This window comes from Leptinotarsa decemlineata, unplaced genomic scaffold (genome assembly GCF_025532065.1).
Source record: "Leptinotarsa decemlineata unplaced genomic scaffold, Ldec_3_MD MMD2_tig00002082_RagTag_RagTag, whole genome shotgun sequence".
NCBI lineage: Eukaryota > Metazoa > Arthropoda > Insecta > Coleoptera > Chrysomelidae > Leptinotarsa > Leptinotarsa decemlineata.
Genome location: NW_027412573.1, coordinates 1,786,765 through 1,908,660, shown reverse-complemented (window position 1 = coordinate 1,908,660; position 121,896 = coordinate 1,786,765). Strand labels below are relative to the sequence as shown.

The window sequence follows — 121,896 nt, the reverse complement described above, 5'->3', positions numbered from 1 at the left end:
CATATTGTTGTCCATTTTGACTTCCAACAAACTCATCGGAGCAGAAAGCGGAATTGTCTGCCCTGACATTATTATATCCGGTTCGGAGACATTTATCTTTGTGGGGGAAATCGATGTCCGAATGGAATAAGGAAACAAGTGTGCACACATCAGCAAAGCAATGTATTGGACTTCTTGTTCTCTCCAATAAATCGTTGATATACAATAAAAAGAGGATTGGAGACGATGAAGATCTCTGGAAAACACCAGCTTTGATGATATAAGTACTTGAGAGATATTCATCTCTCCTCTTCCAGGAATCGTTATTCTAAATATGGGTGACATATTGGTGATCCCTCAAGATGTTGAAGCCTTCAAAATATTCAAGGATATGTTGGGTTCTGGCTTTTTCTATGATTTTCGATATCACTGATGGCAAAGTGGCTGGTCTATAGTCATTTGAGATATTTCTTTGGCTTTTTTGGGCATAGAATACTCTTTTTGTGGTACTCCACTTGTGAAGCGAATCAGAGTTATGTTGAAAATAAGTCAGAAAATGGATAGATTGACTGAGCAACATCTGTTGTATTGTATTTGTTTCATAGACGTTTCTCGAGAATAACTAAAATATCGAGTACTTTATCGACAAAGCCATGCTAATAAAAAAATTAGCTTATGAAAAACAGAAAGGTATGTTGAATTATGGTGTTAGTTGAGTAAAGACAAACTGAGTAATGGCTCCTATTGAAAATATGTTTTTCTCACCGGAACAAAAAACACTGTGTCTTGACGCGCGTTTAGTTAATTAATTCGGCATCATCAGGAGATGATGCCTAAATTGAATTGATGCATTTGATGCCGGGGAATTCAAATTCTACTCGTAAAGTGAGTAATAGGTTGTTATAGGTTGGATCTTAGTCGTTGAATACCGTTACCGTTAATGTATAAGTTTGAAAATGTTCGTATAGGACGAAACGTTCAAAGGCTGTAAAGTCCTTTAACAGTCTTATTCTGTTCAAAAAAAATCATTAGACCATTTAAGAGACCATTAAGGTATTATGTGATATTTTTTATCTTTTATTTTTTTTGTAAGACCACTTATTAACAAATATAAGTAGATCTTTTTTGTATTACTGTATTTATATGTATAATTACTATCATAGTTATATATATATATATATATATATATATATATATATATATATATATATATATATATATATCCTATATATTAGGATGTATCCTATTTGAATAAAGCATTTCATTTCACTGCAGTAACGTTAGTTACAAATAAAAGTGGTAAAAAACATAGAAAGTTTCAATTACTTTTTCTTCATAATGATTTTCTAATACATAGTAACGGCTATATCCATCAATTTATCAATCCTTTCATGCTGACCTTTTTTATATTACACGCTTTATATTAGCTTCACCTGTATGGATGTATGTATGTATGTTTGTTTGTATGTATGATTGTTTGCTTCTAACTCTCAAGCTCGGAATCAATATCGACAGAATTATCGGCATTATTGCTTGATCTATTCGCGGGCAGATGGCGCTGTTCGTGACCTCTTTGATATTTCTTGATCTATTTGCGGGCAGATGGCGCTGTACGTCAGTATCAATTATTGCTTGAAGAAAATCAAAATAAAAAACATTTTAAGAATTATAAGTGTTAGCAAATTTTTGTACTTCAGATGAAATATTTAGATATTTGAATATTTTCAATTACCCGTGCAGAAAAAAAGATTTGAACAAAACGGGAGATACGTTTTAAAATCTAATTCTTTGAAAGCAAACCAGAATATGGTTTTAAACAAAAATTCAGTTGAAAAAATATTTCAAAAAATCAAAAAATTTGAATGAAGGTGCTTGACATACATATCAAATCAAAATATTGATTCAAAAAATGAAATTACTCACTGAAAAAATATTTTTAATCCATTGATATTTTGAATGAAAGTTCAAATCAAAACATCAAGACTGAATTCTTTTTTGAAATTATTACTGCAAATTTTCTCTTCACTTCGAAACAAATTTTACAACTGTCCACCATCTGTTGGAGACTCACTGCATCTCAGTATTACTATAGAATTTAAGACCTCAAACTTTATTATGTTGTTTGAGAAAAATTTCACATTCGTGCGCCGTCTGTTAAAGATTTATAAAAATTATTTTCGACAACAAATCGGATTAAAAAGTGAAAAATAAAACGCTTTTATAGCATATGAAACTGAGAAGTGAAAAATAAATATAATCTCAAAAACTAAAAATCACGCTCTTCAAGAACATCGAGCTAAAATTTTAAAAAATTTCTTTTTATGAAGCTCAAAACAATAACGAACGGAAAATATTAGTATTTTTGTGAAAAAAGCCTGGCCGCTTCATGCCATATTTTTTGTATGTGAAGCGCCCGTCGCTGTTTTCACAAAAATACTAATATTTTCCGTTTGTTATTATTTCAAGCCCATTTAAAAAAATATTTCCAACTTTTTAGTTCGATGTTCTTCAAAAGCGTATTTTTTAGTTTTTTTAAAACTATATTTATTTTTACTTTTTAGTTTCATATGCTATAAAAGCATGTTTTTTAGTTTTCTTAAACTATAATTATTCTTGCACCAGCAGTATATGTATCCACCTAGAAATACTTGAAGGAGATCAGGGATCTTATGCTTCATTAGGTAAAAGCACGTATGCAGTTGCACTAGGTTTTTTTCATTCAGTTTTTTCGTAGTGCAAAACTTTTCATGGTTAAAGAGGTTCTTCAACACTTGAATTTGTTGTTATGTTTGGGTGAAGTTGATATCATTTGGTATTGATCTGTAAGACGACTAACCTCTCCATCTAGAACGGGTCAGAAAAACAGTGCAGGAATAATGATGTGACACATTACCCATCACAACAAAAAATTTCTTTGGAATTTTTCATATTCATTTGATGTTATAAGTCTGAAATACTGAATCAAAAGGTAACTTGTAAATATACAAATACATAAATCAAAATGTCACGGTCGAAATGAATATATCCAATATTTGTTGCTGAATTTAATTTTCCATGGCAAAAGTCCTTTGACATGTTTCACAATCATTTTCTTCCCCTAAAAATATTCAAATTCATCAGATACTTGATGGGTTCAAAAGGACCAAATTTTTTTAAACGTTTCAGGTGAGAGGTATATTTTTGTAATCGAAGGCAGTTTTTCATGGATAGTTGTTCGTAAAATGAATTTGTTTATACTCGTTTCATCAGTGTATTTATTTTTCAAAATAGTATGTAATGAAAAAACTCATGAGCTTCCAGGCGCATAATAACAGCAAAATTCTCTCTTCGAGATGGTAGTCAACTGTCCACAGTGTCCATGCTCTGAGTTAGCCCCCAATTGGTTCAGAAATGCGTGGGAACTCTGAATCCATTGAACCTGTGAAAATGGTGGCATAATTAAATGAATACTCAGTTCTAATCAATAGTATTTTGATCGATGAGAACATTTGTGATATATTCCACATAGAATCATCACACAGGCAAAATACATATAGGAATTTCCATACAAACACACTCATAGAAATTCAATGAAAAAAGTCAGCTTCAGTTTCGAAATAGACAAAATTTTTAAGCTAGTTCAAGTTCAAATAAAATTAAAGACATTATTGTTTGAAATCATCCCTTAAAGAGAATAACGCCGGCCGCCGCTGGTCGTCGTCAATCGACTGTGATTAAGCCAAGGTTACGCTCAACTCGACTTGCGCTTCGCGATTGTTTTAGACCTCGCGTCGCTCCGAGAAACTTCCAGGGACTTCTCTATCGGCTCCCAGAGACTTCCATTATCATATATAAGCACTACCAACACGCATATCGAGGAGTTCAGTTGAAAGTGCGGTGCAAAATTTTCTAATGAGGCGATGGATATTTGAGTATCTATCCGAAGTTTCCGTTGAAGTATTCGGGTTGTATTGGTAGATAACCAAAGCCGATTCTATACACACCCTGTGTATCACGATGGTCACATTTTTTATTTAATGCTGGACGCCATGTTTTTTTCTTCAACGCTGAACGCAATTTTTTTTTCTTCAACGCTGCAAACACCTTGTATACTTTGACGTCTGCCATGTTTTTTTCTTAAATAATGTATTTTGAGTCACCCTGTACATACATTGCGGAATCGCGCATTGAAATATTACACCCCCGTTAAATTGTCAAGTCGCTTTTTTTTAAATTATATATTTTGACGCCCCCTGTATACTCCACTCAATGCCCGTTACATTGCCGCCATGTTTTTAACACCACACACATCTTGTATATTATTGTTTTCATATTATTCCAAGCGCGCTCGACTTTGCGTTATCACCGATAGCGTAATCAACCGAACAAACTGGTCATGTGATAAATTGCTACGCTCTCATTGGCTGGTGTAATAGAATAGGCTTAGGTGATCTACTTGTATTGTCAATGTAGCAGTGGAATGAAGTTAATTATTGTCAAACCCACGGAGAAAACATAACATTATTTTTGACGGTCATATTTTTCATCAATCATAGAGAAAATTGATGTTTTGTAGAAGCGAATAATAGTGAAGAAACTAACTGTGTATTTCTTTCGCATACAATGTTTACCTTAACTTTGTTATTTAGTACCATCATGAGACCAAACAGCACGATAAAATCACGACTTCATAGGACAAGTGGTTCCATCTGTTGCTATTTGCTCAATTGGTATTGCTCAAAAATAACAAGGTTTGAGTATAAAAAAATTGATAACATCCATCTGAAACATATATGTTAATTTCGTGGCTGACACTTTTCTTGCCGAGAATTATAATGCTGTGGAATTTCAACTTTTTCATCCTTTCATCATTTTGAAGGAAATTTCTTCTCAATCTCTTCTACTACCTTCGAAAGCTCTCCTGATAGCAATAAATATATTTATGCGACTATCCGTCCAGCTAAATTTATTTTCAGAGTTCAAATCATCTTCTGAAATGTCCAAAAAGATTTGCAGAGTGTAATTTATAAAAAGATATTCGAATTATTTCAATTGAAATAGTTCCCAAGCCTATATCAAATTTATCACCTAGTGTTCACCAATGCTGTGATATTCACGAAACGCAATTGAAAGCCAACCTAAAAATTGCTCTTTTCATATCAAAGTTGACGTAAGTAGGGGTTGCGCTGGAATGGTCCACCCCCACTCCTTCACTTATGCAGTCATCCCGTCAACCAATCAGAAGCTACCGTGCGCACTGGGAACTTCAAATTGCTTAATTGTCTCCAACGAACTACCCAGTCAACGAGACAGGCCCAGGGTCGCTTACGACCCGAGTTCAATTCTCCGATGAGTCTTACTCATGTAATTTCCAGCTGCTGTTTGCCATTTAGCCGCTTGGCAGGTTCAGACTGTCTCGTTGACTGGATAGTCCGTTGTAGACAGTGAACAATTTGAATTTCCCGCTGTGAGCATGGTAGCTTCTGATTAGTTGACGAGATGACGGCGAAAGTGGAGGAGTGGGGGTGGTCTATTCCAGCGCAACCCCTACTGACGTAGTTTTGTATATGTTCAGCTTTCCTATAGAGCTAGAAACATTCAAAGCCCTGAAGTTTGATATAGAACACTGCCAAATATCAATGAAATCTCCTGAGTATACTCACCAAATGAACCAAACATCATCCAAATCTAATATCATCACAGCCTCTCGTCTCTATAGTATCCAGGAGACAGATCCTGCGGCTAAAGGAACCTCGCGGGGGTCTTCCAACAGGTGAAGCAGCATGGCATCGCGCATATCAGCGTGTCCTTGAACGCTTCCCTGAAGTCTCTGTTGAAGTACGCGTAAATGAGGGGGTTGAGGGCGGAGTTGAAGTACCCCACCCAGAAGAGCATCCCGATTACCCAGTCGGGGGTTGTGCAGTGGTCACCGCAGAGGGTTGTTATGACGTACCTGTTGAGGAGGAAAGCGATTGTCATTTGAGGTGATTGGGGTGATTGTCATATGATTGATCAAAGAATGTGAACTTCCAAGACCGGAGATTACTGCGTCAAAGCTATTCTCTGGTTTTTTAGCCGTGGTCGGCAGGTTTTCGTTCCTGACGTTTCACCTACTGCGGTAGAATTTATCAAAGACGATGAGATGACGGTCGAATCGCTAAAATGGTTGCTCGAGTTTTTGTTCCTGTTGATTCCAGAGAAGAAACTACAATGCTGTTATTCAATAATGATAATAATAATAATACGGTCTTCATTTCAAATGAAGACCGTATCATCATTTTTTGAAGGAAATGAAATATCTCCAATGCCAGATGTGGTTGAAGATATCATTGATCACTTGGAAAGCCTTGAAAAAAGCTTCAAGAAGTATTTCTCTGAAGGTTATTCAAAAGTGAACTCGATGAGAAATCTTTTTTCGGGAACTTCACCAAATGAATTGGAACTGAAAGAAAGTTTTATCGACCTTTATATTTAACTAATTTATAGATCAGATGTAAAACAGAGTATCCTTTGTTTTTCCGGCAAGCTCTGCTATTTTGATGCCATTTGTTATGAGTTACTTGTGTGAGACTGGATTTTCTGAACTCTTGTACATACAAAATAAATATAGAAACAGAATAAGTGTTGAAGAGAACATAAGAGTGGAGATAAGTTCCATTACTCCTTATGTTGATATTTAAATCACAGGCAAACAACAACAAGTTTCGCACTAAAGACTATAATAGTATATTTTGTATGATGAGTAATTTTTTGCTGCCTTTTTAATAATTCTTTATTTGTTTTTAGACAATTGGGTAATAAATAAAACTGTGAATCAAACCATTTTAATATTTCTATTCTTTCTTTAACAACCTGCACGTCGTCTTGATTTCAATCAGGTTGAAGCCTGGCTCCCTTACCCTTTAGACTGATGTTTGCCAGAAGGACAAACGGGTCATGACTGATGATGAGTGTTAATGGTATGGCGGCATGAATGCTCTCAGACATCAGTACCGCCCTTCACGGTGTACCCCTACCTGGCTGGGGTGGGTTGGATGAAGAAATTGTTCATCTTTTAACGGACGTCTCATTAGGTATCATTAGATAGAGTGTCGGGGTCTTCTATATAGGGAGGGGTCGTCTACAGTATATTCCATAGCTTCCCTGACTGATGGGTTTTCATGAGCTTCTGCACCATCAAAAACTCTCTGATTTCTCGACTGAATGGACTGTCGAATGGCAGTCCATTCAGATGTCGAGAAGCACTATGTGAACTTTTTTATTAGAGTTAGGCTCTTTGATGGAGTTTTCGACCAGCCTTAGAGCCTGTAACTCAGTGGAGTATTCTCTCCTGAAGCCAAATTGTTCGTCAGGTCTTCAACTTCTTCGCTGAGCCTTTGAAGAACAACTCTTTCAGCCAGCTTAGCCGCCGACGAGAATGGACTGATCGGGCGATAATTCTGTGGGAACAGCGGGTTCTGGCCCTATTTTGGGATCATGACGACGATCGCATGCTTCCACCTTCTGGGGAAGTGTCTGAGGGACAACGAACTGTTTATAATGTTCAATAAACATTCGACGCAATTTTCCGGGAGCCAAAGCTCGTCACTCCCAGGTTCGAAGGATCCCAAAAGCTCTTCCCACCTTTCGTTCCGGTGGTCAATGACGGCCTGTTTTACTGGATTGGCCATCCTATTTGCCGCAATTTCATCCCCTGGGAAAAGAGTTCGCTGATAGAGCCTTCTCAGGCGGTTTCTCTCTCGTATCAAGGCTTTGTCGGCAGGGGAGTAGCACACTCCGCGCTTTCCGTGAATGGGTGAGAACATTCTTCTTCCCCTTGAGCCTGCGAGTGACTCGCCAAAGCTCGTCACTCCCAGGTTCGAAGGATTCCAAAAGCTCTTCCCACCTTTCGTTCCGGTGGTCAATGATGGCCTGTTTTACTTGATTGGTCATCGTATTTGCCGCAATTTTATCCCCTGGGAAAAGGGTTCCCTGATAGAGCCTTCTCAGACGATTTCTCTCTCGTATCAAGGCTTTGATACGAGGAAAAAACTCATTGTAGCTCGTCAGCGGACACTCTTCCCTGGAGGTGGCCGCTCGAAACGCATCTTCTTGTAACAAATATCTAATCATTTAATTTGGAGTTTTCCCAGGAATTTTATTAAAAAAGCCTTTGAACACTTTTAGAAGAGTAAATATTATACGGTAATTAAAATATTCAGGTCTGGTGGTACGCCAATATTTCTCAAAAAATCAAGTGGTACGCAGGTGCAAAAAGGTTGGAACCCCTGTTATATCATAATATGCTTTCCACTTTGGTGGAGTTGTATCTTTGAAGAAGAAAGTTTGTCAGACAAACAATTCACTTCTACAGGAGTTCCTGAAAATAATAAATTGGAACCTCATCTATATACCTACTTTTTTGAATTTTCTTCTCTTATAACCTATCAATTTTTTGTGCTGATGATTATTCTCGGTTATTGAATTTCAATGATCAAAAACCAAGCTCAATGCAAGCAATTTGTACCAAATATTGCTAAACCTCAGCGAGCGAACAGTACTTCTGGTGGAGAATAATTCATCTGCCTTCAGTTGTTATATTTGACACGATATTTCCTCTCTCTGTTCTTCAATAAGCGTTTTGAAGAAGCCAATCTTAGAGACTGTTCAGCGGAGCAAAAAAATCATGATGGAACCCACTACAGAAATCAATTCCTTGCAGCTTTAGAAAGTAGGTTAACACTTTCCGTTTACCAGTTTTCTCGCACTATGACGGGGCAAGGGGAGCACCCGGGGAGAACTCTAACGCGAATCATCGATTTTCCTAATCACACACTGCACCGCTCCGCTTCCTCCTCTGCGAAGTGAAGAGATTACGTTTTAGATGCATCTAAGGCGACAAAAGCTTATTCAATAATCTCGCGGTTCACACAGAATCCAATTTGCATTCGATGAAGATGATAATCTTTGAAGGGGTTCGTTATCGGTGCATGAAGTTACAGCAAGATTGTCTTCGATAAATTGGTGACGCTAATTCAGGAAAGTAAATCAATTTCGAATGATCTCAGATCAGTGATTTGAGTGGTACAGCAACATGATATACAGGGCTTTTCATGATGAGCGTTTATTAGCCGTTTCTGACAAACTATTCAATGGATCAACCTGAAAATTCCACAGTATGCATGAGTCAATATGACCTACACGCCTAAAATATTTCAGACGAAGCGGCGTTGTCGCTTCTACTATAAAGTAGCGGCTTCTTTGATTTTTCAAATGGAACACCCCGTATATAATATCATATTATGATTCATTATCACTTTGTCAACTATACTATTTCCCTAAAGCTATCTATTACCGTTTAGAAGGTATAAATTAATTTCGATATTTTTTTTACCAAACATGAACTTTTATAAATGCTGATAATCTTGAACTCTCTTGCACTAAAACGATCAGATTTGAAATGGAGTGGAGTGATACTATGAGGATCTTCACTTCGAGTCATATTTTCATTTGCCTCATACAGGGTCTTGAAAAAATGCAGATACTTTGATCTCATGAAAAAATGAGTGGAACTCAATTTTTTCGAATGAAATACCCTGTATATTTCAACATTTTTGAGCTCTACATCCAATTTTAGATTCACTTCGTTCAGATAATACTATTTCTATTTTGAACCGTTTTCGAGATAAACTGTTTCAAACGGAAACTGATTTTGTTTTCTTGCTCGTTTTTTTGAATTCACCACTCATTTTAGATATTCAACATTTTTTTATACTTAGTAATATTTCTTTTTGATCCAGTTTTTTAACTGTCTCAGATCAGTCAATTCGAAATTGGTATGTACCTATCTTAGAAAAGTTACAATTTGTATACATTGAGGTATTGGTCTCTAACGTACAACAGTACACATCAACATTTTTTAGTAGTGTACTTTGGAAAAATAAATAAACCAATTATTTAACGTCAGACTTTCTTTCGGTGGTGGTTTTAACTGATTGTGATGGCTACCAATATAATGGATGATGATGACAATGGTATAATAGTTTTGGGATACTTTCATGCATTTCCAAATGCTTCTCTGCACGAGGCTGAAAGGGAGATAGGTATACCCTACGTGACAATTTGTCGAATTCTTAATAAGCATAAATGGCATCCCTATAAGTTCTATTGTGTCCAACATTTGAAAGAGACCGATTTACCTCGTAGAGTGGAATTCTTTGAATGGTTACTTGTCAAGAGTCAAGAGGATGAACATTTCCTTGACAATAGCATATGGACAGATGAGGCCAAGTTCACAAAAAATGGTGTTTTCAATAGACACAACAGTCATTATTGGGCGCCAGAAAATCCCCATCTTGTCCGCCAAAGGAGTTTTCAAGAAAGATGGCAATTCAATATATTTTGTGCCATAAAGAATGAGTCAATTTTTTATATCGAGATTTATGATGATAATTTGAATGCATCAAAATATGAAGATTTACTGAGGAATGGAATTCAAATGATTTTAAATAATAGACCAGGAAGAGAACGTGTATGGTACCAAATGGATGGTGCTCCACCCCATAATTCTCATTCAGTCAGCGGAGCTTTAACCGAAATCTTCGGAAACAGATGGATTGGTACTAATGGACCTTTTCGTTGGCCTCCTAGAACACCAGATGGCATTTGTGTCAGTACTGCTACAATGCATGATTTGTAAGTTTTTGTGTTATTCAATCAATTTTTCATTACTATTTTGAAATTCTACGAATACAAATATTTTATTTACACTTTGTTTTAGCAATTACTTTTATACATTTCTATATTATTTTCAATATTTATTCCATATATACTCTGTAATAAAAGAATTTCCTGTAATTGGGTACTTTTGTTTGAAATAAATCGTTTTTTTATTGCCACCAAATATTGTGTTTATATTTATCCACAATTTGTCTCAGCTATTTTGATTTTTATTGATTCTATTTTTTGTGTTACTCAGTTTCCTGTTTTTGTTGTACTTATTTTTAGTATTTTCAATCCGTTTATCATGGGTTTTGTTATATTTTCCATATTTGACTCTCAGCTTTCCATTATATAATGAATCATCGTTAGTTTATTGTATGACTGCAGTAACGTTACTTAAAAATAAAAGTGGTAGAAAACAGAAAGTTTCATTTCTCTTTTCTTCATTATGATTTCCTACCACGTATTAACGGCTACATCCATCAATTTATTTTCATTATTTGGATGTTCCTCCAGCTGTTTGCATAATTTTTCTGGTAACCAATACCATCAAGGATTTGAAAATCCAGTTCCTTTTTCCTCACACAGATTACTCAATATATCCATGAAATGCACATTTCCAATTTCTCTTTTGTATTAACAGCTATTGTGATACTCCAAAGAAACAACGTTCTGTATTATTTTTTAAAACTTCTAGTCTAAAATTCAGAAAAACTCGCCTCATATCGATTTTCAGCTTCCCTTCACAGTCACTGAGCAAGAATAACAGCCTCACATATGACAGAACGGCGACTGTTGTAACTAACTGGAAACCTTTCCGAAAACTTTGTCATCCAGTGGAAAGGCGACAAGCTGATTTTCCGTCGACAAGGCACATCATATATCAAAGAGCATTGCTATATCATGTTGTACATCAACCGCATCATTCTAGACGTGCCATAAAAGAGACGCCATCGTAATATACGAAGGTCACGATATATCACTGGATTTATGTCCGTACTTGAACTTGAAATAAGGGCTCTAACTTGGACTAACCCGTGCGACAAAGACGTTCATTTAGGAGGGATTTATGAGTTTAAAATTATGGTCATGAGACTCGAACGTCATGAACAGAATTGACTAGTTGGAAACTATAGAGTTCAAGCCAAATGATTTCAGGTTCAAAAAATTTTATTGGAATTCATTGAATGCTTCCATTATTCATCTATTTATTTGATAGATAAACTAAATCGACCTCCTTCTGTTAGATCTGAAGGTCACAAATGAAACCATTGTTATTTTCTTCGACAGCCAGCCGACAATTAAGGTGCTCAGCTCATTTCAAGTGCCAGGAATAAGACAGGCGAAAGAGTTCATAAAGAAACCATCGTCCAGATTCACGGAAGATGCTAAACCACAACCGGTTTCAAGGGTAGTGGTGGTTTACTAACGGGACATAGCTCGCTTAGTAGCAGGGGAGCCCACGATGCAAAATGGGGATTTACTCGAGCGTCATTGGGACATATTAGGTTGCAAGGCTTAGATGATGAGAAGAAAAAAATGTTATACAGGGTGTAACTGAATAAGTGTAAAACATTTAAGGAGGTGATTCCTCATCGAAAAAAAGATAGGATCTCTCATATAAAGAAACTGCATTGGAGCATCCCTGAAATAATTTTTTGCTGCGAACTGGTTCATTTTGGACAAAAAACCCAAGAGACATTTTTTGTTTAGAATGAAACAGACTTTCGGAAATAAATTTTTAAATGGTAAACAAATAAGAAGACAAAAAGTTACATTGGAAATTAATTTGGGGGTTGCGTTTTCCACCCCTTACAACCATGGGGTAAACCAAATAAATTTCTGGCTGAGTGTCTTTTTGGTAGTACAAAACGTCAGGTCAATTTCAATATTGTAACTTTTATAGTGCTTGTGAAAAAAATTGTTATACAAGTTTTATGTACCGCCTTTAAGGGGTAAGGGGGCTGTTTCTTAACAAGGGATGCTTCAATGAAATTTCTTTATATGGAAGATCCTATTTTTTTTTCAATGAGGAATCACCTCCTTGAATGATTTACACTTACTCATTTACACCCTGTAAATTATATACCAATATATACCTTTTTATCAGTGAGGGAAGCGACTATAGATTTTTAAATATGTAAAAAAATAATGTTGCATGGACATACTCGAGCGCGTCAGATATTGATAGCATCAATGTCCTACGTATTTTGAATAATGTTGGTATGTTAATCTGATCGTTTGCATGATGTGGGTGGTTGTACGTAAGGGTTGAAAGTGAAAAGAAAAAAAATTCAATCGAGCGCGTCAGATTTTCTAAGGGGGTGTTAAGTGCAGCAAAAAAAAGCTCTCATTCAATAATCTGACATTTCGATCTAACGCAAACTCGCGGCCATTTTTAGAATGTGCGAAAGAAAATTCACCATTTTGAAATACTCAAGCGCGTCAGACTGAGATATATATGGTTCATCTTTATGTTTTAGACGTGCTGTCTCATAATCTGACGATTATCTAGAGGGATTCGCCTAATCTGACAAAGAAAATATATTTTCATATTTTTTTTCAATTCATTGTACTTAATCAATTGAAAAGTTCAGGAAATAGCATGCAAATAAATAAGTGTATGTTTTTTAGTTTTTTATTACTTTTATTTGTAACTAGCGTTACTGCAGTTTCGTCCTATAAGGACATTTTCAAACTAATACAATATATAAGGACATTTCCAAACTATAAGTATGTATACGTTTGAAAATGTCCTTATAGGACGAAACTGCAGTAACGTTAGTTACGAATGAAAGTGGTAAAAACATAGAAAGTTCAATTTCTCTTTTTTTCATTACGATTTCCTACCACGTAGTAACGGCTACATCCATCAATTAATTGATTAATTAATCATCATCTTCATCACGAACGAGTCTCTGTGATCAGCTGTAATGGCGTCATGGCAACAGAATTCAGAGTGGGGACGGAGTAAGAGAGTAATAGATAGAGAAAAAGTGAATGGAGAATAGAGGAATAGAAACTCAGAGAGGGAAATATAGGTATTACACAGCTGCATGCATTAAACTTTATCGACGAATTTTTGTTATTTCGGCTTGCGGAAATCGTTAGATTATATATTTTTTGTTATCCTTGAATTATTTCCTTCAAAATAAAAAAAATTAGCTACGCTCGAGAATGTCGAAATGACGTAATTTTTTTACAACTTTGCTACCCTTCCCTTCCTTTACGTCACTCTCAAATTGTCAGATTACTGGAATATACACTTTTTAGCAGGTAATTAACTCACCCTACCTTAATCTGACGCGCTCGAGAATTTCTGATAATCAATTTTTTTTTACTAATCTGATCCTTCATCCCTCACAGGAGGCCATATATATGGGACTCATATTTGGTGGAGGTACTCAACCGGATACTCAACCCCTGTATATTAATCTGCCGCGCTTCAATAAATCCCGAAATTCCCGCTTGGGCTCCCCTATTATAGGGAACATGTGAGCTACATGGGTCTAACAGAAGAAACTCAATGCAAGTTCTGTCAAGAAGAGGAATAAACCGCAGTGCATGTGCTCTGTGAATGCGAAGAGATAGCAAGAAACCAGAGGCTGCCAGCTATATGAAGGGGCCAGTGTCAAGACTATGGAGTCTCATCAAAGACATCAAGCTAGACAATGATCTCTAATAACCAAGGAGCATCACAATAGATCTGAAGAGGTCGCAGTGAATCAGGCCATGGGCTAGCTCCCCAAAAATCTAATTTAAGTCTATGACTCATGAAACAATGTGTATGAATAACTTTACATTCAACACCAATTCTTCGAGATAAGTGTGGTCTTCTTTTGGGTCACGACACAATTAGAGGTGAACACGTGGGATTGAACGACTCAAAAATCAATTGGAGCTGGTCTACTTGCGCTATCTTTCGACTTTGGTTCAATAGAGAGCTCAACTGAAAATTCACTTCTAGATATGAAATACTGACAGCAAACATTCCTTCTGAAAAGTATGTGCCGGACAACTGGAAGCGGATCAATGTTGATTCTTATCAACTGACTTTCAATATTATCAGGCTCAGGCTCGTCACGTTTAAATGAAATATTCGATCCTTTTACATCAGCAAAGGTGGTTAGTGGTTGGAATGGATATACAACCCATTTGTTCTTCTTTGAATCTATCACTTTCTTGCTATCTGCTTATCCTTCCAAGACGCTATTTCAGGAGCCTCCAGTTCTGAGTTTGTTCAAAACGGTAGGCTCGTGATTTCTGACCCTGGAAAATGCACCCAGAGAAGCTACCTTCTGTTTTTGTTCTGGTTTTTGAGCTCACCTGTAGTTTCGTTAATATTATTGATTGAGACCTGATGTTCTGTCAAGAGTATTTCATGGAATATAACACATACTTGGGACAATCAATCAACAATTAGGAAATGTAGGGTATGTTATATTTATTTTGTCACTAGATTTGCCAGAAGTTCACTAGACTCTTTCTCAAAAAATCAGTAGATTGTAGATTGTCATCTCGAACCATGTAGTGAGAGTTCTAGGACCTTATTCCACTTGACTAATTTTGTCACCAGATTAATTGGAATTCTGGTAATTTTAGTACTAGATTTATCAAAAATTCATTATGTTTGATAGAATTTCATCAGATTCCCGTCTATTTTGTCACTAGATTCACTCATTATATTCAGTAGAGTTGTGAATCAGAAGGATTTCATTCGAATTTTAGTAGATATGATGAATTTTTATTGATTTTGTGAATCTAGTGCTAATATCGATAAGTTTGATTTGGCCCTAGAGCTCTCACTATATGAAATTGAAAAGAAGTCTAGTGATTTTTTTGAAAGAATTCAGTGACTTTTTGAGATGTTTCAATGAATTTTTATAAAAATCTAGTGACTTTCTGGGTAGATCTAGTGAATCAAAAAACAAGCACTTTTCCAATCACCAGAACCTCAATACTCTTCTCGAAGCACCATGGATCACACCATTTCTGCTCTAGAACTCTCATAGCATATCTACTTCCATCACCTCATACTTTTGAAGGTGTCTCTCAATTTTTCGAAATCACTTTTATGGTATGATATGTCTTTAGCCTCAAAATATGCCTCAGTTTCGACGAATAACTCTTCATCGGCGAAAACTGGAAAGAGTCGCTGGGAGCCAGATCTGGAAAATATGGACGATGTGGAAGCAATTTGAAGCCCAATTCATGCGATTTTGCCACAGTGATCCGCGATTTGTGACACTGAACAGCACTTTCTTTTTCTAAAAAGAGAGCCGTTTTTCCGCGATTTCGTCCTTCAAACACTTCAATAATGCTATGTAATAGTCGCTGTTGATGTTTTTTTCAAGATCGTTCATGTACATTATATCATGCAGATACCAAATTACTGATTTCATAACCTTGTCAACTGACTGTTGCGTCTTTGCACGCTTTGGAGTGCAGTCTATTCAGATGACGATCGTTTTAATTTTGGAGGTTAGGTTCGACTGAAAATCATACGGATTCAATTCTTATAGTGCCATCTATGCGTCAGCGTTCGAAAATATGACAGTTTCTTTGAGTTTGAAACCCAACCTTTGAGATGAGTATGGAGTATCCTCTTGGGTTATTGCTAGTAACACAAACAGTGATAAAAGTGAAAAATTCATCGACCCAACAAGCAATTGAAGCTGTGGTCTACTCGTGCTTGAATCTGTCGATTCCAGTTACACGAACAGCGATCTATGCAATAATTCATTTCTGGATGTGAATTACGACAGCCAGCAAACATATTTCTGCCCGCTGCATGATCCGGCAGCTGGAAGCGACCCAATGTTTATTTTTATCGTTTCAATAATATCGCCGATATTGTTCGCAAAACGTATCTGATTTATAGGATTAGCGAGACTCATTAGTGGCCTAAACTGCGAATGAATTTAATTTCACGGATCCACTATAATATCATTCGTTAGATTAGTTTGTGGGGCGCTCCGAACAGCGAGACAATGAATTGATTTCCGGGTATTCGTTATGGGGTGTTATCCCTTGTTCTGGCGGAGATTTAAATTGGAAGTAACGGTAATGATGTTCTGGAAGTCATTTTCTCGTTCCACGCCGAGTTTGAGACTTGTTTGCATTAATTCAAAATGTGGCGAATGAAGAATTTTCTGTTTGCTTTGGGAATGTGGGGAGATTTTAGAATATTCCTACCGGGTGACAACATTCTGCACAAATAATCTGTAAACCCATATCAACTTGAAGTAGCACTATTTTTTTATCTGATCAATGAAGTAGATTGCTCAGCAGAGTGGTGTGATTACTGCTACCTAAGACTTTTCGAATAATTTTCCAGTTAGTACATTATCTACATCACTATTATCTTTTTTTTCCACTAAACCTTTCAACATAATTTTTTTTCATTAATTTCATTCTCAATTCAGTTTCTCTTTCATATGTCTTGTACCTGATTGGGCAATAAATATCTTTTTATAACGCAACTCTGATCTTTTGTAGAACTATCAGGATTTATACTGTGTTGTACTAACTGAGTACAACATTTCTCCTTTTTCTATCTTTCTCACGACACATATTTTACATCATATTCATACCAGCTGAGGTTCATACATGGATACAATAAACCTAGTGAGCAAACTTCAGTTTTCAATGAACGTCCACAAAATTGAAAAACCAGTTGAGACCGAAGATATGTCAAACCCAAATCAAGTAACTGATCGATAGTAGAACAGATTGAAATATAAAATGGACGTTTGAAATGACCCTCATTGAATGAAACCCACATCAATGTCAAAGATCCAGTTCATCTAGTCTAATTAGAGAAAAAGTGAGACACTGACTGAGGATTATTGATTATGAGGCGAAACGATGAAATTGACATGTTGGTTGAAACAAAAATTGAATTGTACCGTATTTGGGGTGCGTACTGGGGTGCGATTACTATACTATCGTATACTAAATACGTAGTATTTAATATTTACCAACAGATTACTGATTAGGAAATAAACAATAACAGATTTCTGTATTTCAGAATACCAGATTTTTTTTTAACAACAATCTTTCCAAACAGGCATTACTAGATTATGTTTGGCATCTGCTATCTGTTTATTTGTTAGATTTCGGCATGAACTCCGGCGTACAAGATTTTCATTGAACGATCAACAAGAAGTTGATTTCTCATCACTCCTTGATTTATTTTCATATAAAATTAAATTCAAGTTCTCGGGAACAATCATTACCAATAGCTGAATAATTGAGAAATACCCAAATTACGATTATATCTATATTTCTAATGTATATGTATAATTTCTGACAACAAACTTTCCTAACAACTAATCAGGAAATGACCAAATCCTATATATTTGTATTTTATGAAAATATTGAGGTTTTGACCACAATCAATCAATTAGAGAATGATCAAATCATCGATATGTGTATAAAAATAAATTTTTTGACAACAATCTTTCCAAAAAATCAACTTATATGGGAATAACCAGATCATGAAAATGTGTGTTCTTGAAAAATTAGATTTTTCGCATAATCCAATCACAAATATGTGTATTTCATAAAAGAATTAATTTTTGACAACCCTCTTTCCTAACAATCAAGTAATTGGAATGTAACCGATTAACAGATATGTGTATTTTGTAAAAATCTGAATATTTTGATATAATCCTTTTTCAAACAATTAACTATGTAGCTATTTTTTGTTCAAGAAGCTATGACCACACTGAAGTCCCAATCTACCCTACTCCTCAGGCAGTGGTACGCTGAGGTAGTTTTGTGACTTGACTCCGGGGTCTCAATCTGCCTACTCACCAAGCCTCGTCGATAGTATTTGCAAGGGTCTCGATCTGCCTACTCCTTAGTTGACCAGCTTCTAGGGTTTTGTGACATGGCGCCAAGGTCTCAATTTGCTCACTCCTCAGATAGTAACTAGCTTCTAGGATTTCGTGACTCGACACAAGGGTCCCGATCCGTCCACTCCTCAGTTAGTGACCAGCTTCTAGAGTTTTGTGATTTGTTGCCAAGGTCTCAATTTGCCCACTCCTCAGGTAGTGACTAGCTTGTAGGGTTTTGTGACTTGACGCCAATGTCTCAATCTGCTCACTCCCCAGGTAGTGATTAGTTTCTAGGACATTGTGACTGACCCCAGGCTTTCGATCTGCCCTTTCCTCAGGTGGTGAATAGTTTCTAGAATTTAGTGATTTGAATCCAGGATTTCGATCTTCCCTCTCCTCAGGTAGTGACTATTCTCTAGGGTTTGTGACTTGACGCCAGGGTCTCAATCTGCCTACTTCCAAGCGTTGACTCTGAGAAAATTGAACTTTTGACAACAATCAACCAATTAGGCAATGAAAGTGAAAAGATTTGAATTTTTTTGAAAAATCAACTAATTTGGAGGCAACCAGACCATGAGAATATATATTTTTTGGAAATATTCTTTGAAAAATTCAGTTTTTCACATAATCAATTGACAAATAGGTGTGTTTAAAAAAAAACGAATACTTTAACGGAAATATTTTCAATAAACTAATTTGGGCTGTCGACACTTACGGGCAGGCAGTATTAGACCCTTCTAGAGACCAGCGACGAGACCTGGGAGGTCGACAGATTGAGACCCCGGCGTCAAGTCACAAAACTGTTACAGCGCGTCACTTCCTGAGGCGTATGAAGATTGAGGCCTCAGTATAGTCATAGCTTCTTGAATATGGCTTCAAAGTCGAAGACGAAACGTCGAGAACCTTAAAACACCAGAAGCGGTTCAACTCAGACTTCCGGGTTTTACCGTCAAATAAACATAATAACCTTGAATTCTAAGGAAGCTTCAAAATATTTATTATTCAACGAAACGCTTATCTACCTCATAATACCCTTGAAAATGATGAATTCATTGTTGGAAACTGGGACGAAGAAAAATAAAAGGTGGCTGGTAAACAAAAACCACACACAGGTTGGATATAACGACGGTCATTTGTTATGGAGAAGCTGACTAGAAGCATCTCGTGATTCAGAACAAGGATATATCCACTGAGGAAATTAAAGTCGCCGCTCACGTTAGATGGTAAATTATAAAAGTTCCTAGACGCTTCTAATAGCTGCTCAGTTCTGGGACAGAGGCGAACTTCTATTCATTTCACTTGTTTGAATGATAAAAATGTCTAGGTTCAGGTCTAGGATGATAAGATTAATTGTCGTACTGTTACTTTGGTGATCAATGTCAATGAATAACAAGTAAGTTCACCAAACTTTGATGGGCATGGATCGTAAAATATGCTAAAAAATAATTTTTCCATCAAAGTAATAGCTTATGAAAATTTCCACTTGCTAAAAACTGTGTCTGAAAACTGTATTCTGGAGAGATAAATACGTACTAGAAGATGAGCATTTCGAATGAAAATTTTAAACTCTCTCTCTTTAAAAATCGTCGCTCAGGAATTGATGAATGGACTCAACGGCGATCCAGATTTACCTAAAGGATAATAAATGATGATTATTCATGGGTATATGGTTATGACATCGAAACCAAAGTCTAATCGTCTCAATAGAAGAGCTCAGAAGAGCCAAGACCTCTCTTTCTCTCTCTCAGTATCACTGTCTTCTAACGAACGCTGATCCAGTGGGCGGGGCCATAACGGAATTCAGAAAGCTCTTCCTACATTTGACAAGCTATACTTTATAATATAATTCAAGTGTCCAGAAGTGATAATTCATTCGATATATCATAAACTGACAGAAATCGCATCATGGTGTTGTTCTATACTATAAAATAATCTCTTACTTAAATGAAAATATAACTCACCATGCAGATGTACATAATCTGAATATTCGAAATAAAGGCCTATAGTCTAATCAACAAGTTCAAAAACATCAAAAATAGAAATAAAGGTCCTAAAAATATGAGCGATAGCTGATTCGATTCGGAATCACCCCTAGAAAAATGTTTTTGTAGGATTTTGGTGCAGGTAAAAAATTTCAATTGAAATATAACAAAATCAATTTCAAACAATCAAAAATTAAAATTAAGAAATTTTTTTTCTCAAAAAAATCATAATAATTTCTAGACAACAAAATAGCAAAAAAAATTTCAAAAATATTGAATTTCTCTATTCGTTTAAAACAATTCAATAATCAAATCACGTAAAAAATTGATATCCTATGTTAATAACTGTCATTGTTTAATGTAAAAACAGACATAGCTGAATATAAATTGGAAAAAAAAATGTATCAACAATTTTTAGATATTTCATTCCGCAATTGTTATAATAAATCATAATTAACAAATCAATACATTTGTATGAACTTTCATCGCAGGATCGTATGAAGTATATATATCAAAACGGCTCCATAGAGTTTAAAATTAATAGGCCAATTATTTATATCTTTTATACCATTATTTATGCCAACGAAGATTTGGAAAGAGTTTGTTAGTTAACAATTGAATAACTTTTTGAAAAATGGTGATGAAACTTTTTTTTCTACGGGACTCGATTCATTCAAGTGTTTAGAAGATACTAGATTTTTTTCAAATTTTTAAAATGACATTTTATGTTATAAAAAATTATTTCTTTTGATAAACTCTTTAGCGGCAGCAGGCGCATGCCGTAACAGCCGCGTGGAACCCTATTTTCAACGTCCAATTAAGATTATAAATAATGGAGATAGAGTTTCGGAAGTCGGACTTTTTTATCGGAAATTTCCTCCTTTTCAACGAGCTTTTTTTAAAATTGCTTAAATATGATTATTTTTTGAGTTATTAACGAACAATTAAATACCATTTTTCTATCTTATATGTACCTCCCTTTAGAGCGAAATATTTTAGACGGTCATTTGGCTACTGAATCTATTCTCTGTGCAATCCGGTTCTGAATGTTATAAGAACACAAAATGCTCAAAAATTCAGACAATTTCAGAAAGAACATCTTCTTGAATCTCAAATTCTATAATAATGATTTTTTTTCTTTATTTAGTTTTTAGCAAAACATGTTCTTTTTTTTTCTTGTATCATTATGAAGGTTTGTTGGGGTTAAGTGAAAGAATATTTTCTGTCGTGTTTACACAACAGAAAATTAACTTTGCCGTTTATTCTCATATATTAACCTTGATTTCCAATATTCATTGTGCTCTTCTGAATGTGGATATAATAAAGAAGATTATCATTATTATTTATGAATTTAAAATTTCTTTTTCACCAAAAATTTTCAAGTATTTTGTTACACTCCTTTCAAGTAGAAAACTGCGATTCAGATGTTGAAAAGAGCTCGAAACAAAACGAACATTTCATAATGAATCTTGTTATATTTTCGAAAGAATTGGCTTTTGTCTCGTGAACTGAAACGGAAACAAAATCTTTTATAAATTTTCAATCATGAGGTTATACAATAACTTTTTTAGATGAGCTCCATGTACTGAAATAATGTAATTCTCAATAAAAAATTCGAACTCCCATAAAGGTTCAGCTGGTTTTTATGGACCTACTTTTGTTATGGTTTTTTTTTCAACTACTACTTTCATGAATTCACGGAGTTTTGTTTCTGCCCGAAAAGACGAAAATACTGGATACTCGTAAACCGTCGTGATCGTAAAGTGTACTCTGTTCAAAACAGCAAGGTCTTACGAGTATCATAAAACTTTTGTTGAGCATATAATGAGAAGACACTGCTAACAAGACAAACCATAAATATTCTCTCTTCATTCAGGCTCATTTACAGATATATACAGATATAGTTATTATCACTGAGCTGTTGAAATTATATTGGAATAGAAAGTAGTATATTTTTAGGAGGAAGAAAGGTTTCGGAAGAGGTTTAGGGAAAGAGGTTTAGGGAAATGTTCAGGAAAAGTTTAGGGGAAGGTTTAGGGAGAGGTTTAGGGAAAGAGGTTTGAGGAAAGGGGTTTAGGGAAAGAGAGGTTCAGTACTATCTATCTTAGTACAAAAAAAATAGATCGGAATTTTCCGACGACAGAAACAAAGCAATCGAAAAATTATTTCAGCAAGTTTTCAATATTGAATGTTATGGTGAAAGATTCATATGGAATAGCTCTATCAGGATAAATACCATACGATTTGAAGTATATACACTTTAGGAAACGACGTTGAACATCTTCAAATAATGTATTATAGCATTTGTAGAATGAAGACATAGAACCGGGCCGTATTCTGATTTTGACCTACGTAGGCTACATGAAGAATAAATAGAGCAGATTCGTTTGAAAAAGATCTACGATTTCGAACTATGAAGTCATAAACTCTCAAATGCTTCATCTATTTTCGATCTAATGTGGTTGGAAAAAGACAAATTTTGAACAAAATATACACCAAGACATTTAATTGAGTTACTTCGTGACTGTGAAATGGTATCTACTCGATGACTGACATTTTCCTACTATGAGACACTACTCTTCATTTCTATGCATTGAGATATAGTTTGTTAACTTCACACCATCGCTGTATATTGTTTAACTGTCGTTGCAATGTATTACAGTCTTCGATAGTTTCGACAGGTAAATATATTTTCCAATCATCTGCAAAAAATAACTTATCACAATCGACATGATTACTGAGGGCATTAATGAATAATAAGAACAGAAGTGGTCCGAGATTCGACCCCTGAGGTACTCCAGATGAAAGATTGTAATAAAAAGAATCATAGCCATTCTAAGATACAAACTGTTCGCATTGAAGTGAGTAGGATTTGATGAAAAGTACTGCTGAATTATGGAAAGCAAATCGGTGGAGTTTTTTAGAAGGATCATGTGATCAAGTCGATCAAATGCTTTAGCGAAATCAGTATATATCACATCAACTTGACCACGAATATCTAAGACATCACTGGAATTGCTACAGTTTTTTGAACATCGTTATTCGGAGGTAATGCCTTTTTTCTCAAAAACCGCAAATAATTCATCCATAATATAATATGTCGTGTCCATTCAAGTTAACAAAGGAGAGACTGGAAACTTTATTTATTCAGAAGGAAAATTGAAAATATATTTTGGAATTATCATTTCCACCTGTTGACAAAGTCACTTTTTGTTAATACTCAGCATTTTTTAAGCGAATTTATCTCTAAAAGTGTTCTGTGTGATTTTTAGAAGTTTTGAAACCCTGTTTGATTTTTATGTCTGATAATCATTTTCGATGTGTGTAAATGTTAAATATACATTTTCCATGCACTATTATTCTTTTTTTTTTTCATTAAACAACAATGTTTTTTTCATCGAAAGTTAATTTCATTCAAGTTATATACTTTTCCAATAAAATTTTGAGGAGTAAAATACACTTAGGAAAGAAAACTATCCCATGCTGATAATGGTTCAGTGCTGAAACACATCAATACAATTCATCCAACTCACATTCCGTTTTTTTGGTGCAGATTATCTCTTACTTTCTTCTCTACCCACCTGATTGCCCGCCCCTGATCCAGCCCCGGGTGATTGATACGATTTGTTGCCAGGAATTGGGTTATCGGGGTAGCTGGAAACTCTTCCAACATAATTTCATTGTGCCAAAAAAAACTTCGTAATTTGAAGTTCCAGAAAGAAAAATGAGAACCGATGCCAAAAGGAAATTGAGTTGGATCCTCGAGCTACTATCCCTCATACAAAGGATCGGAAAAAGGTATTCGAGTGGCGATGATTCGCAGTCAACAATAACAATGTATCGATTGTCATGTCTTGGATTTTAATCGATATGAATAATGTGAAGACGGATTTCCACCAAACGGACTCGCTTGCGACTATTAGTATCGTTTCGTTTTGCATTAGTAAGAAACTGATGGTAAGAAATTGTTATATACTTGATATGAATGGTATTTTGCGACATTGATTTCGCAGGCGAAGATACTTACGATAACTTAATTTTTTTTAGAAATTTCAGGAATTTCAATCATGAATTTTTTTCTCAAGATGCTGCTAACTTACCATGGGGTGATATTGTGACCATGCAAGATGTTAATTCCAAAGTAAATGTTCTCAACGAATGCATCATTATGTTTTTTGACAAACATGCTCCAATTTGCACTGTGAACAGAAAACATAAAGCATTCCCGTATAAAACTTTTAATATCAAATTGATGATGAAAACCCGTGATAGAGCTCATGCCAAATATCTTTAAGAAAAGACAGCAGTCGCTAGACAGTACTATGTAACTTCACGCAACTACGTCAATGACGCAATAAAACGTGAAAAAACAGCATATATACAATTTGTTTTGAACAAAAATAAAAACAATTCAAAAATGACATGGAGAAATCTTGCAGATTGGGATGTTACTACAAAATCATCCTCGCAAACCAATAGCCTGCCAATTGAACTACGTAGACCTGAAGAAATCAATGACTATTTTTTAAACTGGACATTCAATAATAATAATAAAAATAACAATAATAATAAATTGATTGCTCCTATGAACTTTTCCCTTACCGATAAATGTGATGATGATATTTTGACTGCTATCAAAGAAATAAAACCTAATGCTTTAGGTATTGACAATATAAGTAGATGAGATACAGGGCTTCTATGACGTATTCCCTAGGGGACGTACTTACGGTAGTGAGTGGGAAAGAGACGTATGCGACGTGTCGACCCATAGAAGGATGGAATGAGCATCGGGTAGATTCATTTGATAGATAAGAGCGCGGTGGAATTACAAAAATAACATGTGTGTCATACAGGGTGTCTTATCGTTTAAGAAAAAACATGTACGGGGTGGTTCAAATACGTCAGCGCGTAAAATAATGATATAATAATAATAATGAACGAAAAATCGGATTGAAGAAAAAACATGGCCACAGACATTAAAGGAAAAAACATGCTTGTCATACAGGGTGTCTTATCGTTTAAGAAAAAACATGTACGGGGTGTTTCAAATACGTCAGCGCGTAAAATAATGATATAATAATAATGAACGAAAAATCGGATTGAAGAAAAAACATGGCCACAGACATTAAAGAAAAAAACATGCTTGTCATACAGGGTGTCTTATCGTTTGAGAAAAAACATGTACAGGGTGTCTCAAATATGTCAGCGTGGAAAATAGTAGTATAATAATAATAATGAATGTAAATCGGATTGAAGAAAAAACATGGCCACGGGCGTTAAAGAAAAAAACATGGCTGCTGCCATACAGGGTGTCTCATCGTTTAGGAAAAAAACATGTACAGGGTGTTTCAAATACATCAGCGTGGAAAATAATGGTATAATAATAATAATGAATGAAAAATTGGATTAAAAAAAACATGACGTCAATATGTACAGGATGTTTCAAAAAACGTCATTTAAAAAAAAAATTAACGAGGCTCTATGGTTTTGACGTGTAGTGAAATCGTATTTCATCATTCGACTACTTGGAAAATTGAAATATCGTCTGGAAATATCGTCTGGAAATATCGTCTGGAAATTGATTGGAAATCAAATCGTTATTTAGGATGTTTCGCTAATCAAAATATTAGGCGCATCAACTGCTTACAAAAAATGCTACATATTTTCAAAAAATAGAAATATCGTCTAACAGAAAGGTGGTAAACTGTTTGTAGTAGAAACAGAACTTGAATTTCTTTGGACGTGCTATTAAGAGAAAAAGGTTTTTATGATATAGAGCAAGAAATTTGCGTCAAATTCATTACGTTGGAAATACTTTTGTGACAATACCTGATATTGACTAAAACAAGGCATAATACGCGTATACAGAGTGACTCAGTGTTTCAAAATACGATGATATAATAAATATGATATTATTATTAATATTATAAATTAGAAAAAAAATTGTTAAAAAATTTGAAAATGAAAACTTACCTTGTATCGCAATGTTCATTCATTATTATAAACGCTCGTGTGATTTCCCATTGGGATCGCACGCTAAAACGTTAGGCCCCCGCACCTGACATGTTTTTTTCCTAAATGAGACACCCTGTACACATTGAAGAATCACACGTTAAAACCATAGAGCTTCGTTAAACTTTTTTTCAAATGACGTATTTTGAGACATCCTGTAAATATTGACGTCATGTTTTTTTTAAATCCGATTTTCCATTCATTATTATTATTATTATACCATTATTTTTCGCGCCGACGTACACCCTGTACATGTCTTTTTTTTCCTAAACGATGAGACACCCTGTATGGCAGCCATGTTTTTTTCTTTAACGCCCGTGGCCATGTTTTTTCTTTAATCCAATTTTTCGTTCATTATTATTATTATACTACTATTTTCCACGCTGACATATTTGAGACACCCTGTACATGTTTTTTCTCAAACGATAAGACACCCTGTATGACAAGCATGTTTTTTCTTTAATGTCTGTGGCCATGTGCTCGAAGAAGAATTGGTTCCAAGTACAACATCAGAACCTGTTTCAGATCCGGTAACACTATCCGTAGCAGCCTCACGAAAACCAGGCCCCCAAACGCGGACTGCGATTCCAAGAATTCCATTTACCGGATACCCTGTGAGGGCGGAAAATCCTATATTGATGAAACTAAGAGGCCATTGAATGTTCGCATTGCCGAGCACAAGAAGCACACACAGCGAGGGGAAACCAGCAAATTAGGAATAGCAGACCATGTTTGGACCCATCAACACAACATCGAGTGGTCCCAAGCTGAGATCTTGCACAGAGAGGAACATTGGTTTAGGAGAAAATTCAAGGAAGCCGCATACATGTTGTCCAACAACGTATTCAGCCAGGCCAGCGTAGAAATACGAAACATATGGAAACCCATCATCAAACGAAAAATGGCCAACTCCCGCCAAAACGGTCATCTCTCACGGAATCAGTGAAGCGGAAAATGGAAAGCAGAGAAAGTGAAAGTATTTCAACGACCTATAAATAGTCATCACTCGGAGGAATCAGTCCAGTCATCACCCGAAGATGATTGTAGATACCAACAATCGAAACGTCGTGAACTAACGTGACTTGGAATCTCTACACTTTTTTATTATTTTCTTTTTTCATTCCTTTAATTTTATTTATTCAATTATTATATTTTTACTTGTAGGTTGTTTCACTATCATTTCATTTCAGGTTTATTGTTGCCTAATATAATTGTTATTTTCAGCTATTCATTTTTAATTATTCTTTTTTACTTGTTTCTGGGATTTCAAATCATTTTATATAGTAGACAATGGAAGTTCGAACTACTGAAATTCATCATGAAACATTGTCAATCACCTTCAAACAAACTTTCATGTAATACATGAAACGTTGAAGATAAGAAAAACTTCATTGTATCCCAATTTTGTTTTGTGTGAAGTACGACTCCACTACATTTTCTAAGCCATTAATTATATCTGTCAACATGTCTGAAGCAGTACATAAAGTTAGATCTGAGAGTAAATAATTCTCCAAAGTGAAGGCAACAGTACACGAATAACTTTAATCGTTCAGCTACTGAAATCCTACACCCCTATTTGAGAAAAGAAGTTGATTTGTAATCGTTAACTCCCTGAGGATATCAGCAGTAGCGAGGAAGTTTTACAACTCCGAACTTCAATAATTGCACTCGACTACGCGCTTTATCCGAGTTGTGTTTATTCAAACGGCGAACTTAGTTGGTAATGTATAGAAGTTACAAAATTAATATCACGTTTACCGTTGCTTAAAATATATAGCCTAACAGGTAAGCTCTTTCGGCTTTAAATAGAAGGTATTTGTGTTCATGTAGAGATCCCGTCGGTATAGGCAGACAGTGACGTCATCACACCAGCCAGGTTACTTCTCAGCAAGGTATAGAGACCATCCAGTTAACCAAATTGTCACGTGGTGTCCCACCCATCGGCGAACCAATCAGAGTGTATCAAATTGTCACGTAGTGTCCTCAAACTGTCACGCATAATCAGAGCGCACGCTTCTGCATCATCGTGGCGGGAGATTTGAATTTTCTGTGGACATGAATAGTTCAGGCAGACAGACACGCCATCACGGCAGAACCATTCAAAGCGTGATATGTTAATTTGTTATACATTTTAATGAAGCTGAAAAATTCAAAGTCACTCATAGTGACTACAAGTGCAAAGTTGCAACCTTCACAACAAAAACCTACCCATTAGAGTACAACTAGAGCAGTAACAACACCAACTCAGAAGCCAACAATCAGAAAAAGGATCTTGGATCTTCAGAAAGAACTTCGATCCCCACAACAATGATCGGAGTGATTTACTGGAACTTGAAAAACCAAGAGAGCTTCATTATCATACTAGTTGTTGGCCGGGGCTTCGACCGCGTAGAATTTGGTTTGTCACAATAAGTTTCGTGATAAACCATTTGGAATAAATAGTTGAAATATTTTTTATCAACCCAAAGCTTCAGGTTTCCAACTGATAAATTTAGATCACGTATTAAATCACTGAGTTCATTTTGAGAAAACAACTTTGGCGTAGATGTTTCACCCTCCCATTCACTTCCACTGGTAGACTGATTCGATTTCTGTAAATTTAGCAACATCATTGTTTCTGAGGGCATGCGAATCACTTTTGAAACATAAATAGGCCGAGGGAGATTTTCACTGTGTAAAACAGGACATTTTGTAGACTGTAAGTCTGGATATCTCCATGTTTGATTACCAAAGTCTAATCCAGAACGTTCTCCTTTTTTCCACAACCGCAAAGACTCAACGCAAGACTTACAAACTTCATTAGGAACCCATGATTTATCTAATTCGCCATTTTAAAACCGAAATATTCAGCATAAGTTTCCTTAACAAAGTCTGTGATATTTCTTTTTTGTTTTTTTGATATATAAATACCACAAATATAACAGAATAAATTACTACTATATTTGCACTTCTTTCGTGACAAACTTATGTTTAAAAAGACAAGAGAACGGACACTCAACAATTGAAACAAAATATTAACTTATATCAACTTATCCAGATTTCCGTGTTAGTACTTCAATATTATCAAATAACTGAGTTCTCAGCTGTTTTGCAGAGCAAGGAGCCCGAGAAGTGGGGATCACGTGATGTTTGTACGTGCAAAGAAGTTTCGCAGAAGCCTAATCATGACTGAGAAAATAATGTTTTTTTACTAACAAGCCGATTATCTTTAAAAATACTAGATACGTAAAAATCATAAAAAATAGAGCACATTTAGTACTTTCATAAATATATTCGTCATTTAGGCACTCGAAAACATAAAAATTTGCAAAAATATCCAGGGCAACACAATTTTTTTTTGTACAGCTGTGTTAACTTACCATAAGAAGAAAGGAAGCCAACAAAATAAAAACGCCCCCATAATTATACCGAGTGTTCTCGCTGCTTTGTGCTCAGCTCGCCAGCTTTTCGATTGTTGACGTATGGTTGTACCTGAAACAAAAATTATTCAAATGAATATTTGTTACATCCATAATCTTGACGAAATAATTTCATCATATGCACGTGCTTTATTCGTCCATGGTAATGTGGCAAAACAGACAACTTTATTTGACAACAATTTATCAATTGTCACAGTTCTGAAATCCCTGTTGTTTACTTTAAAAGTAAAAAGAATCTATCAACCGCTTCCACTCAAGACACATAAATATCCACGAATGCTAAACATGTCGCTTCAATCAATTAGATGGGCATGACCCGATTCCGGCTTTATTCAATTAAATTGGAGTTGATTGGTAAAGCCATTCGTACAATACATTGAGCGTCGCATTAGCATTTATAGATTACGGTTTTCTTCGCAGAACCGTACATTTATAGTCGCTTTCATTTCATCTGCCTCGTTGAGTTTCCATTTTATAATCGCTCGTCAATCGCATCGAAAGCTCAAGGCTTCAGAGAATAAATGAGATGGGATAATGAATTATTGGAAGATTGGGCAGCCCGGCTCCGAACTGAAGAAATCATTTAAAAAAATGATTTGATGATCAATCAGTGAATACTTCACCTGTACAATTCCGCTTACTGCTTCGATAAGTTTGTTAGGGGTTTAAATGGACACCAATATGTTTTGGCACAATCACGTCGCTGGAATTGCGAAGGCTGCTCATCAAAAGCTTGGAATACTCCTTCAAACCAGAAAACTGTATATACCTCAGCAACTTTTGATTATTTATAAAGCTCAGATCAGACCTTCTCTGAAGTTTTGTTCACAAGTTTGAAGCTCCGCCCCTAAGCAGACCCTGAAGCTGCTGCATTCCATCTAGAAAAGAGCCATCCGCATGATTGGAGACGCGAACATCAGTAGCAACCTTGATAGTCTGGAACATCGAAGAAAGGTAGGGGATTTGTCTCTCTTCTATTGATACTTTCATGGTAGATATTCATGTTATTTGGTACATTGGATTCCACCAAGAGCGGTACATATCTGAAATACGAGACTGACTGTGGCTGCTTCACTGATAACGGTACATATCATAAATACAAGACTGACTGTGGCTGCTCCACTAAGAGCGATACATATCTGAAATACGAGACTGACTGTGGCTGCTTCACTGATAACGCTACATATCTGAAATACAAGACTGACTGTGGCTGCTCCACTAAGAGCGATATGAATCTGAAATACGAGACTGACTATGGCTGCTTCACTGATAACAGTACATATCTAAAATACAAGACTGACTGTGGCTGCTCCACTAAGAGCGGTACATATCATAAATACAAGACTGACTGTGGCTGCTCTACTAAGAGCGGTACATATCTGAAATACGAGACTGACTGTGTCTGCTTCACTGATAACGGTACATATCTGAAATACGAAACTGACTGTGGCTGCTTCACTGATAATGGTACATATCTGAATTACAAGACTGACTGTGGCTGCTCCACTAAGAGCGATACATATCTGAAATACAAGACTGACTGTGGCTGCTGCACTAAGAGCGATACATATCTGAAATACGAGACTGACTGTGGCTGCTTCACTGATAACGGTACATATCATAAATACAAGACTGACTGTGGCTGCTCCACTAAGAGCGATACATATCTGAAATACGAGACTGACTGTGGCTGCTTCACTGATAACGCTACATATCTGAAATACAAGACTGACTGTGGCTGCTCCACTAAGAGCGATATGAATCTGAAATACGAGACTGACTATGGCTGCTTCACTGATAACAGTACATATCTAAATACAAGACTGACTGTGGCTGCTCCACTAAGAGCGGTACATATCATAAATACAAGACTGACTGTGGCTGCTCTACTAAGAGCGGTACATATCTGAAATACGAGACTGACTGTGTCTGCTTCACTGATAACGGTACATATCTGAAATACGAAACTGACTGTGGCTGCTTCACTGATAATGGTACATATCTGAATTACAAGACTGACTGTGGCTGCTCCACTAAGAGCGATACATATCTGAAATACAAGACTGACTGTGGCTGCTGCACTAAGAGCGATACATATCTGAAATACGAGACTGACTGTGGCTGCTTCACTGATAACGCTACATATCTGAAATACAAGACTGACTGTGGCTGCTCCACTAAGAGCGATATGAATCTGAAATACGAGACTGACTATGGCTGCTTCACTGATAACAGTACATATCTAAAATACAAGACTGACTGTGGCTGCTCCACTAAGAGCGGTACATATCTGAAATACAAGACTGACTGTGGCTGCGCCACTAAGAGCGGTACATATCTGAATTACGAGACTGGCTGTGGCTGCTTCACTGATAACGCTACATATCTGAAATACAAGACTGACTGTGGCTGCTCCACTAAGAGTGATATGAATCTGAAATACGAGACTGACTATGGCTGCTTCACTGATAACAGTACATATCTAAAATACAAGACTGACTGTGGCTGCTCCACTAAGAGCGGAACATATCTGAAATACGAGACTGACTGTGGCTGCTTCGCTGATAATGGTACATATCTAAAATACGAGACTGACTGTGGCTGCTCCACTAAGAGCGGTACATATATGAAATACGAGACTGACTGTGGCTGCGCCACTAAGAGCGGTACATATCTGAAATACAAGACTGACCGTGACTGCTCCACTGAGAGCAGTACATATCCGAAATATGATACTGACTGTGACTGCTCATTGTTCCGAGGTTCAACACAGTACACCCAAACAGAATAGAATAGAATATAACTTTATTCGTCACTGAAGTTATTACAGAAAGGAGTACAGAATGTACAACTTATTGGATTCGTCACAAAATATGATATAAATTGAATATTTAGTTTACATATGAAAATCAGCACGTGAAGAAGTATGAAAAACAAAATGCAGACATATATAAAAATATACCTAATTACAACATATTAGTTCATGTCTCCAGAAATACCTCAAACGAGTAGAATGCCCTGGGTTCTAGATACTTGTACAGGGAGTTTTTGAAAATTCTCAGATCGGTAAGATCAATTTTGCTATTAAACAAATCTATTATAGCAGAGAATACCTTTATATATGTACGAGTTTTGCCCAATGGTTGATCTTGAGTATAGTTGATGTAGGTAACCACATTTTCTTGTATCGTACTTGTGTGAACTGCTATTTCTAAAAATGGAATTCACTTGTGTTTCAACATTCAGAGTAATTTGAAATACATCCAAAGCAAATGAAACTTCAAACGTTCAAGCCAGTCTCTATATACCTACACAGTAGGTTTAATGGACTGATGCCTATCAGAAAACAACTACTCCCCTGGCTAATACCACAAAGGGCGTTGGTTTATATCCGACAGGCGTCAGTGCAGGAAGATTCCTGCACTGACGCCTGTTGAAAGTCTTCAAGGAGAAGCTACCCACCATGGAAAAATCATATAATTTGAATGACATCATCTCCGATTTGAGCCAATGTTCTGAGATGCAGCAAATATCTACAGATCCCAGATTTGTCAAAAATACCCTGTACATTAAAATGCATTATATTGAGTGTTTTTGTTATATCTTTCTTCACTTTCTTTGTCTCTAATTTTGCTACTTTTTTTTGTCTCTAATTACATCATTTAACATGACTGTTAAAGAACTCTTCCATTCGGAGAACTGCGTTTATGTGGAATAAACTTCTTGAAAACGTTTTTCTAAATGGATATAATCTCCAGGGATTCAAATCCAACGTGAATCGCTACTTTAGCACAGGTACCGATCTCAGAATGCTTCGAGGATTTTCCTGTAGAGCTTGTGTTCTATCCTTAAGAAAAATAGCGAGGCGAAGACCTTCACAATCTGTTACCACGTCCTCTGGTACCCATCTAGCCAGCTAGCTCTCAAATTTTTCTGTACTATAACGCATTTATATTAATACGAAACTCGCGGACTGAAATGTTTCAATTAACAACGACAATATTCGCAATTTGCGACGTGGCGTCGTGCAGCTTCGAAACGAGCAGCACTTTGTAATCGCACAAACCACATAATGCGATGGTACAAGAAGCGTCTCCTTAATTAGTATGACGTTGATTAAGGCGATGTGCGAAGTCGTAACCGCGCTACGTCGGGTATCCTTCGTGGAAGTTGAGTTTGTGTTTTGGTCCCATGTCTGAGGTTTAACATTTCTCCGAAATGCGTAGTTTCGGTGTGTGGAATTAGCCCGAAAAAATCGGAAAATTGAAATTGAATATTGTCCAAGAATTCCCACTTGCTGGACGCTTTTTCTTTGAGAAAGTAGCATGTGGTACGTTCCGGACTAGTTCGGAAAGAATCACATTGTTGGTTTCATTGTTAATATACCATTCGTAGGCATGGTTTTGGTCATTACCATAGCAACGAAATAACGACTGACAGCTAGTCGACATGAAACTAGTTAACATTGGACACTACGTGACCGATGCCTTCTACGTCGGCTACAACTGCTGGATAAGGCACGATTCTTTGGTCAATACCGTGCAGGAAGATTACGTACTGAAACTCCAGGGAACCCAAGTTCCCTATTTGCTTTTCTACAGGAAAAGCGACATGATCCAATCTAAACAAGTCCCCCCCCTAGGGAGATGAGGTTGCTGCTTTTACGTAGACTTCAGCGTCTGGAATCTTATGAAATTTCTCTTTTGAGTTTTTATCGAATGTGATGTTTTGTTTAAGTTTGGTGGATAAGTAGGTAACATTCTGGTTCATTTTTGGGAAAGAAGGTTTTTGACTTTCTACTACTCCATCTCGATACAAAAAAATTAGGGAATCTTCCAAAAAAAGGAAAGAAGTAATCAATTTGAAAATAAGTAAATCTATACATGGATGTGTAGATCATGCAAAGAAGTAACTTTCAGACACAAACTGAAAGAAAGTCCTCCTGAAACAGCTTTCATATAAACATTGAATAACACGAAAGAAAAAATTCTTTCGAAACAAATACTTCTATATGTTTACGGCGAAACATCGATGTATACCAGTGAGGATGACAGTGTTTCATGTGAGTACAATTTGTTACCATTCATTTAAAGTAGAACTCATGTGAATGATATCTGATTTTCATTCCACAACGAATATTTGAAATACAAACTGGGTAAAGATAAGTATCTTCTGTATAATTCAGTGTTCATATAGAAGTATTTGTTTCGAAAGAATTTTTTCTTTCGTGTAATGCAATTTTTATATGAAAGTAGCTGTTTCAGGAGGACTTTCTTTCAGTTTGTATCTGAAAGTTACTTCTTTGCATGATCTACACATCCATGTATAGAGTTACTCATTTCAAAAATGATCACTTCCTTCCTTTGGAAGATTTCCTCATTTTTTTGTATCGAGATGGAGTAGTAGAAAGCCAAAAACTTTCTTTACCAAAAATTAATCACTACCAAAAATATAACTCCTTCAATTCAAATTCTCGTTCATCATTAAAACCTCGTTCTTTGAATTCTTCGTCATGAACGAAACTTGGAAAATGCTACTCATGTAGTAAATGTTCCCTAAATGAGTTGACATTTTGATTTTTGAAAATTTGCATGGTTTTGTTCGCCATTATCGCAATGAACTTTGGAAAGCAGCAGCATTAGTACGTTTGAAAAAGTGCCAATGTAATTTTCAATGCCGCAGCTTCTGCCCCATCATAATTATTGCCTGAAATATTGAAACCCAGGCACGAAAACGTTTAAGATTCATTCACGGAATGGATAGATATTTGGCTCGAAAATCTGAAACTGTCAAATCCTCTACCTTGTAAAGCATAAACTCTATATTGGAAAATATCATTTTAGTTGAAAAAAAGTTAACATAGTGACTTTTCCGTATGTAGGAAAGAATGTTGGTTATAGGGTAAAGTCTATCAGAAGTCTTCAACAGCGAACAGATCAACAAATTCATTGGGGAAGTGGAAAATGAGACACAAGCCTACGGCTTGACCTAGATTATGTCTACACTTCCTGAAAAACAATGTTTTCCGGACTTGTTACGTAAATTAGTAGTATTGAGTTAGAAATCATCAACTAGTTGACCCAGGTACAAGCATCCATAACAAATTTCATCATTTGTATAATTTAATATGATTTGAAATCTCCGAAATAAACATGAAAGTAAAAAAATAGCTGAATATAACAATAATATTAAGCAGAAAACCCTGAAACGGAATCACAGTAAAATGAAAATTGAGCAGGATAAGAAAATTGAACAATTTAAATGGAATAAAAATGGAAATTTGGAAGATTTCAATCCAAGATACTTCACGATGTTTAGATTATTAGTATCCACAATCGTCTTCCGGTGATGAGTTGACTGTTTTCCGCTCCATTATGGGTTTCCATATGTTGTGTATCTCTACGCTAGTTTGGCTGAATCCGTCGTTGGGAAACATGTATGTAGCTTTATTGAATTTTCTCCTAAACCAGTGTGCCTCCCGAATGATCCCAACTAGGGACCCCTTAATGTTATATTGATGGGTCCAAACATGCTCTGCTAATTCCCGATTTGCAGATTTCTTTCTGCTGTGTGTGTATCTTGTGCTCGGCAATGCGGACTTTCAATGGCCTCATAGTTACACTATTTATCTTCTATCTGGCTATCTTCTAGCCAAAGTCTGTTCTACCATCACTTTGGAGTAACCATTTCGTTGAAGATCTTCCTTGATGTTGCCTTGTTCTTTCTCGAGACATTCCTTCGTTTTACAGAGCCTGAAAGCACGGTCTACTAGAGTCTTGAAAATTTCTCTTTTGGTGAATTGGTGGTGGTTGGATTCGTGATTCAGATACTGTCCTGTGTGAGTGAGTTTTCAGTCTTAGTGTCGGTCTTCTTCACCAATACATCTGAGAATGACAATTTGCTGCCAAACGGCCATCTCCCGCTAAACTGGTGAAACAGAGAGAGGAAAGAGGAGATAGGCGAAAGCACTCGAATGACCTATAAATAGTCACTTCTTGGAGAAATAAGTTCAGTTATCACCCGAAGACGATTGTGAATACCAACAACCGAAACGTCGTACCTTGGCTTGAAATCTTTCAATTTTTAATCTTTATTTCATTTAACTTGTTCAATTTTCTTATTTTGCTTGATTTCTATTTTATTGTAATTTAATTGCAGGGTATTTGCTTAATATAATTGTTATTTTCAGCAATTTTTTTAATTTTGATTTTCAGTTGTTATTCCAGATATTTCAAATCATATTATATAATACAATGAAAGTCCCATCTACTGAAATTTACCATAAAACATTGTCAACCACCTTCAAACATTCGTAACAAATCATATTTGTTGTTTATACGTATTTGAAAAATTAATAAGACTGTGGTTTGTACTGTTAGTATGCCTAACTTCTGTTAATCTACTGTCTACTTTTAAGACAATTCCTTTACAATTTCTTATTGTCTAAAGGAAAATAAAGATTATTATTATTATTATTATCATTATTATCTGAGAAAATTTTATAGTAGAAACGTATAATTTGATTTGTCTTTGAAATTCAGATTCATATACGTCAGTTGGGCTGAAAAATTATAGATTAGGCTTTTTCCAATGAAATTATTTGTTAGAACCAACAGATACTGTTGATAGTGGCATCAGTCAATCATGCTGTTTGTTTTGAATGGTTGTATATCGGTATGTGATGGGAGAAGTTCTGCCACCAAAAACAGAACAGTTTTAAACAGATACAGATTTGTGCATCGTGAGGCTCTTTGAAGAAGTGAATTCTTAAGCTTTTCCAATTTGTTCAATTCATCAACTCATTTTCTTTGCACTAATATGGATTTATATTTTTGTCTGTTCAAGGTGAAACTTTAAATAATGATGAACTTCATCATCTCTCAGTTTCATTTGCATCAAAAATCTTGTAAAATAGTAAGTTTTGGCCATTGGAAATCGAAATATTGATTTTACTACGCCTCTGATCAGCGATATTCGAAAATTGATTCCGGGATTTACCGGTTATGTAGCCACCAGGATTCTGATCAGCTGCATGTTATTTTTAGGCGTTTCCGCATGATACTTTGCAGGATTTAGTATGCCCTGGAGAGCTGTTGGTTGTATTCTGTAGCGATTTGCATTAAACACACATCTGAGACGATTGCACGCGGAACTTGAATGTTGGTGTTCATTACAGAAATCTGTTTATGGCAGTTGTAGAAATAGTGCACGCTGGAGATACATGTGTCATAAAACGTTATACGAAACTTGCCAAAAAGATATATGTGAATTGGAAGATATACGAGAACTAACTGTGAAATTATGTTTTTTCTCAGTCGGAAGCTGAGTGTAGGAAATGTTGAATCTGAGTTTCTACCTTTCAAAAAAATATTTCATCAGTTTTCATTAGAAATAAAAATGAATTCTGAACAATTATCGTTAAGTCATTGTGGATGGGAGCAAAATCAATAACAAACACACATTCATTGGATGAAGGTAAAAATCAATGTTGATCAGAAATTGATCCGAAGTAAACTTGTGTTTCCAGCATAAGGGTTCTGTATATGTATCTGTAGAGTAGGGATAATGAGTGTAGACACATTTGAAAAAATATTTAGTGATGGGGAGTTATTCAATTCTAATAGATCATTCAGTAAATTACCCGAATTCCTGAATCTATTGATTTCTGAACATTCTAGAAGATTGAGTTTCAAACTATTCTCTTCCAAATGTAACACATCGTACTCATGATTGAACTCATGTCCTTCTGCTAAAAGGCGGTTTGCAAATATGAAATTGGTCTTTCTATTCACAAAACTACTTTTATGCTCTTTAGTTCTTTGGGAAAATTTTCTTCCTGTTTGGCGCCAATATACAGTTTTGGGCAACATAATGTTGTGTTCAAAAATGTTGAAGTAAAGAATCGAGTATTGAAAACTTGCTAATGACACCACTCACTGCTAGTCGCTAACTAAATTCACTTGTTTTCGTAATATCGTCGAATGACATTACTGGCTGGATGGCGCGCGCGCTCTTATATGAGGCAGCGGGCGGGCCTAGTACTTTTGAGAATGGAGACTAGAAACTTCTCGCTTCGCATTGAAGCTTACCGCCATCTATTGCACAGTTTGACAACTATCGGACAGGAAATAATTACTGTCTAGTCCCCTAGATGGCGTTACACGAGGAAACGCGCGTTAAGCGTAAAGGAGCTGTAAAGTTTGTGTTAAAAGCAAAAAAAACATTTTTAAATGAGTCATCGCCCCCCTAATCCGCTTCAACGCCCCCCAATCTTCTCTGTGCCCTTTACTGCCCGCCCCCCACTTTGAGAAAGACTACTCTAGATGGACCATACTCAGAACAGCGGATAAAATTTTCTGCTTTGAATTTCCTTCATTTTTCCTGCATTCATTCTCATTTTTGCAAAATTCCCGATTTCGTTTTGTCTGAAAAATTGTAACAATATTCCTTTGACGCGTCTATCTGTAGCAGTGTCTATAGAAATTCATATGTCTCTCAGAAACTCAAATAATTCAACCACTATTGCTTTGCGCTAACACACCAAATCATTAAAAACCGAGAAAAAATCCTGCTTTGAATTTCCTACATTTTTCTTTCATTCATTTTTACTCCCGTAATATTTTTCCCATTGTATTTCCAGCATTATCCGCGCTGAAGACAAAAAATTTCTTTGTTCTTTCAACCGCCCTGAGCAATATTTATGATAGCGCCTTTAATGCGATAAAAAGGGATGAAACGCAAGATCCTCACGTAAAAGATTGTGAGCAGGGATTATTCTGGTTCTTTCGGGAAACAACACACCAGAAGTAAAATTCGTAATGGTGGTTTATGAATTGTTTTAAACACTCAAGATATGGGGCGGATAAAAGTGATACTGGCTCGGAGATATTTCAAGTCAAGTCACTGTAAATGATAATCCTGGTATCGAATATTCGACTCAAAAATAGGACCTTGGAAAATATGATATTGAAAAAATGTGTTTAAAATGATAACCTAGTTTTATCTGAAGAACTGCAACACGAAATCTTCGGGTTTTGGATTAGATTTCATTTTCTATAGAAGAAGAATATACTTGCGAAAATTTAGGAGCAAGTCAGACTTGTCCATTCGCCATTTCAATAACAAGAGAAGAGAAGCCAAGCACAAGGAAGAGAACATCGAAATATTGTCATTAAACATTCAGTAATTGATACCAAAGATTGATGACCTACTATTTTCATTAGTTGGATATGGATATCCGGATATACTCCTTCTGTCCATACTTTGTATGGCTAGGAATCCAGACCACTTCTTATTGGTACTTTATTTGAAATCTCCACCTCTTCAATGAGGTGAGTTGAATATCTTCTTACCAAGTGTTGATAAGACCTTTGAAGGCTGAAGGATTTCAATTCAATCGTCGTTAAAGATATTCATTCACCCAGACAACATGCTCTAAAGGGGTCATATTGATCTATATTAAATCTACAATGTATTTAAGGTACATAATTGGATAATAATCTGTATTGCTTTGAATCGTTTCGTAAATAAGCCTTTCATTTCCCGAAAATAAGAAATAGTTATTGTGGGTTATCCCTAAGAGATATAAATGTACCATCGTGGACTTTTTTGTAGATCTACCTAAGGTATACAATACTTTAGTGCATGTTTTTATTTATCTCGTAGGGTTCAGCGTTCAGCGTTGAACGACGTTCAAATTCTCCTGCAATTTGAAGTTATCTGAAGTTGCGAAAGTGGACACCACATACCAAACAAAAGGATTTCTACTGAATCTGATATGCTACCCAACAAATAACCCTTGTGCTATCTGCACTGATAGCAGACAAGCCCTATTAGCCTTGAACAGACAACGTGTTACCTCAGGGCTAGTACTAGAATGTGCCACCAAGATTTAGCCGAACCTCGGTAGATAATAACATTATCATAAGGAAGGTTGAAGGGCACGACAGGAGTAAAGGGTGATCGCATTGCCGACTCTTCAGCCAAGAAAGCGGCTGGACTAAGAATTTTAGGACCCAGTGACATCTACGGCTTAATGACTTTGACAATTGAAGAACCAGCCAAATGGCTACGTTTGGCTAGTTCCGCAATTGTCGATGACATCAGGCCGTAGGTGCCATTGGGTCCTAAAATTCTTAGAACAAAAATTACGTCATAGATGCTGAGTGTACGAAGTTCATAAGAAAGAAAGTGGTTTCCTGGTACCTTGATGTTTATAATAGGAATGTAATTTCGAATGAACTTTTTATTTCGGTTGGTACCTGGAAAAAACCCCGTATGAGGTTCACACTTCTTTCCCTTCTTTTTCCAAACTCTTGCATTCATTGTACTCCATCAAATCCTCTCGTGTCAGTCACAGTATTGGGGGTTGAAATGTGCAGAATAAGCTGCGAAACTCGCATCTCACAATACTCCGCGGTATCCCAATATTTCTACAAAATAACGAATCCGAAAATAGCTTCCTCATTCTGAATAAATAACACGTTCGTGACTGACAATCGATAACGGCAGAGGAAATTCTACAGAATTTAGATTATAAATTCACAAGAGACGAAGTTCCCACGAGAGCCAACATCTGCTGACGTAATGACTATCAATAAGTAGAGTTACAATTTTGGAGACACGTTTTGTCTGTTGGGAATATTGGTTTTTCTGGTTACGAAAGCATCAACAGGAACTGATCAATTTGAACCACCAGGAGTTCCATTTCGTGCAACATACCTGCCACAATTTGTCTTGTCATATCAGATTATCATAATGATGTTCATTCAGTGAGTTTTGAAATGTTCTCAAGCCAGTTGTGCTTTCGACAACATCCCTAATTTTCTTATCATCCGAAGATACAGATTTCCGTCCAGTGGTATCACAAAAAAAACTCAAACTCCTTCCGGAACAGTGTTTACCATCATAAGAGAAAATTCAGCTCCTGCATGCATGAAGACTCAAAAGGGATACCTTCATTCTGAAAGCTGGGAAAATTAAACCGGATTTTACAACAGCGCATTTGATAATGGGGCTTTAGAATGGAACATCCTTGTGTTGAGAAAAAAATGAATCGACCATACAAGCTGCATGCTAGATGGACTGCATATAGACTTGTGCACATTGCCAATCACACAAATCAATTTATTGCAGAGTCCAACAGACTGTTGGTTGACACTGGAAGTCACAGTATGAATTTATAATGTTTATGGTTACATTCAAGGACTTATATCCCTTACGGCAGAACTATCAGAAGTGAATCCTGCTGAAAAAGAAAATGACTGATTTCATTAATAAAAATAAGAGAACGTATTCCAGCATGACTATTTTGAAGGTAACAAAAATGGCAAATGGGAAACGTTGTGATTAACCAGTTGCTACACCTTCTGGTACATAAAGTCAACAAGACTGTGTGGAAAACTCGGTCTTGATTGGGAGTTGAATTGATTCACAGAATCGGTGATGAATCTATAGTGTTTGTAGTTACAACTATGGTGACATATTAAGAGAGTCATAGTTACGACCGCACTGGGGGGCCTGGGGGGCCGTTTAGGCCCCCCAGACGCACCCTGGCGTTGGATGCGATTGGGTGTGGAGGGGTGGATTTTCGGGAAATCCTTGTGGGTACCGCCCCTCACCCCACACCGACAGCATTTCGCAGGGCTTCCTCCCGCTCACCGAACCCGGAGTTGCCTCCTTACATCTACTTAGTGTGGCTAACCAAGAGACAGGACCATCGGCAGCGTTCGACCGAACGTTCGTACAAGTTAACTAAGCTCTTCTTTCGCCAGAGAGTGCTCGCGTCGCACACCTGCCCTCGCCAATCATGCCAAACCAGTTGGGAATATGGTCCCGGAAGTGGCCGGTCGGGGTCCTAAGCTCGGATACTAGTAGCTCCGTCCAACCGGGGTCCGACACCTCAAGCGTCTTCCTTGGTGCCCTCCAAGACTAGACTCGGATACTAGAGCCCGGAAGGACCGTGAGCCCCGACACCTCGAACGCTCGGATCCGTACAGAAGCAGGCGAGGATCACGGAACAGCATAAGCCGTCCAGTGCCTCGGTATGGGGCTGCAATGCACCCATGAATGGATTATCGCAACCCTTTACCCGCTAGTGGAGCCGCTGCCCCTAAGAGGCCAACGCCAGTTGGAGATGAGGCTCGCTAGCCTCCACCTCCCCCCTAGAACTCATGTTAGGAAAGTTCCCTTTCCAACGTTTGATGAGTAACCGTCGAGGACTCTTTCGAGACACCTCTCCCACACATCTAGCTTGAAACCGGCCAACACCTGTTACCCGCAGGCGCGGGATTGGGTGGTTGACCGATAACTTTATTGGGTGAGTGCCGTGTGGTCTGCACCGGGGGACTGTCAAACACCCATAAGAGAGAGACAGTGATCCCCCGCCACTCACCCCGTATTTGGTGACAAGTATTTGAATTAATTGAAATTTGCTACAAAAAAGTAACTCATTTCATTCATGAATGTAGGAGAAAACTTTCCACCATGACCATTTCGAAGGTAACAGAAATGGAAGTTGACAAGTACACCTTCTGGTGCATGAAATCTTCTATACTATGTGGAAAACTCAGTCTCAATTAGGTGTTTTGGTCCACAAATATCACTATGAATGATCTCCAATGGCCTTCTACTTCTTGGTAGGTATATTGATGTCTTATAATGGCAGTCTTGTTTGTTTTCCACTCATATATTCTTCATAGAGTTCCGCCCTTTTGCTTTTGACATTTGTAATCACCGCCACCATTTTGAACCTTACAAGATTGTCCAGATTGGACTAACTTAAAAGATTATCCAGATTAGACTGATTTAGGTGACTTATTCGGCGATGCCACAAGTCTTCGTCATAGTTATACAGATTTGATCTCTAGCGATTCAAATCCAATGTGAATCTATACTTTCGTGCTTTGTAGATTTTCCTGTAGTGCTTGTGTTGTTCTGTCCTCAAAAAAAAAATACAAATCCCTTTCCTTTGCTTGCTTACCGATATTTTGCCAGCTTGAAATATTGTAGATTATAACGTATTTCTATAAGTTTTGAAACGAAATGATATTAAAGAAATCTGTACCAAGCCTTTCGAGAGATATCTACAAAATAAACTAATCTGTGGAAATTCACAACGCTCTACGTGATCCAAGAGCAATTGAGTATGAATCACCTCGAATAACATTCTGGAGACTTGTGCAGTGAACAGCACGGAGTAAGGCTGAGAATGAAGCCGGTCTCTTTCACATAATTAGCTCTCTCATTGCCTACACAGGTTTCGTTCACTATCATTGTTTATTCATCGAGCGTAGATACAGTTTGCCATGCCAACAAAGTTGTGAATTGTCCAACAGAGTTTTTGAACTCATTGGATTTGCTAAACATGCCACCGAATAATTTACAACTGGAGGTTGAATCGCTGCGTAATTTGGATCCACCACGGCTGTGCAACAGTACACGATTAGTCATTAGAAAATTGATGAAACACATTTTCAAGGACAAATCACAAACATTAGAATCACTGGAGATTGAATCTATTTGGAAGTAGGAAATATTTCTGATATGTACCGCTCTTGGTGGTATCAAATGTGACAAATATTTATCAACGACACAGCTACCGCTTTCATCAAATCTCGCCTACTCTATTTGAGCAGAACCGAAATTGTCACCAATATCAATAACGTGTTGGCAATCAAACGCTCAAAACGCCAAATAATTCATTAACTATATCGACACGTTCCCTGTGCCACATCACAAACGGATTCTACGACCATAATTGGACTGTAATTCACTCTATACAGCACGAACTCAATCAAAACTAACCGCCCCCAATACGAAGCCGACTTGAGGTCTGTCTAGTTGGCGAAGTCCTGTAATTGGATTCTCACTGTAACGGATATGTTTGAAGGAGTGAGTAATTATTATTTTGAGTCAAGGTGCTGATCATAGAATATCTCAGATTAGAATTTGTTACACGAACTATTATTGATGTTAGGGTGATCATTTCAGTGGAATTTCAAGAAGGGAATTCGAAAAACTCTAACAGCATTCCGTTTCTTATAGCAGCAGCAGCAATAATAATAATAATAGTATTAATAATGATGATATCGATTATCGTATTACCGTAGGGCATTTGATACAATATCGCATGCGCTCATCTTGCATTTGCGGTACCCGACAAAATAGTGAGATGCATTGAACAACTGATACCACTTTGGCGAACTCGCTTCATCATAGCATCTGGTCAAGCCAGAGTACAAACAGGGTGGGTTACTTTCAGAAGGGGTGTATTTCAGGGTGATTCCCTTAGTCCCTTCCCTTCTGTATCTCACTATTGTCATTATCCGTTGCGCTCAGAAATACTCGAGGGTATAACTGTGGCAGCCCTGGAAACCGGAGGCACAAAGTCACCCATTTGTTTTATATGGATGATCTTGAACGTTATGCCTCTGGAAAGGATGATCTCCATCAGTCCTTGAGGGTGGTGGAAGAGTACACGCATGCTATAGTTTGCATCCCAAATCGTCCGTTCCACGGTTATACTTCCCCCGACAACAAGGAGGCCGTGAACTTTCGAGTTTGGAGTATCTACATGACAGAATGGTACTCGATGTAGTCTGTAAAGTCGTCAGGAGTTCGAATGCCCTTCTCTGCATGGTCCGTGACCATGAGAGAACAGGAATTGGAGCATTTCTCTTTAGGGCAGCTGCCCGAGCAGCTGATGAACTCGGTTAGTTTTCACACTGAACGAGGTGACCACAACTTTGTCAGCAAGTTGGAACCCGTTCAGCAAAAAGCTCATATAAAAACCGCGGAGATCACCTCACTTCTGCGGAAACACAAGGATAAGCCAATTCATGGGGTCTTCAATAACATTGAAGACCTTGGCTCATCAAAGCGCTTGACTTTCGCTTTCCTCAGGTCGAGTGGGCTGAAGCTGGAAACTAAGGAGTTCATCATGGCTTGCCAGGATGGTGGCAGTCGCGTGATGAGGTTACTGACACAAGCTGAAGGGCCTGTTGCGAGGCGCTCGAGACCCTGATGCACTTGCTATCAGCATGTCCAGCATATGCGGTCTCAGCCTATATCCATCGACATAACGCGCCCCAAAGAGTGCTATATTTCTATATACGGCACTCTTACGGTATTGACGAGACACCGGTTTTGCCCTACAATTCAGGGAATATTGAATCCGTTGTGGGGAACGAGAAGTGCCAAATTTGTTGGAACAATTCATTTCTCACCCTCAGGCTCATACAAGCTAATAAGCCAGATGTAGTCCTTCTCGACCACCAGAAGAAAACAATATTTGTCGTGGAGTTTTTAGCTCCTGTCCGAAAGGAGGAAGGAAAACGGATAAAATATGGAGATTTTATCTTCGAACTCCGCAAACTCTATCCAGTCAAGATGGTTGCTCTGATTATTGGAGTCCTTGGTGGAATGACGCCCTCGCTACTTTCAAATCTTAAAATCATACTGGCTTGCCACAGTAAGGCAGAAATCTTGACCGGACAGATGCAGAAGGCTGTAAATCTTGGCTCACTGCGCTTGCCCAGGGCACATGTTTTATATGGATGATCTTAAACTGTACGCCTCTGAACAAAAGGATCTTTATCAGTCCTTGAGGACTTTATCAGTTCCTTGAGGGAAGATTACACGCATGTTATCGGTATGAAATTCAAGACAGACAAATGTGCAATGATCCATCTCAAATAAGGACGATGCGGGGACTACGAAGAGAATGTGCAGCTCGTAGATTGAAGCACCATGGACCATCTGGATTTCCGAGAGACGTATATTCACTTCGGGATGGAACAACGTCACTCACAAGAGGGAACAGCAGTAAAGAACCCTCTCCTTGGCGAGTATAAGCACAAACTCCGACCGATCTGGTCAATGGAACTATCTGGGAAGAATAAAGTTGCTGCAAAAATATACTTTCCGTTTCAATCTCACTCTACTCGTTTGGAGTAGTGAAGGGGACCCGGCAGGAGCTGTGAAGACCCGAGAAATGATGCACCTCCATAGAAGTGTGCATCCCGAATCGTCCGTTCCACGGTTGTATTTCCCTTAACAGCAAAAAGGCCGTGGACTTTTCAGTTTGGAGTGTCTACTGACAGAATGATACTGGATGTAGCCTGTAAACTAGTCAGGAGTTTGATCCCTCTATCTGCCTGTTCTGCAATCATGAGAGAGCTGGAATTGGAGTTCTCTCAAGGGCAGCTGCCCGAGCAGCTAGTGAACTTGGTTTATTTTTCGAAACTGACCGAGGTGATCACAACTCAGTCACCGAGTCGGAACCCGTTTAGCAAAAGAACCATATAGAAGCCGCAGAGATCACTTCACTTCTGCGGCAGCACAAGGATAAGCCAATGCATGTGGTCTTTTTCAACAACATTGAAGGCCTTGGCTTCTCACAGCGCCTGATCTTCGCTTTTCTCAGGCCGAGTATCGAATTAAAAGGTAGAACACTGAACAACATAAGTGTAAATTGACTTTGAATCGAAAATTTCCACACCCTTCCTCATCTCATAGTCTCTCTTCCCCCCATTTCAATGAGCTCAAAATGAATGCAAAGTGAAAACTTTATGAAACTATTCATAAATTCATGAGCGCCATCAGAAAGACGCCTGTTTCGGTACGTTACATATGAATATATTTCAGTATTGAAATGAAAGGTAAAACACTGAACAACATAAGTATACATTGACTTCGAATCGAGAATTTCCACACCCTCTCTTGTCCCATAATCTCTCTTCCCCCCATTTCCATGAGCTCAACAGCATTTGGATGCAAGGAAGCTCCGCACCCAACAACGTGCTCTGTCAGGATCTATTTTCTCCATGATTGATTGCGATTACATACCGTTTTTGAATGACGACCTCACCCCATTGTGCCTATGAATTGTTAACATCGAGCAGGTAATTGAATTACTCCGTTTGTACTCTCCTGACTGGTGCGTGATCCGATGAAACGCCGAGTCAGATCCACGACTGCGATTTGATTGATAGCCCGAAATTGAGGCCTCTCGTCCACTAAGAGCGGAAAGCTTACACAGCGAAGCATTCGTCCGGATTCGTAGTGGGTGAGATGGTTCTTTGGAAAGGATTTTTTAATAATTCTGATCACCTATCACCTTCGAGTCATCATCGTATCAGGCACAGGCGGTATCGACGAAGGCGGGAAATGTGGGTGAATCCCATTTACGAAAAATAATAATGATGATAATAATGTTTATTCACCATATCGATCACATGTATATACCAGAGCTTGAGTCAGATGGTGAGAGTACGGATCTGCCGAACTCAAAGAACCTCATTTGGTCCCCAGCGGGGCAGGCACAAAATATATGCTCTGCTATTTCATCATTTTCCAGACAGAGGCGACACACACTGTCTTCCGACAGTCCAAGTCGCTGCATATGATGATTCAAATGACAGTGACCTGCAAGGAGGCCAGTTAGACATCGTAGTAGAAGACATCCCTACTGTAGTCCAACAACTGTTTGGAATCAAGCTTCGAAGGGTGAATAACCGCCTTGGAGTGAGCCAATCCTGGAAGATTCTGCCAGAAGTCCATAAATCTTCTTGCCATCCAGTGAACACAGTGTTTGTTTGGCAAAGCACAAAGCGATGACAATGACAGGTTCTGATCCAATAAAGCCGCTTGTTGCCCCCTCCTTTGCAAGAGAGTCCGCAGCTTTATTGCCTTCCAGGCCAGTTTGGCCAGGAATCCAGACCAGTGACAATCTGTTAAGTATTCCTATCGAGGAGAGTCGTTTTTGGCAGTTTGCTACCAATTTAGACGGTGCTCGGTAGGAGCCAAGAGCTTCCAACGCCGCTTGACTGTCCGAGAATATTCCTATTGACTTGTGAGTGAGGATGGATTTATCCAATCTCTACACACACAATTCGATAGTGTAAATTTTCTTTCGAAAAACACCTTCAGGTTCTGGTGCAGGTGTTTTCAGTCGCAGACCCAGGACAGAGATATCAACCTGCCTGGGAACCTATGCCTCTGAATTGGTAGCAAATTACCAAAAACGACTCTCCTCGATAGGATGACTTAACAAATTGTCTGACTCCCTTGCAAAGAAGGGTGCTATCACTTAATAGTTTTGTACATTTCTTTCTAAATTTGATGAGAGAAGCATTTTTGATTTCATTGGAAAGTTTATTGTATATCCTGACTCCATTATATATCAACGAGTTCTGAACAAAACATGTTTTTGGAATTGGTAGACTCAGTTCATTTGACCGCCTTGTGTCGTATGTGGCTGTAGCTGTACATCCATAGTTCTCCCTATTTTTATGTATAGTTGACACGGTTTCCAATATAAATATTGAGATAACCGTAAGGATTCTATGTTTTCGAAAAAGGGGTTCACATGAATCCCGAGTCTGGAAAATGATGGAACAGCAGACCACATGCTTTGTGCCTGCCCCGCTGGGGACCGAATCAGGTTTTTAGAGTTCGGCAGTGCCGCACTCTTACCATCTGACATAAAAGACCACTCACCATACAAACTAATCGGCTTCGTTAACAAGCTGGGTTTATTTGCTCGAGTAAGAGTAGGTGTGAGCCACAATAAACCCTTGCGGGTTGCGGTGGAGGGTCAAATAGACCCACTCACTTTGCACCTTAACTAACCTAACCTAACTTTCAGTAATTTCAACGAAGCAAAATCTTTTTTTTATCCAATTTTCTATCGGTGTCATATTGTTATAAAAGCTCAACAAGTTACTTGTGAGTAGTTCAATTTTCGTTGACTTAATGAAGTACTCATTTATAATCTGAACATTTTTCAGTTGATACTAAATCCCATAATTCTCATTCTTTATATTCTTTATGACATTTACTTTTCAAGTTTCTCTCAATTCCTCTTTGGAGTACAATTACTCAACTTGGAATTCGAGTTCACTTTTTCTCTCTTTTAATGGCGTTTCCGAAACCCCAAATGAGCACTTTCATACGTCAGAAGAAAAGTATAGCGAATGAAGTATGAACAAACAAGTCACTCAAGCAAAAATCACAAACAGTGATTCAGTTCATTGTCATGCATGAATTCAGTTCTTCTTGCAATTGAATGAAGATCATGATTCCATTGTCTTTGGACAACTGATAATGAACCAATTAAGCCGACGACAGAAACTGCTAATTTGCAAATTGAATTTCCACTGAGCACTTCCAATCAGCAAAATTTAATGAACGCGAAAAACGACTAACGGCGTCAAGAGGTAGATGCGGTGATTAAAAAATGGCAGCACAGAGAATATTGCTCTCTTATGTCACCAAGGAAATTAATTAATTATGGGTGGCTTCGCGAACAATTTCGGTACTTTATCGAAATGACAATAATGATAGTACAAATTAATTTTTTGATCTGAAATTTTTGGTGGAATAACAACTCCTCTACTCTTCGTTTCTCCTTTTCTTGTTTCCTCGTGTTACTATTGGAGCAGCAATCGGTGGATAGGCCTGATTGGACGTAATTAGTTTAATGAATATGTGTATGCAATGAAGAATTGATTTTTAGGATCTATCTGCTGTTTTGTGATAAGTTTGTACATTATTTCATTAAAACCGTAAGGTAGTTGATGAATATGTCTATATCATATTGATATTAACATAAATTTCTGAGAAAAAGTTGAGTATCCACTTTGGGAGACTAGAAAAGTCTAGTGTCTTGGAGAATGGTCAATGAACACTGCTTAGAGTTATTGGGAGTTAATAATAATAATAATACCAATTTATTTCAATCAATATAGTTGTACACAATCATACAAATGGGTTGAATGTACACTATGACAAAATTATTGTGAAAGACGTCAATGGACGCATTACATAATATATTATATACAGGGCTTTTCATGATGAGCGTTAATTAGCCGTTTCTGACAAACTATTTAACGGATCAACCTGAAAATTTCACAGTATGCATAAATCAATATGAACTACACGCCTAAAGTATTTCAGACGAAGCGGCTTTGTCGCTTCTACTATAAAGTAGCGGCTTCTTCCATTTTTCAAATGGAACACCCCGTATATAATATCATATTATGATTCATTATCACTTTGTCAACAAATTCATATACTATTTCCCTATACCTATCTATTACCGTTTAGAAGATATAAATTAATTTCGATATTTTTTTACCAAACATGAACTTTTATAAATGCTGATAATCTTGAACTCTTTTGCACTGAAACGATTAAATTTGAAATGGAGTGGAGTGATACTATGAGGATCTTCACTCCGAGTCATATTTTCATTTGCCTCATACAGGGTCTTCAAAAAATGCAGATACTTTGATCTCATGAAAAAATGAGTGTAACTCAATTTTTTCAAATAGAACACCCTGTATATTTCAACATTTTTGAGCTCGAATCTAATTTTAGATTAACTTTGTTCAGATAATACTATTTCTATTTTGAACCGTTTTCGAGATAAACTGTTTCAAACGGAAACTGACGTGGTTTTCTTGCTCGTTTTTTTGAATTCATCACTTATTTTGGATATTCAACATTTTTTTTATACTTAGTAATATTTCTTTTTGATCCAGTTTTTTAACTGTTTCAGACCAGTCAATTCGAAATTGGTATGTACCTACCTTAGAAAAAGTTACAATTTGTATACATTGAGGTATTGCATATACTGAGACCAATTTGTTTCAGAAAATTATTAATAATTCCATCCATGTCAAGAATTGTTGAATTTTCCAAGTTGAGAATTGATTCTAAGAGGTCATTTTCTGTTATTGGGGACATATAAAATGTATTAGGAATCACATGTTTGCAGGTAAGACCTCGTTAGTCCTTAGCACGCACAGGTTTCAACTTCTGAGGGTTGTCGTTTAAAACAGATTTCAAAACAGAAAAACAAAAACGGAAACAAAGATACATTCTTATTTATGAAGTCCATGTCATACACTAAGTTAGCCACAGGTGCTTTGGTAAAGTTAAAATTGAATTCGTTGGCTAATACAATTTCATCGACTAACAATCGCTCTGCCAATGGCAAATCATTTTGATTGATTTTCTATTTTTGTAACGCGTTGGTAATTTCCCATGACACTTGATTTCTAGGTGCTTACAAACATCTGGTGAAAAAATGAAGTAAAGATTCATTTTTCTCATGGAAAACCCATTTTTCCATCAATTTTCAGTTACGCTGGTACAGTTGTACCAGCGTTTTCTCCAATCCTCAAAGAAGTTCAGATATGCCATTTTTGGTATCCTTAAGCTTTATTGGGGATTCGGTTTTTCCCCCCATCGTCGTAAAACGCCGTTCTTCAATCTGATCTTAGGAATATGAAAAAGCCGCAGGGGGCCAAATCTGGTAAATACGGTGGCTGAGGCACGATTCACATTATTTTTTGATCAGCCCACAAATGAAACTGGAACTATGAGTTCACCATATCAGACATGTGTCCCTGAAGACGAAAACTTAGAGAAACTTGTGTCGGAAAATTGTTAAGATACTGCTGTGTTAAAAATTTGTTTCAATTGTTTTTGGTGGAAGTATATTCCATTTCATTCAACACAGAACATACAAATTTGGATATTTCTCTAATCTATAAACAACGTGAAAAATTATTCCCTTTCAAAACCAACATCACTCAACAAAAAATGTGAAATATTCAAATCATAAATCTAGCTTATCTTCCCACGCAACAGCTTCGTATCGAATAAACAAACCATTAAGCGGTCCCCGCGTCATTTCGGAGACACAAGGCAAGGATATTTGAAATCGACTTGATAATAAAAAAAAGAAACAACCCCAGCACTCGAAAAATCAATACGTCCCTCCATTTGGATGCAAATGGGAATCGTGAAGTGGATTGAAAAGTGTGACGGTTATTGAAGGCCGGAAATTCGTACCAGAAGAAATGTAGGAATGTTCGTAGTGCGGGAAATTCGGGAATTTCAATGAAAAGAGTTGGAAAAATGTCAATCAACCGGTATCAAAATCATAATAATGTAACTTTATTCACATTCCTCATAGAAGAAAAGATTGGAGCATCCCTTGTTAAGATACAGCCCCTTAAAGGGGGTACATAAAATTTGTATAACAATTTTTTTCACAAGCACTGAAAAAGTTACAATATTGAAATCAACCTGACGTTTTGTACTACCAAAAAGACACTTGGCCAGAAATTTATTTGGTTCACTCCATGGTTGTAAGGGTACCATTTAAAAATTCATTTTCGATAGCCTGTTTTGTTCTAAACAAAAAATGTCTCTTGGTTTTTTTGCCCAAAACGAACCAGTTCGCAGCAAAAAATTATTTTACGAACAACTACAGAGATACATCGTCATAAATGCGAAAATACGAAACTAATCTATCTAGTAGGTCGCTATTAGCGATAGTGACAATTAAATTGGTATGACGCTGTCAGTTTGTGAATTTTCGAAATTGAATTGATACTAATTGTGTGTTGTTGTTCTGTTCTTAATTTGTTACTTCAATAATTCACTTGTTAATAAAATGGAATACACAAATGAGGAAATGGCTGATATGCATTACGTTTACGGTCTGTCGCAGGGGAATGGGTTAGAAGCTTCTAGAAGATATGCTGAAATGTATTCTCAACGGCAGCATCTTTCACATAGAATATTTGCTCGACTTCATCAACGATTACGAGAATATCGTCCATTCGACAAAAGAACGCAGGATTGTGGTCGCCATCGAGAAGTACGAACACCACAGCTTGAGGAAGCGGTACTTCATCTTTTTTGAGAAGCTTGGGTATTGAATGCAGTTGGCAATATGCATCCTCCAAGAAAGTTTCTGATCCAGAGTTTTTCCCAGGAATAACTGAGAATAACTCAAACTATTTTTCAAACTATTCGATAATTTCTCCACAGATGGTGAAACTTTACAATATATGAATAAGGAAACAATAAGGAACTGTCATTTTCAGAAGTTGAAGATATGATAAACGCTCAGAATAGGAGAATTCGTGAATTCTGAAAGTTTTGAGTCTATAATTCCATAGAAAAAAGTCATAATGAGACGAAAGAATCAGTGTATGATTTTCAAATGATGTTATCAATTTCTCATGGGTGTATCTTTTATCTTGTGTCTGACAAAATATATAATAGCTTTCCATAATTCAAGAAAATCAAAATATCAAATGAGTAAAAAGGGGTTTGGGCACATATTCTGCTCACATTTTCACATGGAAAGTTTTCAGTATGTTTCTTATACCGAAGTGTTCTTCAGAAAACATTTCCAGAAAACCTAATAATTTCTCCGGGGCATTCCGTCTGTGTATACAAAGCGGAAAATCTCAATGAAAAAACTGCCTAAATTTCAGCGAGGCGACTTCTGTTGAGTCACTTTTAGATTTTTTTTCATGAAAAGAATATCAAATGAAATGTTCGCCCCGCTTTTGAAATATTATTGAGGAATTTCATGAACGTTTCAGTGATTAAGTATTCTTTGAAGTATTTTTATTAATTCAATATCGCGAGTCTAATTATTTTCTTGAGAAAAAGCTTTCATATTGAGTTTTCCATTCTTTCGAGGATGGTTGAAAAGAACTGACGTAAGTGGGGGTTTTAATACTGCAGTGTAGATAGGCCTCACTTCCCTGAACGAATCATGCAGTGACTTTCAAAAAGGTTGAATACTATAGCAAATGTATTTCAGAAAAATGCTGCATGAACTGCCAACTCCCAATCTGAGATTTCAAATCTTTAATCACACTTTCATCAATCAGAACGTTGCTGAAAGCGTTTCATGAATGAGAGCCGAGATGGGAAAGATAAGATGAAAATTCACTCATATGAAATCCTGAAAATTGTTTGTATTTCTTGCGAAAAAAACTACAGTATAGAACAGGGGTCTCCAAACTTTGAAGACTTCGGGTCATAATGATTTTTTCAGTTTGTTCCAAGGGCCAATTTCTGCCCTTAACTATATTTCTAGACTAGGATAGTCGCGCAAAGTGCGTGACCTAAACAAACTTACGCTTTTTTGCATTCAAATTATTATTGTGTATTGTGACACTCAATGACATCCAGTGGCGAGTAGTGGTACTATGTACTATCTTTTTCAGCTACCCGCTAGGTGGCATTAGGCGTAATTAAATATTTGGAATTACCGCGTTGGTTCGAGAAAGTTCTGGTTCTAGCTAGTGTATTCCGATCACCTCGAGATGGCAGTAATAATTGCATATAAAAAGGCTAGCGGCGCAACTGCTAGTTAGTCTGCGTAGGAAAGGCGAAGGAAGTGAAACTGTCTATTGTGAAATAAAGTAACACCCGTCAATAAAAGTATTTTGATTTGACTTATTGTTTTTATGTGTGATTTGTTAGTGTGGAAAAGAAGCGAAAAATCGACAGTGAATGCAGAACGTTCCAAGAAAAATAGAACTTTCAGTATTTTGTGATAGAGTGCAGCAATAAGGTGAAATGTTCAATTTGTAATGAAACCACAGCTGTTTTCGTGTGGCTCTTGAAATCGGAAAACGTGGCAAACCAATCACCGATGGAGAAATGATCAAAGAATGCTTGATTGCAGTAGCCGAAGAAATATGCCCGAAAAGGTAAATTTATTTAAAAGTGTCAGTTTGTCGGCAAACACCGTGGCTCGGAGGGTGCAAAACATCGCAGAAAATATATCTCAACTGTCTGACAAAAATGGACATCATGAGTGGTTTTCTCTAGTATTGGATGAGTCAACGGATGTGTCAGATAGTGCTCAGGTGTTGATTTTCATTCGCGGAGTAGATGAAAGCTATGAAGTGTATGAAGAACTTCTTGACATTGATAGTATTCACGGCACGACAACTGGGGCAGATATTTTCAAGGGAGTTGAAAATGCCATCAATAAAAAGAACCTTCGATGGGGAAATTAGAAATCTATAACAACTGATGGAGGCAAAAATATGTATGGTAAAAATAAAGGAGTGGTTGCACTTGTGTCAAAGGCTGTAGAAAATGATGGTGGTTCGAAACCATTAGTCTTACATTGTATCATTCATCAACAGTCCTTGTGCGGAAAATGTTTGGATATGTCTGAAGTTCTAAAACCAGTCATATCAGTTGTTAACTTCATCAGATCCATTGGGCTGAATCACCGACAATTCCGCGAGTTTATTCAACAGATTGTGTTGCGCCCTTTTGCCGATTTAGAAAATAGTAAATGGATGTGGAAGTTAGCTTTCTATGTCGATTTGACAAATCATATGAACGAACTGAATTTGAGATTGCAAGGAGAAAGTCAGCTTCTCCTTGATTTATACAAACTTTGTATAAATCCCGTAGCTCAAACTACCCAGTTTGAGTAGAGCTATGGAGATGAAGACACTGCCTGATTTCTAAAGCGCTCATATACAATAAATAAAAAGTTATTGAAGCTTCAATATCACGACGTTTCGACAATCTTATTTGTTATCTTCTGGCGATTTCTGTTGAGTGTTCGAAAGTCAACCGACCTTACTCGTTCCGCTCCCTACTATACAGGTAAAGTGATGTTTGTTAAGTGTTTGGAAGTAGACTGTCCTGATATACACAATCTGATTTCTACTATATAGATATTGTTGTTGGTTTTTACCTATGTTTTTTTTTCGTGATTGACCTCTTCTTCCCGTTAAGATTTGAAACTACAAGTACCTATCAAAGGCTTTAAAGTTATTCTTATTATTTGTTTTCAAAGATTAGTACTGTTTTCACATGGAAGTTTTAACATTTCTGATTTCTGCCGAACAAAAGACTGTGTTGATGTTAAAAACTTCACCAGCATCAACAAGACAATTCTGATCACATTACCGCTGTTTACCTTGGTACATTCTGGTTCCATGGCTGACATTATTTCAATTTTGATTCAACAAGACAACAGAAGAGAACAGTTTCTGTAAAGTCGAGAAGAAAATCAGATGAAACAAGCGTCGAGTAACACTGTTTGTTTACTCTAACGTGACGTAATTCGCTCTGATTGGCGTTCAAAATGGCATGGCGGCTTGCCATATTTTGTGGTTCCATTTCATCAGAATATCATTGATCTCAACAATGAATAGGGTTTCATTGAATAAATATATCCGTTCAGTGATTTTTCAGAGGAAATTTTTTATTTATGCACCCGTGGGTTGGGCTACCTACCGAGCGCGTCCCCAGGTGGCGGATAGGGGAACGGCCAGAGGACTGGAGGCTGTCCGGGAAGCCAATGTGGCCTTACGGACGAGGTCGTCGGACTCCTGGTCAGTGGCACACATAAGTAGGGTGAGGGGAACTAAAACTCCCCAAAAGTCTTTGCAAAACATGTCACTGTGGACCAGCCAACCCAAGCTAAGGTTTAAGGAATCGAGCCGACATCTGAATGACCGCAGGGTGATATGCGATCACGAACGATCCCCTTGGGGGATCAGCCTACCTCTGGTAATGCGGGGCTCTGCCAGAGGTGACCAACTCTTTCCTTGCTACTCGTGGCAACACACATGAATGGAATAAACACAAAAACAGAAACAACAAAAAGCAATCCCGAGGCTGGACAGAAATGCTTAATTCAATTCAAAGCGATGCCCCAACCTACTGCTTGGAATGAAGCGGGACATAGCAGATCACCTCGTTAAGTAATACAAAGGCCAAGGCGTAAGCGCATTTGCGGCGCCGAGGCCAAAAGGAGGAAGAGAGGGGAGAAAGCAGGAGTGGCAGCAATTATGAGTGCACCCTCCTCCTCCCCCACCTTATCTCCAACAGCAAAGGCACTTCCTGCGGCGGGTGACATGAGCTCCGCCTTGAATAAAGGCAAGGAACTGGCTGCCCCTGCAGGAAAGCTCCCTCACTTGTGCACCTACACGAAGAGAACCCCAAGAAGATTGAAGAAGCCGCGCAACGACAGTAATGTCGCTGCACCTTCCAAAACCAGAGGTGACCAACTCTTCCCTTGCTACTCGTGGGAACACACATGAATGGAATAAACACAAAAACAGAAACAATAAAAACAAAAAGCAATCACGAGGCTGGACAGAAATGCTCAATTCAATTCAAAGCGATGGCCCAACCTACTGCTTGGAATGAAGCGGGACATAGCAGATCACCTCGTTATGTAATACAAAGGCCAAGGCGTAAGCGCATTTGCGGCGCCAAGGCCAGAAGGAGGAAGAGAGGGAAGAAAGCAGGAGTGGCAGCAATTATAAGTTCACCCTTCTCCTCCCCCACTCCACCTCCAACAGCAAAGGCACTTCCTGCGGCGGTTGACAAGAGCTCCGCCTTGAATAAAGGCAAGGAACTGGCTGCCCCTGCAGTAAAGCTCCCTCACTTGTGCACCTACACGGAGGGAACCCCAAGAAGATTGAAGAAGCCGCGCAATGATAGTAATGTCGCTGCCCCTTCCAAAACCTTCGCGGAGGCCACCGTGAGACACCTCAAGGTTGCCAAGGAGAGTGTGCGTTCGGTGAATGTTGGCCTACACCTGTCAATGTAAAGGAGATTTCTCCTAGCGAACTTTTCAACTTCCTGGCAAGGACAGGATGGACGATGACCTAGGAGGACAACTCCTCGGGATTATGTACAATGGGTTACATGTGGCTTAAGTACTGTGGGTCTTCACTCATCCTCCCTACTCTACAGATACAGATATTATTGACGCAATAATTAAAAAAATGCATCGCTAGTACAATTCCATTGAATCAGTTAATATTCCTGTCACTGATATTACTCTCTTCTACAATGATTAAGTCAGCTATCTTTTTTGCAGCATTTTAGTAATGCCGATATCATTAGCCATGAAAGTTACTGTAGAGATGAAAAATGGTCCATTGTAGCACGCTAGATCTATGAATCACGCCTGATCCTATCTCGCATTGGTGTTATTTCCAAGAAAAAACAACGCAGAAGTTGTAACCCATTATACGAGTCAGACTCCCTAGAAGTAATCCTTTCGTTCTTTTTCCACATTAAATACGATAAATCCAGTCTCGAGCAAAGAATCGTGTTTCTCCATAAATTCAAGCAATGGCGATGCCCTCGCTGATAAAATACTATTTCGGCGGCCGTTGAACGCTTCGGGCTGAAACATCCCCAATCCCATTACCATTGTTCACCTTCCACTATCTCGTCATCTTCATTCGCTTGGAATGTAAATATCGTTAGATATTGGGGTTCACGAGAGTTTGGTAGCGGTTTTATTTTGCTCATGGGGACGTTGGGATGGCTGATTGCGATTTATTTTGTTAAGCTTCAGGTCCTGTAATGAAGGCTGACACCAGTGGAAAGATCAAGACAGAATATAAATGATACAGGGTCTTTCATAAGTAGTTACAAGCTAGCGATATAACTGTAAGTGAAAATGCTCTACAAGTTACTCAGTTCCGAAAAATAGTTTCATTTCGATACAAACTATCAGTGGTTAGCTACTTAGTGTCATCTAGAGGCCAAGTAGGAGCTTTACCATAACTCCTATAACTTAGGATAAACTTCCTCTTCCTCTGGCGTGATTATATCAATAAATAGTGTCTGCTCAGCTTTCAAGTTGGGTTTCTCCTCCTTTTCTTCTCTCATTCATCGCTAATCTCTTGAACTGATGATTTTTCTGGTTCTTCCAACAAAATCATGGCAGAGTCTTTTCTGAGGTGCTGAAGTTGCATTGTTTATATATCTTTCCCATGTCGTAGCGCTATTTGAACCAACAGTACTTCCATTAAACGAAGATCTTGTTGATGACGATGTGTTTCCCTACCCTTGAATTGGTTGATATGTTATCAGAATCTGACAACATATCAACCAATTCAAGAGAATATGAAGATAGGGACCTATTTTCAATATAACTAACTTCAGGTTTTGTAAAGCAATCTGATATTTTGTTTGATAGTTGCTGAGGAATTGGTCATAGTTTCCCACTAGCAAAATCAAAGAATGTTTCTGTTTGACTCGATAATTTATATTCGTTGTTGTCAGGTATTCTCATACAAAATGACAAGTTCCCCACCAGTAGGATCTCAAGAGTCTTCCCAGATGGAAATGGTGTTTTTATAAAAATATTATGAGAGAGTGTTAACTATTTTGGTCGAAGATTACTGTGTCATAGCTATTTTCAGGGTTTTTTGACCGTCGTCTGCACCATATCTTCAATAGGTCGTAGGACCCTAAAGTTTTTGAGAGCATCATTTTTGATAACCTTACTGACTGCTCCCCAATTATAGGGATCGAACAATCCGGATTTATATCCAAAAAGTCTGATTACCTACGTTGATTTTCTTTCTGATACTCTATCTAAGGATTTGGAAGTTCACTCTGTGTACACTGATTTTTCCAAAGCTTTTGACAAAGGTAATCATGAGCCATCGATCCATAAACTTTGTTTATATGGTGTTGATGGACAAATATTGCAGTGACTGAAGAGCTATCTCAGGGAAAGAACACAAATTGTTAGAGTTGATCATTATTATTCTCATACCATCGCGGTTACATCGGGTGTTCCACAAGGTTCACATTTGAGACCACTGTTGTTTAACCTTTTTCTCAACGATCTAATCAGCTGTTTCCATGAAAGCGAATCTTTGCTATTTGCCGACGATTTGAAATGTTTCAAAATAATTAAAAGTGAAGCTGATACATTGTGTCTACAAAACGATATATGTTGCCTATCTAACTGGTATGTGTTTGAATGCATCCAAATGTCAAATTCTTTGCTTTCATCGAACACATCACCCAATCATTTTCGAATACAGTAGAAATAATCGGACCTTACATTCTGCTACTGGAACCAAAGATCTAGGTGTGATCCGTGGAACAAAGTCCTCAGTTAATTGAGGACTCTGTTTCTATTTTAAATAATAGATGTTCATCAATAAAATTCACGTATGAGTTAGAAAATAAGGAACAACTATCATTTCTTGACATTTTGGTGATGAGGAGCCAATATGGAGGGTTAGAATACGATATATTTAAAAAAGAAACAAGCACGTACAGGTATATTCCTGTCAGTTCACATCAATGTGGACAGCATAAACGTGCTGGGTTGAATTTTTTGATGCATCGTCTTTTGACTTTCCCTCTTACATATGATAGGTTCACAAAAGAAAGACGTACAATACAGGAAATAGCAGCCACTAACGGTTTCTCGAGGGGTATTGTAGATGATATAATAAGGAAGAAGAAGTTTAGGTTAATAATTAACGAAATATCGACTTTCAGAAAGGACAAAAACCAAGATAAATACATCTCAGTTCCGTACCACCAATATACGAGGAACTTTGGAAATATTTTCAAGGAACTAAGTAGGAAGGTGGTTTTTGAAACAAGACTTACACTACAGAGCTTTTTGAGAAGTCCAAAAGACAAAGTCGAGAATTCGGAAAAGTCTGGAATTTACGAAATTGAATATAAGGACTGCGATGCAAAATATTATGGACAGACAAAAAGATCTATTAAGGTAAGATATAAGGAACACATACATAGCACACTTAAAATATGGAAGACCTGAAAAATCAGCAGTCGCCCATCATAGTTTGCAACAAAACCATTCCATAGACTTCAGTTCATCAAGATTAGTTAGACAAGTTAACAACAACAGGCAACTAGATGTCTATGAGAGTGTAGAAATGAGTAAACACAATAATATTATGAATAACGATGACGGACCTATACCAAAGAGCATACTGTATAGCTTGTTAAAATAATATTGTTGGGTTAACTGATTACTACAAAAGGCCACATTGGAAACATAAATTTAGATAGGCAATATTGTGAAATTATTTTTCATATAGCTGAAAATTGTTTTATATAGAGCTATAATAGTAAACATATATTGTAAAATAATAGATGAGTAGAAAATGTAAAATTAATATAGGTTGGTATACCTGTATGGGTGGTACACCTGGATGGTTTACCTGTATGGGATATCTATATAGCATAAATAGGGTTAGCTTCGCGTTAGTTTCCAGTTTTAATCTTCCTCTTCGATGATGATCACTTGGTGATCGAAACATGTGTCGAGGTGTTAAAAATAACGATTTGGTGTTAGGGAAAAACTCCAGTAATATTCATTACCACACCAAAGGTTCCAAACAGTGCATCATAAATAACAAGTTGCTCAAAACCTAGTCCAATCTAGCCATTAATTCTGGAAGACTTCTGGAATATTTATTCTATTTTCATTTCAACGTCCTCTCATATCAAAATTTTGAAGTTTCCTATACCGGAACCCTATCTCCAATTTTTTCCAGGGCATAATGATTTTCCTGAAACGCTTCACTCGAAAAATTACCTAACCATCAGTTGGACCAAACTTCGAAAACCCGCGATGAACTTTACCATATTTTAGAACTAATGCTGGAGATAATTTGTTAACACTTGGGTATTAGAGAGATGAATTCTCAGTTTCAAGTTCTCCTCAAGCTATTAGCCCGAGTTTAATTGAAACTTGAAACTAATTAGTCATGCATCATAAAGGCTTCATGACGGCAACAAGAATTACCAAGTGGTGATAACTTCTGAATAGATTCGTTGATGCTACATTTGATGCGATAATTCCAGTTGAAATGTGCGTTCACGTATTAATTTGAGTCCTACGTGTGACGTGATAAGAGTCGGGTTATGGAAAATGTGGAAAATAAATTCAAAGAGGATGCTTAAAGTTGGAAAAACCCACTTGTTTGTTCATAGTCAATATTACTTCGATAGCATAATGAAGGTATGAAAGAGAAAGATTTCTTAGGTTTTCGACAGTTGTTTTTTAAGACAAAACACAAACACTACACTACCACTACCACATTTAGGGGAGAATTTAGCACCACATCAGCTCTAACAAATATTGTCGATGATATTTTTAGGGCAACTGGTGAATGAAAGGTTACTTGTCTGATCCTGTTGGATTACAGCAAGACATTTGATACCATGGATCATGAGGTTTTCATTGGTAAATTAAAATTCTTTGGATTCCACCCTGATTCAGTGAAACTATTGGAATGTTACCTGAAGGGGAAACCACAGAGAGTGGCTCATGACCTTGAATCCTCAGAGACCCTTGCTTTGAGCCATGGCGTTCCGCAAGGATCAATATTGGGCCCACTGTTATTTTCTTTGTACATCTCAGATTTACATTCATTCGTCAAATTCTGCCGCATACACCATTACGCAGACGATGCCCAGCTCTACTTATCTTTCAATGTGGTGAAACCCGATGTTACCGCTGCTTTAAATTCGGATCTGGATTCTTTGATGAATGTATCTGCAGCACATAATCTGAAGTTGAACGCGAGTAAGTCCAGTGCATTGTTCTGTCTTCGAAAATTTCGGTTAAAGCTTCGCTGACTGAATGAGAATTATGGGGTGGAGCACCATCCATTTGGTACCATACACGTTCTCTTCCTGGTCTATTTTTTAAAATCATTTGAATTCCATTCCTCAGTGAATCTTCATATTTTGATGCATTCAAATTATCATCATAAAACTCGATATGAAAAATTGACTCATTCTTCATGGCACAAAATACATTGAATTGCCATCTTTCTTGAAAACCCCTTTGGCGGACAACATGGGGATTTTCTGGCGCCCAACAATGACTGTTGTGTCTATTGAAAACTCCATTTTTTGTGAACTTAGCCTCATCTGTCCATATGATATTGTCAAGGAAATGTTCATCCTCTTGAGTCTTGACAAGTAACCATTCAAAGAATTCCACTCTACGAGGTAAATCAGTCTCTTCCAAATGTTGAACACAGTAGAACTTATAGGGATGTCATTTATGCTTATTGAGAATTCGACAAATTGTCACGTAGGGTATACCTATCTCCCTTTCAGCCTCGTGTAGAGAAGCATTTGGAAATGCATGAAAGTATCCCAAAACTGTTATACCATTGTCATCATCATCCACTTTAGTCTTCTTACGAATGATTTTTGGACGGAATGTTCCCGTCAACCTACAGTTTTTTAGTAGTCGATTTATCATATTATTATTCGGCTTCGGAAGTTGTGGATATCTTTCATGAAATACTCGGCATGTTCTACTTGCAATTCTATTGCACTCACCATAAATTAGTAATGAATTCAAGAAATTTTCATTACTGTAACCTAATCTTGACATTATTCTATTATAATTGATAGCTATCACAATCAGTCAAAACCACTAACGGAAGTCTGACGTTAAATAATTGGTTTATTTATTTTTCCAAAGCACACTATTAAAAATATCAATGTGTACTGTTGTACGTTAGAGACCAATGCCTCAATGTATACAAATTGTAACTTTTTCTAAGGTGAGGTACATACCAATTTCGAATTGACTGATCTGAGGCAGTTAAAAAACTGGATCAAAAAGAAATATTACTAAGTATAGAAAAAAAAATATTGAATATCCAAAATAAGTGATGAATTCAAAAAAACGAGCAAGAAAACCACGTCAGTTTCCGTTTGAAACAGTTTATCTCGAAAACGGTTCAAAATAGAAATAGTATTATCTGAACAAAGTTACTCTAAAATTGGATGTAGAGCTCAAAAATGTTGAAATATACAGGGTGTTCTATTTGAAAAAATTGAGTTCCACTCATTTTTTCATGAGATCAACATATCTGCATTTTTTGAAGACCCTGTATGAGGCAAATGGAAAAATGACTCGGAGTGAAAATCCTCATAGTATCACTCCACCTCATTTCAAATTTGATCGTTTTAGTGCAAGAGAGTTCAAGATTATCAGCATTTATAAAAGTTCATCATGTTTGGTAAAAAAATATCGAAATTAATTTATATCTTCTAAACGGTAATGGATAGGTATAGGGAAATAGTATATGAATTTGTTGACAAAGTGATAGTAAATCATAATATGATATTATATACGGGGTGTTCCATTTGAAAAATCAAAGAAGCCGCTACTTTATAGTAGAAGCGACAACGCCGGTTCCTCTGAAATACTTTAGGCGTGTAGGTCATATTGATTTATGCATACTGTGAAGTTTTCAGGTTGATCCGTTAAATAGTTTGTCAGAAACGGCTAATTAACGCTCATCATGAAAAGCCCTGTATAGCCATGCACCAGCAACACCCACATACCTTTCAACCCTCCTACCATTTGCACAACTCCGACACAAGGATTCAAAGAATGATAAGCTCAGACGCAATTCCCTCGGGACGTGCAGTGCATCGGGTGGAAGAATATCTGGAACGCTCCAGGATACGTGATATTCAAAGTCATTCATGCGTCTGGTTAGTATGTTTCTCGATTCAAACGACTACCTGCCTGCTGGCAGTCTTTTTTGTGTTTACTACGTTTACGCGTGTTTGCTCGGTATTTGTTTGTCAAACATTGGAGGTAAATATAGAGGAGTACTGCTGGAATGCGAGGGGGTGCATGTGAGAGGAATTTTCTGTTTTGTGAGCCGTCTGGTTGATAATCAGAGTGTTAATATTTGAAATGAAGTAAATCATGACCATTCCAGCGAAACAGGTGACTGAAGTAGAGACAGAGACACCTGACCTGAGACATTGAAAGGGTTTGTTTGGAAGGCTTGCAAGAAACAACTTCTAATAATGTAGAGGAGAAAGAAAGGAATATCATCGAAAGTTCGAGGGAGAAAGTAGCTTTCTATCTTGAAAGCAGACAAAGGCAATACGGTTGTGATATTGGACATAATAATGACCATAATGACTGTTTGGTATTAGCGTGAAATTTGAATGCTGAATAATGTACAGCAGTTGAGAGAGACACTCGCCTCTGGATTCTGCAACTCTCAGTCTCTCAGCGAACTTCAACAGCCGTTGTAATAGCGACACAATATTTGCGAGAATTGTGATTTATTAGGTTTAGAAAATTTACAAAATATATCCCAATTTTGAAGAAAACCCTTTTGGTACGTCTATGTTCCAAACCGTTCCAAAAAAGTTGTAAATGAATAACGTTTTTACACTCGATATGTGGATTGTTTTTATGAATATGAAATGAATTTATTGTACATGCGTTAATAATTCAGATTGACAATTAGAAATATGTATATTTCAAAATCACTAAACTTACTGACTGTAGAGTAATGAAAAGCAATTAGATTGGAAAGGAGAAAGGTTTATCCGGCTCGAAAGACCAAAATGTTTGGTATTAGCGTGAAATTTGAATTTTGAATAATGTACGGCAGTTGAGAGAGACTCTCACCTCTGGATTCTGCAACTGCCAGTCTCTCAGCGAACTTCAACAGCCGTTGTAATAGCGACACAATATTTGCGAGAAACCATTGGGATATATAGTACAAAACTGACTGTGAGTAAATGAAAGTTCTTTTTCCTATTTTATTTTGTATATTCGCGCTCACTGACTAGCAGTTGAGATGACATCTACACTCGCGCCAAAAACGAAACAGACCTGATACGAATGTCAGAGTGTTCGTTCGAAAACAAGTGTTTTTCCTATAACAATACAATTCTCGCAAATATTGTGTCGCTATTACAACGGCTGTTAAAGTTTGCTGAGAGACTTTTAGTTGCAGAATCCAGAGGTGTCTCTCTTAACTGCCGTACATTATTCAAAATTCAAATTTCACGCTAATACCAAACAATGACCATAATGACCATAATGACCATTTGGAATAAAACAAAGGATGAAATATTTCACTAGTTCGGACTTCCATTGTCTACTATATAAAATGATTTGAAATCCCTGAAACAACTGAAAAAGAAGAATTAAAAATGAATAGCTGAAAATAACAATTATATTAAGCAAAATAAACCTGAAATAAAATAGTAGTTAAATAAAATACAAGTAACAATAGAACAATTGAATAAATAAAAATAAAGAAATGAAAATGAAAAGTGGAGAGATTCCAAGTCACGTTAGTTCACGACGTTTCGATTGTTAGTATCTACAATCGTCTTCGGGTGATGACTGTACTGATTCCTCCGCAAGATGACTATTTATAGGTCGTTCGAATATTTTCACTTATCCCCGCTTTCCATTTTCCGCTTCACTGGTTCCGTGAGAGATGACCGTTTAGCGGGAGTTGGCCATTTTCCGCTTGATGATGGGTTTCCATATGTTGCGAATTTCTACGCTGGCTTGGCTAAATACGTTGTTGGACAACATGTATGCGTCTTCCTTGAATTTTCTCCTAAACCAATGTTCCTCTCTGTGCACGATCTCAGCTTGAGACCACTCGATGTTGTGTTGATGGGTCCAAACATGGTCTGCTATTCCTGATTTGCTGGTTTTCCCTCGCTGTGTGTGTTTCTTGTGCTCGGCAATTTGAACATTTAATGGCCTCTTAGTTTCACCAATATAGTATTTTCCGCACTCACAGGGTATCCGGTAAATGCAATTCTTGGAATCGCAGTCGGCGTTTGGTGGACTGGTTTTCGTGAGGCTGCTACGGATAGTGTTACCGGATCTGAAGCAGGTTCTGATGTTGTACTTGGAACCAATTCTTCTTATCCTCTCCGATAAACTTCTGATGTAGGGAAGTGCAAGCACTGGTTGTGACGGCTTCTCTTCCTTGCGAGGCTCCTGCTGTCTTTAAGCCAAAGTCTTTTCTACCATCGCTTTGGAGTAGCCATTCCGTTGAAGGTCATTTTTGAAGATGTCTAGTTCCTTCTCGATACCTTCCTTCTATTACAGAGCCCAAAAGCACGGTCTGATAGAGTCTTGATGATTCCTCTTTTAGTCAATTGATGGTGGTTGGATTCGTGGTTCAGATACTGTCCCGTATGAGTGGGTTTTCGGTATACAGATGTTTCCCACTTAGTGTCGGTCCACTTCACCAAAATGTCTGAAAATGCTTATGCTTATGTCATCGATGACATCGTAATGACATTCATTCACCTATTTGATTCAATCCCACCCAAGAGGAATCTTTTTTGAATTAAAGGGGTTATATTTTTAGGAGTGATAAATTTTTGGGAAAGAAGGTTTTTGGCTTTCTACTACTCCCATCTTGATACAAAAATAAAAGAATGAGGGAATCTTCCAAAGAAAGGAAGGAAGTAATCAATTTCAAAATGAGTGACTCTATACATGGATGTGTAGATCATGCAAAGAAGTACCTTTCAGACACAAACTGAAAGGAAGTCCTCTTGAAAATGTAACCTCTTCAATTCAAATAAGATTCCTCTTGGCTGGGATTAAATCAAATAAGTAAATGAATGTCATTACGATGTCATCGATGACATAAGCAGATCAAGCTTATTCCGTGACATTGAAAAATCATAATTCATGAATGAAGTGTATGTATTTTCTATAATGTTATCTAATTCGGTACTGAAGAGCCTTAGGGCAAGTATCTTAAGGCGAAACATCGATGTATACCAGTGAGGATGACAGTGTTCCATGTAAGTGCAATTTGTTACCATTCATTCAAAGTAGAACTCATGTGAATGATATCTGATACTTATTCCACAACAAATGTTTGAAATACAAACTGAGTAGAGAAAAGTATCTTCTGTATAATTCAGTGTTCATATAAAAGAATTTGTTTCGAAAGAATTTTTTTCTTTCGTATAATTCAATGTTCATATGAAAGTAGCTGTTTCAGGAGGATTTCTTTCAGTTTGTATCTGAAAGTTACTTCTTTGCATGATCTACACATCCATGTATAGAGTTACTTATTTTCAATTTGATTATTTCCTTCCTTTCTTTGGAAGATTCCCTCATCCTTTTTTTTGTATCAAGATGGAGTAGTAGAAAGCCAAAAACTTTCTTTCCCAAAAATTATCACTTTTAAAAATATAACATCTTCAATTCATGATACATACATTCTGATACAATCTGAGTTTTTAGATTACGGGACTGTTGATTCCAATCACTCTAGAGTTGCGAATCGTGACTTGTGAAGCGCCATGCTTCTAATTTAAATCTCATTACTAAGTCAATTTTCCGTCTTTTCCATTCTATATTCGCCAATTCTCAGAAAATTCATTAATCGACTCATATACGTAGTCACCTGTTACTGAATATATAATTGGAAATTGCCTCAAACTCCTGATCACTTTTGAAGGAATACAGAACAGGCTTCAGATTAGAAGTCACTACCAGATGGTTATTAGCGTGAAGTAGGCGATGGAAATTGACTTGTTTGCATCTGCTCTTTAAAATTTTCATTCGGTTTCATGCGTTTAAGGCGCTTTGACAAAATTATGTTTGTAGATTGGTTGATATTTATTTGTACTCTCGATACCTCTGAATTTCCTGGTTGCAATTATACAGTTGCTTGATCAAAAGTGCTTCAAATTCTGACATATGCCCCTGTACTGTTAAATAATGGTGTAATGGGCAAGCAGAATGCTCAACATTGCCTTCTATTAATTTCATTCATATATTCCAATAAACCTTCCTGAACTAAAATAAAGTTATTATTGATTACTCAGTGTTTTTAATAAATACTTTTTTCGCCCGCTTTTGTAATTGGAATGTTATATTTCTATAGAAAAATTATAGAAGAATTCATATCTCATAAACGGTCAGAGGTAGGTATAGGACATGGTCGATAAAAGTTGTTCACATTGGTTGGCTGAATTCGAAAATTGAAAAAAATACAGAGTGTTCCCTTTGAAAAAAATTAGTTATGGTCGTTTTTCAAAGATACAAATTGAGTCATATTTTTCAGACACTCCGTATAAAATAAGATTTGAGTTTCGTTCTGAAATAATGACCACCTTACCTCATCTCAATGTTGCCACAATTTGAGTTTGATGTATCAGTTAATTCATGCGATATAAAATATTAGAAATACCATGTTTTTTCCAAAAAAAAAATTGCAAAATAATTATTATTTTAAAAATGGTAAGAGATAGGTATAGAACATGGTTCACGGAAGTAACTTTCGATGCAAAATTCAAAAATTTTTTTTTTTTTTATTTACAATATATAGGGTGTTCTATTTGAAATTTCCAAGTTGATGTCTGTTGCATGTAGATGTGGCAACAACAAGGAAATGAATATAATTTCAAACGATTGATCACAGCAAAGCTAAAAAACTCGTTTGGTTATATATTTTTGTCTACCTTACTAGGTTCAAAACCGTAGTTGGAGAGTAATGACTAGAGGGAGGTAATAAGAAGAGAGAGAGAGAGAGCAGGCAATTCAGCTCAAACATTTTTTCAAAGATATCCTGCAATTGATCATAATGATTTCTGATGAAAACTTTCAGTTCTTTCTTTAATCTACAGTAATTATTGATATTCTTCAAATGGAGTGGCAGCTCATTGTATAATTTCGGGCCTAAATAACTTACAAATTTCTGGTTATCACTCAATCTACAGCTTTACTTACTTGGCTGGAGGTCATTTGCGTAATATATTCATGTGTAATGATGTTAGTGGGGTTACTACAAACCCATAATAAACATTGATAAGCATATAATTTTCTTACTTTGAACAAACCACTTCGTTCGTAGAGTAACTCTATCCCAGATAGCACAGGACGTCCAGATCAAGTCTGGGCGTTTTAAGTTTGTCCAGTTCAGTAAATCCTCAGGATGTCCAGAAATATATGTCCGTAGAACGTACATTCTAGGTACTTTATTATATTTCCATTGGATTCACGTTCGCATTTTATTACTTCATGAGAAACATTCAAAAATAAGGATATATTATAATGAAATAATTAGAAAAGACGGCGTATATATATGTTTATTACACAAAAAACGTCTCATTCAGCAAGACGTTGTTACAACATTATTGAATCATCAATAAACAGAAAAACATTTAAGGTAATGTCAACTGTGTGTGAAGTTATCCAACATATAGGTATCAAGGTCATATAGGTCATATCAAAGAACAATTTCAAACATTGATATCTCGAGAATGGAGTTTTAGGAATCATATTATGTGATTTTCAATTTCCAAATTGATACATAAAACACGAAGTCATGCGTAACATGTGCGCACGCCCAAGACTGATTTCAAATTATGGAGTTTTGGACTTTACTTAATAACATATTGGGGCGGGTTGTATAATGCAATTTTACGAACTACTGAACTGTATTGGTTCAGTTGCCAAGGAACTAGGGATTAAGGTTGGCCAATAATTAACGCATTTCTAACTCAATTTGCATGCGACCGTTTAAAATGACAATTTTAAACTTTCCGCCATCAGAGTCAACAACCACAGAACGCGTCTTGTTGCATTTTACTGTCGGCTGTACGGAAGTCTGGTCGATTTCAATTATTACATTATTCACCTTTGGTTGCATCGCTTTTTTGATATTTTAATTTATTCAATGTCGACATTTTCTGAAAGTAATGACAAAAAAAAGTAAGTAATCTAGTTCATATCACTGAACTGTCCATTTATCAATGACTGAAACCGACTGAACTAAAACTCTTAGTTCAGTGTTAGATGATATACAGGGTGTCCCTGGACTTCCTCTTTTCCTCTCAGGAATGTATAGATGGGGTCAAAATATCACCAGTACTTCATATAACTTTTTTTCCTAAAAGTCTTCGTAACCAAGTTACGGGCCCTCGAAGTTACAAAATGAAAAATGTTTTTCTTTGATAACTTTTCAAGTGAGTATTCAAAATCATCCAAATTTTGGTAATTGACTAAACAAATGAATTCCGTCGATGAGCTTTCATGCAGAAGTCAGTTGTTTTGCTACAAAGTCAGGAACGGACTACCCCCGATGGTCCACACCCCAAAACTTTGAAATGACAGATATTTTTCAATATTTTTCAACAAAATAAGGTTACTTGGACAATTTTATGAATAAAAGTACTCGTGTGGAAAGTCGATCGGAGCAACGAGTCTTGATAAAAATGTAGTTCTACTCGACGACATCAAACCCGCTCGTCCACCATTATTTGAAATGAATAATTATCAAAGCAGAAATAATAATGATAACGTTAATTCAACAACATTTATAACAGGAATAATACAAAATATGCTAAAATGAAGTCGTAAACAAAAAGTACAGTACCTATATGGAAGTTGAAGTCACAATTGTGATAGCAGATATTTTTTCAAAAGAAAGTCCTGTAGATTCGTGGTGTTTTTAAACTAACAAGCTACTCTACTATGAAATATCGAATATCGAACCATATTTTGTGTGTACATAATACGTGTGGAATAATCACGTTTCGTGTTGATCAGTTATCTGAATCTCATGAAACTCAACATTCGAATGTTTCAAATTCTTCTTCACAGCTAAACTGTTGAGGAGTTTCACTGATAATTATAATTTTATGGGAGAAATTCTTTAACACGAATCTAAATTCAGTTGAAAAAACGCACATCGGAAAAAATATTTACTATACTAATAAAAAGCAAACGAATGAACTACAAAAACGGCTGCACATGATCAGCTGAAAAATATCCAGGGAATGATTATGTTCCATTTTTTTCACAGATGTTGACAAAAAAACCTTTTATAAAGTTTTGATAAAAAATGAGAAACTGGAATGCGATTTTGTTTTGTTGAGTGGTGCGTTGTCATGTGACTATCATTGTATTGTCAATATTCTATAGGATATTTTGAATTTTTTTGATATGGTCGAACAGTTTACATTCAATGAATATGCAGATATGCATGTTTTTTATGGACGAGCATTTTGTAATGCTGCAGAAGCTCGTCGTCTGTATTCCGAGCATTTTCCCAATCGAACGGTACCGTCAAGAGAAACATTCGAGCGTGTCGATCGCAGCTTGAGGGAGACAGGTATGTAATAATTGATAATTAATTTGAGCACGTTGTTTTATTTCGATATTATTGTAGGTACAGTTTTGCCAAAACGAGGTGGTGAGGGCGCTCCTAGGACTGTACGTACCGATATATTGGAGGAAAATATTTTGGAAGCCGTCGCTGATGATCCTTCAATGAGCATCAGAAATCTATCAGAACAGTTCCATACATCCAAGTCCACTATTCATAGAATAATTAGGGAACAACTGCTCCACCCATTTCACATCCAGAAGGTACATGCCATTACACCTCAAGATTTTCCAGCACGACTGGAATATGCCAATTGGTTCATGGATAGGCAAAGAGAGGATATGACTTTTATTAATCGAGTTTTATTCACTGATGAAGCAGGTTTCAGTAGAGATGGAGTTATCAACTCTCATAATCTCCATATATGGGCCGAAGAAAATCCCCATGGGATATTGCAAACCAAACACCAACGGAAATTCAACGTGAATGTTTGGGCTGGTATCATAGGAAACCATCTTATAAGACCATTCGTTCTACAGGACCGATTGAATGGAGAACGTTATTTGGAGTTCATTCAGAACGATTTGAATGGACTTTTGGAACATGTTCCATTGCAAACCCGAAGAGATATGTGGTTTATGCATGATGGCGCTCCTCCTCATTTTAGTTTGATTGTGCGTGACCATCTGAACCATATTTTCCACAATAGATGGATTGATAGAGGTGGGCCATATTCATGGCCATCGCGGTCTCCGGATTTAAATCCATTGGATTTCTTTCTGTGGGGGCATCTAAAAAGCCTTCTTTACGCTACACCTATTCACACAAGAGATGCATTGTTGAATAGAATAACATTACATTGTGAAGCCATACGAAACGACCCTGGAATGCTATTTCAAGTACAGAGAGGGTGTCTTCGCAGACTAAGAAAATGTATAGAGAGAGAAGGTGGTCATATCGAGCAGTTTCTGTAGCGGATTTTTCATTTCTGTTTGCTCTTGGGGCTCTTGAGTTTCGTTAGTTAAACGTGTTTGCATTATAAAAATTCGTTATGAACATTTTACCTATCATTTCCATTTACCTTAAAAACTAATATTTTTGAATAATGGTAGACATCTCAGGATAAATGTTGTTGAATTAACGTTATCATTATTATTTCTGCTTTGATAATTATTCATTTCAAATAATGGTGGACGAGCGGGTTTGATGTCGTCGAGTGAAACTACATTTTTATCAAGACTCGTTGCTCCGATCGACTTTCCACACGAGTACTTTTATTCATAAAATTGTCCAAGTAACCTTAATTTGTTGAAAAATATTGAAAAATATCTGTCATTTCAAAGTTTTGGGGTGTGGACTATCGGGGGTAGTCCGTTCCTGACTTTGTAGCAAAACAACTGACTCCTGCATGAAAGCTCATCGATTTTGAATATTCACTTGAAAAGTTATCAAAGAAAAACATTTTTCATTTTGTAACTTCGAGGGCCCGTAACTTGGTTACGAAGACTTTTAGGAAAAAAAGTTATATGAAGTACTGGCGATATTTTGACCCCATCTATACATTCCCGAGAGGAAAAGAGGAAGTCCAGGGACACCCTGTATAGCGAATGTTTGCGAGGAATAATAATATAGCGTAGCGTAGCCTACATGGTCTAATGTTGGTGAACAGTTGGTTTGGTACCTGTGGTTCTGTGTTGTTGTGTGTGACGCATGACTGTCATTGTCACCGAACACCATCAGAATGACATCTCTACTCAAGATACTTCTTAGTTGGTAAAATTTCCGAATTAGTTTGCAGAGTGTTTTACTATGTGATCTATGTGATCATTCTAGTGTAGAAATTGGGCGATCATGAAGCCTAAATATCTGATAGTATTTGTTTTGCATATTCGGAAACATCCACAGTTTTGGTTTTCTGTTTACTTATATTTGTGAATCGTAATAAAGTTTTCGTCAGGTTGGTCTTTTTTTGTTGGAGAGAAAGTTATAAATTTAGTTTTATCTATGTTCAGACTCAATATAATAGGTTTGTTCTAGCAGCGATTTCAAACGATACGGAATCGTACAAAGCATGCGCATACGAATATAGGCGTTCTAGCAAAGCAAATCCAGGATTCGAACTAATAGTTGCATGTTCTAGCGAAGACGAAATCCAGTTTGCAAACCGTATGAGAGCTGTCGAAGTACTCCAGAGGAATTCGTAAGGATTTTTAGTTTGTGACATGCGCAAATATTCGGAGTGATCGAGTGATCCGATATCACGTTTGTTATGATTTTGGAATATGGATTTGTTGGTCATGTTATGTACTAAAGAAATGAGAAACCAAAATAGAAATATTTGGAGGCCTGATAATTGGTTTTAAAATCTTGTTTTTCATGGAACGGTAATCCTCAAAACTGTCAATTTTTTCATATTTGCGTTTGGAAATTAAGGTGAGTAAAATGATTTTATGTTTTTGAATGAAAATCAAACCAGCATTTGGTGATTTTCAACTAAGCATCAACTATTCAACTCCATTATTGCAGGTAGCTCTGAATCAAATTGGGGAAATAATTCTGAATCATCCAATGATGAGGAACTTGTCGAAATGCTGTTTAATCACCATGAGGAAGAGGAAGAAGATAATCACATCAATAGAGATGCTGCAGACCACAGAAATTTTGTAGCTTGACAAGTTTTAAGATAGCAATAAAATTGTAATATTTCTGTTTGTTGATGTTCATTTCATTGTTTGGCATAGGTTGAATAAACATCCATTCAGGTAAAATAAGAATGATTTTTAAAACAGTATAAAAATATAATTTGCTCAAGGGTGGGTACTTTACGACCGGATTAAGAGTCCATTGAAATAATCGGTGCTGAGAATGACACCACATCCTGTCATTTGCTAGCGAGACAACACAGCCCCAGCACTGATTATTTTAACGGGCTGTTAATCAGGTCGTAAAGTACTCGTCCTAACAAATAAACTAATAACTTCTTTCTATATAATATACATAACAGGAACCCTATGTATAACATAAGATATCAAACTAAATCCCTCATACTAACATTGAATTCAGAATATTTATCAACATCTGAATTCTTATTTTTGCTCATTTGTCTGAGCAAATTATTTCTTGTTTCTAATAATTTCTTTCCCTTCTTTTTTATTTATAACTTTTCTTTTTCCCATTTTAACATTTCTTCTATTTTGAATTTTTCCATTTTGACCAAGCCGATGACTATTCAAGCCAATTCAATATGTTCATTTTTATCGGTTTTCACCTTCACTTTTCGCTGCACAAAATATAAATTTCAAATTTCCAACTAATAAGTCAGTTTAAATGACAATTGACATTTATCAACACAAATAAGCGTTCTAGCAGGACATGAATCCCAAATTATTTGCAACCAGTCTCACGGCATACATGCGCAGTTGGCCAGTCCATAACACCAGCTTCAAACCATCCGAAATTTCTTGCTAGAAAAAACCTATTATTACTTTGCCAGTTTGTCTTTTCGTATGTTTCATTCCAAATCCGTCCCACAAATACTACAGCAGTATCATCAGCGTAGGATAATAGTTTCCTTTTGAAATTGTTGATAATGAAAATATTGTTTACATAGAGCAAAAATAAAATAGAGCCAATACTGAGTTACGCTTATACTGATGTATCTAAGTTTCATCTATAGTTATTAATCGTGCCAAAACTTGGATTTATAGCGCCTAAACTGTGACAACAGAGTGATGGAAATGTTCATTCGAACACGTTTTTGGTCTAACACAAGCAACCGCGGCACTCAACAGCTTTCTCATACCTATGTATTGATTTAGTATGTGATAAACACGTTTTCTGACATGTTCATAACCTCTGATATCTCTCTCACTATAATTCGGCGATCGTCTTGCACCATTTGGTGAAATTTGGCGATGTTTTCTTCGGTAGTTGCAGTTTTTGGACGTCCGGAACGTTCATTGTATCCAAAGTTCTTACGACCACGTTCAAATTGAGCTGCCAAAAATTTCTCTGTGGTAAATGGTAGTGCAGAGTCCACCTCATCTTTGATTCGTCTAGCCATATTGCCCCCCAAAAACAACTATTTACTGACAGCTCAATACTCGATTCAGTCCATTGCCAGTTTCAGTCATTGTCATTCAGTCCAATGGCTGAAACTTTGGTGGGTAACTGTCAAAAGATGAACATCGAAATTCACTAGCTTATGTTAACGATTACTGCTATCTTTATGTTACACCTGGATGGCAAGAAGATTCATAGACTCCTGGCAGAATCTTCCAGGACTGGCTCACGCCAAGGCGTTCATTCACCCTTTGAAGCTTGATACCAAACAGTTGTTGAACTACAGTAGGGATGTCCAACAGGCCTTATTAATTGTCACTGTCATTTGAATCATAGTATGCAGATACTGGGGCTGTCAGAAGACAGTGTGTGTCGCCTTTGTTTGGAAAATGATGAAACAGCAGAGCACATAATTTGTGCCTGCCCCGCTGGGGACCGAATTTAGAGTTCGGCAGAGCCGTACTCGTACCATCTGACCTGAAAGACCACTCATCATACAAACTAATCGGCTCCGTTAAGAAACTGGGTTTATTTGGTCGAGTGTGTAAGTAGGTGTAAGTTACAATAAATCCTTGCGGGTTACGGTGTAGGGTCAAAAAGACCCACACACTTTGGACCCAACCTATCTTTATGTTGAGGTGAAAAACTTTTCGGGCAACTCACTTACGGCATAATATTAACTTTGCAATCTTCCATGAAAGAAACAAGCAGTGTAGGTGCTCTCTGGTGGATACTTATAAGCTGGCATTCAGTTCCGAAGTTTATCACCAAATTGTATCATTTTTTATTTCAAGAGCAAAATTAAAGACTTCAATACTTGTCCAACCTTACCTCACCTATTAACTTGATTCAACTCCTTTCATAATATTATTTGATGATCAATTGTGTGTTGTTTTCCTTCGAAAGTGAATTGTTTTCAGCAGAACTGTATTTCTCGCGGTAGACCCACTCGTTTATATTTTAATAAGTCCCTGTTGTTTCACAAATTCTGATTAAACTAATAAACAAAAAATTTTCTCTACAAATCACACACCAACAACTTTTTCCTATCTGTGATTACATTTTCCTCCTCATAAACATCTGAATAGTGAATTACTGCAAAACTTTTCTCGTCTTCCATTTTTTATCAGCGCCAACTCTAATGAATCCTTCAAACTCCTAAATCATTCGATTTCAAGAATCGACTCCGTCCAATCAACAAGAGAAAAGTAATAAGTTTTTTCGATAATTAAAATCGAATCAACCTACCCAATACACCCTAGCTTTGCAATAAATCTAGCAGGCGTACCAATCGATACAATCCCTATCGAAGGCAAAAGTTCCTCTGATTTTTTCCTACTTAAACTTTATTATAATTAAATTTTCTACAGGCGAATTGACTTTATTTGAATTTCATTCTCGCTTTCATCGAATTTGCGAGCAGTACGGAGAAAACTGATATTTTTATCGTATTTTTCGATTTTCTAGATAATCCTATTTTCACGGTGAATGCTTTCTTCGCACCCGTCTGTCGGGTGAAAATAGAGAATCAGGTGGTGTCTTTCAGCTTTCCCAAAATAAATAAATAAAACGTGGTATAGAAAATTAACGATATATTGAAAGAAATTTCCGAAGAAAAAAAGAAATATTACATTTCTGCACATATAGAGATTCAATTCCGAAACTTTTAACATTCAATATCTTTTTTTCAGAATGAAAAATTGAAAAGACGCCTCAATAAGTGTTTACCTGAGCTCGGGTTAGAATAATTCCATGATGTTATGAAATTAAACTATCCTTTCGATGTAAGCAATTCAGCATTTCATAGAATCCTTTAACAATGAAAATGGCCTGTCATTGAACAACAAAAAATCTCACTTACTACCAAAAATATAAAACGTGGTCGACATTTACATAACAACTGCCTACTATATTTCGATAATAGACATCAACATCATGTACAGCAACAAGTTTCCGCTCATTTGGACAGACATCCTGGCCAAATTTCTCTCGACCCTTACTGCCCCTAAGATTCCCATTCAGCGAGCAAAACATCCTCCAAGCAATCAACCAAGGTAGAAATAACCTCCCCAAGACCTCACTGCCTTTCTTTAAACATGTCCTAGACGCATGCTCAAACATGCATACTTTCCAATCACCTGGAAACAAGCTGATACTATCCTGATCCCCAAACCACAAAAAGACCACACCAAACTCCTTGAGTTTTCCAAGGCAGCTGAGCAAGGAGTTTTCCGAGGCAGTTAAAGTCAAAGAAGCCCTTTACTGTCTCATCATACCCAAATCCAGAGTCCCCCAGGGGTCAGTCCTAGCCCCTTCCCCATTCTTAATCTATGTTCACGATGCACCCTTCACTCCCCTCCAGAACCCAAACCATCCTATTCAGAGTCCCCAACAATACCACTACCCGCCCCAAACAAAGTACAAACAACTTGCACCTCAAACTGTTGCGAAAGAACCTCCAATTAAAAGACTCGGTATTCTACTTGGGGGTTACTTTCACGAGCCAAACTCCTGGAAGCACTGAGAAGCCAGCTCGGGGGATGCGACAGTAGGACTCTCTTAGACACGTACAAAATGTTCATAAGACCGATCCATAACCTCCCATTCCGAGACCCCTCCCAAAATTTATACAACCGAATAAATATTACCCCAAGCAACTTGACATTTCAGGAAATACAAGGCCGATACGCTGCTGAAGCCATGAGAAAGCAACAACGCCGCTGCCATCAGCTCCCTCACCAACCCTTAGACGCCACGTGGAGGCCCTGAAGGATACCAAGAAAAAAGCTTCCGTTTCCTTCAGCCAGACTCCTGGAAGCAGTGGAAGGTCCGACGAAGCAAATCCAGGACATCTACGAGGAGTGCTTCCCTAATTATCCTGGCCTGAAGATTTTTTTTCAGAGAAGAGAGATTATGCTGGATCTGATTTGCAAACAGCTAGTTCATTTTCATAGGCTCTGTTGGAAATTTTTCTATTGGTCTGGCCGATGTGAGTTCTGGGGGAGTTTGAACATGGTATTTCGTATATGCTCTGTGCTTCATTGCGTATGGTATTGGGTGTTCTTAACATAGTGGATACTGTCTGTTTCTTCAGAATTCGGCTCACTTCGTCAGTGACTTCATGGATTTAGGGGAGAAAAGCTTTTATCTGGTTGGTCTGTTCCTCGAATAAGTCATGGGGTGGGGTTTGTGTTTGCTGTCCTTGGATAGATCTTTCTATTTGGGAGACGGGATTGTCGTTTTGGTAAAGGGCGGCAGTGACAACCACAATAGATCCAGGGAACTATATGAACTTATAATATTCTTGCAAACTGTTATAGGGCCTCTCGATAAGAAAATCTTTAGTTGATTTTCGAAAGTCAGTACAGTTTACTGTCCTCTATAACATCGGGTAATTATGGTAGATGAAAGTATCAAAAGGCAAGTCAAGATGCACTTCTTAGTCTCCGAATTTGGAGCACTCTACCTGAGAAAAGCAAATATTGAGTTCTTGGATATTCCGAGGCCTTCAATATTCTTGGGAAATTTCTGATTTCTGCAGAAAGAAGAAATTTTCCTGAAATTCACTTGAAATTAATGTAATTCTCCCCTCGAGCTCTCTACTACTCCAAAGAGTTTTTTGCAACAGAACTTTTCTTGGACAGTTTCGATGACCAGATCTGACAAAGTTTGAGCTGGAACTGTGAACAGAGTTCTTCATTGAGGTTATCTCTTAGAGGTGGCACTTCATTATTGAGGGTGGGTCTAATATATGCAATTGTAGATCGGATCAGCGTGTTTTGGATTCATTGCTGGATACTAAATGTTGAAAATCATTCATATTCCGTGAAAATCATAATAAATGCCACTGAAATTCAGTAGGAGTATTTAACGAAAGCTTCATGAATAGATTATTCAATCTGATACAGTGAAAAGAAAACGTGTCAGAACAATTCGTTCGGCGCGGGAATTGAATTATTCGCCAGTACGTGTCTTTTTGTGGGAGGCTTGATGAAAGAGATCCGGAGAGAGAGAGAGAGTTTGCGATTCATTACATTACGTCTGGAAGAACAATGGATGAAAAGTTGTGGAAACAAGTGAGAATCGCGTTTCCAGCCTGAAAAATGTAAGGAACGTGTACGCTTTGATGGAGCAATCAAATTTATCAAATGGAAAATGTATCTTTTTCCTCAAGAACAATGATGTGATGGTGATGAAGTATATGATTGCTGACGTAGCTCTGACAGCGATTTTTTTTGCTAGGTTGCCTCATCAAAGATTCACTTACTTGTGATGCACAACCTTTGGTGTAGTAATAAACGTTACTCGAGTTTTTTCCCAACACCAAACCGTTATTCCAACATCTCGACACGTGTTTCGATCACCAAGTGCTCATCTTCAAGTAAAAGATCAAACAATTTGATCTTTCTCTTGAAGATGATCACTTGGTGATCGAAACACGTGTCGAGATGTTGAAAAACGGTTCGGTCTTGGAATAAAAATCCAGTAATATTGAACTTATGCTGGAGTCTCAAATCAATTTTCCCTGCATGAAATATGATTTTTCACGTTTTTGCCTGAACGACAGATATATATCGACTGAGCGATAAACTGTGGAGAAAATTGAGGACTGTTACATGATATCTGTAAACTCTTCACAAAACTACAAGTCATTATGATTCCTGGAAACGAAGTAGACATTCTTTCGTAGAAATTTGTATTCTGAATACTCTCATAGTGATCAGTTCATTAAGATTCTGAAAAATTATTATGAAAATTACAATCCTTCCGAATTAGAATCTTGGATTTGATGGAAATCAAATGATTTGGATCTTTACGTTCACTACGTTATTGTGATTTCCGTAGTCTTTCTTGTTTTAGAACCAATGAACTTTTATTTTTGGTAGAGAAGTCAATATCTCCAGATCTATGACCAATCGATTTTATTGTAACAATTTAAAATGTAATGAACCTGATGGTTTTCCAGATTATTGAATGTAACAACCACAGGACCATGGCCTGTACATTAACCATCCTGAATTGAAGCCTTTAGGCCTTGATAGAAATCTCTGAAGGAAATCTGAATATTTGTTATCACAAACGAGTCCCCGTGGTATTATGTAAGCCATTATTCTTTCGTTTCGTGAGTCTCATATGTTAGCGTGCTGACGGCAAATTATCCAATAAAAGTCACCACAAAAATAGAATAAGGATATCTCGGTAGTTCATCTCAAACCCAAACAGTCACTTATATCGAGTGGTCCAACGAAAAGTATGCACCTTGCTTTCCTCCTTTTTTTGTTACTCAACGCAAAAATGCTCGGACAGGTCAATTTTGCTTTTGAGGGGGACACATTTTAGATGTATTTTTCTACCTGTGCCTTCAACCCCTTAGCGAGGGTGAGTAACAACCCTAAAATTTCAAATGGAAAGTGGGGTCGAGTGATATATCATTTGAAAGGGCACAAAATTATCTTTCCAATGATACCTAATTTGTTGTATTTACATGAATAGTTATAAAAAAAGCAAGAACATTCACTCGATTTTTTTGGTGTTGATGAAAATGCGGTAAAAACGGCATTATTATCACTACTACATTCCTCAATTTCTCTCGTGCGTTTTTTGGTTCAAATAACAACAGCAGATAAGTGTACAAAAAAAATTTAGGCAAACGTTCATTGATTCAGTTCGGTTGCTTTTGAAATTATTTCAACTTTACTGTAAAAATGGTTTATTCCATTTCTGAACGAGTTGGAATTGTTGAACTTTATTATCAACATAATAGTTGTGCTAGACTTACTGCTCGCCTCTTTAATAACAGTCATCCCGGGAAAAATGTGAATGATTCGTACGTTGCCAAGTTAGTCCAAAAGTTTGTCGATATTGTATCTGTCTGTAATGTGAAACACCAGCCACGGAAACCGATCAGAAATGAAGCAGTGGAAGTCGCTGTTTTGGGACATGTTGAATTGGATCATACTCAAAGTACCCGTCAGCTTGCTGCAGCCTCAGGTGTCTCCCGTTCGTCCATAATACGGATATTAAAAGCCTATAAATTTCATCCGTACAAAATTAAATTAGTACAGGAACTCGATGAAAATGATCCTGATAGAAGGCTGGAATTTTGTGAACATCTGAGCCAGCTACTAATTGATGATCCGCACCTATCATTCAACACGTGCTTTTCCGATGAGAGTACTTTTTTTAATGGAGCTGTGAATAGGCATAATTTGCCGTTACTGGGATGACAGTAACCCACACTTATTCCGAGAGGTACATACCCAGTACCCTCAAAAAATCAATGTCTGGTGTGGCATATTGGGTAGTCATATCGTAGGGCCACTTTTTATTCCTGGGAATTTAACTGGTGAGGTCTACCTGAACATGCTTGAAGATACAATTGATCCTCTCATAACAGAAATAATTGAAAATGACCAAAATCATAATGATGATCGGCTTCATTTCCAGCAAGTTGGAGCACCTCCTCACTATGTTGCTCTGGTAAGAGAGTTTTCAGATGACCGGTATCTTGGACGGTGGATTGGAAGGAGAGGCCCCATCGAATGGCCTGCTAGGTCACCTGATTTATCGCCTTTAGACTTTTTTCTTTGGGGACACTTGAGAAATAAATGTTTTGCTACGCAGTCCGAGTTCATAGAAGATCTTCGCCAACGAATTACAGCAGACTGCAAAAATATAACACCTGATATGCTATAGAATGCAAGGAATAGATTCGAACAAAATCTGTATTATTGTATGGAAGCAAATAGGTCACATTTTCAGCACTTGCTGGAGTAGGATTCTACTAAGTCAATCACACATTTCAAAGTACTGGGTTGTAGTTGTTCATAATACCTACATGTTTGAGTGAAATACAACAAATTAGGTATCATTGGAAAGAGAATTTTGTGCCCTTCAAAATGATTTATCACTCGACCCCACTTTCCTTTGAAATTTTAGGGTTGTTACTCACCCTCGCTAAAGGGTTGAAGGCACAGGTAGAAAAATACATCTGAAATGTGTCCTCCTCAAAAGCAAAATTGAACTGTCCGAGCATTTGCGTTGAGTTACAAAAAAAGGAGAAAAGTAAGGTGCATACTTTTCGTTGGACCACTCTGTATATTAATCAGCAAGTTTTATGAACTATAACAGAGAATTTCAGCAAGCGTAGTATCTTCGTTACTTGCACAAAAAATGGAGAATATAATAAACATTATTGCTTCAATAAAAAAGTTTGTTTTGCTACCAAAAAAAATTCATCTGATTTTGGGTAATTCATCTGTGCTGATTCCAAAAATACAAACATCTGCTCTCTCTTCCTTCACACATATATGCTAGTTTCAACTGCCAAGTTCTTTTCTTTTAGTCCAGAACCAAGTTTTTGGCAATTCAGCTTTTTCTTTTGTTAATCCAAGATCCCTAACTGAGTCGTTAAGCTTAATCTAAATAAACAGTTTAGCATCCATATTTGCTGCAGCACATTGGAACTCTTCTTGCTCATCTATATCTGACAGTACATCAGAAAATATTTCAGTCTGGACGTTTTGGGACCGGCAAATCTACATCGTGTCTTACTGGTCGGATGGCGGAAATTAGGTTAGGGTAGCTTACTACCTTCTTGTTTTTCGAGTTATGGCCAGTAATATCAATACTACAAAAGAAACAATCATCAGTGTTTTCTAGGTTTAATCCATACCATAGAAAAAGCGTAATTGAAGGCTTTTTTCTCCTTTTTTGACCATTTTCTAAGATCCTCAACACAAACATAACTTACCTTATGCAGGGCTCAAAATTTATCCTGATCACCAAGTTTAATTCCAAAATATGAGAAATAAACCTTTTTTAGTGAGTCTGTAATATTTTTGGGAAAGGAAGTTTTTGGCTTTCTACTACTCCATCTGATACAAAAAAATGGATGAGAGAATCTTCCAAAGAAACGAAGGAAGTAATCAATTTGAAAATAAGTAACTCTATACATGAATGTGTAGATCATGTAATATTTCTTTGATGTTTTTCGATAACAAACTCACCAGAAATATAACAAAAACTGTCAGCAGAGTTCTTACAAACGCGATTAGATATTTTAATGAGCACATATACTAAAAACCAGAAAGTAAGGTTAGGTTGACAGTAAACGAAACATCAGCTGTGAACAGAACAGTATAATTCCCTTTTTCTGGACAGTAAATGTGTTTCAGCAGTGCTGCCAACTCTTCTACATCCAGCACAACATGTTTACGTCGGAAACCTTCCAGTTCTTGGCATCACAAGGGTTCAGCTATGCTTTGAGTGAATGCTTGGTGGATTGCCTGTGAAAAATTCATTCAATCATTGCATTAGACCAAAACCATTTTTGTACATTGCAGGATTGCCTACACATCCACCTGGATTGTTGTGCGAGCGGGTAGCTGTAATAGAAATATCTGCCCACGTAGTAATTTCCACAAAATCTGCCTCAACGCACCAAATCAACAGGACTAAAATTCTGGCCACGGAAACCCCCCCTCATGAAACTGACCCCGATAAGGATCTATATAGGGATCAAGTTCGATATAAACGCTGACGAAGGCAAATCCTATATCCACAATCGGTGGCGTGTTACCCTCGTGTTTCGGGTTAAAAATAGAATCGGGAATGCTAGAAGTTTAATGACGACCCCTGCCGGTGATTTACAATTTAGGAACCGGTGTGTTTTCAACGTTTTGTGGTAATTAGAACGCAGAGGCACGATGAGCTTTTTTTTCGGATGAAAAAGCGAGCTCTACTTTTCATTGTTACGTTTACGATGAAACCTTGGATGCTGGGAAATGAAGCTTGTACGGGGTCTGTTGAAAAAATGAGGTTCATTTTCTATATATATATATATATATATATATATATATATATATATATATATATATATATATATATATATATATGTGACCCATTTTTAATGGAAACACACCCCTAAAATTTGAAGTTGTAAATCGATTTTATTATATTTTTTTAAATAACAAGTACTGAAAGGTCTACCTTGGGACACAATTTGAAATGTTTCATAAAGTTTCAGGGCATACTACGATATTTTTTCTTAGTCGAAAATCGGGATTTTTCATTAGCGATTTTTTTATTGAAAAAATCACTACGCCACTAGATTCAGAGTACCTCTAAATGGGTGTGACCAAAATGTCATAAAAAAATATTCATTATCAACAAAGTTATGACAACTCAAAAATTCGAAAACTCACACAGCTAACAGTCACAATATATCATTTTTTGTGATTTCAACAATAAAGTGCCGCCAGATGGAAAAAAAAAACAAATAGCGTGAATATTTTAATTGAAAATAACGGAATTGCATTCACACAATTCAACTAACAATGAAGCAAATAATTTTAATAAACGTAACTAATAACTAATTATTGAAATGTTTCGATTCAGTGTAACAATCAATTCTAACTCATATTCTAGTAGCCTCTACTAATCCACCACGTATTTCGATACATGTGTCGTAGCTCATACGAATGTTTCTGATTACGTTCCTTAGTTCTTGAGGGCTAATATCTGCACATACCTGTCGAATTTATGCACAAAGTTCATTTCTATTTCTTGAGCGGTTTTTGTAAACCTTTTGTGTGGGAAGTCCCCAGAGAAAAAAGTCCAAACCTGTGAGGTCTGGAGATCTGGGTGGCCACTCTATAAATGGACTACCACGGCCTATCCATCGGTTTGGAAAATTTTCGTTAAGCCATTGCCTCACAGCTCTGGCATAATGAACTGAACACCCATCTAACTGGACAATTAAATTTGATCGTTCATTGATTGGTAACTCGTGAATAGCATCCCAAAACTTTGTGTTTAAAAATTCTAGAAACCTCTGCGCATTAATGTTTTCCTCAAAAAAGAAAGGACCATCAATTCGTTCATTCAATATCCCACACCAGACGTTGCTTTTTTAGGAATACTGGCTTTTACAGTTTATTACCCAGTTAGGATTATCCGCTGTCCAATAGCGACAATTCTGTGATGACACTACTCCATTTGTAGTGAAAGTGGCTTCGTCGGTATATAAAATATTTTTTAGGAAATTTCTATTATTTAAATATTCCCCTTGGCCCATAAACAATATTCCAGGCGTCTTGCTTCATTGCCTTCTTGAAGTGTGTGTAAAAATTTTGGCTTGAAAGGTTTTATTCTTCGCCTTGAGACATCTCCGAATAGTTTCTCGTGGAATATTCAAATCTAAAGTGGCATTCCTTATACTGTTATTAGGATAATTTCCGAAATAATCTAAAATGATTTGATCATTCCTGTCATTCCTGTTTCGTCTTTGTACAGGATTACTTTTTAACATCATTTTTGATACTGCACCAGTTTCATTGAATATTTTATTTATTTTATTTACCGTACCGCAGCTAATACGATGACGATCTGGATGTCTCTTATTAAATACTCTACAAATCTCTCTAGCACTTCTAACGTCATCTCCCGAAAGGCGTACAATTTCAATTTTCTCTCTTACGCTCAATCTTGCAGCCATTACACAAAATAATTCGAAGAACTGTAAGGTGAATATTGTTGATAATAGTACACTTAAATCTTTCACAAGTGTCAAACTGTAATATCATTTCCATGGCAACTAAGATTTAAATTGAAATATTAGAACTTAATTTAAATAATACAAGCTGAAACAGCTGTTTACCGGTGGCTCTTAGATTGAAATCAATATGGGAATGATGAAAAAGTACTTATCTATTTATTTTTTGATTTTCATGGAATTATTTTCCAGCAGCTTGACTGCATTAACCTTTCTAGATTTCATATCCTTTCTAGAAACATGTGGATTCGTTTTCCGATGGCATTTCAGGTTAGCTTCCCAAATTTCGGCTACCGCAGTTGTCGGTTGATTGGTCAAACCACCAACACCGACATCAAAACTTGGCAAGTTGACTTGGGTGTCACACCAATAGGGGGTTCCACTTATGTTTCGCTTGCGTTTACGCTGCTATTTTTATCAAGTACTTTCTTGGGTTTTTCTCATTTTGTCTTCAATCGAGGACCGCCTGCCCGGTACTGACGATGCCCAATAGGCTGAAACAGCTGTCTACCGGTGGCTCTTAGATTGAAATCAATATGGGAATGATCAAAAGTACTTATCGATGTGTCACCATTAAAGTGCGCACCATATGGGAAACTTTTGTTTCGAAAAGTTTCAATGACTTGTTTGTGCTTTAAATTTAACTTGAAATGATGCGGCCAACTGCGACCCACTGACGTTCAGTGTTTGTCAAATTCAACTTATTTTTGAAAAAAATTGAAAAAGTGCATTTCTAGGTCGAATTTAACAAAATGTTACTTGAAAAAGTTGTGTCTACGGCAATTTTATATCCATATGCCAAATTTTATGCAACTAGGATAAAGTTAACGTTTTGCTGATTTTTGACAGATATCCCCTTTATTTTAAAAAACGAGTTCGATTTATTGTCATCCATTCATGTATACATAACAAACTCATCATGGAGTTTAACTTTTCTGATACATTTTTACTTATACGGACATTTTCAGAGAGAAATTGAAAATTTGCTATAAAAATTTATCAGTTAAATCATTTGAAATTGATTGTTTTGTTTTTTAATTGAAAATGTGATTTTGAAAGTAGTACTTCGAAAGAAATTTGAACTACATAACATTTGTCGCCACAAAATATCCTTGTTTTTTTTTAAATAATGGGAAAATGAGAATATGAACTAACATCAACCATCCTAAAACCTCACTGATTACATGTTTCCGTTCCTCTTACAAAATTACCATTTTCTCTCTCATTGAGAAGGAATAACTTTCCTGACAACAAAATAAAAAAAAATATTTATGTGAAAACAAAAAGTCAAGTTTCTCTTAAACAATTTCGTACATGTTTTGATGTCAAAACCAAAAAAAATCTACTTCAATTATTACGGAAGATACGGGGGTGTTTCCATGAGAAGTGAAACAAATTCGGATTTTTCAGAATTGAAATTTTTTCAGGAAAAAAGTGTAATCGTAGTAAGTTGGTAGTCCTGATCAAGAATCTGAAGGAATTTTGAGCCTATTTTGCCCCCTAATATGTTTTACCGTAAAAATTGGCTGTTCCATCGAGAGCGGACAGTGTATATCACTTTGGCCAACCCCATTCAGTTGATAGATGCATTTTGAGCATTTCCATCAGTCCAGAGAGTTTCATCGGTTCTACCTCGAATATTACGGAAGATACGGGGGTGTTTCCATGAAAAGTGAGACACACTGTATACTCCTATATAATAGTCTCTTACGAATCACCAAACAAAAACAGACACATCGTAGTAATACGGAGCTAATTTCCACCCTTACGTGACGAATCTTCTACATCCGTGCTCGTAAATGAATTATCGATGTTATGAAAGGAAAATTCATTGTTTTTTTCCGTTTCAAGCAGTATCGCTTCGGCTATCTGGAGGTCACGTTTACGGACAAGGAAGTTACGTTTATAGCGTGTACTTGACTCCTTGAAGTTCTGGCGATAATATCGGGTTGTTAGAAGTATCGGGGTTGAATGTTACATGAAATCGATAGGGGTATCTATCGAGCGTCCTTGGCAGAATTGGGTACGTGCAAATGTGAACGAAGTGAAGTTCTTTGATCTACAATTATTTTAATAATTGAATAGAACTAGACGATACTTGATGAAAACCCATATTTAAAGAACTAATCAACATAGTTTATTGTATTATTTTCACTATAAAATCATACAATAAACTGTATTAATTAGTTTTTTTGTTTTTACAAATACTCTAGCAGAAGATGAAGATGGTTGTGTTTTAAGAAATAAACCGAAATGAACATTATGAAAGTCAATGATGAAATCACTGAAAAGATTTTTGACAAGGTTTGTTTGAAGGTAATTGACAATGTTTCGTGATGAATTTCACTACTGTGGTAAAGGATATCGTTCTCTACGAACAGAAGATCGAAGATGTTCTGCAGAAGGGACGATACACAAAGATCGTACGGGACCCTACTGCATCAATCAAAAGGAAGTTGTACCAGATTTTGAAAAAACAACAAGTCTATTTTTCGGACAAGGAAAGATCATGGCTAACACCGCACCACAGTAAGCCCCGTCACTTGTATAGTCTACCCAAAATCCACAAGAAGGACGTGCCGCTTAGACCGATCATCAGCTCCAGAGATTCGGCTACTCAAAACTTGTCTAGATTTTTACTTCCCTTAATACAACCATTACAAGGAAAAACATCGTCTTTTGTGAAAAATTCGAGGCATTTTGTCGAACTACTAGGGTCAATTGAGGTTACACAGGAAGATCAACTAATTAGTTTCGACGTGGAAAGCCTTTACACCAACGTTCCGGTCGAAGAAGCACTCCAAATCATACAGAGAAAGCTATCCGAAGACGGGAACCTGAAAGAGAGAACGAATCTACCTATAGAAGTAATTATGGAATTACTAGGATGCTGTGTACGAAACTGTTATTTCCAACCGAAGGACGAATTCTTTACACAAGATGAGGGACTGCCAATGGGATCGCCACTTTCACCAGTCATAGCCAACATATATATGGAGTGGTTTGAAACTCTGGCCATTGAAGAAGCCCACAAGAAACCTCAAGTCTGGTTGAGATATGTTGACGACACCTTCATAATATGGAAGGTCTCGAGAAGGAACTAGACATCATCAAAAATTATCTTCAGCGGAATGGATACTCCAAAGCGATGGTAGAAAAGACTTTGGCTAAAAGACAGCAGGAGCCTCGCAAGGAAGAGAAGCCGTCACAACTAGTGCTTGCACTTTCCTACATCAGAGGTTTATCGGAGAGGATAAGAAGAATTGGTTCCAAGTACAACATTAGAACCTGTTTCAGATCCGGTAACACTATCCGTAGCAGCCTCACGAAAACCAGGCCCCCAAACGTGGACTGCGATTCCAAGAATTGCATTTACCGGATACCCTGTGAGTGCGGAAAATCCTATATTGGTGAAACTAAGAGGCCATTGAATGTTCGCATTGCCGAGCACAAGAAGCACACACAGCGAGGAGAAACCAGCAAATCAGAAATAGCAGACCATGTTTGGACCCATCAACACAACATCGAGTGGTCCCAAGCTGAGATCTTGCACAGAGAGGAACATTGGTTCAGGAGAAAATTTAAGGAAGCCGCATACATGTTGTCTAACAACGTATTCAGCCAGGCCAGCGTAGATATACGAAACATATGGAAACCCATCATCAAACGAAAAATGACCAACTCCCGCCAAAACGGTCATCTCTCACGGAATCAGTGAAGCGGAAAATGGAAAGTAGAGAAAGTGAAAGTATTTCAACGACCTATAAAATAGTCATCTCTTGGAGGAATCAGTCCAGTCATCACCCGAAGACGATTGTAGATACCAACAATCGAAACGTCGTGAACTAACGTGACTTGGAATCTCTACACTTTTTTATTTTTTATTATTTTCTTTTTTCATTCCTTTGATTTTTATTTATTCAATTATTATATTTTTACTTGTAGGTTATTTCACTATCATTTCATTTCAGGTTTATTGTTGCTTAATATAATTGTTATTTTCAACTATTCTTTTTTAATTATTTTCTTTACTTGTTTCAGGGATTTCAAATCATCTTATATAGTAGACAATGGAAGTCCGAACTAGTGAAATTCATTTTTGACAAGGTTCAAAGTAATTTATTGTAGAATTCATATTTCGCGCGAAAGTTATATTTGTAGATGTGGAACATTTGACAATCTTTGAAGGTTTCGGTAGTACAAAACTAACTCAGAACCCAGGTCCTTGGGCGCGCGAGGCCGACGCACTACCGCTGAACCATTCGTATTTACAAATATATGTGTGAAAACGCGATTCTCAACGCCCAATTTAAAATAATTTAGAAGATCATAGATATCACATTAACTATACTTATTAGGATCTACTTAATTTATAGATATTATTTTCTATTTATTTAATACTACCGTGAGACATTGAACTTACCTTGGTCAATAAAAATTTTTCGTCAGGAGCTTCTTGTATAAACTTTAGTATTTGTTCTTTCTCCAAAACTCTGGATTTTTTGGGAACGTATCCCTCACTCTTCCTTTTAAAAAAGCACGTACCCTAGGATAGTCAATATTTATGTTTTTTTTTAATGCTGATGGTACTTTTTAGCATTGAGAAATTACTCCAAAGTGTTGCTGCCTTAAAGTTCTTGGATAATTCTGACAAATATGCCAATATTACGTTTTCAGAAAATGAATTGATATTCTTTGTTTTCCTCCATGCCATGAATTTCTCATACGTATTTTCATACACGCTCAATGATTTTTGGGGTAATAAAGTCTTACTAGCCTCATTGGCTGCATCCATAACATCCGGCGGGGTACTTCGTATATCTGAATGATCAGAATCCATTAAAATATAATGTTAAAATATTAATGATTAACTCTCAACAATGAGCTCATAACAATAATGATCAAGCTATTTTGACAGTTTATTTATGATTTATTGCTGCTCTTGAACAAAAGATGCACTAAGGCCGCCTGTCAGCGAAATATTCATGTATTAGGTCTTATGGTCAGACTACAATGTATTTCTTATGAGTATATTTCACGCACTGGTAATAAAAACACTTGAATGTAGCATGTTATTCTTATGGGTTTATTTCACGCCCTAGGGCGTAAAAATAATTTCACGCACAAGGGCGTGAAATTACATTTTACGATTCGTGAACGGTGTGTGAAAGTACTATTTCACGTACGGGAGTAGAAAAAAGTGTGTTTTTGTTTTTCTATGCTAAAACTATGGATCAAATGAGAACAGTTATGATCCATATGTGATCAGAGACATCTGCTGTCATATAAGCAAATCAATGAGAAAACCCCATATCAAATGCAATAATTTTTTCAAAGAACATCCAGAATTATTCTGGTTTAAAAAATATTGTGAATTTTAATCAATATCTAGTAGAAAGGCATATCACGTCAGTTCAATCTATGCCTTTCTACTGGATATTAATAAAAATTTACTTTATTTCCAAACCAGAAATAATTCTGGTTGTTCATTGATAAATTTCATGAGATTTTTCATTATTCTGATCGACATTTGAGCATTGCTCAGGAATTATTGAATGAGCCAAGAAGATTCAAGACCAAAACGTCCGGTATTGTGGCAAAAGAATTCATGGCTTTTGCATCATCATAATACACCTTCTCACAAGTCATCGCTTGTTTGTAATTTCTGGCTAAAATAATACCTGAATCATGCCCTTACCATCGTAATTACCAGATTTGGCACACTGCGACTTTTTCCTGTTCCTAAAAGAACGTCATTTTGCAATCGGAAAACGAAACATCGAATAAAATAACGACCAGATAAATCTAGATAGTGGAAGGAACAACTTTTTTCAACTAAAAAAGTGAAAGATCCAAAAAAATGTGAAGATCGGCTGCCAATTTTCCTGTACAGCAGGACAAATTGCGTCATTACCTGTTCCACATCCACATGCTACACCTATTACTACCAAATACTCTCACTCAAAAAGAACAGGCATAACAGCAACAATAAAAAAATCGCATTTAGTGAGATCGCAAGTGAATTAAAACGATTCATAGCAAGCATGTGCTAAATAACAAATGATAAGTTCCTGCGTTACGACTGCTTTCAACATTATCGTCATCCCCCTTCGTCCGCATTTTCATTGTGCATTCATACAGTGTCGAATGTACAAGAATATACATTGTGAAACGAACTCCGCAGCAGATGCTCATTCACATATTTGTTCTCTTGGAATGGAAATAGCGACGGTAATATCTCCTGGAAATGAGTCATCGATCGCAGAACTCAGAGAAAGTGCTCATTCAGGTGTGGGATAAAAGCGTCACAAATTGGTGGCAGGTGTGGGGCGTTCGAATGGCATGAATAAAACCGTTGTCGATCAAGACAGCATTTGTTGTGAACGAAACAAAATAATTGTCAGCTCGATTCTGTTCGATATGCAAATTTAAACGAGTTTGTTTTCGCAAAAAGGACCTTTTTCACAAGCGGCATCGGAAAGGTTATGAATCGCCACGAAAGCAATTTTGTGAAGATGAATGTTAAGCTGTTCTTTCAGACACAGAAGTGTTTACTCAGAATTTGTTTGGAATCGATGTCTTTCTTTGTTTCAGATGGAAAAAAAACTGTTCAATTTATCGACAAATAACGTTCAGACACTTTTCTGGCTGATACAGTTTCAACTGTATGAGTGTATATTTTTAGATTTCAAAAATATCAGTATTGAAGTTGACTGAGGTTACTTATTGTTTTGAAATTACCGTAGATTTCAATAGTTCTTTAACAAGGAGGGTTTTCTCGTCTCGTCGGCGATTGACGTCGAAGCTTGGTTTTCCAACTGAGCGCCTTGGAGCGTCTCGTTTATCTCACATATTCGAGGATTCAATTTTTTCTGTCAATGCCATGGATCACGTTTTCGTGAAGAGAGTCGTCATCGCCCTCACTTCCTCAGGTATGCCCTCCCAAGTCCAGTAATGCATTTTTGTTTCAGCCAAGCATCACTGATCTATGGCTGGTCGAAACAGCACTGCTTGGTGTGATTGGTTTCTGGTTTTCACCTTTGAGAAGTTAGTAGTAGTAGTAGTAGTATTCTTTCATTTCTCAAGGTATATACAAATGAACATAAACATGAAAATAAACAAATGCGTCATAAAAATACGCATTACAAAGGTTCTTATGATAAAATAACATTAAAATAAATAACAATGGAAGAGAACAAGAAAAAGCGAATTGTTCACACATACAGATTGAAATGCATATCAAAAACTACATTGGATATAATAAAAGTATGCTGTGGATATAGATCGATTAGTGTAGGTTAAAGTACTCCTTAATGGATTTTGATTTAAAATAATGTTGCCTCATTTTTGAATGGATTCAGACTTGAGTGGTTTCTAATCTCAATAGGAAGATCATTACACATAATTTTATTGACATAATGTGAGGACCTCTTGATGAAGTGGAATCGAGATCATCTGATTTTCGCGAAGTTTATATCCTGTAGCTCGACTCAAGTCTTTGCCGCTTGTGAAGTTTTTATCGTGTGACTTCACATAAGATACACAGTTGAGTGGTTTTGGAGAATATCCTGATCTTCTCAAAATTGCCATTTTAGTACCCGTATTGAAAAATGGTGATAAAAAGAGTATCGAAAATTATCGTCCTATATCAAAAATTCGTACTCTCAAAAATTCTGGAAAAACCAATATCTCTCAGAATAAACGACTACCTCGAAACCTTCGACCTGATGACAGAGTGCCAACATGGATTCAGGAAAAACTGCTCAACAGAAACCGCAACGCTAAATTTCACACAACACATTATTTGATTGACGGAAAGAATATTGTTGTAGGAGTCTTCTTTGACTCGAGCAGGGCATTCGACACTTTGAACTCTAAATTTCTAGCAGACAAACTCTTCAACCTTAGGATTCGTGGTAGTGTTTCTTTTTTGGCGAATAGATGTTTCCAGATAAAGCAGAATAACATCAAGTCAGATAAATTTTCAGTTACTATAGGTACCCCTCAGGGCAGCGTTCTTGGGCCACTAATATTTTTATTATATGTAAATGATCTTCCTCTCATTATAAGTTATGGAAAAATATTTCTCTATGCAGATGACACGTCTATCATATATATGTATATATATATATATATATATATATATATATATATATATATATATATATATATATATATATATATATATATATATCTACCATTCTTTCACGTTATCATATGTATAGGTATCTATATGTATATGTTGTGATTTTTTTGCAATAAAATCGATTATTATTATTATTAAGTAAGCAACGAGCGATCGTATTTCTTTTGAAAATTTCATTTCAAAATGTCCTTGTTACCTCTCCTTGTTTATTGTTTCTAAGCAAGCTGATGATTCATATTTTTCCTATTTTTTCTATTTATATTTAAATAATGTATGTATTTGTACCACATCTCATTTGGACTTATATTATATATATATATGATATAAGTCCAAAATATATAATATAAGTATATGTATATATATATATATATATATATATATATATATATATATATATATATATATATATACATATATATATTGATTGATATTATTACAAACGATTTTATATGATGCCTGGACAACATTATTTTTATTGTGTTTAATTTTTCTTTCCTTCATTATGATTTTCTACCACGTAGTAACGGCTACATCATCAATTAATTGTTTAATTGATCATCATCCTCATCTTCACCACGAACGAGTCTCTGTGATCAGCTGTGATGTCGTCATGGCAACAGAACTCAAAGTGGAGACGGAGTGAGAGAGTAATAGATAGAGAAAAAGTAAATAAAGAATATAGGAATAGAAACTCGGAGAGGGAAATATAGGTATCACACAGCTGCACGCATTAAACTTTATCGACGAATTTTTGTTATTTCGGCTTGCGGAAATCGTCAGATTATATATTTTTCGTTATCTTCGAATTATTTTCTACAGAATTAAAAAAAAATCAGCTGAGCTCGAGAATGTCGAATTGACGTTATTTTTTTACAACTTTGCTGCCCTCTTCTTTCTTTACCTCACTCTCAAATTGTCAGATTACTGGAATATACACTTTTTAGCAGGTGATTAACTCACCCTACCTTAATCTGACGCGCTCGAGAATTTCTGATGATCAATTTTTTTCACTAATCTGATCCTTTATCCCTCACAGGCGGCCTTATATATGGGGCTCATATTTGGTGGAGGTACTTAACCGGGTATAAGGTATCCCCCTGTATATTAATCTGCCGCGCTTCAGTAAATCCCGAAATCCCCGCTAGGGCACCCCTATTTCAAGATTTCGGCAGGTTTTACGCCTTCTGCGGCGAGAGACTTGACTACACTGACAAACTTACCCAACAACAAACATAGCAGGAACGTTCTCCCTCCACCATTTGAAGAAATTGGAGGGTTCGTGTGCGTTTTTAGTAGCATTCAATCTTGAACGATTCTTCTAGAGGGACCCTTGGAAATAATATTCTATTTGTCGTGAATCACGTTTATGTTTGACACAAACCAGCTGAAATTTCAGTGGATATAATTTCCAGACTCCGAAACTGTTTTCCAATACGGCTGTTAGCTGTACTTGAACTCATCCACTCGGTATAATTGAGGTATACATTATTGATGAAACCGCTTTCTGGGGCGATATTTCCCCCAGACGATATCCCCGACCTAGCATCCCTTGAAATAGGCATTCCAGCGATTCCACTTTTTCTATTAAAACACGTTATCGAACGCATGAGAATTTCCGCCAAGCGATTGATTCATGGAATGGGTTTTGGGTTCATCAGGCCGGATTAGAAAGGGATTGAATGGGATCTGTGACCCACGCTCCGAGAAGGAAGACATGCGGGATTTTGCGGAGCTTTTTCGCTGATTCGTTGGGAGGGTTGAAGTTCAAAGTCATTTCGATGATTGAAATCAAATAAGTCTCACTCATGTAGTGGAGGGAGGTAATGAATTACTTGATCAAAGCACTACTAGATCGTATAAAAGCCTGACGTCATCCTCTTTTCCAGTGGAATTTGGAAAAATATCAGGTGTTGCTGTATAAAACCTCACTGGAAAAGGTTCAAAATGAATTTTTGCGTAGTGCTGCTATAAAATGGGCATTCAAATAGGCCTGCAGCATAGCTACACTGATATCCTTTCTATACTACATCCAACCACATTGGAAAACAGGCGGATTCAGACTGACCTGATATTTCTATTCAATTTCAGACCAAATTAATTGCCAAGAACTTCTCTCTTTGGTTGGCCTGAGAGTCAAGCAAAAAGTAACAAGGGATGATGTAGCTTCCTCAAGCGTAAACGCTTGAGCTTTTGTATAGCGAAACACGTGTCGCAGTTTTTGTAAAGCCCTTTATAGTGGAAATCATACAGTGAACAGTATTATACTGAAACCAATAATGATTGAGAGTAGAAGTAAGCCCAGTTGACAGCAAATCGGGGGCGTGCTTATTAATTTTTGAGAGGGTTGAGAATGAAAGAAAAATTCTTAGTACAATTAGTTAAAATATTCATACACATTTTTTATTTATTTCATTAAAACTTTGCAATATCGTAATTTACCTAATCGTTGTAGTCATTAGGTGGGACTTATGAAAACGAAGTAATAATCGTGGTAATTATAGTAGGTACCAAATAAATTAACAATATTAATAAAAAACACAATATATATATGTATATATATATATATATATATATATATATATATATATATATATATATATATATATATATATATATATATATATATATATAACTTTTTTCACTATTGGGTTGCAGCAATTGATAAGTGAACTCTTTATAACTATTCTCAAGCTTTTGAGTAACTTAAACTCATCGTCAGGGGTACTAGAAAATACAAATTACACATTTTTGATAATAGAATATAATATAAATGTAAATGTACAAATTTTCGTCTAATCTTCAACCTCAGATTCGTCACTGTTGCTACCGCTATCATCAAAGTGAATTACGATTGGTTCAATATTGTGTTCAATACGGTTGTCTACGTCCCACATTTTTTTGCTCCTCTTTTGAAACATGCTGCATGCATTTCTTCCAGTCTTCTGCAGAAACAGTTCGAATAGCTTCTTGTAGGTGATGTTGCACGTCCACTAATTTAAATGTTCTGTTTTCTCGTGCCACATATCCTTTTACTTGTGCCCAGATTAATTCTATTGGGTTTAATTCGCAGTGGTATGGTGGTAACCTTAAAACTGTAATTCCACGACTTAACGCCATTTCATCCACTGCGAAATTTTTATATTTGTCTGTGTGTAATTTTGTCAGCTGAAGTAGTTCTGCCTTTAAACTATCCTTTTTATATTGGATGTTCTTATTAATTAACCATTCTTGAATTGCTGCTTTTTTCCATGATTGTTTCGGTAATGGTTCTAAATGTTGACTATGGTATGGGGCATTGTCCATGACGATGACAGACCCAGGTTCCACAAGTTGAATGATGCCTTGAAACCATTTTTCAAACACCTTGGCATTCATCTCTTCATGATAGTCGCCTGTTTTCTCAGATTTAAATATTAATTCACCATTTCGTGAAAATCCACTGTCGCTTCCTATATGCGTAACTATCAGACGACTACCTTTTCCAGATGGCTGTTTCAACCCAACTGACAAACCTTCAATAAAGGCTTGTCGTGCACTTGTTATATTACCATCCTGCTATACTTTTTTGATCGTATGTCCTTGGTTAACCCATGTCTCATCCATGAAGTACAATTTTTTTTTGAGCTTCCGAAATTCGTCAATTTTTCTTAGATAGTTTCTTCAACATGCTATTATTTCTTGACGTTCAATGAGAATGCTTTTCCTGTCAACTTTTCCGTACGTAAATTTCATTTCGTGTACAAGTTTCCTAAAAGTTTCTTTACCCATTTTTGGGACCAATTCATGATCGCTAAGTGCCTCCAGAACTGTTTGTAGTGTGGGCAGCTCATTTCTGAAAAAGAAACTGTGAATAGTTCTGCGTATACTGGTTTTGGCTTCTTCATCAACTGTGATTTTTTTTCGTCCGCTACTAGTTTTTGGCGTTTGTACGTCCCCATGAATTTCTGCTTCTCTTAGTATTTTGTAAATCGATGATTTTGGTACACCGGTATAATCAGAGCACATATCAACTAATTTATCTTTTGTAATTGTGGAACTTAATGATGTAGAAATGCCCGATTGGTTATTCGGAGGTACACACGTAGAATTACAGCACATATGCACATAGTCATCTTTTGGTGGCTGATGATCTCTTTCAAGACAGTGAAATACTCGCAGTACAATTTGTTTTTCTCTTACTGACCGAGACTCCGACCGTTTTACCTTTTTCGACGTGGAAGGCCCGACCATGTCTCCCATTTTTTGAGTAGTTTGAGAACGGTGTAGAAATATAATCATGTAACGCTTAAACACTTATTAGCACTATTATTTTCACCAATTGTTATCACAACACGTCGATTGCTGACTAACTTAACTGTAAAACGTACAATTCACGCTGTATAATTCACAAACCAATGATACGCTCATGGCTGCAAGTACATTAGTGAGGACTGCAACGATGAGATGGAATTTACGGTAAAGTGACAAAGACAGAAATATCGTTGCGTACAGCGTTGCCACTAGTTGTAATAAATATCTAACACTATACAGAAAATAATGAATTTTAACTGATCAGTGATCAGGAAATGTATAAGTATTACTCATTACAAGCTCATTACTGATTTTTGTTATGAATAATACCTTTTAATCATACTAGTATTGTGTATTATCTATAATTTGTCACAACCTACAACTCTACTGCTTACTATATTCTGATTCTGCTATAAACTGGTAACGTAAAATTTATAAATGACAACGCGCTTTACCCTTAATCATTATTGGTTTTACTATAGTTTTAATATGGATTTTCATCAAGTATCGGACAGTTCTAATCAAAATGTTTTATGTTGAACGGTTTTATTGAAAAAGAAAGATGATAATGATGTAGATAATTTGCTGAAAGCTGAAAAATAATTTGGATGGTCCTAGGTAGCAGTCATCACACTATACTCATCAGCAATCCACGGTATCGATTAGATGAAAAATTACGAAATCGTTAAGGATAGTATTTACATATTTACTCAGGTTCAACATAAAATTCTATTCACTTATTTCATTTTCATGTTTTCAGTTTCTAAAGTCTATCCAAATCCAAGATAGAGTAAACCAAAACAAAACCGAAGCTGAATAAAACCGTTCAAAAATAAGAAAATCACTAAAATGAGTGTATGTAGCTCGCACAAAATTTGAACATCCACCTTAGTTTTTGAAAAGTCCACTATTCACCCGACTGTACCTCAGCTTCCACATTTCTCGTCAATGCATTCCAGGTGACGTCCCAGTATCTAATTCTTAAACTCAGAAAGTTCAAAGCCGTTTTTCACTCCCATGGCGCAATCACGTCAAACCTCCTTTGAATATTACCAACATAAACTATAGTTGCCAACTTCTTCCGATACGATCCGGGAGAGGAAATGAAACGTGACGATGTATGGCCCAATAAAAGTATGATGGCTGCTGTATACGTACGAGCCGGTGTAATAAAACTCGGTTCAAATCATTTGAGCTAACTGTGATGTATTGTTTTGGTGCAGGGAAGCTTCAGCCGTTTGCTGCTGTAGGTAGATTCGCGACCTGGAAAATCATGATGGAAAATCGTAAATCCAAGTTGGTTTAGAAATGTCTAGGCAGCAATGAATTCCGAAAGTTTACAGAACCTGTGATCCTTCTTGAAAAGTAGTGAACGAAGTTCAAAAGAGTTCGGACAGAATTTAGTTTTGCTTTCAGTTGAAAGCTTGATTTAGGATGGTAGCGACTGAATAATAGATTCGCTCGAATCAAAATATTAGCAGGATTCAACCTACGGAGTTTAGTAGATGGAATCATTATACATTGGGTGATGGAGGAGTTTCCAGTTTCAACACTGACATCATTGTTGAAGCGTGGAAAACCTGAGAGTCTTCCTGAAAATGCCTTCAAAGAAAATGGTTACAGCGAAGAAGAATTCAAACGGGCTGAAAATAACGTCAACGTAACCCCAGTTGGGCTGGTTAGGAGGAAAGCTTTTTTTCCTTATGTTAAAAATGTCACAGACCAGATTGGGAGAATCTTAGAGAAATACTTCATGAAAACCATATTCAAGCCAAAAAAATCTATTAGACACAGTCTAAGGTCAGCTGAGGACCCCAGAGAAACTTTAGCAACCTCCAGGACATACTGGATTCCTTGTAGCTGCGGTCTGCAGTGGAACAACGAAAAGATGCCAAAGATCACAACCAAAAAAACCGGAAAATAGCTTCCACGCAGTTATCTTCGGCCGTAACAGTTTACATACTTTGACCAAAAAAGAGCAATTTTTCATGCTGTTTCGGACCCTTTGTAAGTAACCTCAAAGTTTTTATAGAGGAAAATCCCAAAAAAACATGGAGTTAGAGCTATTTTCAATCCCACAAGAACGCTAAAGGATAGTCTCAGGTTAGCAAAATATCCGACGGATCCATCAAATACCTACACCAGAAGAATACCGAATGCCAAGTAGTTGTGGGTCATTTGAAGGTGATTGACAATGTTTCGTGATGAATTTCACTAGTTCGGACTTTCATTGTCTACCATATAAAATGATTTGAAATCCCTGAAACAAGTAAAAAAGAATAATTAAAAAAGAATAGTTGAAAATAACAATTATATTAAGCAACAATAAACCTGAAATGAAATGATAGTGAAATAACCTACAAGTAAAAATATAATAATTGAATAAATAAAAAATAAAGGAATGAAAAAAGAAAATAATAAAAAAATAAAAAAGTGTAGAGATTCCATGTGACGTTGGTTCACGACGTTTCGATTGTTGGTATCTACAATCGTCTTTGGGTGATGACTGGACTGATTCCTCCGAGAGATGACTATTTTATAGGTCGTTGAAATAGTTTCACTTTCTCTACTTTCCATTTTCCGTTTCACTGATTCCGTGAGAGATGACCGTTTTGGCGGGAGTTGGTCATTTTTCGTTTGATGATGTGTTTCCATATGTTTCGTATATCTACGCTGGCCTGGCTGAATACGTTGTTGGACAACATGTATGCGGCTTCCTTAAATTTTCTCCTGAACCAATGTTCCTCTCTGTGCAAGATCTCAGCTTGGGACCACTCGATGTTGTGTTGATGGGTCCAAACATGGTCTGCTATTCCTGATTTGATGGTTTCTCCTCGCTGTGTGTGCTTCTTGTGCTCGGCAATGCGAACATTCAATGGCCTCTTAGTTTCACCAATATAGGATTTTCCGCACTCACAGGGTATCCGGTAAATGCAATTCTTGGAATCGCAGTGCGCGTTTGGGGGCCTGGTTTTCGTGAGGCTGCTACGGATAGTGTTACCGGATCTGAAACAGGTTCTAATTTTGTACTTGGAACCAATTCTTCTTATCCTCTCCGATAATCCTCTGATGTAGGGAAGTGCAAGCACTGGTTGTGATGGCTTTTCTTCCTTGCGAGGCTCCTGCAGTCTTTTCTACCATCGCTTTGGAGTATCCATTCCGCTGAAGATCATTTTTGATGATGTCTAGTTCCTTTTCGAGACCTTCCTTTGTATTACAGAGCCCAAAAGTACGGTCTAATAGAGTCTTGATGATTCCTCTTTTTGTCGATTGATGGTGGTTGGATTCGTGGTTCAGATACTGTCCCGTATGAGTGGGTTTTCGGTATACAGATGTTTCCCTCTTAGTGTCGGTCCTCTTCACCAAAACGTCTAAGAATGGCAATTCATTGTGGATTTCCTTCTCCATTGTGGAAGTGATGGAAGGTCTCACGCTGTTGATGTGTTTCAGAAAGGCGTCTAGTTCAGTATTCCCATGGTTCCATATTATGAAGGTGTCGTCAACATATCTCAACCAGACTCGAGGTTTCTTGTGGGCTTCTTCATTGGCCAGAGGTTCAAACCACTCCATATATATGTTGGCTATGACTGGTGACTACCAATGGGATCGAAAATCCACAATGAATTGCCATTCTTAGACGTTTTGGTGAAGAGGACCGACACTAAGTGGGAAACATCTGTATACCGAAAACCCACTCATACGGGACAGTATCTGAACCACGAATCCAACCACCATCAATCGACAAAAAGAGGAATCATCAAGACTCTATTAGACCGTGCTTTTGGGCTCTATGATACAAAGGAAGGTCTCAAGAAGGAACTAGACATCATCAAAAATGATCTTCAGCGGAATGGATACTCCAAAGCGATGGTAGAAAAGACTTTGGCTAAAAGACAGCAGGAGCCTCGCAAGGAAGAGAAGCCGTCACAACCAGTGCTTGCACTTCCCTACATCAGAGGATTATCGGAGAGGATAAGAAGAATTGGTTCCAAGTACAACATTAGAACCTGTTTCAGATCCGGTAACACTATCCGTAGCAGCCTCACAAAAACCAGGCCCCCAAACGCGGACTGCGATTCCAAGAATTGCATTTACCAGATACCCTGTGAGTGCGGAAAATCCTATATTGGTGAAACTAAGAGGCCATTGAATGTTCGCATTGCCGAGCACAAGAAGCACACACAGTGAGGCACAGGAATAGAAATTTAATTATTCTTTTTTACTTGTTTCAGGGATTTCAAATCATTTTATATAGTAGACAATGGAAGACCGAACTAGTGAAATTTAGTTGTGGGTCGTTCTACATCGGAACCACGAAATGAAGCGTAGAAACGTGCTTGACTGAGAAAAAAAAGAATTACTGCTATGGCCAGAGATAAATTGACAGTTGCAGAACATGCTTTTCTGAACAAGGTCACACTGCGATAGGACGGCACAGGACGAGAACATGCTGGGACGGTAACATGACGTAAAGTTTCGTTTCTCAGTAGGGCAAAACATGTCTGACAATTTCATATTCCTGTTTACACTTCCTTCATAGAGGTGTGTCCACTAGCCTCATGATATGGAGGTGTTTCCTCAATTGACAGTAGCAGTCACAAATTCTACTGTTAAGCGTAAGTTTTCCCTGGTCACCGCCAGATATTTCTTCGGCGCCCAGGGTTTTGACTGCCCTTCACCTAGCTTTTTATTCAATTTCATTAGTCAATAGCTTATCAAACCGAATGAAAAATATGGATGTATTATTTTTTGGAAACTGTCTGGAAAGTACACACAGTCCGTACGCATTTTCTTCACCTAGCTTTGTATTCAATTTTCTGAGTCAATACCCCATCAAATTAAAAAAATACTTCCTGGACGCTTTTTCTTTGAGAAAGTAGCATTTTTTCCGGCCCAGTCTCTCTATTATCCATTGAAAATTCAATGGACAGAGAGAGAGCATCGCATGACGTATGAGCATGAGAGAAAAGGAGAGCGCACTGGCTCAGAGCTACGCCTGAACTTGTCGATGATCATGATGAAATTGCGACACATACAGATATAATCTAAGTAATGCACATTTTTGACGCGATTTTCGCAACTGAAATGACCGTTTTAGCGCGTTATATTTTTTCCAAATTTCCGATGCGATTTTCGCTACAGATATGAACTCCTTCCTCATCGCACTATATTTTGTATGTATTTTTGGAGTGATTTCCGTGACAATTTCCACAGCTTTTTTCGTGACACGTTACAATGAAAATCATATGGATTTTTGGAAAAAATGGAACATTTCAACGCGTTACATTTTCTCGAAATATTTGGTTCGAGTTTTTCGACATAAAGAGCTGCTTTTTCCTGAAACGAATTGTTTCCAAAATATTCTATATACATTAGCATTGAACTTCTGTTAGAATTCTAATATTCATTACAAGCTACTATAAAATTCAACATGGTTGACGTAAGGATCACTTTCTTATATCATCAATGGGAATTCACGAGTAATCAAACTAAATTAACTAATTTCTCCAAATATCCAAGTATTTTTCCCAAACACTGGATCAGCACGAACTATTTTTGATAAAAGCTTGTTTCACGTAAAAGTGAAACATCAATTACGGTCAGAGCCTGCAAAATCCAACCCTCCCAACGCGTTGGAAATACTTTCAAACCGGAATTAAATAATTATGAGACCCAGCTTTATTTCGAGAAAGTTTCGAGAAAGAAGGGGATTATAATTGTCTTGAGTGAACACTGGAGAGGATCTACTTTGAACTTCCTTCATTGAATTAGTGCTGAAGCAAGGACAATGATCCTCAGAGTCATTCGTTTCCCGAATTGTGGACGTTTCTGTGTCAGATGTTCCTAGTTTCCTAATTCTTTGAGTGGAACTGGCAAGGGGTGTTATCTAGAATGCTTCGAAAGATTGATGATGATTGCTATAAAAGTTTTATTGTCGAAATATACGTGGATTAGATGGAAAGTAATCTATTTCAGCTAGAAGTACCTAACAATTGCTCTGTTTGAAAATAATTCTACATCATAGAATGCATTTTCAAAATTTTTGAGACGTTGAAAAAAACTGTCTTATTTTTTTGAAGAATGATTGGATCCACTTAATATTGAAGGAGTGCGCCTAATCCTAATCCATTAGAAATGATTATATTTGTCAGAAAAACCTTCTTTTTTGAATAAGCATATTATTTCCACTGCCTCAGGTTACGTTTCCTCCTCCTGACAATATCAAATAGTTGAGCCTGTATATATTATTTGTATTTTCAAAGATCCATTTAGTTTCTCATGACAAAACATCGAGAAGTCGAAATTGAATAAGTGTATTTTTCCATGGGTGGAATCGAAGCATTTCATTGGTGTTTCTGGCTTCGGAGGGTGGATAAACGTCTTGTAGTGAGTCAATCCTGGAAGATTCTGCCAGAAGTCCATGAATCTTCTTACCATCCAGGTGTTTGTTTGGCAAAGCCCAAAGCAATGAGAGGTTCGATGAAGCCCCTTGCAGCACCCTCCTTTGCAATAGAGTCAGCAGCTTCATTGCCTTCCAGGCCAGTATGGCCAGAATTTCAGACCACAGACAATCTATTAAGTCTTAAGTTGTTTTTGACAGTTTTCTACCAATTTAGACGTTGCTCGGTAGGAGTCAAGAGCTTTCGACGCTTCTCGACTGTACGAGAATATTCTTATTGACTTGTTTGTGAGGATAGATGTATCCAATCTCTCCGCACACATTTCAATAGCGTAAATTTCCGCTTGAAATGCAGTCGCATAGGTTCCTAGGCAGGTAGATATCTCTGTCCTAGCTCTGCGGGTAAAAACACCTGCACCAGAACCGGAAGGTGCTTTTGATCCATCTGTGAATCAACAACCATCTGCCCTTAATATTTCCTGCTCCCGTCGATTGAACTATCAAAAGGTCGTTATCATTGATTGTAGAAATTTACTATGGTTACAAATGAGTCCGAGATTTTCAGTATACAGTGTGTAACAACTAAAACTTAACAGAGCCGTTTTTGAATATAAAATGTAAGATTTTTTCAAAAAAGCTCGGATACGTCGATTTCTAATTGAAGGGGGACACCTTTTAGACTAATCAAATTTTTTGTAGTACGCACCCCCTCGGAGGGGTGTGTCCGAAGACCCTTATTTAGATAGGGAAAGTAGGTCGAGTGGCACCTTGTTTCAAAGGTCTTTCGAATACCTTTACAACTCTGTTGGAAGAAAATTTTTGTAACAATTAGTTTTCGAGATAATTCGAAGTTAAAATTGCCATGTTAATAATACATTAGACAGACCACTCGGTAACTTGTATTCCTAAATAAAAAGAAATTTCGAGCAGTTCTTCTTATCAGTTTTTTGTTAAATGAAATCCCTTTTTCTAAATCAATACTCACTCCTCTTCTTCTAGTTTTCATTAGTACATCGTTCGATTGTTTTGTTTTAACGGGTCGTGTATTGTTATTTGTTTAAAAATGCCTTACCATACTGCTGGAAGGGCTTCAGTTATTGCTTTATTTTTTGGCAACGACCGAAATGCTAATAGAACATCAATTTTATTTAACGAGCAAAACCCTGGTAAACACCTAAGCAGAAATCACGTTCTGGATTTGGTCACAAAATTCAGAGAGACAGGTTCGGTTTTAAATAAGAAAAGAAATGTTCAGGAAAGGGTAGTGAATGACGATAATGCAATTGGAGTGATTGGTCAAGTCATCGCCAATCCCAGGTCAAGTACCAGAGGTTTATCAGCAATGGCCGGAATAAGCCGTATGAGAGCATGGAGAATCCTTTAAAACCACAAATTCCATGCTTACAAAATTAAACTTGTTCATGAACTCAATGAGGATGATTCTGACCGAAGACAGGAGTTTTGTGAGGGCATTAGTAAAAGATTAATGCAAAATCCCGAGCTGCTTTATAACATCTGTTTTTCGGACGAAAGCTCATTTTATTCAAATGGTTGCGAGAACCGTCACAATTGCCGTTATTGGTCGGATGAAAACCCAAGACAATACGCAGAAATACATACCCAACATCCCCAAAAGTTGAATGTCTGGGCCGGAATATTAGGCAATCATATTAAAGGTCCATTTTTCATTGATGGAAATTTGATCGGTGATTCTTATTTACAACTTCTCGAAGAGGCAATACAACCTCGATAAGTTGAAATAATTGAACAGGATCCAAGATGTCAAGATGAATTCATCCATTTTCAACAAGACGGTGCACCACCCCATTATACCCAGCAGGTTCGAAATTTTTTGAATAATCATTTTGAAGGACAATGGATTGGCAGAAGAGGTCCAATTGAATGGCCAGCACGATCACCAGATTTAACACCACGGGACTACTCTTTGTGGGGATAATTAAAGTCTAGAGTTTATGCTACACAGCCAGCCAATTTGGATGAATTACATCGTAGAATTATTGATGAATGCCGAGCTATAACTCCTGAGATGTTGAATAATGTAAGAGCAGAATTCGAACAAAATATTTATTGTTGCATGGAGCAAAATGGCGCACATTTTGAACATTCACTCTTAATTTCCTATGTGAGTTAATCTTATTTGGTGTTACTTTTTTGTATGTGCTTTAAAAACAATCATTGGGATTTATCAACCCTAAAACAGTTTTTTAAACTTTACTGTGTCATCAGCATTCAAGGAAATCAGCAGGTTGTATTCGTTGTGTAGGTAAGTTTTTAGTATGATTCACTTTTTTATCAGAAGCATAAAATATCCACGTCAAAAGGCAACCATCATAAGGAGGTGCCACTCAATTTACCTAAGGGTGGTAACCAACCCCATACCCCAAAAAAATCTCCTCCTAATAAACAAATATTCGTACGTTTTTACGAAATCAAATGGACACGTATAAGCAGGTTGTCATAAAAAACAAAAATTAATTTTTTTTTATGAAAGTTCTGAACGTAACTTGTACCTCGAAAACAATATGATTTATTTCAAAAAGAGTTGAACTCAATAAAGATACCTTTAAATCTTCAAATTATCTCGAAAACTAATCGTTACAAAAATTTTCTTTCAACAGAGATGTGAAGATATTCGAAAGACCTTTGAAACAAGGTGTCACTCGACCTACTTTCCCTATCTAAATAAGGATCGTCGGACGCACCCCTCCGAGGGGGTGCGTACTAAAAAAAATCTGATCAGTTTGAAAGGTGTCCTCCTTTAATTAAAAATCGACGTGTCCGAGCTTTTTTTAAAAATCTTACATTTTATATTCAAAAACGGCTCTGTTAAGTTTTCGTTGTTACACACTGTATATGAGGATGATGATTTTCATGTAAAATCCTCTAAAGAAACTAAATTATCAAGCATCACAGTTGATTATAGACTCACTTGGACACCACAGACTCACTTTGTGAAAAACTCCGTAAAAATTGTTATGCGTTAAGATTCTTGTCTAACTACTGTAATGCTGAAATCTGGTTGAGTCTGTACTATGCCACTAATCATTGTCATTTGCGATACGTGATTTTGAATTGGGGTACGGGTTCGTCCGTGGAAAGGATTTTCATATTACAATAGTCGGCAATTCCAATAATTGCTAAACTTGGATGAAGAGAGTCATGCAGGAGCTCTTTCAAAAACCTGAAACTTCTTACGGTTGTTGGGATATATGTTTATGTATTTTTGTTTATGATAACAAATCAAGTTTTTCATCGAACAAGCAAACTCATGATTATCCAACTCGCTCTGGAAATTTGCTAATACATCGATCACATTGAACAGCCCTCTATCAGGAAAGCCATCTTTATCTCGGTCCGAAAATTTTCAACGAATTAGACGAAAATATAAAGGCAGCCCCAAATATTGATATTTTTAAATCAAGATTGAAAATTTTTCTAATTGAAAAAAATTGCTACTCCTTGGAGGAGTTTTATCGATGATTTTATCTCTCTTCATATTATTTGTGTTTCTTGTTCATTTGGCAAATCATTTGTAAATATCTACAGTTTTTTCTTTTAAAGCTGACGTTTTCCTTGTTATTGTATATTGGAAGATATGTTTTTTCATCTTTTTTTTTCCATTGTACCTTTCAACAAGTGAAATATTTGATAATTAATATATAAATAATAGACCTACTTTTCAACCACACACACACAATCCATTTTATTTACTCCATTCGTTGGAGATACTAGAGCTTATATCATTTTGTGAACCAAGGATCCAACGAAGGACTCTATTTTCTATCTCACAAAAATATCAATTGATTCAAACTATCCATGGATCTGGTGTGACAAATGCAACGTCGATAATGATAAAGGTATTAGTATTTTTTTAGTGACCCCAAAAGTATTTACAGACTATTTCGGCCTTCGAAAACTGTTTTTCCTTCCACTTGCGATCTAGTATCATCTCACGAACAATGCCACTACCAGGATTTTAAGATATTTTTTGCTGATATGGAAAACTGTATATCTCGTGAAAATTTCCACGGAAAAAGTCACCTCTTGAATTCTTTATTTTACTAGAGGTTTGCACTGCCATATTTTGACAATGGTCTCCTGGAATGAAAATTTTTGTTGGAAACTCACCATTGACATTCAGCTCCGTGGCAGCTTTGCTATTGTCCCGACTGTTGATAGCCGTGTTGAACTCCGTAATGGTAGTCCCGTAGGAAACCGCGGACCCAGAACTGGTACTTCTCCTCCCATTAATCTGCCCCACCGTCGTCATTTCCCCATCGGAGGGATGCAAGTAGTGGTCCCCATACCGATCGCGATACGACGTTCTGTGCTGGTGAATCGAGTTCAGAATAATATTAGAAGAAGTCCGGGACAGGGCCTTTCTCTGCCTCACTGCTTCTTTGTAAATTCTACAGTACATCGTCACCATCACAATACCCGGTATCCAGAAACTGATGGAGCTGCTTATCACGGCGTAGTACTCGTTCACCACGAAGATGCATACGTCGGGGTGGCTCAGACGGTACTGCTTGTGGTCATCTGTAGTGTACCAGCCGAGGAAGATCGGAGTGAAGCTGATCACAGCAGGTAGCGACCACACGTTGGCTAGCATGAAGGACACAGTCTTGTGGGTCATGGTGATGGGGTATTCCAGAGGTCGCACTATCGCGTAGTACCTATCCACACTGATGCAGCACAAATGCAGAATGCTCGCGGTGGAAAAGTAAACGTCCAAGCTGTTGTAGACATCGCACATGAAATACCCGAACAACCACTTACCGTTGGTCAGCTCCACACTCGCGTTGAACGTCATAGCGCACAGCGCTACCAACATATCAGCCATGGCTAGGCTGACGACATAATAGTTCGTGATGACCCTGAGCTTCCTGTGGCGGTGGACACTGATGATCACCAGAGCATTGCCTAACACTGCGCTGATGATGATGATGCCGAAAATGCAGCCCTTCACGATGAGCACCAAAAGATCTGTCCAGTCCGGATGGGGGTTTTCAATGGTGGTAACGTTGGTTTTGTTGTGAAGGGTCGTGTTTTGTAGGATGCTGGGCAGATTCGTGGCTGTACTTGTTAGTGTTGCTGAGTATGAAGCCATAGCGTTCGCTATCATTGTGTTGTCATTTGTTGGGCTTTAGTTTATCTATAGTTCGTTTCTTGTTGTTATTGCTGAGGGTTTTAATGGTCCACAGGTGCTGGAGGGGGGTTGATGGATGCCGATCATATTCACCTAGAAAAATACAGAATGTTACTCCTCAAACTTCAAAGAATGTTCAGTTGCTTTCCAGGGAAGTTATACAGAAATGCATAAAAATAGCAGAAGGATAGAAATACTATAATTCAGAATACTATAATAGTATTAAATACTACTAATAATGATAAAAACATGATCGTTAATACATAATATCGTAGAGCTTATCTTGGCAGAACACTGAGAATATTTACAATTCGTCATCATAATATTCCTGCAGGCTATAATAAGCTTTCATGAGCAGTATATTTTTGACCGACTTCCTGAAACGTCTCTGCTCTGTTATATCCCTACATGTGGTAGATGATATTAATGATAATTTGCCCATAATATTTGCTACAAAATTTGAGTAGAGCCTTGATGATCACAGCACGACCAGCTGTCAAAAGCGCTCGCCTGTAATTAAATAGGAGTTATAAAGCTTCAAATCCTTTTTGTAACTTATATTAATTATCTGCGAGCGCTTTCGACAGTTGGTAGTACTGTCGTCTGCTTCTTTATACAGTCAGAGCCTGTAGATTGAGGAGAAGGTAATCGTTGCTGACTAGTTAGGAATGAAACCAACAAATAATGGGTAAGCAGCCAATGAAAGAGTACTCTTTAAAGTTTGTCCAAGCTTTCGGAAATTTAATAAATTGTTTCCATCATCAGGGATGAACTTTTTTCATAACCATCGTATTGAACATTCTTAAAAAGTTCATCCCTGATGATGGAAACAATTTATTAAATTTCCGAAAGCTTGGAAAAACTTTAAAGAGTACTCTTTCATTGACTGCTTAGCCCCATTATTTGTTGGTTCCATTCCTAACTAGTCAGCAACGATTACCTTCTCCTCTTTATATATATATATATATATATATATATATATATATATATATATATATATATATATATATATATATATATATATATATATATATATATCCACCTATATAACCACCTATTGGTGTGACACCCAAGTCAACTTGCCAAGTTTTTATGTCAGTGTCGTTATTTTCCAGCAGCTCGACTGCATTAACCTTTCTAGATTTCATATCATTTCTAGAAACATGTGGATTCGTTTTCTGATGGCATTTCAAGTTAGCTTCCCAAATTTCTGCTACCGCAGTTATCGGTTGATTGGTCAAACCACCAACACTGACATCAAAACTTGGCAAGTTGACTTGGATGTCACACCAATAGATGGTTCCACTTATGTTTCGCTTGCGTTCACGCAGCTATTTTTATCAAGTACTTTCTTGGTTTTTCTGATTTTGTCTTCAATCGAGGACCGCCTGCCCGGTACTGACGATGCCCAATAGGCTGAAACAGCTGTCTACCGGTGGCTCTTAAATTGAAATCAATTGAAACAAAAGACGATTGTATTAGTTTTTGAGCTGTTCAGAATGAGACCATTTTGAGAACAATATTTTTGCATATTAGCTACTGCTTGATTGGCCTGACTCGACAATCCCTCATAATCTGAAGACTTCAGAGTGAACAAAGAATCGTCGGCAAATTGCACTGTACAATGTTGACGATTACTGTTGTGGAGGTCATGTACGAATAAAAGAAAGAGAATAGGTCCTAGGACGCTACCCTGGGGAACACCGGTGGGAACGACACAGGTTCTAGAGTGGAAAGTCCCAGCCTCCAGTTTAACCCTCACAGTTTGCGTTCTGCAATCCAGATAAGATCTCAACCAATCCAGAGATGAGCCACGAATTCCTAGACAAAACAGCTTGCTCAAAAGTAAATCGTGATCAACAGTGTCCAAAGCTCGTAACAAGTCGAATAGAAACTTATCGTTTTTTCACCACTATCGAGATTAGAAATCACTTCATTGACTAAATTCTGAAAGATAACGAAGGAACTCCTGGGCGTCTTGATGTGCATGACCCACGAATCGAGGGGAAAAACTCTGAATCTGACTTTCTAAGGATACTGTGTTCACTGCTCTATCAGATGAATTTCCTGACCACAATTCCTTGACAACTTCTGCGAAAGCGTTGATTAAAGCACCCTCCGTACTGAAAATATCAGTATTGATATCTTTCATCCTTTTCAAATATTCCAGTAACCATCTCGTAATGAATGAACATTGGATTACACTGTTCAAGAAACAGGTGTTGCCAATATTTTTCAAACCATTAAACCCATGGGTTTTGGCTGATCTAATTGTGTTTTAGCTGTTGGTGATACGTGAAATAATGTGCATCAGTCCAAGGCTGAAATTCATGAAAAGTAATCTCCTCATCGTTTTTTTATTAAGATTATACAATAGTGAAAAACAGACCATGTTTTTCCATCGCATCGTTACAAACATCGAAATCCAGACTACGAGTTACCAATTACATTGCAGAAATCTCCGCGCAATTTAATTTCATGCAATCCGCTGAATTCGCTTTGAATGCTTCATTTTGCGCGAACTTCTATGTTATCTCTCTGGAGATAGCGGCTACCCTGTCGAAACGAAGTTTTCGATGTTTCCACCAGGGTTTCCAAAGTTGATTTCGTTTTGCATAAATAGTAGATCCGACAGTGTTCGCGATGTTGGAAATCTTTCGGGAATTCAAAGCTCTGTTTTCCATGATTCAGCTTTCGTGTTTTGTTGGACTGAAGCTTTGAGGATTTCGACGACTTTCATAGCTGCCAAAAAATTATAACTTTGAATACATATATTCATACTTCACATGACAATTACAGTCCAATACTACAATTATTTCACTGGTTCTCTTCGCTTATTATTGCTTATTCTGGATTGAACTGACTTATCGGCATATCTATTGTTATATTTGCTCTTATGAAATATTTTTCACCGGCAGGCTTGCATTGTTGAACCCGAATTGAAATGAGTAAAAACATCCCGTTAGGATAACGTCATTAATGGAATCGATGAGAAACTCAAATAATGAATATCAATGATAAACGAAGCTCTGGTTGCCATGACAGTGGAAGATGGAAGACAAAAGACAAAATTCAGTCAGGAGTCAAATCGGAGTTCAGCTTTGCAGTAGACTTGTCAACAGTGTTTTTTTTTCGTAGCAGACCCTACACCATGTGTCAGGAACCTCTATACCCATCACGCGACTGCGGTTGACTGAGGTGTTGAAGACAGTATCCTGGAAAGTCATGATGAACCCCTTAGTTTCCAACTTCAGCCCACTCGACCTGAGAAAAGCAAAAGTCAGGCGCTTTGATAAGCCAAGGTCTCCAATATTATTGAAGAAGACCCAATGCATTGACTTATCCTTGTGTTTACGCAGAAGTGAGGTTATCTCTGCGACTTTCAAATTGCTGAACGGGTTCCAACTCGGTGACAGAGTTGTGGTCACCTGTCGAAAACTATACCGAGTTCATCAGCTACTCGAGCAGCTGCCCTAAAGAGAAATGCTCCAATTCCTGCTCTCTCATGGTCACAGACCATACAGAGTAGGGGATCCGAACTCCTGACGACTTTACAGGGTGTATTCAGTACCATGCTGTCATGTAGACACTCCAAACTGAAAAGTCCACGGGCTCTCTGTTGTCGGGGGAAGGACAACCATGGAACGGACGATTTGGGATGCAAACTCTTATAGAAATGCATAATTTTTCGGGTCTTCACGTAAAGTTGTTACAGCTCCTCTCGAGTCAACTTCACTTCTCCAAACGAGTCGACTTTCAGAAAGGACAAAAACCACGATGAATACATCTCAGTTCCATACTACCAATATACGAGAAACTTTGGAAATACTTTCAAGGAACTAGGTATGAAGGTGGTTTTTAAAACAAGTCATACACTACAGAGCCTTTTGGGAAGCCAAAAGACAAAGTCGAGATTTCGGAAAAGTCTGGAATTTACGAAATTGAATGTAAGGACTGCGATGCAAAATATTATGGACAGACAAAAAGATCTATTAAAGTAAGTTATAAGGAACACATAGCACACTTAAAATATGGAAGACCTGAAAAATCAGCCGTCGCCCATCATATTTTGCAACAAAACCATTCGATAGACTTCAGTTCATTAAGATTAGTTAGACAAGTTGACAACAACAGGCAACTAGATGCCTATGAAAGTGTAGAAGTAAGTAAACACAATAATATTATGAATAACGATGACGGACCTATACCAAAGAGCATACTATATAGCTTGTTAAAATAAAATAATATTGTTGGGTTTACTGATTACTACATAAGAACACATTGCAAAAATAAATTTGGATAGGCAATATCGTGAAATTGATTTTTATATAGCTGAAAATTGTTTTATATCAACATATATTGTAAAATAATAGATAAGGCAAATTTGTAAAATTAATTTAGGTTGGTGTACTTGTATGGGTGGTACGCCTGGATGATTTACCTGTATGGGCTACCTATATAGCATAAATAGGGTTAGCTTCGCATTAGTTTCTAGTTTTAATCTTCCTCTTTGAAGATGATCACTTGGTGATCGAAACACGTGTCGAGGTGTTAAAAATAACGGTTTGGTGTTGGGAAAAAACTCCAGTAATATTGAGATTGGAACGGCAAATTTGTTGCAGGAACTTTGTTCTCCCGACAGTTCTGATGACCAGATCTGTCGAAGTTTCTGCTGATACTTACCCCGAAGAGAGTTCTTCACTGCTGTTACCTCTTGTGGGTGGTGTTGTTCCACCCCTAGGTAAGTTTATTATTCATTATTATTATCATTATTTTTCGAAAAAAAAACGTTTACGAAACCTCAAATTGTGTATTATTATTATCAGTATATACGTATCTGATTTTTTTTCTCGCTTTTTCTTGGATATTGAGTGCAAGTCCGTACATCAATAGTTAATCCCAGATATTTGAGTTCATTTTTAGCATACATCCATATGAGATTAGTTTTCGCGATAGGGCTTTTTTTTCTAGTCTCTGTCTGAAGGTTACTTACAATCTACATAATAATAATCTACATATCCTTATAAATTATTTATTTTGAAATCAATTACTTTCTTTCTTCTTTCTATGGACGAAACACAAGCACTACAGAAAAATCCTCTGTATTCAATGATGGACCAATTTGTTTTTCATGTTTTGAATAAGATTTCACGTGGTTTTCTCAGACAGTCAGATGATATTCAAATTGTCATACAGTCAGACTTTTGTCTCTTCTCGAATCGATCTGTTCCATATAACACCCCGAATACATCTCAACTGTGTTTCAAGTTGCCACGAACCCCGAAAAAATTTGCATATCTAGCTTTCATTGGAGCACCTCGATAAATCTGATTCGGGCGATTTCCAGTCTGAGAGTCTGAAATATAGCCTCAATTCCTCAGGGCCTACATTTCATCAGAGGGATCCTGTCCGGTGCCAGGTGTTGAGAATGCGTGAATGGTAGCTCCGCTTTGTCAGTCTGAAAGCCTTTGGTGTGAGCTAAATCAATAATCCACTGAAGAAAATTGGTCTCTCTGCCATCCGACGGTGGACGGCGGTGAGGTAGTAGCGCTCATATACCTCTCACTCTCTTTATCTATACTATTATCCTGTTTGCATCCTCATTTCATTAGACTGAAAGCACAACATACTTCAATGGGAAGCTCAATATGACACACACTTTATATCTCCTGCAAACTCCAGTTCACGTCTGAGGAACATCCCATCAACAAAAACAACACCGATAAAAATCAGCAAACAAAAAAAAGTAACGCCGATAATGATGAGCTTTCTCTCCCACTGGCATCGAGGGTGTCCCTCAATTTTGCAGAGCAATAAAAATAAAGTAGAACCGAGAGAGGCTTTCAGAGCGCTTTTAGCTTTCTGCTCCCCGGTCAGGCAGTGTCAAGTGTTCCGGTTCTCATTAGGTGTTTTCAGAAGAAACGATCTCTAAAATAAAAGTGGATTTGGAAAGAGAGTTGAATTCAGTCTAGTCTTCAAGTTGATAACCCGATCATTCAGTTTTCTGAGAGATTTTGTTCTCTTACATCGGTCTACACAGCCTCAAACAGATTACTCATGAGATTGAAATGCTTCATTCATTAGGATACATCCTAATATATACAACAATGATAGTAATGTTAACATTAATATGCATATAAATACAATAATACAAAAAAGATCTACTTATATTTTATAATAAGTAGTCTTACCTACGATAATTGAAAATACAAAAAATAATGAAAGATAAAAAATATCACATAATACCTTAATGGTCTCTTAAATGGTCTAATAAATTTATTTTGATTAAAATAAAACTGTTAGAAGACTTTACATTTTCAGGTAGACTGTTTGATAAATCCTTTGAACATTAATGTTTCAGTGTTGAATGTTTTTGTTTCATTATTAACATACAAATTATTTTTTATTCTAGTATTATACTGGTGGATTTGATTATTACAAATTACAAATTTGTCAAAATATGAGGGTAGAAGGTTATGTAACATTTTGGAAATATATATCATCGTTAAATATGTAAGCCTACTTTCTATAGATAACCATTCTAGAGTATTTAACATTAGAGATATATGGGTACTCCCGTCACATCTCAAAATAATCCTCATTGAACGATTCTGTACTTTTTGTAGTGTTCTCATTTCACTTGTGTATAGAAGAGTGGAACAATATTTAAAATGTGGTTGTATAATTGTCATAAATACAGTTATCCGTGATTGCATAGTTAAGTGTTGGGATACTCTTGTGAAAAAATATAATTTCTTCAAAATTTTTTTCTGTTTGTAGGTGAATTGGTTATTCATTGATAGATGATTGTCTAACATGAATCCTAGATATTTGAATTCAGTAATAAGCTCAATTTTATCATTTTCTATTTTTATTTCAATTTGATTTAAATCTAATTCTATGTATCTAAACGGTGTAGTAAGTACCATAGCCTCTGTTTTGTTTACATTTAGCTTAAATTCATCAGTTCTCAGTTATATAGCAATATTATGCAATGCTTCATTCATTTTTTTAATAGCTTTATCTATATCTTTATCACTAACCGATTCTAGGGCATCATGAGCTAAATAATGTTCATATTCACATTCATTACATTTGCTGATATCATTAATGTGAATTGAGAATAGTAATGGCCTCAAAATACTTCCCTGCGGAACCCCGGGGTCTATGATTATTGCTGCTGATAAAAATTCATTGATTTTGGTTATCTGCTACTTTCCTGTGAGGTAATCACTGATCCAATCAAGTACTTCTCCTTTAATGCCTCATTTTTTAAATGTCTGGCTCTAAAACCAGATTGGTTTGGGAATAGTATGTTTTTTTTATTGAAATATTCCAACAGTTGTTGATATACTACTGATTCTAACTGTTTTTCAGCGCAAGGTAAAGTGTTAATTGGCCGATATTCATAACATTTTTTTGTGTTTGGAACTTTTTCGATAGGCGTAACTGTACTTGTTTTTAGATCATCTGGAAAACTACCATTTTGTAACGAGGTGTTGACAAAATGACACCACACATGTCCAATTACTTCAAAACTACTCTTTATAATTTTGCTCGATAATGCATCTACTTGTGATCCTTTGTTTGCTAAATTGGATACAATTACTTTCAATTCTTGAAGACTTAGTATTTTGAAATCAACTAAACCATCTTCATCAACGTAGTCGATGTGACAGGTAAATCCAATATCTTCAATATCAGAAATGATGTCTGTTATAATATTTACAAAAAATTGATTGAAACAATTAGCCAATTCTGGTTTTTATGTAATAATAACTTTTCGATTATTTTTTTCAAATTGAATACCATTAGCAAAATAGTTTGTGAACTGGATTGATTAATTTTTTTTAGAGATTTCCACAATAAACGTGGGTTATGTTTGTTGCTGTCAATCTGATTAACATAATATTGACTTTTCTTCACCTTCATAATATTTACGACAGCAATACGTTTATTTTTATAATTATGCCAATTAACATCATTAGCATTTCTTTTACATAACTTGTAAGCAAAATCTCTTTCTCCACTAAACCTTCTGATTTGACCATCATACCAAGGGAGATCTTCTTCATAGAAAGTAATTGTTTTTAAAGGTGCAATTTCGTTGAAGATGTTTTCACAATTTTCTTTAATGTTATCATAAATCTGATTCACATTTGTATTGTTAAGTGAAAAGTTATAATCTATTAAATTGAGATTGATGTTGAACAAATTTCTTTCTGTCAAGTTCCTAACAGTTTTTGTTTGTTTGTTTCTGTAATCTATTTTTTCATATTTAGCAGATATCAAAAGGTGAGCAGATATAGCCGATCGATTTAATTCTATTCCTGATACAATTCATTACAGAATTTTCAATATAATATGTTGAGTAACTCATAATTGACAATCATTTAATACTCTCCTATTGTGAGTTCTACCTGTAGTTCAATCGGGATATTGATCAATTCAAATTCCTATTCAAGTAATACTTCATTGAGAGATTCTCACCCAATAGTTAACGAAATCCAAACACGTGTTGGGGTTTCGTGAACTGTTTATTGGATATTCCATAATGAAGTCTTATTTTGATATTAAATGGGCTGAACAGTTCGTAGGCTAACACACAGAGGGGGCTACTAGTATCAAAAGACATGTGTCACAGCTAGTGGACTATTAGCTTGTGAGATAAAAAACTTAGAGTGAAGCAACCTTTGTTGGATTGAAAAAAAATGGATGGAAAGAAATTTCGTTTGCTGATAAAGCATTGCTTTCAAATCCTACCCCTCTAACAGTAAGCTCAACAGTAAAATACGGTGTACCACAGGGATCGATATTGGGCCCACTTTTGTTCATTATATACATCAACGTTATCTTTGGTTATAGGAATTCACTGAAGTGTGTAACATTCGCAAACGATGCAATCTTTTATGGGGCTAACTCAAATCATGATGAGTTGAAATAACAAATGGCAGTATCTGACACTGAAATTGAACAAAGGTTAGTTTCCAGTAATTTTAAACATAATCGGAGCAAAACTCAATCCATTAGGTACATTTTCGATCAATTCCTCATTGGATGAAGAGTGTATTGTAAATTTCTTGGGAATCACATCGGATGAAACTTTGAAATGGTCTTGTCATATTGAAAAACTTTGTAAAAAACTCTCTGTCTTTCACTCACATATCACATTTGGAATCGTTGAATGGGACAACTCAAATCACTCTGCAGGTTAGCGAAAGCTATAAAGACATCCATTAGTTCATGGATGCAATTTGAATCGATAGATTGATGGAATATGAGCTCCCAGGAATGAGGCAGGTGGAAGAGTTCATGAAGAAACCATCGCCCAGATTCATGGAAGATGTGCTAAACCACATCCGTAAGGTTGTAAGGGTGAGGGTCCACTAACGGGGCATAGCCGACTCAGGAAACATGAGCAACATGGGTCTGACAGAAGGAACTCAATGCAGGTTCTGTTGAGAAGAGGAAGAAACTGCACTGCTTGTGCTATGTGGATGTTAAGCGATAGCAAGGCTGAGACACGCAAGTTTTGGGGAAGAGAAACCAGAGGATGCCAGCTGTATGAAGGGGTCAGTGTCAATGCTATGGAGTCTCATCAAAAAGATCAAGCTAGACAATGAACTCTAACAACCAAGGAGCATCACAATAGATCTAAAAAGGTTGCAGTGAATCAGGCCATGGGCTAGTTCCCCGAAAATCTAATCTGAATTGAATAAACATCAATAATTTCCGTAGAGACATTTTAATAAATACGCCGCTTCTCAAATGAAATTCTTATCAAATAACTCACACCCCAGACGTTATTGCTTGAAATATCGGTCCATTAGTAACTATACCTACGCGCAGTATTGGAAACGGTAAACATCCGGTGAAAAATTTCCGGATAAACAATCCCTGTAAATTCACCTGTAAACATCTAGACAAAGAAACTTTCCCTCTTCGACACCCCATTACATTGTCGTCTTCAAACACAGTAAAAAACCTGTCGCGAGAGAAATGCTGAGTTTCCTCGGGAAATTTACCTCGAGAGAGACTGACATTATAGTCTAGTGAATGAAAAATGGAAAGAAACTGAAATATTTTCTTTCAGTTGGTAGCAGCGGGAGTAATTTTTTGTGTGAGAATCAGACTGGGATGAGGAAACATTTTTGATTTTCAGGACTAAATACGTAGTCAGAATGGAGTATTCCTGAAGGAGACCGTTTGTTTTTTCCAGTTCTCAACATTCATTTCGAAAATGAGAGTCAAATCTGCGAAAATTATTACTACTTTTGTTGAGGAGAAAACACAAGCACGGCCACTTGTAGGAAACGTTCTTTTAGGATGCTGAAAAATTATCAGCATCGAAGTTTGGCCATCAAAATCCCATGCCACACACGGTCAGGCGCAACAATAATAATAATAATAAAAATAATACTCCTTGATTTTATCATTTAAATGCACAAAGGTTACATAAATGATTAAAAACGTCAATATTCCAGTAACATCATTACATTGAGCAAGGACATGTCAACAATACAAATTTACATATACATGTATATACAGAGTGGTCCAACGAAAAGTATGCACCTTGCTTTTCTCCTTTTTTTGTAACTTAACGCAAAAATGCTCGGACAAGTCAATTTTGCTTTTGACGGGGACACATTTTAGATGTATTTTTCTACCTGTGCCTTCAACCCCCTAGCGAGGGTGAGTAACAACCCTAAAAATTAAAATGGAAAGTGGGATCGAGTGATATATCATTTGAAAGGGCACAAAATTATCTTTCCAGTGATACCTAATTTGTTGTATTTCACTCAAACATAT

At 36.9% G+C, this 121,896-nt stretch overlaps 1 protein-coding gene across 1 annotated transcript; it reads right to left on the bottom strand.

The window, feature by feature from the left end:
- Positions 1-3,255: 3,255 nt before the first annotated feature.
- Positions 3,256-111,248, bottom strand: LOC111512679 (octopamine receptor beta-2R). Its single transcript, XM_074176805.1, has 4 exons — positions 110,067-111,248; positions 29,854-29,965; positions 5,622-5,911; positions 3,256-3,397 (listed from the first exon to the last, which is right to left on the bottom strand). The coding sequence occupies exons 1-3, from the start codon at positions 111,061-111,063 to the stop codon at positions 5,701-5,703; spliced, it is 1,320 nt and encodes a 439-aa protein (XP_074032906.1). The 5' UTR covers positions 111,064-111,248; the 3' UTR covers positions 3,256-3,397; positions 5,622-5,700.
- Positions 111,249-121,896: the final 10,648 nt, after the last annotated feature.

What these genes read in the sequence shown, in the direction of transcription:
- LOC111512679 (XM_074176805.1), bottom strand. Translation starts at nt 111,063, where the DNA reads ATGATAGCGAACGCTATGGCTTCATACTCAGCAACACTAACAAGTACA. An exon ending in CACGGAGCTGAATGTCAATG is followed by an intron (nt 29,966 to 110,066) that starts GTGAGTTTCCAA and finishes TTTTTGTTTCAG; the next exon opens with GTACAACCATACGTCAACAA. An exon ending in TGGCTTCCTTTCTTCTTATG is followed by an intron (nt 5,912 to 29,853) that starts GTAAGTTAACAC and finishes CCTCCTCAACAG; the next exon opens with GTACGTCATAACAACCCTCT.